The sequence below is a fragment of the Caloenas nicobarica genome, chromosome 2 (assembly GCF_036013445.1).
Source record: "Caloenas nicobarica isolate bCalNic1 chromosome 2, bCalNic1.hap1, whole genome shotgun sequence".
NCBI lineage: Eukaryota > Metazoa > Chordata > Aves > Columbiformes > Columbidae > Caloenas > Caloenas nicobarica.
The window spans coordinates 119405775-119527670 of record NC_088246.1 but is presented as its reverse complement, the minus strand read 5'-3'; the positions used below and the strand labels follow the sequence as shown (position 1 = coordinate 119527670).

General features: G+C 38.9%; 1 protein-coding gene across 4 annotated transcripts; it reads left to right on the top strand.

The window, feature by feature from the left end:
• Positions 1–24918: 24918 nt before the first annotated feature.
• Positions 24919–84603, top strand: TRAPPC8 (trafficking protein particle complex subunit 8). Of its 4 annotated transcripts, XM_065629489.1 has the most exons (31): positions 24919–25291; positions 32622–32816; positions 35491–35574; positions 38397–38486; positions 39791–39965; positions 40355–40508; positions 41557–41644; positions 43090–43337; positions 44892–45007; positions 46362–46512; positions 49115–49215; positions 50765–50870; positions 52062–52193; positions 54300–54524; positions 55621–55729; positions 56481–56675; positions 56849–56979; positions 58057–58131; positions 58831–58957; positions 60027–60184; positions 61008–61447; positions 64587–64734; positions 66042–66138; positions 68467–68535; positions 68649–68689; positions 70360–70545; positions 71126–71227; positions 78265–78312; positions 79770–79915; positions 81473–81562; positions 83615–84603. In XM_065629489.1, exons 1-31 carry the CDS (start codon positions 25135–25137, stop codon positions 83847–83849), a joined length of 4419 nt encoding a protein of 1472 aa, XP_065485561.1. In that variant the 5' UTR covers positions 24919–25134; the 3' UTR covers positions 83850–84603. The 4 variants fall into 4 exon arrangements, with proteins under 4 accessions (XP_065485561.1, XP_065485563.1, XP_065485562.1 ...); XM_065629491.1 differs by lacking the exon at positions 35491–35574; XM_065629490.1 differs by lacking the exon at positions 78265–78312.
• Positions 84604–121896: the final 37293 nt, after the last annotated feature.

Sequence of the window (121896 nt, the reverse complement as noted above, 5' to 3'; positions counted from 1 at the left end):
CTATTCTGCTCCCACCACATGAGATTCTGAACTCCACCATCTCATGGTCGCTGCAACCAAGGCAGCCCCCCACCTTTACTGCTTCAACCAGACCCTCCTTGTTAGCGAGGACGAGATCCAGCAGCGCACCTCTCCTAGTCGGCTCCTCCACCATTTGCATCAGAAAGTTATCGTCAATGCACTGGAGGAACCTCCTAGACTGAGGCTGGCTGGCTGAGTAGTCCTTCCAGCAAACATCAGGGTAGTTAAAATCCCCCATAACAACCAGAGCCTGTGACTGTGAGTCTACACCCTATGGACCTCATTCCCACCATCAAGGTTACAGTAAGACCTCAAAGCCTTGTAGACCTTCAAATTTAAGCTATTTATGTCAAGCTATCTTACCTTTAAAAAACTGTTTTAAAAGTCACTACAATGGACTCCTATATAAGGGCACATAAGCATTCTAACCCCAAAGCCCAGATGAGAATCCACAGCAAATGCTGCACAGGAATTTGAGTTAGGTCAGCAGAAATAGCACATATGGGATTTAAGAGCAGGGAAGTCATTGAACCTAATGATGCTCCTTGTCTTGGCTGTAAGCAACTGTGTGTTGTATCTGTTGTAAGACTTCCTACACCATTTTCAGTGCTCCTACCAGCGCTCACAATGATAGGAGTGTTTATATTTTAAATACTAGTGCATGCATGCTTGTCTGTGAGAGTTGGAGAGGGAATTAATATAGATATGTTTTTCCTCCACTGTCAAAACCAATTAAACAATGAGTATATTTTCTCTTTGTCTGGTGTCTCCTATAAGTAATGCTTGCTAGAATTAACCAGTTTAACATGTGAATTCAGTAAAATATATGCTTATGTACATTACCACTGCTCTCCTTTCTGATCTGTGGTGAGACAGTGGTCCATTAGCTCATCCTCATCAATTTCATGCTGGTGATAAGAACAGGAATATCTGGGATTAAGAGGTAGTATATTGTAAATGGCTGTAGATATAACAGATATATCTTTAGTACTATAAGCAATAAAAGCACTATTTAGATTTCTTTGGCCAGGTATCATTAGAAGCTTCTTTTGCCATAGCTAAAATGCAGCGGGGGTGTATGACGTATACCTGGGGTGTGATGTATGCTTTGCTGGCAAAAGCTCAGCCTTGCTAATGGATGCTGTGAGCATTGCACAGAACTGTGCCAGCACATCAGGATAATGATCCAGAAAAATCACTCTTAACACAGCCATGACCTTAGAGAAGAATGGATGAAAATACCGAACGCTACAACTACAGCCATTTGATAAAAGCATCATTTAATTGCTGTGATACACTTGGAGCATGTGTGACCAAACTGCCAGTTCTCAGGAGCCCTCAAGTATTGATACTTTCTCGCAGAGGATTTCTACTTAGTTCTCAGCACAGAGTATGGGCCTGTTGCATGGTGGAGACACTGTTTTCAGGTTAGTGCAGTTTGCAAATGTGTGTGGATAAATGTGCAAATTTTTCTGAGCAAACGAAGAACAGTAACTGAGGAGGAGATAGGTCTTTTTAGCAAACAACCTGAATAATGTGCCATTTAGGAATTCAAGTAGCAAAGAGTACAGGGACTTTAAATTGCATATATAAAAAAGCATTTTAATAATGATATCGAAATTGCTCCTAATCATTAATGGACAAAACTAAAGGCCATTGAACTTCAAGACCTCAGTCATTCTAGACTTGCTACACACCAAACTGATTGCTCTAACAGGTCCTGCCCCGAAAGAGAATGAAAGGGACAAAGAATTTGAACTTTCAACATATGACACACATATATCCTGTGGATTTATGTATTCTTTTCATATACTATAAGTATATAAATAAGAAAAGCTGACAGTCTTCTTAATTCAAAACTATTTCTGAAAAACAATTTATTAGAAATGAGCTGATTAAATTTAGATCATTATTAGTCTTATTTATTCTGGAAATAACCAACATTTTCAAGGAGTTTTATTTGAAAGTAAACATAATTATCCCCCAAGAAAAATAGCAAAACCTGCTGACTTGTCAAAATACTGTTGTTTCTACAAAACAGGTCACATGGGGCTAAATCCTACCAAAATCATACTAACTGCAAGTAAAATGTATTATTTTATAGTCATACACACACACAAAATAGTGTCCATTTCAAGTACTATTTGAGTATTATGATCTAAAAATATTAGTAAAGGATTCATATTCCTTTAACACAGAAACAAGTTGCAATTTTAAAAAAGAAATGAGACTTCTACCAGTTTAACTTTACTATGCTGGGTTAACAAACTCAGAAGTGCTTTTGCAATGTCATCATCTACTAAGGTCTACCTTGTTACAGCATCTCCAAGCTCCGGTAGAGGTCCATATTTTTCTATATATTTTTCACAAGTTCTCAAATGAGCTCTCATTTCACTCAGACACACCTAAGCAATGAAAAGAAGCAGCTTGTTATGTTTTGTACTACAACACATTCACACTGATACATCATTGAATATTTTCTAGGTCAAAGCCTTATTACAACATTGTGGCCGCACCTAGAGAAGAATATGCATCTCCTGCTGGCTCAGTTCCTCAAGCACTGTGTTACTGGTTCAGTATTGCTCCAACACATTTTATAATAATAACATTCAGCTTATGAGAGTAAAGTGAGTTAGAGTGAAATAATTGTTGGTTTGTGGTGGTTTTATTTGTTCCCTCCATTGGCCCTTAATATTTTGGCATTAAATTTGAGAGGCAATGGGGAAATACTTCTAGTTTAAGGAAAGGGACCTCCCATTTCACATCTTGCTCTGTTTTTAATGATGAAAATATCAATGCTGTTAAAATCAATAATTTTCCAACTTGAGGGCCTGGTTCTGACCCCAGTGAAGTCGTCAGCAAAACTTTTTATAGATTCATTAAGGATAGGAGTTGAGGTTTATGTTGCTGCTGCTACTGGGTGTCATTTCGTTTTTAAGTTAGAACCTCTATATAACAAAGCTGGTGAAGCACAACCATGGGGTATTTTCTGTGATGAGAAAGAATATGAAATGATATGAAGTAACCATGCTAAGATACTAAAATATTATTTCCACAGAAATGGTGCAGAGACATTAATATTACTCATGGGTTATTCAATATTTCTAACCTTTAAACATTGATGACCAATTCTGGTGAATCAAGGTGGAGAAATTTAATATAACCGTGTCCCAGATACCTGTGCCATGGCTCCATTACAAATTATCATCCTGACTGCAGATGCAACAGAATGAAAAGGCACAGGCTGCAGTCACTTAATTGCAATTTGCATTCCTTGAGTGGAAACTGCAAATGAAGTTAGGTTTATACTAACACAGCAATCCATGCATTGGTGTGACTGATACACCACAGGAGCACTTGCCAAGGGTAGGCTGCCAAATATCAGAAACAATATGCAAAGGTCTCTTGATGCTAGAATGCATTAAATGCACTCTCCTTTTCAACATGTCTTAGTGGCCTCACTGATGGCTTTGTGCAAGAAATACAACCAACACTTTCTGCAGCTGTAAGAAAGATTATAAACCCCTGCAGATAACCGTACTTAGGTCCCTTCTTGGGATCTGCTACTGGAGAACAAAAAGCAGTGCTCAGACTCTGCTAAGTACCAAAGCCTAGCTAAACCATACCTAGCTCAGCAGTTCTTAACATACCTGTTACATTTGGGTTCCTTCTGCAAAAAATAATTTTTAAAAATATTGAAATTATATTCAGTGTTTAGCTACTGTTAATATAAAGGTGTTGCAGTTCACACATTTCATTATTAGTTTTAACCAGATAGAAAACCCGTGACAAAAAGGTAAAGAACCAATAGTGTTAAAAACAAATAAACATTTTTGCTGCTTTCTTATGTTGTCTGTAATTCCCCACAACCCTGCAAATAGCAGTCTTTCAGAAGTTCACATATTTACTTGCTGGTTTATGTTTTATGATATTTTCACACTGCTGCTGGTAGACAAGGAAGATTTAAGGGCATTGTTTTGTAGTTAGCAAGACAGGGGAAATTATAAAAGCCAGATGTGAATCTGGTCAGAGAAAAAATAAGCAGGAGTCAGATCTGACCTATACAATTTCCTTCCACAAACCAACACAGGTATCAAGATATGAGGGGGGAACAGGACTGAAGAGTGTTCTTTATACAGAGAGAGGCACAGAAGTAAGTGTTCACAAGTGTGGGAGAAAATACTCGGGTTTACATAAATTTTCAAGAAAATGTATGAATTAAATCTTGGTTAACTTTTTCCTACTGATGTATGCTCTGTCCTCCACCCCAAAGTCCTGTTAACCTTTCGCTCTGCACCTTGTTTTGATGAAACATGATTAACATGTTCCAGTTCAAACAGTGTCATTTAAAACTTTATTTGCATGTAAGTGATGTTTCAAAGACTTTACTTAGATTTAAGGAAGAAGGCTCAGTTTAGGTAGCTTTACCAAAGAGGGGGCAGGGTGTTTAAAAAAGAAAAAAAATCACAACATTTTATATCTTCGTCCTTAACAGATGCAGTTGTGGCCAGGATTTTTATAATTAGGCAATCATAGTGCATATAAAAAAGTGATTTGTCCTTTTTCCAGCCAAAGAGAGCCAAAAAGATTCAGCTACCACAGATTTAGGCTTGAGCTTAATATTTGCAATGGCACTGGCAGCATGTTTTAGAGCTATTTTAGATATGGAACTTGATAAATCACAAAAATTTATTCTTCCATTATCATGCTAGTTGAGTTTCTCTGTTTAGACATGGTCTGAAAAAAGGGATCTTAATAGTGTTAGGTCATGTCCATGGATACATCTCTGGAATTATTTAGTAATTAGTGTTCAAGGTTGCAAACCTCTGTTTCGCATTCCGTGCAATTTCAGTATGTGCTCTCCATTTTCTTGGCAATATCAGTAGCTGGAATTCCTTCAGAAGGAAGATAAGCACGGCAGTAAGGGTGTGTCCACACGTTATTCTCTAAACTTGCAGAAATACAGGAATGACAGAATCTATACATAGAAAGAAAAAAATCAAAACATGCTTCAAATAAGGTAGGGTGTATAAAAAAAGAGTTAAAATTTTGCACAACATTAGATCCCCAGTGTAATGTTGCAGGATGTTTTTTCTTCTTAGATATATTGATAAGAATATTTTGGGTATTGTTCCTGCAGCTCTTCTTGCATTAAGGGAGCACTGAAAAAACGACAAACTGAGTCTCCTGGTAGCACTGAAATGTATGTGGCTGTGTGGACTCATTTCAGAGCAGAAGTGAGGGACTCGTCCCCTGTGACCAGGCAAAGCCTGCAGTCCATGATTTCAAAACTTGCCATCTCAGCAAAGTGGTTTTTTTCTTTTTTCTTTTTTCTTTTTTTTTTTTTTTTTTGTGGTGTTGCTGCTGGACAATGACACAAACATGCATACTAATAGCTTACTGTAAGTCTTTCTGAGCTCATGAACAGAAGAATACTCCATGTTGCTCCTATGTTGGGCAAGAATTCAGGTTAAGATGAAGGAATTTCTCTAATATGTGATGAAGTCAGGAGTTGGAGAATCAGGTTTTAGGCAGCAGTCGCAGGGGAAGTGCTAGGTGGTTGTGTGACAAGTGGGTTCCCTGTCCTAGTCACCTCAGGGTTTGGACTGGATAAAGGCATATCTACCTCTGGGAGTGTCCAAACTGCTTCACTTCTCTGGTTTTCTTAATAAAACCAGATTGGATTAGTGGTCACTGCAGCTGTTTTTGAAAGCTTTTTGTCAGTTATGGATATGACAGATAAGCTTTGGTGAATCTGCCTATACAGATTTAAGACATTACTGCTCTTCCCTGTCTGAGCACCATTGCAAAGCCCCAGTGCTAATGGGACAGGAGATGGCCTTTCTTTGCATTAGATTATGGCTCCACATCACTTCGAGATAGGGATCTGAAGGGTCTCAGATAGAGTGACAGCCTGGGGCTGCATGCAAGGACAAAAGAAAGGATGCACACTGACTGACTGACTGACAGCCCCTCTGGCTTTGGGAGGGGCTCTAAGGGGCTGTTGTGCCAGTCTGCAACCCGCAGTGTGCACAGACAGCAGACATGTAAGGGCAAGGAGGTGACAAAAGTTCTCGCTCCTCTAAGATAAATTTGCACTTGTGTCCCTCTGCTATGTCTATGAGACTGCAGGAGTGGCAGGAGCAAACTTGTGTCCCCAACCCCAGCCACATGAATGCAGAACTTCCTGAAATAAACTGCTGACTTTGCACTGAAACAGGCAAGGAGCAGCAACATCTTCTGTTTTGCCAGTTACATGCAGCAGCTTTCAGGAGAGAGGCACCTAAAACCATAAATCGCTGCAGTCGTGGCTGGTAGATCACTCAAACCAGCAAGTGCTCATGGTCATGCTGTGCCAGTTTAGGATGCTGCCATTCACACCCTCCTGTGCTGTTCCTCTCCTAAAGATCACCAACCTTTTCTTCTGCCTCCTCTCCCAACCCTCCAGCCCAAGAGAAGCTGTCACATGCTTGTCTCTGAGATACTACTGCATTTTAGTGCAAATCCATCTGCTTTCCCGGTTGCTGAAATGCGAACCTTTGCACCAGAGCTGCCAAGTCCCAATTCCACATTGCCCCCACCAGCTCTGCTGTGCAGATCACAACTCCAGCAGAGAAGCAGAATTGGAAGCTGAGGCCAAACCTTCCTAAGACACTGTAAAACAACTTGCCAGGCTTGCCAGTGCGTCCTGCAACAGCATTTCTAACATACTTAACAGCCTGTGATCGATCTATAGCGGGATTTCAGATGTAATCTCTTCTTTGGAAGACTTCTTCATATAGCTCCATGGAGCCATGTAAAATACAATCAAAGCCTAAGTCAGAAAAGGTGGTATTTTGCAGTCACTTCACAGAAGTATAAATGATTACATAAAGTGCAAAAAGAGTACAGCCAAGGCCCAGCACACTCCCAGTCCAAGGATAAACTCTGAATTGTTACACACGGTTTGCCCTGGGGCAGGTTTTAACTTAGATTATTCCTGTACTTTAGACAGGGTTGAAAAGGTTTCTTTGTTTCCCTGACAAACAGAAGAGTCTTCCATAAATAACCCTGTACAAGGTTCACACGTGCTGTCTGAGAGCTTTCCCCTTTTAATATCACAGAATATAAAGTCTGATTACCCTTTGCCAGTTTGTTCATCCTCCCCCTAAAACTGTCAGTAGCAGAGTTAAAAAAAAGAGAAAAAAGGAATATAAGAATATAAAGCATGCAAGAATTGGCAAGGAATGCTTACATCCATGCATTATTCACAAATAGTCATTTGTTGTTAGTCAGTGATTTGTTCTATTGACTATAAAAACAATTTAAAAGAATTTCAGGTTCGATAACAAAAATCCCTTCACCCTTAACCCCATTTATGACTCTGCTTTATTTGCTCAGTCTGTAACTAAACAGGTAAAACAAATAAACAAAAAAACCCCTTAAAACAGTGCAGGTAGATGAAATAAACCGAAAGTGTCTCAGGATATTGACACTGACCATTGCTAACGCTCTGCTTTTTCCCTCCTTCTGTCCACCCTCAAATTGCCTCAAGTCTCTAGTCAGAGGCTGTAGGACATATCCAACAAAAGCACATACATTAGTTCTGGAGGATGCTGTAAAACAGTTACATTTTTTGACATACATACATATGTATGTCTCAGCTCTGGAGCACAAAATTTTCCATGATCTGTGACCTGGAATAAAACATAAAAACAAGCCTTCCCAGGTGAACAACAGGAAAGGCGTAGCTGCTTCACTAGATATCTGCTGCGAAGGAACTCTGCAAAGTTGCCTACAGTTTCTGGGGCCAACCAGTGGTCCTGGAAACTAAAAAAGGGCTCAGAAACATGCCAGGAAGCCTTTTATAATTTTTCTTATTTATATTTTTTCCAAAATTATTCCTAAACACCAGCCTAAGACATACTTCTGGCTGCTGTTATCGCTAGAAAGATGCCTGTGTCAAGTGCCACGTTTGTAAAGGGAGTCAGTAGCAGATGGTTCACATTTGTTCTTGCATTTTACACCTGCAGACATTGCCCTGTGCTGATTCTAGATGCAATCTTTATGCTATGCTTGCATCTGGACAAGACTGAGATTAGGGGGTGATACTTCAATTATGGCTCACATAAAATTTGTGGTGAAGACAACCATTAGAAATACTCACTTGGAATTTGAACCAGAAGAACATATTCACTCTAGAATGGCTAGTATTACACATCGATTGTGTAAGTGGTCCAGAACAACTGGACTTATCCTAAAGCAGCTATCCCAAAACTGAGTTTCTGGCATATCCTAACCTTAAGCAGATTTGACTGGGATGAATTTATACGTATTTCTAGGTATTTAACAGGAGAAAGAAATGAGCACAGGTGTCACAACTTCTCTCTGCATTCAGCAGAGAAATGGGCATAAATTAGTAAATCAGTCTTAAACAGGCTGACTCCGGGGATGCTTTACCTGTGCCTACCGCCTATGGTAGACAGTGCTACACTGTGTTACTTACCTATATGTAAACTACTGATGAAACTCAGTTGCTCTATTTTCAGTCACTTCAAAGTGGACTTTCCTCTCTCCCTTCGCGTCTTCCCAGACGTCTCTCCAGCTGGGCAGACCCCGGGTGTCCGCACCCCGAAACCTCTCCCACCCCAAACCCCACAACCCGGCTCCCGCTGGCCTCCGTCCCAGCAGGAGACATCCCAGGACCGGGCAGCGGGAAACCCCTTCGCCCGAGCCGACAGCTGCCCCACCACCGTGGCCCCGGCACGACGCTCCGGCCCTGCGGCACCTCGGGTGGTGGCAAATCTCTCCCCATGCTGGGGAAGTGGTGGAGGGCACCTCCTTTTCTCAAGAGAAGTGTACATCCCTGGGTGCAGGGGTGCTGTGGATGGGGAGGGGACTGAGGTCTTGAAGTATCCACGGGGTAGTCGTGACCTCGAAATTTTTAAAGCCTAATAAGTGTCAAAATCAAATAAACACAGTGTATTTGTTGTGATTCCCTGTAATGTATACTTAGAAAATACTAAGATTTTTAAGAGGAGTTAGAACGCTGGCAGGGATGCTGTTTAGTTAAAACATTGTTTGAAATCTAAACATTGTTTAAAAAATTTAAAAATTGTTTAAAAACATTTAGTTAAAACATAGTTTAGTTAAAAACTCAACACCGATGCAACTGACGAGGCACTTACCTACTGCTGCCTACTGCTATTGTTACCTTGAGGCTGATAATTCAGTCAATGATTAGTTTTTAAAATGAATTTCCATTTAGCACTGGAGATCACACTCATGTGTAGACGGCAACGGCCCACATTCATTGTGCCAGTGCGATGGACTGTCAACTACCACTGTCAATGAAAAGGGGGAAAGAAGTGATGGCTACAAATTATAAACAACGACAACAGATATTTGGGAGAAATTTATTTCATTCTCTCTACTTGTAAGGACCTTGATTCTCTGTTTTACCTGTTTTCATCCTCTTCTTCACCCAGTACTCTCATAATAGCTGTGGTGGGGATGTCTGTGGCAAACAACGATACTTGGCAATGGAAGACATGAGGCATGTCCTTGTGTTGTCAATGGACACAAACGTAGGTTACTTTTAGTGGAAGTTAAGGTGTCAAGGGGCTACTGAGCAGTGGAAACTAAGCTGTGACATTCTCTGGCATGTTCTCTCACCTCATGCATCCCTGTGCATGGAGCTTGTCTGCCCACAGTGGAAACAAGAGCCGGAGGAACACGAAAAGTGCCAAGAGAGAATCCTGGAAGGAGTTGAACATGTGCAAACATTGCACAGTGTCCTTAATGCGGCTGGTAAAGCAACCTACCAAAGTAACTGTTGGTTTATTTTTGCCTGTGATGAATAAAAATAAAAGCAGATTTCTTCTAGGTGCCCCCAAACATGTGAACAGTTGAAGAACAAAAGTAGTATTCCCCCTTATTTCTACAGGTACTGAAAACTGCAATGCAATTAGTAATGCACATGAGTGAATTGGGATCTCTCTGTGTTTTTCTCACTTGGGTAAAAGTTGTCTGTCTCCTCTGTTAGGTATAGTTGGAATAAGTTTCAATATCTTTTGGGCTGTGTATTTTTTATTACAATTGATTCATTTTCTTTAATATTGTGGAATTTTGAATATAGAAGCAGAAAAACTAATATCTGTGCATGTCTCAATATACGTATATATTTTCCAGTATCCAATGTATTTTCCGTAGCTTAATATTTTTACAGAAGCAAATTCAAGTACCACCCACTTTTGAGTAGGAAATAAAAAGGGAAATGCAGTAGACTGGGCAACTCCAAGATGAGAGCATCAGCAAGTTCGATATCTTTCAGTTTGTATGTGGCCTACAGTAAAATTAGTAATCTCCAGTAAATGCAATTTTTTGTGGAAATTTCCATCACAGATTTGGGTTTAGAGGAAGATACCACCATTTTCTGGGCCCAAACTCTGCAGTGATGATTATCTCATATACATATAAACAGCTTTTACAGTCATGTTGTTAACTTGCCAAATCAAAGATGTATTGACAACAGAAGGATAGCAGTTCCTGTGCTTTCTATTTACTCATATGCTACTCCACTGATGAATAATAAAAGCAGATGTAAGAAGAATTACGCCTCATTTTAAATTAAAAAAAAAGTCAGCAATATGCATTGTTAGAGAAACTGCGACAAAATATGTTCCAGCATATGTGAAATCTTGTCAGTCAGAATGAAGTCAACAAATTTCCTCTGCCAGTTATTGATTTTCCTTAGTATCAAATAAATCATGAGGAAAATGGTAACATCATGCCACTGGCTGAACTCTAATTTTGTCTATTGCTGCATTACATTTGGTGTCACTTGGTTTAGATTTAGATCTCAGTTATACCCAAATTTGATTTCTTTGCATATCATTGCATTAATAATGTAATGTGATAAAATGTCATTAGCCACTGTAAGATAATTAAGTGCAAAGGTGATAAAAGAAAATCAATCAGGGACTAAAACTGCATTTTTTTCTGGTAAATCACACACTCATTTAAAACATGTCTTAATGTAAGTATGAATAATGTATGGAAAACATTAAATCATGAAGGATAAAAGTAAATGCTCTTTAAAAAAATATAAACTCCAAATAAGCCCTTAATGCCTGTCAATAATACGTGAAAATAAAAACACGTTGTCATCATTGACATATGGAGAATGGAAGACTCAAGAAGACAGCAGTAAAACTGCATCGAAGATTTTAGGAATTACTGATGGTAATTTTCCAGTCCTGAAGAGGTGACATACACAGACCTGACGGTGGTGGGAAGAGCTGGAATGATCACCATGCTGGAAGCTTGTGGTGGCGTCAAGGTCAGTGCTCACGACCAATTACATCAAATAAGGGCAGACAGAGTACAGGCTCAGCCAAGATCTGTTACATGTGCACATTTCTGGCCAAATAGGCATTTACAGATGTGTATTTATTTACTTAGATACCAGCATACAGATAAATTGTCTACATCTGCCTAATTAGTTTCGTAGAAAAAAATAAATATAAAGAAATAAGAAAATCTGAGAACGTATTCAGGAAGAAACTTAACAATATCAATGAAAATGAGGGTGTATATCAGAAGACTTTATTGGAGAGAAAGTGTTCCACAATATTTTAAATATTAAAATGAACAATTTTATTAAAATCCCTTTCTGGATTTGGAAGGAAAGACAATAGTTAGAAGTAGATAGCAATCAAAAATACGTCAATAAAAATTACCAAATGAAGCCAAAGAAAATTCAAGCCTAGTAAAACTAGGGGCAATAGAAGTAAAAACAAAAGAAGGTAAAACAGCAGCTAAGGCTCTGTACTAGACTGATAGGAGAGTGCTAATGGTGCAAAGAAGTGTTCAACTGTTAGCTACGGTATTTGGTAAAGGCAAAAGGTTCTATTTGTGTCTGATCAGGCTACTGGATAATTTGCCATCCCATAATGACAATGTAAGTATGAAACCACATTAATTAAGAATAAATATTCTGAAAGGAAGATAGAGAGAACTTTCACCCAATAATCCTTGAAGAGTTGGCTGAGGAGTTTTCTGTCTTGCTGTTAATTACCGTTAATAATTCTGAGCACGCAATGGAAGTCCTCCAATGCTGGACTCAGATGACATGGTTGACCTCATCAGTTATAAAACGTAAAAGATGAAGTTCAGTCAATAAAAATATATTGATGCTCACTAACATGGTTTTAGAAATAGGACTTAGCAGGTTGTTCTGTGATGAAGTTACAAATATATATTTTTTTTTTTAACTGTGCTGATGTAGTACACTCCTGTAGAATATTTAACCTAGCCTTTCATGTCCTGCAAACTAAAATAAATTAGCATCATATAATATGAATAAGGTACACAAGAAATAAGAAATGCTATACGACAGTTCTTACAAAGTAGCATCAAAACCACATACACCTGATCTAAGATAATATTCCTATGAATAATCTGGAAACAAATATAAACCCATCAAATAATTGTATTTGCAGATGTGAAAAGCACAGATGAAAGGATAAATCATTATGGCAATGGACATTGTGCAGTGTGATCTGGACTCCAGGATAAATTGGACCCATTCAAAGAAAGTGAATCCTAAAAAGTGCAAGCTCATATATCTAGGGGAAAAAAATTGTTCCATAGTTCTAGAAGAGTAACTGGTGGCTGAACACAACCAGGCAGTGGGGTGGAGAAGCAGCATGCACTTCCCTGGTAGCGCTGCTATCAATGAAGGCCACTGACTTCTGATGAGGATAATGACAGTAGAAGTTGAAAATGAGGTATTCATTGCATTATATTCAGGGCTCTAAGTGCAGAACAAGTAAAGGGACCTCTGTTTATTGCAACTCACCTACAAAATTTCACTTTTTTTTTTTTTAATCAAAAGATAGACTCAAACCCTTCAGCTTAGTTGTTTATCTGAGTGCTGTGCACTTTTTACACAAATTTGAAAGAAATAGCTCCAGTACACCACTGTTCAAGTAGGGCAGAGTTGAGTATTTATTGATTCATTTCAGAGAGGTTTTGCTACTCATACATACGTTTTCAGTATTCGTGAGTTCCTTATTTTCTATTTTTGAGGGCTTTGGGCACCATTAAGCTAAGCGTTCTGGAGAGTTACAAAGATTGACAGTGATGCTCAGTCATGAGTTTTCAGACTGATTCCCCAAAGAGGTGAAACAATACCCTCACCTTCTCTGTGTATGTGTAAATCTATCTGGCAGCACCTGACCTTGTGGAGCCTCCACCTGATGACAGAGCTGCTCTGTCGAGACTTGAGCCTTCTCCCGTACCTCACCCAGACACGGTGCCAGACCCATCTGTGAGCACTGCGGGGCTGCATCTGCTCCAAACGCCAGTGCAGAGCCAACCCCAGGGGGCTTGGGGACCAGACGCCCTCATCCAGTCCTCCCAGCACGGAGGGTGTGGGACAGGCCCATGGAAAGAGAGAGAAATATGGTATGAGAAGGCTCTAGCAGGCAATAGCTCAAGGAGGCTGACCTAGCGTTGCAAGCTGGTTTTATTAGCTCTGCTGACAAGAGCAACAGCTACTAAATCCATGGTATGTAGTGAACACAGTCTCTGTTGAAGGGATATGAGCATAACCTTGAGAGAGAAGAGCTGGGAACATCGTAACATGATAAAACATTAAATAGTTTTCCCACCTGGGCTCTTAATGTGGCTGCACTGTCCCTTCAAGCAAGGCATAGCATAACTCAAGATAACTTGTGCTCACAGATAATCTGCACAAAATTGTATTAAGGAAATGGGGATAACAGAAGGGGATGAGACACTGGGAGATGGTTCCTGAACAGAGGCTCTGGGATACATTTCCCCTGGTGTAACCTGAGCGTGCATAGAACGAACACTGCTACTGAACCCAGAGAGCATTTTCCCACCCACACGTAAGCCATGATTTTACGATTGAAAATACATGTTGAAGCACAACAGATGTTTGTTGACTGGCCTAAAAAGACCACACTAAGCTGCCTTTCCTCCTTGTTTCCTTGTCCTAATTAAAAATACTAAGATTGTAGAAGATTTCCTCTTACGAGTTTCCTGTCATTTATGCAAGTCAAAAAGAGACAAGTATTTCCCACTCCCCAAAGGGAGGCACTAGAGCATGCACGTATGTCAGGCAGCAGGGCTGTTGCCTTGAAATGTGAATTTTAACTTCAGTGAGCTTCCTTCCGTGATGACCCTTCATCTATTTACCTGATCTTAATGAAACTATTCTATGAGAAAGTAATCTCTAACAATTATATTATTCGGTATTGCTTCCTAAAACGTTAATGTCTTAACCTTTGTTAGACTGAGTTGTAAAATTAAGTAACTGGGTAACATCAATTGAAGTAGACGCATGCTGCCTGGTGACAGCATGTGTTGCTATAAAGCTGGTTTTATAAAATCATGGTGTAATCTATAGCTTGCACTTGTACCTTGAGAAACACAGCATTGTCCCAGGAGAAACCCTTGTGAATTTAGCCAAAAAGCTAAGCCATATAAGCACAGATATTTTTAATGGTTAGTGTTTTAAGAGAAGGATTAAAATATTTTTGTTAATTTATGAAATTACTTACCTTCCATGCTTCCTTCATGAGAAAGTGGCAATGAGAAAAACCAGTGCCTGAAAATTATTTTTTGTTATCAACATATAGGAAAATAATCTGCTTGAAGCCAAATAACTTTAAAAACTTTACTTGGTATTTTAGTTTCTCTCTTCCTGATACTTGCCTCCAGCTCCAGTCCTATCTGTAACTGTGGTTTCCACACAGGTTCATGGACCTTCCCACTGCAGCCACAAGGGCCTCCCATCGTGCCCATCCTTCATGTACCTTCAGACCATTGCTCTGACCTCTGAGCAAACTGAGATTTGGGTCCAATGATTTTTCCTTGCAGTACCGCCCTTCCAGGTCCAGCTTTGTACACTGCTGTGGTCATTTTTCTCTAGTGTTTCTTTGTAAACTAGTAATTCGTGTTCGCTACTTTAGCTTCCCATATTTTTGTTATGCTTTTTCATGTAGTATTGACTGACCAGTATCACTCACTGCTTTCTTGATCAATTTGAAGTAGATATTATTCATAACAAATGAATAGTTTTTCTTTTTTTTTTTTCCTGTGTGAGAATGCATGCTTGAGTGAACGTTCAGTTTTCTGTGTATTGACACAGCATTTTCCCCTGAAGAAACCTCCACCCAAGAACGGGACCAGCAAGCCTGACCCAGTGGCTGGCTGAGGGACGGCTCGCTCCAGCTGGCTGGGCTTTTGGAAAGTGAACTAGAGAGAAAAGAAGCCCCAGAGGCAGCATGAGCAGGAGGCAAATGGGAAGCGAGCTACTGCAAAGCCTTTATTTAAAAAGGGTGTAGCCACACGGACCACACTCAGATTAGAGGCACTACACCTCTTTGCTGTTGGGCTCTTTGATCACCTTGCACCTGCCCACTTATTAGAGGATCTGTAATGGCAAGAGGTGAGTTTGTGAGTCTCTCTGTTCCAGCAATGGAAAAAGTCTAGATTTTTCCTTTTCTAGAGGATGCCCCCTTTCAAAGGAAAGGGCAGTCTCAGCTCAGGAATATATGATGATTTTTGTGAAGTACAGTAAGTGCAGATCTAACAGGTAACTGGAATGTTGTTCCTCAAGAAATGACTTTATTAATTTTTTTTCACCTTATACTGAAACAGAAGTTGAAATTTTGAAGGTCAGCCAGGATGTTTAATTTTTAAAAAGCTTCTGTTTTTACTTGGTAATGTCATGCTTTTGATGTGTAATTTATGCTGTAATGTGAAATACCTTTTTGAATTAAATGGAATTGCTAAATGTAAAAATTTAAGCAGGCCATTTGGAAGTGGTTGGAAAGTTTGGACTTTATCTTGCCATGGCTGGTACCAGACATGAGACGTGGAAGAAAAAGAAATTATCCTATGGTCATGTTTTTCCAGTTTGGAAGCCAGCACTGACAGATGCAATCTAAGACACTCCTTTTCCTTCCTCCATTTCCCTTCTTTCCCAAACAGCAAAAAAAATAATTATCTATTTAATTCTAATTCCTAGCAGAGAGGATGGTTCTTACTTGTGTTGGCATTGTGCTGTCTGGAAGCTGCTGGAGTGAAGTGCTCTTACTCTACCCTTCGCCTTCCATCTCTTCCCAAGCTCAGGACTATATTCCTATAAGTACTAGAGGAAAGATCACATCTTGCACACTAAATTCTGTGACTCCTGGTATAATTCAGATCAGAACTTATTACTTTATGCTTCAGATTATAATGCAGCAATTGAGAAGCTGAATGGTGTTGCAGAATAAAAGTAGCATATCTTAGAGCAAGAAAACTTAGAGCAATATTGTACATCTCAATAAACAAAGTTCTGTGTTCTCTGTTTCCCTGTTGCCAGCCCATTTGCTCACTGTCACCGAGGAAGCAGCTCTGGTGCTTTCAGTGCAGACAGTAGCTGATGATTGAAGTTATCCCCAAAATGGAGCTGAAAGAAGACAAGGCACGGCTATGGCTTCATTAGCAAGTTGTGTGGCCTAAGAAGAGTGGATTATGTAGACTGGACCAGCTGACACTTTTTGGCTTGTGGAGTGGCCTCCCATCAGCAGTTTCAGTGCAGTAGCTGTGCCCATGGAAAGCATTTTCTAGTTCAGTTACATTTAAACCCATTTCATATGGACCCAAAGCGCAGTGAGCAAGCACACTTCTCATCCAAATGAAAACAGTGACCAAGTTATATCCTATTGCCTCTCCAGGTCCAGTTCATGCCATCTAAGGGCCATCTAGGAACATTTCATCACCTCCAGGGTGGTTTTGCAGATGGCTGAGGTCACTCGCAGCCCAGGGTTCCTTTGAAAGGGCTGGTCCCATTACCTGCTCAGAGCCACGGCCCCTTTCTCCTCTTTGTGCAGCTTTGGCCAAGTGGTAAAATGGACCACTTGTTAAAAATAGGGTTGATTTTCAGATGTGTTAGTTCATTGCTCCAGGTGATTTTGTGTCCACTTGAGAAAGACTTATGGAGGCACAAAGTGGTAGCACAAAGCGGAGAGCAATTAGGGAGGGTGGACCTGCTGGTTTTTTGTTTTTGTTTTAGGGGTTTTTTTGTCAGTAATTGAGGCTTAAGTTGGCTTCAATTACTTGTGAAACTCTGCCATAAGGAGATATCCACGTGATGGCTCCTAAGATAAATAGAAACGCCCAGTAGCTATTTTTAGTGCCGATTTTATTCAGCAAGCACTAACATTTAAAGGATTATTAAGCTGACTAAAACTCATAGATTTTACATGCTATTCAGATTGTTTCATCTTTCTCTCCAGACACACAGAATGGAAGGAACATGTAACTTGAAAAGAAAAAAACCTTTTCCAAGGGAATTTTTGATTATGCCATTGGTTAAAAAAAATAATCTCTTGAGTGCTATTTCTCTTTTTCTTTTTTCTTTTTTTTTTTTTTTTGCCAACCATGATAATTTACAGCCACAAAGAGTCTAAATAGGGTACTTTCTAGGAATACAGTAAATTCTGTTAATTAGAATCCAAATAACAAAATGTTGGTTTGGAAATATTACTTCTCACACCTTTTTGCATACACTAAACCCAGTTAAAAAAAATTCTTTCTATTCAATCAGCCTGTGGTGTGGTAGATGAATTGCATCTACTTGACTATTGTGACTTAAATTCTAGCAAGCTGAAGTTGGCCTCTCTAGTGCATCGAAATACTTTTTGCAGTGAAAATCGGCACTGTTTATTCAAAGACTGTATTTCTTTAAATGATGAGGAAAAGTTTATTTACTTGTTTTGCTCTGTTTGGTTTCTTAAATGTGGTAAAAGAAATCTGTTTGTGGACAGAGAGGTGATTCTAATAATATGAAAGACAGGAAATCTCAAATTGATTTTATCCCCCAGAGTAATATCTGGTGAACAATGGAAAACTCTGATGTTATCATCCCAAGGCATTTTATTGTATGACTACGTAGCACTTTATTTATGTAACTAAAAGCCTGGAAAAATACTCTTTGTGAGCCAGGAAAACATTGATTGCTAAGTGAGAATGTACTCCTTGGCTCATTTTCATCTTCTCCTGTCTCCAACTGTTCTTGTTGAAGAGCAGAAGAGAAGATCCAGTTGAATACAACAATAATGTGCTGTGAATGCCTTTTAAGAAAAAAGATGAGAAAAAATAATACTAAGATGTATTTGCAAGCTTCCTCTGCATTAAGCACGTTGCTGTTTGGCTAAAAATATTTAAATGTAACCAAATAGCAATGATTTGTAAAGTCTGTATCTCAGAACTTTTAACAACACAGCTTGCCCTGGTAATGTGAAAATTTGTAGCTTCTCCGTGGAGATGAGTAACCAATATCCATATGTTAGAAAAATTCCATCTGGTCTTAAACCACAATCTGACCCAACTACACTACAAGTAACTCGAGGACATGACAGCTTCTCCTTCCCTCCCTGCTGCTCTCTGTGCCAGTGGCCAAAGCAGCTTAGGGTATTGGTCTGGTGGGCGACATCGGTCTGGTGGGTAGCACCGTTCTGGTGGGCCACCACAGAAGTCACGGGCAAAAGGAACTTGCAAATCACCTTTCAATGACTTACAGGAAGCTCAGTTTTCATACATGGCATAGTACAGTCCAATTTACTGTAATTTTTTGGCAAACTGAACTAAAAAGGTAGCTTCAGGTCAGGATTTATTTACTATTTTGCTACATAGCATGGAATAAAAAAGAAAGCTTTATGTTAGAGAGAAAATACTGTTTATTTTCATGGCATAGGAAGGAAAAGGTTTTGTTTGTTTGTTTGTTTCTTTGTTTTCTTTAACTTAAAGGCTTTACATGTGAATTCACCTCAGGTGAGAAGATGTAATATGTTCATGATTACATCATGAAAAGTTCTGAAATCACAAATCCACCTGCATTTTCACATCCCCACATTTAAGTTCTCTAGTTCTTGCCCCAGTGATTTTTTTTTCCTTTTATATAGATGGCTTAAATTTAACATCACTCTGACAGCTAAGCTCAGTGAAATCAGAGTGGAAGCTAAGGAACTGATTTTAATTAACTGGTTTTAATTCATACCTTCAGTTACTCATCTACACTTCTGTATATGTATAGCATAACCAGAGCTTGCCCCTCATCCACATGGCATGTTGCTACTCACTTTTGACCACCTACAAGTCGCAGCTGCGTACTACCCATATTCTAAGCCATGTACTTCAGAATACACCTTGATATAGGACCACACTATATGTTGGGCTTCTGCATGTGACTAACACTGCAAAAATGAAAACAGTTCGGGGAAATTAGTTCAAATGACACCTACACATTAAGAATCAGTTTGTTAGTCAGTCCTTTGTTAATTTAGTGATTCAGTTTCATCAAGTAGGGGCAACATCCCCAGGAATTCCTCTGACAAAGGGCCCTCCAGAATCTGGAAGATTATCCAACTACAGTTTAAATAAATGTAGAGCAAGGATGACTGTTTTAAGGTAGAAGTCTCTGAGATCATTAGGAAAAGAGAAGGAAAGTGTGAGAGAGAGAGTGTGTGAGAGAGAGCGAGGGAGCAAGCTTCACTTTTTCTTATGAGATGAGTTATACCTGCCCTTAAATTTTGTAGTGAGTGGAGCCAAGGTCCTGGTGCTGAGCTAAGACTCACTTGCTTTCCTTCCTTGCTTTCCTTCCTTGCTTTCCTTCCTTTCTTCTTCTACTTCTCTCTTTCTTTTGTTACGCACAGGCTTCATACTTATATGAAAAACTTACCTTGATTCTTATGGACACTTTTTAGATTGACATCTGTTAATAAAAAGAGGTTCTTAGCTTAAAAGCTTGGGGCAATACCGGCAAAGAATAAAAGATTGCTGTTGATCCTGGGCTGAGTCAGGGGAGTGGTAGATGGCCGCTTCAATGGTGAACAAAAGAGAGGTTCTAAAGAACTGTTACCTTGGAATTCCCAGCTTGAGCAGGACCACCAAGAGCTACCAGCTCTTTCTAGCTCTGCCTAGGTATAGGGAGTTGTTCCCAGGAGGAACTGCCTGGAAGGAGAACTGTGTGAGCAGGTATTCCCATCTCATCCCCATCAAAGTGCATGAGAGTGTCCCATTGATTCAGAACAGCTGGAGATGGACCATCTGCTATCATCTACTCTTTATGACCCACCCTGAGGCAGGGCTGGGCAAACCTTATTGTTTAACCCTCCCAGCTTCAGATCTGACCTTCTGCTTCGGCCAGTATGTCTTCCTGCCACCATGGACTTGGTGCATACAGGCCTAGTACACACTCGAGGCCCCTAGCACAGTTCTTACTGCCTTGCTGTGCAAAATCTTCCTTCAGAATTGTTTTTTTCCTTGTCTCTTGGGAAAATGTGTGTTGATTCAGCCCAGGAGGAGTTTTCTTTCTTCTGTTTGTGTGTGTCGTTTTTTGCTCATCTTGCAAGCTGCAGAAGGGCATTTCAAGAGATTTTCCTAATCTACGGAAGGCAGTGGAACTCAGAGGGCCACTTGTGCATGGCAGACGTCAGGGACCACAGCCTCTCCTTGGCAGCAGTTCATCTTCCATTCCAGTGATGCTGGTGCAGAACAGCCAACACAGAGGATCACATTGGCCAGGATCACATTTGCTTATGGCTTGTGAAGGCCGTAAGCAAATCTGAAAGCTGAGAAATCAGGGTCCTGAATCAACCTTGAGGAGTTACCACATAACAGCTAACTGGCTGTAAATCTGCATTGATACCTAACTTGCAATGATTTGTTACTGTATCAGTGTGATTTATTAAAAAAACCTCAAACAACCAACTTCCCTTCCACCCCCTAATATGTAGCTTCTTGCATGATTTTAGCTAAATCTTCAAATCTCACCTCAAGTTATGCTGGAGTGAATTGCTGTGCAAAACATCACTTCCGTAATTCTGCAGAAGCTTGAACTGAGCAAAAACTCAAATGTACCCTTGAAGTTTGCAGGGAGCTGGGAGTCCCTGATGTAAACTTTCAGGGGTATAGTTTAACCTGTAACTAACCTACAGGTAAATGGACATGTTCCATATTCGAGTAACTGCAAATAAAAGCATTGGATTCAACCTCAGATTGCAGCATTTGCAATTCTTTATTCTTTTTCCTCTGTCTTAAACCTGCACAATAATACAAGTATGATTGTATTAACAGATGAAAAAAACCTTTCAAATAAACTTCCTCAGTAGCAGCTCACTGAAGCAGAAAGGTCCTGATCTCTGGCCAGGCGATCTGCACACAGGAACCACAGAACTTCTAAGTTCAGGAAGCTTCCAGCCCAAAGGGGTGAAAAAGCACTCCTGCCAGCAGCAAGGAAGCACCAGAGGGGTAGAGAACAGGTAGTTTCAAGTCCAAATTTTAGAGTCATGTTATGTTTTTTTACAATTGAAACAGTGCACATATTTTTTTGTCTCAGTGATGCTTTTGTTCTGGTCTATTCAAGACACTTTCTTACTATTTGTTCTCTTTTTCTGTTCCCTCTGACTAGGCCTCCCCCGTCCCACCCCATACTACACAATCTCACTTTTGTTCACCTGCATTTCCTTTGATCCATCTCTTTCTCTGTAAGAAACAGTATTTTTGGTTAAATAATTCAGATGGTTAAAGCATTGATTCATTATTTTGTATTATCCCTTTGCGCTTCTGTCCAATATCTGTCCCATCTATTTGTACAGTGTCAGAAAAAAATTTGTGAACATGTTGCCAGGCTTGGGAATTATAAAAGTAATTAGTGATGCTATGCTATATTCCTTCTAACGTGCCTTTTGCCCTGTAAATAAAGATAGTATTCTGTGAATCCTCTTTGACTACACCATTTTTTGCAACAGATCTGGGATACAACACCCTGAGCTACTGTGTTTGTTGAAGATGGGGTAGTTCATCCCTTCTCAGTAGGGCAGGCAAACCAGAGGCTGCATCAATAGTTTCTCCATCGTGGGAAAACACTACAGAGCCCATGAGATGGCAGAGACTATGAAACAGGCGTGACGGAACCAGTCCTTTGGACAGAGTCATACTGAGAGAAAACTATCAGGAGAGAAATGCTAAGGATCAAATTGCTAATGCTGGCTAAAAAGAAAATGTGTACAACATGTTTTCATACACAAAGAATAAATGTTGAGCACACAAATGTAGGTTTAGAATGCAGAGCTGCTCTAATTTAAAAAAAAAATAAAAGAAAAAAACCCAAACCAAAACAAACACAACACATTTACAAAGTTCACCTGTGTAAGCCACAAAAAAGAGTTTTCACTCTGTAGCAGCTACTGAAGACTGCTCACAGCCACACCCTGACTGGAGAGCAACAAATAAACAAAAATTGAATATCTGCCAGAAAGACATAATGATGGCCAGAATTTTAAAATAAACTTTAATGTAATGTGTGAGCAGGTTTGGGACTTTTTCAGATCCAGTTCAATCTGGCAGATTTGTGTATTGTTCTGAAGTAATGGTTAAGAGTGTGGGAGAGACACTGTTGTTCCAAAGCCTCCATGTGGAGGTCATACTTCAAAATATCTGTGAAAACATTATTTTGGAATAGCACTGGGGAATTTCCAAATGTGGATCCACCATAAATATTTGTAGAATGCTGGCCTTCAACTTGTTCTAAAAAATCTATCAAAGCCAAAATATTTTTTCTGCAATATTTAGTAGCTTTTGGATAGCATTCCCAGGACTCAGGCCTGAAAAAACAGCGAGTTGTATGGTCTATTAGCTTTTTTTCTTACTGCCTATATTAAATGAATAACTAATTTTTCATTCAAAGAAGTCAACCTAATTGATATAGATGAATGAGTGAACACTAATTTTCAAATTACTGAATTTGTTAGGGAAGACAATTATATATTATTTTTATGACTTTTACTTGGTTTTCAATTAGGATGTGTTAATTCTGTAATACTGACTGTAAAAATAACCTCATCTTCCTTTTGCCTTTTTTTCTTTTTAAGGATCTTATACATGATGACTTACCGTGGAAATTAGTTGCACGTAAAGAGTACTTCTGGCAGTGGGAGAAATGAGTTTTGGCTTCTTATGCCTTTGTAAATCATGCATCTGAAAAATAATGTGTGATCTCCCATTCAATGCAATTGATAACATCTCTGCCACTGACATTGGCATTTAGGAAGGAGTGATCTCATGTTTTAAGTCTTTCCTCAGAATAAGGTCTCTCCTGCACTTACCTGGCTCACCAGTAATTTGTAAAAATTTTCTGCTTCTGACAGGCCTGTCAAAACCTCAGAAATTTGGCTAATGATTTCTAGATCTTACTTTTGAAATCATGCTCCATCTCATAGTCAAGCCTTGATTTCCAAAGACATAAGGGCTTTTTTTTGTGATGTTTACAAGCCCTGTCTTAGGGACTGTCCCTGACAGCATGTTAAAACCCAGTCCTACTCCGATACTCCACATTTGTAAAAAACACGTTCAAAATTACTCATTCTTGTCACTTATCACAATTGTTGTCTGTCTTTCATCTCACTTCCTTACTCAGGTTACAAGTGTAAAAGCAGAATTCTGTATAACGATCATGCATTAATAGGTAAATCTCAAAAATGAAGTTATTTTGCATGATTTTTGTTTTATGCATACAATTGAACAGCAACAGGCCAGCCAAAGAAACCCCGAGCAGTTCTTCACTTTTTAACCATTCTGGCTATTTTTTTTTAATAACTCCAGAACTGTGTGCTTTTTAATTTTTTTTTTTTTTTAATTGTTGGGTTAATAGCTTTGCAAAACCCTGGCTGATTCAACTTCCCCCTGCCCCGCACCTGGTTTAACAGGCAGCGCCTCCGCCGGACAAAAAGCTGGCCCCGGCTGCCCAGCCACGGCCGGAGGGGCGGGGATGCGGGGTGAGGGGGGCGGCTTGCCCAGCGGCGCGGCTGGCACCCTGGGCAGGGGAAGTGCAGCGGTCGGAGCCGGGGGGCCAAACGCCAGCCCTCGGCCTGCCGCAAAGCAGCCTCCTGTTAGAGAGCGGTGCAGGGGAAAGGGACCTGGGGGTCCTGGTGGACAGCAGGATGACCATGAGCCAGCACTGTGCCCTTGTGGCCAGGACGGCCAATGGCATCCTGGGGTGTATTAGAAGGGGGGTGGTTAGTAGGTCCAGAGAGGTTCTCTTCCCCCTCTAATGTGCCCTGGTGAGACCGCATCTGGAATATTGTGTCCAGTTCTGGGCCCCTCAGTTCAAGAAGGACAGGGAACTGCTGGAGAGAGTCCAGCACAGGGCCACGAAGATGATGAAGGGAGTGGAGCATCTCCCTTATGAGGAAAGGCTGAGGGAGCTGGGGCTCTTTAGCTTGGAGGAGACTGAGGGGAGGCCCCATTAATGTTTATATATAAAGAGTGAGTGCCACGAGGATGGCGCCAGGCTCTTCTCGGTGACAACCAATGATATGACAAGTGGCAATGGGTACAAACTGGAACACGGGAAGTTCCAGTTAAATTTGAGAAGAAACTTCTTCTTCACAGTGTGGGTGCCAGAGCACTGGAACAGGCTGCCCAAGGAGGTTGTGGAGTCTCCTTCTCTGGAGACATTCAAACCCGCCTGGACGCCTTCCTGTGTAACCTCATCTGGGTGTTCCTGCTCCGGCGGGGGGATTGGACTAGATGAGCTTTCGAGATCCCTTCCAATCCCTGACATTCTGCGATTCCCGGCGCCCCCGGCCCGGGGACAGCCGCCTGCACGCTCAGCGAGGCGAAAACCGTTGCTGGCCGTTGGCAGCACCTCCCGGCGAACAGCCGCCTCGGAACGTACCAACAGCCGCGGCGGCGGGGGGTGGGAAACATATTATACCAACCCACCCCCGCCCGGCCACCGTCGCCTCCCCCTTTCGGCCGCTTCTGCTCGTGCGCTCCCGGCCCGGCCCCGCCCCCTTTCGGCCAATCACATGAGCGAACGCGGGGGCCGCCGGGAGTGGGCGCTACCTGAGGGGCTCGGCTGAGGCGCAATATGGCGGCGCTGGCCGGTTGCTGAGCGGTCGGTGGCCGCGGCGCCGAGGCAAGGCGGCCGGAGCGGGAGCCGCGGGGAAGTAGCAGCAGCGACGGACGGGCGGACGGGAAGCCGGCGGTCCCGGGCGGAGAAGAGCGGAGGAAGGTGGCGGGGGCGGCTCGGGCCCCCGGGCGGCGGCGATGGCCCAGTGCGTGCAGTCGGTGCAGGAGTTCATCCAGGACTCGTTCGTGCCCTTGGTGGCCGCGCTGTGCAGCGAGGAGGCGGAGAAGCTCACCCGCAAGAACAACCTGAGCTTCGCCGAGCTGGTGAAGCCCTTCTGCCGCCTCACCTCGGAAGGTCAGTGCCGGGAGCGGAGCCGGGGCGCGGGGTTTGTTTACACGGGGTGGGGGAGGCGGTGCCGCCGCTGCTTTCCGCCCGGCGGCCGCCCGGGGGGCGAGGGGCCCCGCCCGGCTGGCCGGAGCGGCTGTCACGGCGCCTCCTTTGCGCGGCGCGGCTGAGGCGAGACCCCTTCCCCCGGACCGCGGTGGTGTCCCCTCGGTCGGGTGTTACCTGGAGCGGTGACAGGCTTCGCGGGGTTGCACCAGGTGGCTGTCAAGTCTGTTTGATTTCTTTCTCGGTTTGTTTTTCTCTGTGGAGCCTTGGAAGTTAGGCTCGTCCTGGAGACATCACAGCACACGGCTGAGAAGAAGGGTGTCTGCAAATCTAGCTCTTCCCTATTTTTTTTTCCTTTAAAACGACTTCACTGTTATCTGGCTAATACTTGTACCTGCCTCTTGCTGTAGATTTTCTTGGATTTCACACCCGTGGAAAGGCTGTTAAAAAAGTATCCAGTTGTTGAAGGTATGACGTTAGTCATACCTTACATGCATTACATACCTTACATGCATTACAACATTAGTTGTAATTTCAGTTGTAAGTCGTTGCTTTCTCTCGCTTGTAGTTTTATGGTGTATACTTGTTTTGCTTGTTTCTGTGAGTAAGAGGTGTGCAAAGAGCAGGTGGGAACTGAGCTAGTTGTGTGGCACAGGTGAAGTGATAGTGTAAAGCAGCAGCAAAACTGGATATTGACCAGAGAAACTGACCAGTGGAAGGTGATACTCTGGGATTCTTTTACTGTAATGCTTCAACTTATCTGGATTTTTTTTTTTTTTTTAATGTAACTAAACTATGCTTTTCAAGCCACTGCTCATCAGAATAGTATGCAGGATAGCAATTGGAATAGAACTGCTTGTCAGAATAGCAATGCAGTGACATTTGTCAGATTTGGTTTCTGACAGCTCAGACTTCAGTCTCTTCATGTCCTGTGTTGAGGAAACAGTGCAGGAAAACAAAGCTTATATTTTCACTTGAGTTAGTTTTTTGCATTACTATTTAAAAAAAAAAGGCACCAACTTAAAAGTAGTATGCATTAAAATCTGCCTTAATTCTGTGACAAGTCTTAATAACTTAGTAGCCATAACTTCTTTATAAAGCCTTTTCCCTTTTTTAGCAACACTCATGAGCTCTGTGAGAATGCAGAGATAAAAATAATAAATTCAGCAGCTCACATCCTTGCTGTTCTGAAGTTACTTAAATATCTCTTTAGATTCTTTAGTGAAAGGCTTTCAAAATGCATCTAGCAAAAAAAATCAGGCAGACTATTCAAAATGAAGCATTCACTCTGAAGGATAATTAATTCTGTTGTTGCTTAGTAGTAAATATTTTTGTTCCGACTATTGCAACAGTTAAGGAACTTGCGAACCCGAACTAGTCTCTGTTTTCCCCCTGTAAATGCAGACCTCAGTAGTATGTCAGTACTTTATATAAACCAAACTAGTCTTTACTGTCTTTTAGTAAAGGAATTAATCATGGCTAAAGATTACACTTCCTCCCTTGATATAATGTAAGGCTTTGAGCTTATTACTTGAGATACCGATACTGACTCAATTTCTGCATTCTTCTAAAAACTTGTAAAGAAAAACTATACTGTTTGTTTTTCATAATTTTGTAGTACTTTTTGATGTTTCTGTAATTGGTCTTCTGCAAGCTCTGTCATGGAACAGTGTAAAGTAACACCTCCGTGAACTGCCTCTAAATCCCCATTAATTTCCTAATTTTGCAGCTATGGCTTTTGTTACATATCTTTGAGAAGGGGCATCCTTGCTGTTCTGCGTAGGCTGCATAACTTTGACAGTCTGAACCATCTTGTTCAAAACCTGACAGTCAAAGAACCAAGAAGCTGAAGCTTGGTACTGTGGGTTTTGTTGCTGCACTACTCTCTGTGTATTCTGATTCAATAGGCTGCAAGTGCCACTGCAGTTCTTCACTCCTAGCGTGACTTCCTATTCTAGCTTCATGGAGGAGGAAACATTACTGCGTGCTATATGTAACTTCTTGTGGTGAAAGCCAGTGTGTTGATGGTAAGGCAAGCAGTACCAAGCAGTATTTTCTTCAGGCAGAATAGTAGTTCAGTGTAATAAAGTTTCTCATGAGTTTGTATAGCAGTAAGCAATTCCTGTAGTTTGGACTTTGTGGAGTTCTAGGACAGGGAGACGTGCGTGTTGGAGTCACTATTCTTGTTGCATAGTGACGTTATTAACTGTATCCTGTGTACAAGATCTAGAAATGTTGGATAAGTTCTTAAATTGCTGTACCTTAGTAGGCTTGACCAAACTTAGCAGTAAAATTTTTACACAGTGCTTTTTGTAACCAATTAAGAGGAGGAGAGGCATGATTAATGATCTGATCCTCCACAACTGTGTGTTTCTCTGCTTGTGATTGTTTTGATGTTTTCACTTTTAAGCACAGTTTTTTCCAAGTGAGTATGAAATGCTGTGTGTTTGTGTTGTGGTTGTGTGGTGTGTGTGTTTTTTTTTTTTTAAATTAATACTCCTGTCTTAGTGGCTCTTTCATTGATTTTCTAATGTAAAATTTGGTTGATTAATATTTTATCTCTTTAGAAATAAGCTGTCCCTTCTACAAAACTTAAAATACATGCACTACTTCCTCTATAATTTGAAGTCGCTGGTTTCTTACTGCATTTTCAGAGTCCTGTTGCAATACAGATTTTTCTCTGAAGTTAAGGATTTACATAGCTTATGAGCCTGCTGAAGGCTGCACGTTCATCAGCGTTCTCGCTTAGAGTAGTAATGCAGTTATGAAATGAATCTTGTGGTTTATGTGCAAAACAGTTTTGATACACAGAAACTAAGCTGAGCTTTTTACTGTGCATATATTGTCCTTCACATGTTAACAGGGATGTGAAGGTCCAGACTGCTGCTTGATTCTTCAAGTAGTGTTAAACCACATGCTTCTTGCAGTTGCTCAGTCCAAGGAAGCCAGATTGTGTCTAATTTCAAGTAGAACTCCACAAACATACATAATGTAGATTTTAGGAGGGGGCCTGTGCACTGATCAGTATTAATCTACTCATCAACTTCTACTTATCGATGACTTACTAATGTTGTTGTAGCCAAAAACACTTCTGCAATATAGCAAATTGTGATGGTAGGAAATCCAGAGCACAGTGTTCAAAGTGCTCTTTACTTTTAGGTTCTTGACTTCCATAGGTAAGTCACTTTTTGTTATTGAAGGAGAAATTGTTAAAGTGAGAGAGAAACTTTACTGTCCTGGTGAGTCTTGACTTCAGAAGAAAACAAAACTAAACCCCTCCCCATGCTTCAGTTTTTCTTTGATAAAGGAAACCAAAAGCATATTGTGGATTTTATACCTTCACATTTATTCTCAAAGTGGCAGTCTGTCTTAGCTATTGCGTTTGTTAATAACAATTGATGCCTAATTTAACAAATGTATGTATTGTATAGATTTTTCTTTAAAATAGTATCTTGTTTTTAAGAATCCATAAAAATACTGTCTGAACTAATACTGTCTTGGTGGGAAGGACAATTACAGTGTACATGTCAACTAGCAAGTGTCACTTTAGGATAGCCTTTGTTACTCTTAAACCAAAGTGTTTTATCTTTTAATTTTAATTTATTATTTTATTTTTTAAAAGGGGGAGAGCTTCTGATAACTGTATCTGATTCTAAGCCTTAAATATGTGCTGAAAGTAAGGAGGTGTAATAAGAACACTGCATTTATCTGATGAGCTTAGATGTTAGGAATTCCTTGTTCATATGTGTTTTAGTCAACATATGAATATTTTCAGCTTCTGATGAGAAAGATCTTGTTCTTATGTATGTTACTACTCCCACTTTTGGCAAAATACTTTCTGAAATGATCTTATGAACACTTAAAGGAAATGTATAACACTAGAAATTTTTTATTAGGAATTAAGGCAAGAGCTTTTTGGAGATCCAAGAATGTCCTTTATGTCGGTCCTTAACGTTGCACATACGCCAGAAATGTCAGCTGCATCCTGTAGGGAAATGTGTTTGCTCTTCGTTATTATGTCTGTTGTAGTTTAGGAGAGACACCAAGGATGAGTTTTAGTGTTACAGCTGCACAGGTAAAGGTAGACTAGTTTCTTAGTTGTTTGTCCCTCCCACTTGCTTTACATTTGATCTTTTCAGTAGTCATGTGGCAGTAGGGTTGATAATTTATCTGTATGATAACATGGGAAGCAAAAAAATCCCCCCCCTTCAGCTTTCTGATAGAAAAGCTGAACTGGATGAATTAAGTTTAGCCAGTACAGTTGCCATCCTCTGTATTGATACAGCCTTATGATGAACAAGTTCAATCTGAAATTTATAGCTGAAAAAAAAACCCCACAGATTTTTCAGGTCGTTTTGGGAAGGGTCAGTTCTCTAAATTGCTTCAGTGTGTTTTCTCATGAGCTTCAGCGCTGGCTAAAAGCTGGGAGTGAATGTGTGACTGAGGAGGGTAGAACTATGTTGGTTCAGACTGTGATAGAAGTCTGTTTTAACAGCTAAGATGGACCGTAAACACATCTAGTGTGATCTGGCTTGGGCTGTGCAGTTGTTTTTTCTGGAAAGGCTTGTGGAAAAGGTGTGGAGTGCTCCTCTGGCTGGAGGGGACCGAAGCTTCAGTTTGAGACCTTCACAGTGTGAATTTTGTGGTTAGTTGCAAGATGAGGAGAAGAACAAGAATTTTCCTTTGTTCCGCTTTGTATGCGCTACACAGTGATTTGTGAAAACAAAATGCAAAGGAGTCGAGAGCTGTACTGTGGATATGTGGTAGCAGCAGGTGTCTTTGGTAACCGTATTCAATGCGTTCTGCCTGCACTTCCAGTCTGGCTTGCTTGGTGGTGCTTCTGGTTTGAAATAGGGAAAATGTCATGAAAATTCAGAGCAGACCCAGGATTGTAATTGTAATGTCTGTTGAAAATGTCATGAATACTTTTTTAAAGACAGATGGCTTGAGTGAGCAGGTTTCACAAAGATTCTACAAAGGGAGTTCTGCATTTATGAGTTATGTGAAACTCAAATTATTGCTTATGGTAACATGTAACTTTGTCTGTAAGATACAGAAGAGACTGCAGCCCAATAGAATTATAGTGAAAAGATCACAGAGCTAGACCTTAAGTAGAAAGGTAGGCCAGTATACATAAGTGTAAAAAAACCTTAGTTTTCTTGTGATCAGTCTTTTTTTCTTTTCAGGAAATTGAGACTCTTTTTTTTGAAAAATGATAAAACCACCAAAACAAAAGCAGGGCCTTAGAGAATAAAAAGCATCACATATCACTGAAGAAAAATAAGAATTTTGCCTGTGATATTTTTTTAAACATATAGAAAATAAAGGCACCCTATGTATAGCTGTCACAGTTATATGGACTTTTAACTTCGAGTTAAATACTGCCATTAATTGATTGTCTTGCTGGACTTTGCTGCTTCCTTGTCCTCTAGGATTGGTATTGACCCCTTTGCATGGGCCTGGGACTATTTTTTTTTTTTTTTTTTTCTGTCTGATGTCTTTCTTAGAGAAGTTGGTCTTAATGGGAGGAAAATATTTTTTGGATAAACAACACAAAGCCAAAACAGTGTAAGATACTGTGTGCTAATAATATAAGGCTGCTATCACCCTTTTTAAAAGCTAATTTTAATAATGAATCTGTTTATTTTTTAGTAGTACTTTTATTGGTAACAGTCTAATTCACTTTTTCTAAATATGCAATCTCTCCACACCAACATTTTGCATATTTCCTAGCTGTTTGTGGTTCTGTCATAAACACCAGGTCCATGGCACTTCACTGCATTGCATTTTTTGGAGGCTGCATGCTGTAGCTCACTGTTTGTCAGGCACAACTCTCATGCATAATTCTGAAATAAATATTTAATACTCACAAGACTTTTTGTTTTTTTTAAACAAGTATTTAAAAGTGAATCAGGCATGCTGGTTCTCATAGAATCATAGAATGGTTTGGGTTGGAAGGGACGTTCAGAAGTCATCTAGTCCAGCCCCCTGCAGTGAGCAGGGACATCTTCAACTAGATCAGGTTGCTCAGAACCTCGTCCAGCCTGGCCTGGAATGTCTTCAGGGATGGAGCATCTACCACCTCTCTGGGCAACCTGTGCCAGTGTTTCACCACCCTCATTGTAAAAAATTTCTTCCTTGTGTTTAGCCTGAATCTACTGTCTTTTAGTTGAAAAACATTACCCTTTGTCTTATTGCAACAGGCCATGTTAAAAAGTCTGTCCCCATCGTTTTTACAAGCCCCCTTGAAGTACTGGAAAGCAGCTATAAGGTCTCCTCAGAGCCTTCTCCAGGCTGAACAATCCTAGCTCTCAGCCTTTCTTCATAGAAGAGGTGTTCTGTCCCTCTGATCACCTTGGTGGCCTCCTTTCCAACAGGTGTTTCCTGTACTGAGGGCTCCACAGCTGGACGCAGAACTCCAGGTGGGGCCTCACCAGAGCAGAGGGGCAGAATCACCTCCTTCGACCTACTGGCCACGCTTCTTTTGCTACAGCCCAGGATACGGTTGGCCTTCTGGGCTGCAAGTGCACGTTGTCAGCTCATGTCCAGTTTTTCATCCTCAAGTCCTTCTCAGCAGTGCTGCTCTTCAACAGTGTGTTACTAACATGTGTACTAATGTTGATTAATTTTTACTAAAAGTTTGTCACTCCAGAAATGTAACTTCAGTAACATTCTTTTAAAATCAGTTGTGTGATGCCTTTTGCAGAACATGGAGTTCCAAAACCATTTCTTTAAAAAACAAAACAGCAAAACTAAGGTAATCGCACTGTAATATTAAAAATGAAAGGATATGTTCATTTTGGATGCACTAATACTATGCTGTCCCTGTCAAGTTTCTTGAATGCTGTTATTGTGTACTGTGGTTTTCTTGGAAACTGGGGATCCCTTGCAATATGAGATGTTATGTGACATCCATACATGGTTACTATAGGCTTTCTGTGCAACTTGAGTACATTCTACAAGGAAGGGGGTGCAGCAGTGCAGGGCGTGGGTTTGAGTACTTGTGTTACTCTGAGTGGATATTCTTATAAGCTAAGATCCTATGCTAGGTGTTCATAAGTCTGCCTAGATGAACCTAATGTTGAACATGAAGTAATTCCTCATTCTTCCCTTCCCCCCACTCCATTTTTGGTGCTCAAGTGTTATGGTCCGTGATCTGAAATTGATAACAGCGGTTTAGTCAAAAAGTAATCTTTAAAGAAAAAGAATAATCTGTTGGGAGAAATATACTATTTTATGGTAACTATTTTAACTGTTATACTCCTCAATAAAGCTTATTTCTTTTCTTTTTTAGTTCACATGAGAGATCCTAATAATCAGCTTCACATAATTAAAAATTTGAAGATTGCTGTCAACAACATTATTACTCACCCACCTCAGCCCGGTGCCATTCGAAAACTTTTGAATGATGTTGTGTCTGTCAGTCAGCCTGCTGAAGGACTAGTAGCTAATGTGATCACAGCTGGAGATTATGATCTCAACATTAGTGGTATGTAACGATATTGTATTTTTTGTAACTTAAACTGGAATTTACTGTAAGCTTGATTTCAGGTTTGTGGCCTATATTAAAGTTACTCTGAGAGTTGATAAGTTTTGAGTCATTGTTTTTACTGATTCAGATTTATCAAATAGTTTTGGTTTTATATAGTCCCAAAAGAGTGGCCGAACTTAATTAATAATTCTTAATATAATGTTTCCTAGCGTAGTAATTCTTATGAACTTGTGTTAAATCATCATACTATTTTAATGTAGAAAATACTCATGCTTTGGTTGTGTTAAGAGCTCATCAAATTAGAGGTTTTTCTTGTTACCAAACTGACACACTAATGTGTTGCACTTGGTTTAATAAATATCAGAATGTATTTACAGTGGTACTAACATACAGCTTCACATGGAAGTTAGTCCTCCTGCCTTCTTTTATTGGTCTTTTTACTTATTGCTTAATGCATAGAGTTCATAAAGTTGACATAAAAAGTTGTAGGATAAAACGTTTTTAAGGAAAAGTATGTAATTCCATGTCTTGCGTTTGTGTTTTTTTTTTACCATGAAACTCTGTGCTTCATATTTCACTGTCAAAACGGCTAGAATAGTCTAAAGATGTGTTATCAGATCCCCAAGGAATAAGGCATTGTGAATTATACTAAATGAGACCTGATCTTGAGAGCCGAGAAGATTAAACTCCTCCCAATTAAGATCCTAATCCATTAAAGCCTTTGAGTACATACTTAATTCAAAGCATGTATGCATTGCCCTATTTAAACGAGTAATTTATTGTACTTAAAGTTCAGCATGCGGTGAGGAATTTGCTTATGCTATAGCAAAAGACTGATGAAAATTCATGAGGATTAGTAAGTGATGTTGTCATAGTATGATTTTTTTAGTGTTGATGATGAAAAATTGCATAATTTTACATATTCGATACCTAATTTACAAGCCACATCCTCAACTTGATGTGAAGTATTGAGAGAAAAGGGAAAGACTTGAGCCTGGAGATTTTTGGGAGCTATTGGAAACTGCACACTTTCTCAGTTTCCATGGCCCGTTTATCTCTGAAATTGGTGAATTTCCATTTTTATGTGAAGTCTCTCTGGAGAGAAAGTCTGCTTGAATTTTACAGATTAGAAGACCCTAAGGAAGCAGAATGGTTTCAGTGAAGAGACGTTTCCATAATGTTTCTGCTGACCTCAGTTTAAAAGTGAAGTATTGAAAGAAGGGAAGAAGAATAGTGGCTACATCAAGCCATGCTTTCTAGTTGTAGAAGCAAATAATTCTCCTTTTGTTTTCCTTATTTGCTGCTGGAGTTATGCAAACTGCCGTACTTGACTACCTTCTGTCTCTCAGTGATTAGGTTCTTATTTCCATACTGACAGTATGCATATTTGACAGAAGAAGGAGAGATGTCTAATCTGATTAAGATCATACAGAAGGACAAAATCATGTAGGAACAAAAATCATATAAGAATGACAAAATCATGTAGTTTTGTGGTACCCCTTTTTAGGGCTTTAGCACAAAGCAATGGCACAGTGTTGTCATGTTGAAACTTAGATCGTACTGTAGGAGGATGTGAGGAAGTCCCTAGCTTGCCAGGTGAAGTTCCTTTTCTACTTAGAAAGCTATGAGTATTTACCAAGAAACTTTTTTTCTTTTTTCAACTTTGTTAGAGCATTTTATTGAAAACCCATGGAAGCATTCATTCCTGGCAACAAAACATAATCTTTTTGGCATGGAAATGTGAAATACTCTAATCTGTTATTTAATTTGCTCTTTTGGTGAATTAGTTTTCTGGATAGCAATATTAAAAAAATAATTCCTTAATCTTTAATGATGATTGAATGCAGTCTATTTTGAAGGAAGACACAAACATTTTTCAAGAGGCTCATGTATGGGTGTTTTCAGCACTGAGATCATCATACTGCTTTTTTTAAAATTTATTTTTGGAAAAGTTTTGGAACTGCTGTGGTGAATTGGTTTGTTTGTAATCTTTCTTTGTTACACTTGTTGTTTAATAGTCTCATAGTTCCATAATGCTCTTTTAGTGGGTGACCTAGCTGATTGCTGAACAGGTGCTTGTGTTCAGCCATGCCTGCTTCTCCCATGTACTGGTGCATGTGGAGAGTGAGGAAAAGTGATCCTACTAAAAACTTTTTTCTCCCAAATTTTCAACTGGATCACTTCCCTGGTTATGTTCGTTCAGGGCTGCATGATGCTAATGCTGGCCTGCAGCAATGCAGGAATATGAGGGAGATAAGGGAGACTGTTGGGATGACCACTTTCAGCAGCTACATCTTAAGTTACTTTAACTGTAGTGCTACAGCCTGAGAAATATCAGAACTTAATGTCTTCCATTTATAGTCTCTTCCAACTAGAAAAATAATATGTAACTGTAACTTAATTATTTTCTACATTATAGATTTCCTTTTTTTATTCAAGCCCAGAATTTGGGCTGAACCAGAAATTAATATTGAATTCTATTAAAATACACTGTCAACTGTTGACAAGCCTGAAATGTTCATGATTAAGGTTAGCTGGAATCAAATCTCTTCAGTCCCTGATGGGCCTGCATGGTATAGATTTTCTGCTTCATGCTACCAGAGCATAAAAGTCAGTAGTGTGTTTGCACCTGACCCTTTTTAGTATAATAATATCGTGTTTTTTCTATCAGATCGCTCAGTTAAAGCTAGTGTTCCTTGGTACAGTAATTGGAAAGAGACACTGATGGAACTGAACACATCCACGTTTTATTCAGGTATTTTTTTTGTGGTTGGTGCCAATTTGCCAAATTGCCCTTTATTCCTTTTCCATGTGCCCCATCCACCTTTCCTTACCATCTGCTACAACTGTTTAGCACTTTTCTTGGCGTAGATGTGTGTTCCTCCATTTTTTTCCCCCCAAATGAAAAATTGTTGGTGATGGTTGTTTAAATTTTCTTTTAGTCGCATTTCTATTCCTGTTAATCTGAATCATTTGGTCTTTCCACAGAATCAATAGGTGCAGCATGGTGGTGGGAAATGACCTGATGCTGGAAAAGCACTGTCTTGTTTGATCCTATGGGCCTATATACTGTCCCTGTTCTCTATTTCAAATGTAAATACTTTCTGCTTCTCTACAGAACTTGCTTCTCAGGGGATAGTGGTGTTTTTCAAATTGGAGCTAAAGTGCTGACCGTACTAGGAGCACATATGCCTCTGCTATATTGACATTTTCTGGAGTATCACACTTTTTTTTTTTAGAAGTGTTGTAATACATTTTCTCCTAGTTTGTAAGACTTATAGCTACTAAAAGACATTGTTTATTGACCTCTCAACTTACAGTGAAGGCCTGTGTTGTGCTCTATCAAAGCCACATTTTGATGTTTTTCAGTTTTAGATACTAACAAAGTTTATGCCTTTTGTTAGTAACAGATAACTTTTCAGTAGTGTCTGTTCAGATGCTGCTAAATGCCTTCCTTTTTGAGTGGTGCTAGAGTACCAGTATCTGTGAAATTCATCTTAGTCAGGTAGCTAAAAAGTACAAAACTTCATGAAGTAGACTTCTCATTCTTAAGCTGTTGTGTACAAATATTACTTACCAGAGTTTTTTTTTCTTTAACGATTTACAAAAACATTAACAAGTTTGCCTAAACTTCAGTTCTGCTTGTTTAATATACTGGAAACATATTACTAGAAAAATACAAAACATACACGTCTGTGTACGTAAATGACAGTGTTGCAATGCACTGCTATAGCATGTGTTATGAAATGTTACCTCTATGAAATTTTTTCAAATATTGTTTTTGTTTCAAATATGGTGCATGTTTATTGTTGTAAGTATCTACTATAAATGATTACAGCCCTGTAAATGTTCTTGAGTGAATACTGATGTATAATATGTTGTGGTTGTGTAGAGGGAATCCAGTTGCCTTTGTATCTACTTCAAAGTTTCTTAATAGTCTTAATGAGAAAGGGGAGGTGGGGGGAAAATAAAACCACCCCATGAAACAAAATAGTACTTTGCTGTTTGCAACTCTGTCAGATTAAAAAAAACCCTTTGTGATTCAACTGTAAAACAGAACCAGAGAACTGAAAACAGCTTGAAACTAAAATGCGGTTGAAATTTCTGCCTTAAGTAGTTTAGCATTGTTTGGTTTGAACCTGAGTTACTACAATGCTTTGTTATTCTTGTAAAAAAAAATATGCATGAGAGTTGCTTTCTCATGGTTTGTTTTTAATAACAAGCAGTGTTTTCCTTAATTTAAATAGTTGGCATATTTACATGTAGGACTTGGTAAAGCCAAGAGCTTTTCATGCACTAGACTCAGAGAGCAGTTGCTAGAAAGGCTGTAATAAAATACTAGAAGTTTGCCTTCTATTCGTATTTTGTTTATGGGAGATGTGCTGACTGCTGGACTGAGTTCAATTAAGTGTGACTGTATCTGACTTCCATGTGGATGAAGCTGATGTAAGATGGCTTGACAATGTAGGATTACACAAAATGCATTAACTTAATGCACAAGAAGATAATTCCAACACAAATGAAACTCAATTTCATAAAGCCATCGAAGTATGTGTTTCCTTGGGCCCATATAAAGAAAACAAATACCTTCAGGATTTCTTATTAATGCATTTTTTTTCTGTACTAGTTTGTTTTCTAGTTTGCAGATGAGTTTACATTGGGTTCCAGCTAGCTTCAGTGTGAAATCAGGTTACTGGAATTGGACTAATTTTGCTCTGGCATCTTTTTTTCCACTCAAGAGAAGGAACTGCAGAATTGAGATGGCATAAAACAGGCATGAAAGGAGAAATAATACTTCATTGCTCAACTGATAGTTGGCATGGAAAGAAACAGACAAGATTTTTGAGTTCACGTTTTCTTTGGATGTCCCAGACATACTTGTTTTCTCTTGATTCGTTACTCTTAGAAAAATGAAATCCCTATTGTAAAAGGGCATTTGAACATGACGGATTACTATTAAAAGGCATTTATGGCACAGCTTGGATCTGAGTTTCTAGCTTTTTGTATCTCTGCTTTGCAAGCTGACAGCTGAACTGTTTGTTTTAGCAGGGCAGAGGAAGAGGACTAATGTCAAGCCAAGTCACAACACTTGCAAAAAGCTTTAGACAAACTGGCAGGATAGGGTTTTGGTGATCTTTTAGTTCTTCTACATAGTCAGAAATTAATTTTGCTTCTCGATCAATTCTCGCATTTCTAGCCAAGGCAAATTCAATGCCTGTTAGAAGAATTTGTTTTTTCTTTCCCAAGTGTGTGCGTTTACATTTAAAGGAGTGGTAAGGAGTAGTTACTGTAACAAGGCCTGAATACATGTGAGCCTCCAATATTGAGGAAGTGGATGCTTACGATACTGTTCAGTTTCACAGGATTTGATTCAGAGTGTTACCGTTTCACCCACTTGTGTGTAGTTTAGATGCTTTATCCTTAGACTGTCCTCCCTTCTTCCCCCTGCTATGCAAACCTTGTCTGAGTTTGCAAGCTTCACTCTTAGGTGTAGTCTTTCATATTTCCTTTTCATAAATGAGTTAACAGAATTTTCGCCGAATATTCTAACTCATCTTATCTTATTGTGTATTCCAGCTACTACTCCTTGGTTTGAGTCTTACAGAGAGTGCTTTCTTCAGTCCATGCCTGCATCAGATCATGAATTCTTAAACCACTATGTTGCATGTATCCTTTGAGTGTTACAGACCCCTCTAGTGAAGGCTTAGAGCTGACTGCAGAAATGTAATGTAGGAGACTTTAAAATTTCGCAGTAACTCTTGTTTCCATTATGATTTGAAATATATATTTTTTTCAGTATGTCTAACTATAATATATACAGACTAATTTTGTAAGGGTATTAGGGTTTTCTTTGTGGTTAGTTGTTTTTTTAAACAACTTTTTTTTTATATGTCAAACTGAGCTCTGAGATAATACCTGTAAAATAAACTTCCTCATCCTAAAATGCTTTCTGCTGTAGTTCTTTAGGTATCTGTTGACTGTCCCTTATGTACAACAGAGGCTTTTGTCTTTAGGATGTACCTGCTGCTTTTTATAGCTTTTTCTAGCAGATGGAGGGGGGAGGTTGGGGAGGGTGTTTTGGAAAATTGGTGAACTTGGAGGTATTTTGGACAAAAAGAAGTCTGGAAAGATGCCTTAAATGCCTTTTTTTTTTAACCCAAAACTTAAGCAAATATGCTTGTCTACAAGGAAAATGAAAATATACACTTTTCATGATGTAGCTGGTGTTTAGCATTACAATAATTATAATGCTGCAGGTTTCATAGCACCTACTTTGTTCTTAATTGTGCTTCATCATTTCAGTGTGGTGGAACAATTATGTTAGTAGCCATTAGAGCGAACCATTTGTGCAGTATTAATGTGGCAAAATATTGATTCTGGCCTTTGACTTCTACATTTTGGTAACATTTAACGTACAGCTTGCTTTCTGATTTCTCTGAATTAATGTCTTTGAATAGATGTAGCAGAGCAGGATGTTCCTTATTAATGATCATGGAGTTGCATTAAGGTAAAAGTCTGGATGCTTCTGCTTTTTGCTCAAAAGATGTTGCTGTGTTTATGAATACTGGCTGTTGTTGCTCAGGTGATAACTTGAAGTCTCAACTCATGTTGGAAGCTGAAAACTAAAGTACACTAGGAGTGAATTTCAGGTATATATTTCATAAACAGTTGGTCTGTATCTAAAACCTTGAATGAACCGTTAGCTATTATGTATTGGCTTAAACTTGGATTCAATATTAGAATTGGCGCAAGCTCCTGTTTCATTTCATGTTACAGATGTTAGTTAACTGACTGTTTAAATGGTGTTTTTATCAAGACTAAGGCCAAATTCTAATTGTGCATACTTTTGTGGTAGTGTGTTTTATAGGCTTAAATATTGTACTCATCTGTTTTATGTTATACACTATTTTATTATATGATCAGTGGTTGTTTCAGGGTTCTTTCAGTAAATGTCCTTAACATGAGTTTAGGTATGCTTGTAGTTTCTTCTAGTGAGCCAGAGCCTATGGAGCAATTTCTGAAGCTGTCTCAAGAACAACATCGAATTCAGCATAGTAGTGAATACTTATATCCAAAGTGGTTTATACCAAACACGCTCAAATACTATGTGTTACTGCATGATGTAAGCGCAGGAGAAGAACAAAGGTGGGTTGTCTACTTTCAATGAACTTACAGATCAACTCTGACTGAAATGTTAACACTTATAAATTCAATTGAGATTAGGTGTGTAACAGGATCCGTTAGCTAGTCTGCTGACTATTATGCAGATTTCTTTTAGTATTTTTAGATCTACTTCTCGTGTGCGTATAAAAGGGAAAGAATCAGTCTTAGCTTCTTGAGGTAGATGCTTTCTTTGCTATCTTGTAAACTAATTCTCAAAGATTCTCAGTTTCACTTGCATAAAGGACTGATTGAAAACAGGGGAATTATCGTTTGAATCCCTATGGATAATAGTCTAAAATAGCTTGTTGCAGTGTATACTTAGAATAGAACTTGTTTGATATCAAGACAGGGTAAATGTTTTATTTTTCCAGAGCTGACTCCATTTATGAAGAGATGAAGCAGAGGTATGGAACTCAGGGTTGCTATTTGTTGAAAATAAATTCTCGGGTGTCTAACAGAGGAACAGATGAACAGATACCAGATCCTTGGAGCCAGTACCTTCAGAAAAACGCTATCCAGAACCAGGTATGACAGTATTTTTAAAACAATTTATGAAGTGTCGTGTTAACATAGCTATGACTTTTTGTGAGGGCATAAGATGAATCCTCTCTCAAGGAACTGTCCTCTATGCTATTTAAATTGACAGTATGGAGCACTGAAATACTAGACTGTCTGAAATAGGCTGACAGGAGCACTGAAATAATAGACTTTGACTTTATGCACTGACAAGAGCAAGTAATCTCAGAAGTGTCTTACTCATAGTAACTTTCTACATTCATTTTGATTAATTTTTGTCACTCTTGAAATTTGCCTTTTTTTTCCCCTTAGTTTCTCTGTACTTCACTAAACAGTGTGTGTTGGTTTGTGGGGGTATGTGTGTTTTTTCTGGTAACATCTTGCAGTCCAGCCTGGTCTGTCATCTGCTAAGATGGTAAATGACAGTGTGTATTAGGTCAGAGTCTTGAGTTCAATTTGCCGTAAATGTCTGTATTTTTGGCTTCAGGACTGAAAATGTTCCTTCTTGAGTTTGCTTTTGATTGACCTGCAGTTTTAACTGCATCCGATTAAAAGGTTTGTGGAATCATAGTTCTTTACCAAATGTAGCTGACACTGGAAAGTCAAAACATCTCATATTCAGTAAGCTAAGAGAACCAGTAAGCAATGTTCCACCATGAACTAAGTGGATTTTTTTTTTTCCTGTCATATGCCAACTACCCAACATAAATAATTTTTGGTTTTTTTATGATCTCGTTCACAAATTGCTTTTAGGGAGCATATTTTCACTGCTGTAGGCATTGCCATGTAAGAGTTGGAGTTGCATAACTTGACAGTGAAGCTGTTTGAGCAAGCTAGAAGATACTTGCTTCATTTATTGGTGAATAGGACTTTCATCTTTACAGTAGGACAAGTTCTTAAAACCTCGCAGACTACTTAAGAAATGAATATATACAAACATGCTTTCTTAATAATTCAATTAACTTATTAAAGTTAACAGCTACTGTTGACTGACCTTTGTGTGTGTGCTCTAGTATTCTTAAAATTCTGGCTTTTTTTTTTTTCTTTTTCCTGGCAGGATTGCTATGAAGATTGTCCTTACACTGTCATTTCAAATAAGAATACTGATCACTTGATATCAGATGGCTTAGACAGTGAAATTAAAGGTATTATTTTAACTTCTATCAAAACACTGATAGCATTTATACAGCTGTCTCATGTCTTGGACAGTAATCGCTTGAGTGTTTTGTTAGGGAATTTGAACTAATAATTTTCTAAATGCTCAAAGATAATCTACGAGGTGTACACAAAGAAAAATGCTGTGGTGCTGATCCAATGGATTGATGCTAATTGGTAGATGTGTCTTTAATGAGGTGGCTATTGATTGATTGGGCTCATCTTTTGTAAGACTAAGCATATTGTCTGTCAACAGACGATTAATAAAAGGTAACATAGCATTACATGGTTAATTTTCGTCATAATAAGTCAGTGTGCTCTGTATCTTGGAAGCTGAGGGGTTTTTTGTCCTTGTTTTTGGTTTTAAATCTGGAAATGACAGCATAGAGAGTTAGAAAGTAAGCTGACTGGAAGAGTTCGCCTCACAACTGAGCTTGTGGATGGCAGAGGACAGTAAATGAAATTGAGTGCAAATTAATGCATGGTGGTTTTATTTAAAAATTTTTTTTTCAAGGCAGCTGTCTAGGATTCAGATAAGAAACATCATCAAATAGGGAAGAAGTGGAGGTGCATGCTGTCTGGCCTGACTCAGCTCACATCCTTTAGACCTGACTTAAAAGGCACGGGGAGACCTGGTCTATGTAGGAGCGCCTGCAGTTGCCTGAAAAAGCAGCTTTTTAGGGCCTTACAGCCCAGGTGTTGTCTGCAAGCTGCTGTGCAAACTTTCCTTACCCAGCTTTACATTTTGTGAGTAAAATCCATTAAGGATTTGATTTCACAGCTCAGCTCTGAGTGCTAGCTATGGCCAGGTAAATAAAGGAAGCTGATTTTCTTATATAGAAAGGAAATAATAAATAACAGAACTATTTAAGCCTTAGAGCAAAATGATGTCTCGGTCTATTTTGGATAGCTGAGTGCAGTAGTGACCAGTACCCCTTCTTGTTGAACTGAGAGGACTTTGGAAGAAGTAGTTTTATATCATGGTTGCTCATAAAGGCATGGAAAATGAGGTGCGATATTTATTTATTTATAACCTTAAAGCATAAACAGAAAACAGTGAGTGGAGCCATTGTAGTAGTTGCTGAATTTCCAACTCTTCATGAATATTTTATTTTAAGGTTGATGCTAGTTAAGCTATTTTGAGATTTTTTGCACTGTAGTTGAGAACCAAAAAAGTACATATTTAGCCATGTTGTAGTTCCTGAGATTCCCTGAGCTTTCTGAAGAATTTCGGGAGTGATGTAGTACTGAGGTAGCGCTCTGCTGCTGTCTACTCAGCATTGATCTGTAGTGTGGAATAACTGGTGAGTAGCTTTGCTTAACAGAGTTCTGAGTAAGGAGAACTTTAAAGTAGGTTAATAAAAATGAAATTTAAAAACTAAAATGTTTAAGTAACTTTATACTTACTGAGGGTTTTATTTCAATCTTCCAATAGATGGCCTGTCAAATAACTTTAAGACTCACCCCCTTCAACTGGATCATCCCAGCGGCAGTTTGGACAGCACTGATTACGTGAAGGCTACTGCGTCATTGCAAGACTCCAAGAAATCGAATTCTGGAACGCCACATGGTGCTTGTTTAACACTCACAGATCACGATCGAATTAGACAGTTCATACAGGAATTCACATTTAGGGGACTTTTGCCACATATAGAGAAGACAATTCGGCAACTTAACGATCAGGTCAGTTTACTTTTAAAAACACTTTGTGCTGTAATAAAAAAAAAAAAACAGTTGGGATATAAATCCAGTTATCCAAAATATGTTTTGAAATGATTACTTCCTTCTGCAATGATTCAATGGTCTTGTTGAAAACTGTAAATAAATCTAAGAGAAATAACTGAAGTTATAATTTTTGCTCAATTTATCTTTTTAAAAAAGCAAAAAACCAATTTGTATCAACAGAGCTTCAGTGGAAGATGGCTTCTTGGTGAAAGCCTGTCTGAACTGTTACCAGGGATATCTGTCACTGCTCCTAAAATCTTAGTATTTTATGCTTCTGGACAATTCTGGCATGCGGGAACAAAATGTATTTTTTATGTTTCAATATTAGATTGCACAGCTGCAGTTCAGAAGTGTATTTTCATCAATAATTGTCTGCAAAAAAAAAAGCTGTGTACAATTGCTACTTTGCAGGAGGAAAAAATGCATGGCCACCCTAAATCATGCATTTATGTTTCAATCTTAGCAGTTTTTGCAACTGAATATTCTTTTCTCAAACTAGTATTTTTTTGTAAGTGTGATGGTTAATATTGTGCCCATGTGAAGTCGAGGATGTGCATTAAAGTAAATTCCTTCACAGTAAGGTCCTTTCTTTTATATGTGTTTCACTATTATATGGTCTTAAACAGATGATTTACATTAGTACAATCAAATTACTGTATTTAGCATTAGGCTTGGACCCAAATATCAATCTGTTTTCTGAAATCTATATTGTGATTTGAATTGTCCATTCAGGCTATAGTTTTAAGTCTGAGGGGTTTTGATACTAAGTATCATATGCTGTAAGGAACACTCTCTCCTGGAATTGACTTTTGGGAGTTTGTATATGCTGACAATGTTTACACTTGGAAAGATTTATGAAGAAACAAAAAAAAGAGTGCATACATAAAGTGTAGCAAGCAGCCTTACTATTAGGAATATAGCAATACATTCCTAGTCCTGGTAAGACTTTAAAGATAATTTAAAATATCATCTTTAAAAAGAGATGTAGTTTGGCTTAGATCTTAGGAACGGTAATTCCCTGTGGAAGTTTCCTCATTAGTGAAAATTATCTGAAAGAATAAGATTGTGTAACCCTCCTTGCAGGGAGCCTCCTGGCACTTGAAACTGATGTCAGCAATGTGGTAATGCTTTATGTGGATGGTGATGGGCAGAATGTTCTCTCTTGAAGTTACGTACTTAGTCTAGATTTTAGGTTGAACTGATACCAGAAACTGGATATTCTGTTAGATATCGAACAGATACATCAAATGTTTCGGTTCTTGTTCTTAGGATTGAAATACCTGCAATTTACAGCAACAACAGTGAACCTTGACTATCTGAAATAGAACAAGTATATAAATTGCAACTTCTATCTTGGTGTCAGTGATTCCTTCTAAAGGAGTGTTTTCTTGGTTATTTTATTGTTTTTATTTCTGTTTTATGGAAAAAGCAAAATTTGAGGTTTTATATTAGTTTAACTTATACTAGTATATCTCTTGCAATGTAGTGCTCTAATTTAGTGTCTTTTTGCAGTTAATATCCAGGAAAGGCTTGAGTCGATCACTGTTTTCCGCTACTAAAAAGTGGTTTAGTGGCAGCAAGGTTCCAGAGAAAAGTATAAATGAACTGAAGAATACTTCTGGTTTGTTGTAAGTAATTTCAGTCCTTACTTTTAGATCTAAACTGAAGATGTACCCTTTTTTTTTGGAGGGGGGTGGGGGAAGGAGAAGGGAAAGCCTGTATTTATTTGATAGTGTTCTGCAAAGTGAACTAAATCAGCAATATTGTAAAAGACTTTAATTAGAGAAATCATGAAAAGTACTGTGCCTAAATGTGTAAAATAAAGGAGTAGCAGAACTTAAAGACAAAGGAGATAAAAGAAGCTGTTTACAGAGCCATCCTCCTGCTGTACTTACAGTGAAGCTTTCAAAATTAAAAAGAACATACATTTTTAAGAGTAACAATAAAATGAAGCTATGGTCTGCTGTAAGGGATTTCTTAAAAAGTTAGTACAAGCTTTTTATTTTCTTAAGCCCAACCCCATGTGTAGGTGTTTTTGTTTATGTAACTGTAACTTACTGCAGTTGAATATTAAGTATACTGCCTTTGCAAGTGCATTTGAGAGCTAAATTAAGGGGATTTTCATACTTTTTGCACCTGCATTTTACACTAAAGCCAGGTTTTAAATTTTACCGGGGTATTTATTCTGTATGCTTGTGATTTCCTCCTATGGATGAGGATGTGTAATCACAAAAAGCACCCTCTTCAACTCTCTTAACTATAGAAGTCTAAATAGCTCTTGGACATTCCCTAGCCAAAGTTAATATCCCTGACACTTCCAGCTTTAAATTTGTATGTTGTATGTCTTTGCATTCATAATCAAAACGTTATTAATTTCAGCTTTCTCTGTTGAATGTTTAAGCATGGTTTGCTTCCTATAAAGTCTGACTAACAAGTGTTCGTGAGAATGTATTTGATTTTCAGTGAAGTGATTAATATATATTGGACTAACAGAAGGTTAAAATTATGCTTACAGAAGACAGGAACTTGCCCAGTGTTTAGGCATAAGGCACAGTTTTCCAGTGGATTTTTACTTTCAAGACAAATGGGGAGAAATAACAACTACAGCTAGGTGAACAGTCAAAGTCTTTTTTTTTCCTTCTCATACAGTTCTGTTTAGCTCTAATAGCTAATTCTACTGAGCAGTTTCAGTGGTGGCTGCATACTTTTTTACAGTATTTCTTGGCTAAGGGGACTGCTTGTTTTGAATGTAAGGGGAGCAGTGAATCTTGTCAGTTGGAAAGTAGGGTGTGAAACTGAGTTACATGTGGCAGAAAGGAAGCAGCTTCACTTTTCTTAACTTTTTTGGGTAAGGCTGAAGCAATGCGGTTTTTACTCTTACTTTGTGAATAGAAATTAAGAGGAGAGAGTAAGACTTTACAGAGCGTGTTTTGCTCTATTTATTAAAATTTTGACTTTGAATTTAAATATTTGTATTTATAGGTATCCACCAGAAGCACCAGAGCTTCAAATCCGGAAAATGGCAGACTTGTGCTTTTTGGTGCAACACTATGAACTTGCATATAGCTGTTACCATACAGCAAAGAAAGACTTCTTAAATGATCAGGCAATGCTTTATGCAGCTGGAGCACTGGTTGGTACTTCACATACATAAACATGCTGTGTACTTTTCCTAATAATCTCTAATATTGGTCTGAAGGTAACAAAATGCAATCTCTTCCCTCCACCTCCAAATTTATTAAGGGGTCTTGTCAAATTTGCTGCATATCTTTAGCAAATCCTAAAGTCTTTTCAAATCTATTTTCTTTATTCCCTATGAAGGGAATAAAGGTGTGAATAAAAATTGAAGAGTTAATTTTTAAAATGTGAAATATGGAAAGGCGAATGCCTAGAATGCAACCTCCAGCAAAATGGATCTTTAAACGTGTAGTCTGATAACTGAAAAATACTTGTGAAATCATTTAATGGTATCTCTTTTAGACTTTAGCAAAATATTACTTGCCAGGAAGTCAAGACTATGTCTCTATAAATATGGTATTGTACTTTTTTTTTTAAGACTCTTGAGGGATATATTTTGAATATGTCACTGCTGAACCTCATTGTAAACACATACTCATTCATTAACCTCTCTTGATACTGAAGGTATATGTGACTAAATTTTCAACAAGATAAATGAGAATGCTGGGGAAAAATAAGCTTGTTTTTAACAATTTTTTAGAAGCTATGTTTTGTAGACTTCAGTGTGGTTAACTTGATAAAATTTAAAACTTTACTTTGCAGAGCTATGGAAGCATTCTTGTACAGTGTCTCATCTTGATGTAAAACCTTTACATAAATGTGTATTTTTGCAGTACAGACAGTTGCTCTGCATTTGGTTAATCTGAAAAGTTATCTTAATTTCTTAATGAATGGTTTGCAGAGATCTTAATTATGAATTTTTGGCAACCTGCAAGTCTTAGTCATTATTTACTGCAGAAAAACTTTGCCCTATATCCACCTCATAAGGAAAGAAGTAAATTATCCAAGTGCATGTTTACTAGAGTTTCCTTGGAAGCTGACTATGTAGCTTCATTTAACTAAAACTCAGAAAAACAGTCCTTGTCTTAATGATGGTAATGCTACTTTAGCAGCAAGATTGCTCCTGCAGGAGCAAATTCTCTCTTGGACTTGTAAAGCAGTACTGAATCAATGCTTCTGCATAGTGTTGGGGGTACCATCAACTGAAAACACCTCTGTGCATATAACTCTCGCTGCTGTCTGGTTAATTACAAGCAGAGCCATAAATAGGTTATTCTGTTAAGCCTCTTATCAGTTACAGTGTGTTCGGTACACTTTTGTATGCCAGTAACTGATCAAATGAAGATCTTGAACTATTATGGTGGTGCAAAAGTAATTGTGGTTTTGCACCGTGAATTTTAAATCGTTATACCTAGGCTCAAACGCATCTTTATTAATCAAAATAGGAACCATTGCAATCAACAGTTTTGCTAATGAGAAATAAGTTTGTTTATTCTGTAGCATAAAAATCTGTGCTTTGGGATTCGATGAATTCTTGGAAAGCATTTTCTGCATTCTGCTGCTTGTGGTTGTCTTCCCTGCAAAAATTTGTCAATGCTTGAAGTGGTAGTCAGTTGGCGAGAAGTCAGGTGAATATGGTGGATGAGGCAAAACTTCGTAGCCCAATTCATTCAACTTTTGAAGCATTGGTTGCGTGACCTGCGGTCGTGCATTGTCATGGAGAAGAGTCGGGCCCTTTCTGTTGACCAATGCCGGCTGCAGGCGTTGCGGTTTTCAGTGCATCTCACCGATTTGCTGAGCAGACTTTTCGGATGGAATGGTTTCACTGGGATTGAGGAAGCTATAGTGGATCAGAGCGGTAGCAGACCACCAGACAGCGACTGTAACTTTTTTTGGTGCAAGTTTGGCTTTGACAAGTGCTTTGGAGGCTCTTCTCAGTCCCACTGCTGAGCTGGTCGTCGCCGGTTGTCGTATAAAATCCACTTTTCATTACACATTACAATCCAATCAAGAAATGGTTCGTTGTTCTTGTATGGAAGAAGAGGAAATGACACTTTAAATGATTTTTTTTTTTTTTAAATTTTATTTTTGGTCAGCTCATGGGGCACTTACTTACAGAACTTTTCCACCTTCCAATTTGCTTCAAGTGCTAGATGACTGCTAAATGGTTGACGTTGAGTTCTTTGGCAACTTCTCATGGAGTCGTAAGAGGATCAGCTTTGATTGCTCTCCATTGGTCGTTATAAACTTCTGATGGCCGGCCACTATGCTTCTCATCTTCAAGTCTCTTGTCTCCTTTGCAAAACTTCTTGAACCACCACTGACTATACCTTCGTTAGCAGTTCCTGGGCCAAATGCGTTGTCCTGAGTTGTCCTCTGCGTTACGACTCATTTTGAACTTCAATAAGAAAATCACTTGAATTTGCTTTTTGTCTAACATCATTTCCATAGTCTAAAATAAATGTAAAATAACCAGCAAGTAATAAGTCGGTGGCAAATAAAACAGAAAGTGAGAAAAGCACATGAAAATTATGTATAATATGACCACGTTTATTTAAGAATGTATTCCAATATCAAACGGCAAGTTTCAACCGTGCAAAAACCACAATTCATTTTGCACCAACCTAATAGTAGCTGCTGAAATGTTTTCCTCAGCATTTCGAGGTTTACAATTTGTTGAAAAAAGCTGCAGTGACCATACTGAATTTCTCTTGTAGGAAATGGCAGCAGTATCAGCTTTTCTTCAGCCTGGAGCTCCTAGACCGTATCCTGCTCACTATATGGAAACAGCGATTCAAACCTATCGAGATATCTGCAAGTATGTTTACTTTTTTGCTGATCCAATGCAAGTTGAAAGACCTGGTGGCTTAATTTTTCTTCCTCTGCACCGTAATAGTGCCAGATGACTAAAAGATCACAGGATGATGGTAGCTTTTTAAAGAGTAAGATATATATGTTATTTAGGATGACATGGAAGGGGATCTATGCTGTTCTTAACAGAATGCTTGTTAAATTTTTGTACTGGATTTACCTGGTAAGATTTTGGTAGTGGAGTAGCTACAGGAATGGCTTCTATGAGAAGACAAGCAGGACCTGCTCTTGTGTTAGACAGGGCCAGTTTTTACCCAACACCAAAATGGACCTGTTGCTGCCCAAAGCTGAGCCTGTTGGCAATGCTGGTGGCACCTCTGTGATAATGTACTTAAGAAAGGGTAAAAATTGCTCCACAGCACCTGCGAGGGAGGAGTGAGAAAAAGAGAGAAACAGCCCTGCAGACACTGAGGTCAGTGAGGAAGGAGAGGGACGAGATGCTTTGCTGCAGCCTGTGGAGAAGACTATGGCGAAGCAGGTTGTCACCTGCAGCCCGTGGAGGACCACAGAGGAGCAGGAATCCACCTTGCGGCCTGTGGAGGACCCTGTGCCAGAGCAGGTGGATGTACCCTAAAGGAAGCTGCAGCCCATGGAGAGCCTATGGCAGAGCAGATTCCTGGCAGGAGCTGTGATCTGTGGGGAGCCCACACTGGAACAGTCTGTTGGACTCTGATCTTAAAGGTCTTTTCCAACCAGAATGATTCTTTGAAGGACTGTACTCAGTGGAAGTGACCCATACTGGAGCAATTAATGAACTGTATCTGTGGGAGGGACTCCATGCCAGAGCAGGGGAGGAAGAGTGTGAGGAGGAAGCAGCAGCAGAAATGAAATGTTATTAACTGACCACAACTTCCCTACCCTCCTTGTGGAGGAGGAGGGCTAGAAGAGTTGGGAATGAAGTTGAGCCGGGGAAGAAGTCAGGGGAAGGTGTTTCAGTTTTGTTTTTATTTACCACTATCCTATTCTGTTATTAATTGGAAATAATTTGATCTTCCCCAAACCAAGTCTGTTTTGCCTGTGATTGTAATCAATGAGTGATTTCCTTGTCCTTGTCTCAGCACATGAGCTTTTTAATCTAATTTTTTCCCTGTGTCTTGCTGAGGAGGGCCTGTGATAGAGCAACTTTGTGGGCACCTGGTACCCACCAAAATCAACCTAGCACAACTTATTTCTGGCTGTTGGAGTTCTCATTTATTAGATCATTTAGTTGGTTGGATCATTTTAGTCGGTATTTGTATAAATACAATACTCTCCTCAAAAATACTCTCTAGCTTTGACTTTCAAAAAGCTTCTGTTATAGTAGGATAGGACACGTAATATGTCAATCTGTATATGATTGTTTTGCAGGGGGTGGACTTTCATATATTTTACTTTAAGGAGGATAAAAAACAGAACGTCAGCGTGATACAATATGGAGAAGAGTTGTCAGATCTGAGGTGAAAAGTTTTCCATGATTTATTTTGATAAATATTAATACATCTATGTTTTTGCCTTAGGAACATGATTCTGGCTGAACGCTGTGTGCTGCTTAGTGCTGAAATCTTAAAAAGTCAAAGCAAATATTCCGAGGCAGCTGCTCTTCTGATTCGTCTAACCAGTGAGGTAAAATACTCGGTAGCTTTTTCCACTCTTGCCTTCCCTATGTTTGTTTACTTACTGGAGCACTTCTAGGTTACTTCGAAGTCTTGTCCTATGATATTTTCTAGCCAAAGGTAGCAAATGAGCTGGTATGAAGCATGAAGTAAATAAAACTGTTTACACTGGAAGTGAAGAAGCTAGTGCTGTTATTCTTTTTCTAGTATAGCATCTTCTGTGTAGCTTGGAGGAAACTCCAGTGGGCAGTTAGTTCTGGCTTTGTGGCCAGCTGCACCAAATGTGATGCTTCTGAGACTTTTCTGGGGACAGATCAGGCATAGAATAAATCTGCTTAGTTCTGTAAGTTTCTCTCAAGTGTGTATGTGTGTTGGGGGGCGTGGTTTTTTTTTTTTTAAGCATCATTCTTGCCCCTCTGACTTAAGCTTGTTACCAAAATTTATGTGAGCAGTGTAAGTTATTTAAGCAAGGAATTTAAATACTGTTGGCTCTGCACAATCTTATTATGACTTAAAATTATATGTAGTATGCTTGTGTTGCCTTTTGGCACTTGCAAAGAAAATCTTCATAGGATATTATGTAGGTATCTCAGAGTATTTTTGTAGTCCAGACACATACTTTGACATCACTGATAGTATGGACTTCAAATGTGTTAAAATAAAGTAGGTTCTGTTCTGATATATAGCTGTGTCTTAGCATGAGAAGAGAAGAGGGTGATAATAAGAAATTATACATTATGAAGAAATTCACTCAGTTCCATTGTTCCCTCTATTTTTCTCTTCATCCTGTTAAAGCTTTTATTTTTTGTTTCTAGCTTTAATATCTGCAGGGGGGAGGGATGGGAAAAGGTAGCAGAGTGCTTCAGAGGTAATGGTGTGAGAAACCGTAGCCTGAGTAACTGAAAAAGCAGAAAATACTTATTTTGTCCCTCGTACTGAAACAGGTTGATATATAAATCTCTCCACTGGAAAAAAAAATAGCAATGTGTTTGGTATTGAACACTGTACATATAACAAAGTGAAAAATAAGTCTAGTCTTATTTTCTTTATAAGCATGCATATACATGTAATAGTTGTATGTGAAAGAATCTTCAACTTCACAGCACTGTTACAGCTTCGTGTCCCTGTTATCATTAAAAAAAGGCTACTGTTATCTTTGTATTCAACTTTGAGGCTAATCCTGCTTTTTACTTTTAAATAGGATTCAGATCTTCGCAGTGCACTTCTGTTGGAGCAGGCAGCCCATTGCTTTATAAACATGAAAAGTCCCATGGTTAGGAAGTTTGCATTTCATATGATATTGGCTGGCCATAGATTTAGCAAAGCAGGCCAGGTGAGTATTACATTTCTGTGTGGAAAATATGCCCAGTATTTGATACTTACTCTGAAAAACATGTTAAGTGTGTCACTAGTCTGGAGAAAGATGCTTGCCTTTTGACACTTTTGTGTTAGAAGTATTCAGCTCTGTGATCTTCCGAAAATGACTCCTACATTGATCAGCTTAATCTTTTACTTCTGTTTTTGAAGTGGGGCTGAAGGTCTCTGACTTGAAACTTAACTAATGTGTGCTTTCATTTCTGGGTCTCAGTTTTATACACAGTGAAAGATAAGGATTTTTATTTGGGTAAATGAGTGAGTTGCAGGAGTTAAGGATTTGTTAAGCTCTTAATTTATTAGAATAATAGCAAAATTTAGCTGTTTTTCCTGGTGCCTTAACCACAAGCTTTTTAGTGGAGGTGCAGGTGTGTGGACAGTTACTACAAGACAAACTAAAGCATCTCTTTATGGCTGCTTAGACTTAAGTAGCAATTAAACTAGTATGCATCAGATTGTTTTTACTTCTGTTCACATTCCTATGCAGACAGCTCTGTGGTGAATTGACTTAAAGATTATTGGACACAACTTGTGTGCTTTATGTCTGTCTCAGTTGTGGGATAGACTCTCTAAAGATAGCTCGTGCTGGATTCCTGCTGTGGTTAGCCACCGAAGTTCCTTTATGGGCCTGTCCTCAAATGCAGTCAATTTCAGTTTACTAACAAGCTGCAAGACTGTGACAGAAATAAATTTTGTATTGCAAGTCAATAATACAGGAGAACCCAGGCATAAGAATTCTGTTTGAAACAAAGCCCTGTGGACTTGGAAGGGTGTTCTCTTACCCCACCCAGTCTTGTTTTTATCATCCTGGCAAGGACCGAAGAAAATATGGTTTTATTCTGTATTTAAAGTCACAGATGTGAAGAATAGTAGGAGTATTCCCTCCACTCCTTGGTTTTCTTCATGCAGTAGTTTCTCTGTCTATTGTGATGACAATACAGTACTGACAGGAAGCTCTCGATCAGAGGGGTTTCTTTATTTATTATTTTATATCCTTTGCCTGGAAAAATGTATGCATTTTGTAAAGCTTTGACTTTGTCTTCATGTAACAGCTCTCTCATTGTTTGTGCCCAATTCTTTTAGGGATTCTGGTTTCCGAGGAATGCTTTTTCAGTGTTACAGTTTGTTTGTGTTTTTTTTTTTTTTTTTTTAAATCCTCAGAGGCACCAAAATATTAAATGCTACTGAAGAGAAGTCAGCCAGGCTGCTTAGCTGCATACTGTAATACCATATTTTAAAGTGTCAGAAATACTTGCTGATGCTAAGGATTTACTGCTTGTACTCTGCTGTCATCACCACACAAATTTCAACATCTCTTAGATTTTTTTTCCCACTGCTGCTGTAAATAAGGGAATGCAGTTCCCTTTTTTTTTTTTTAGAAGCTGAGACTTGCCTGTACAGTGAATGCCTGTGTAGATGTTCAATGCCTAGACCTAGGGTTGAATGCCCAGGTCCTGATGTATGCATAGGAAGGGAACTGTGGATCTGATTAGGAGCAGAGCATCAGTCTCCCAGTGGCTGATGCGATTGGTAATTTTGTATTGTGTGTACTGTAGGGCTGTGTTTTGGTGGTTTGCTTGGCATGGATTTTCGTCCCAAGTGAGTCTACTGAACAATGATTGATTGGAAGTGTCACACTGAAAGTTCAGTTACAGAAGTTAAATGTGTAAAGTCTAGCTTATGTTCTGAGGCTTGGCAGTAGAGCTTTGTAGACTTCAGTAGTCAGTCCTAAAGCAATGCAGAACACTCTTTTTAAAAATAGTATTCTCTTGTTATTTTCTTTTTTAACTTGGTGCCCGTTACACCAGTCTTTGAAAACATGACCTTAATCTGCAGGTTAGGCTCTGTACTGTAGGAACCAACACTTCTGCTGTGCTTAGATTACTGTTGACCAAATGTGATGAGGTGTAGTTCTGCAAACATTACACATAGCATGGTGGGGAGTGGTGGTAAAAATTTTAGCAACTTTTCTGAATTACTGTTCAATCTTCCTAATATTACAAAATAGAACGAGTGGTTAATGGGGTTATTTGAGAAATTAACTTACTTGTTTTTTTTCTTGCAGAAAAAACACGCCTTGCGTTGCTACTGTCAAGCTATGCAGGTTTACAAAGGGAAAGGCTGGTCTCTTGCAGAAGACCATATCAACTTCACTATTGGTCGCCAGTCCTTTACACTTCGGCAGCTTGACAATGCTGTGTCTGCCTTCAGGCATATTTTGATCAATGATAGTAAACAACCTCCAGCTCAGCAAGGAGCTTTTTTAAGAGAATATCTTTATGTTTATAAGGTAAATGACTTTTCATTGCCTTTATTCCTTGAGCAATCAGTAATTTTATTACTAGTAATTTTCTATTAAGTCATTTAATGATTTTTCTATCATACCTGCGTTGTTCCAGGGTTGAGGTTTTTTTAAACCTAGTTCATGTGTTCATTTTTTACTTTAGACTTCAATAAAACAAATATACTGCATCTCATATGTGTATTAAGTATATTTCCACTGATGGGTATTAGTGTGACTTTGTATGTGTTTTTATTACAGTAAAATGAACTCATCCTTTTGAGGGTCATGGCTGAATTGCAGCTTGTGATAGTTAAGTTTCTTTCAGAGGGAGTGGATCTGTTTTGTTTTGATCAATTTATAATGATTTTTGAGGCTTTTGATATTATAATAAATGATTAATAAAGACTAGGTAGCTCTGTCACCTTTTGTGGTACTATAAAGTACTCCTCATCCATGTTGTAGTGCATTATATTCTTTAATAAAGATTTTTATAGATCGAGTTACTAACTAGGTTGGCTGTAAGTTCATGAGTGATTCTGGATGGTAGTATGCCATGTACATTGTGGAGTGTTTAGTGCTGATATCACCACACAACTTGCAGCCATGTAGTTACTTACTGTTTTTTAAAGCTTGTAGAAAGGATTTCTGTGGTGTTTGCTGAGTTCTGGTAGACATTACTCAGCTGGTGTTTAAATCCACAGGTCAGCTGTGGTGAGAGTCTCATGTAATGGTGGTGTAGTGAAGGCAGTTTATCAAATTCTGAATTAGAGTCAAGCTTTGCATCAAATAAAACTGTGATGGCCATGCAGCCACAATAGTGATTAGAGTGCCAGATTATAGAAAAAAGAGAATAATTATCTGAAAGATTTCACAGACTTTAAAATGTTATTGAAGAAAAAAATATTACTTCAGACTGTCAAAGCAGAAGAAAGTATCAAAACAGTTGATTGAAATGAGTCATTCGATCTTAAAGATAACTACCTGTTCAAACATTGAGTGCTTATAGCTTATCTTCCTTATCAATCAATTATTGGTAATGTACAGTGTGGACATAATGTATTTGCATAATGCATGACACTCTATTTTCCTCCTTTTGCTCCAGAACGTAACCCAGCTGTCACCTGATGCTCCCTTGCCGCAGCTTCCTTTACCATATATTAACAGCTCAGCAACCCGTGTTTTCTTTGGGCATGATCGAAGACCAGCAGAAGGTTAGAAATTTTATGTAAACAGATTGAAGTCCCTTATTTATGGAACCAAAGTATATGCAAGAGTTGATGTCATTTAAAAAAAAAATAAATCCATCATTATGTAAAACTAATGTAACAAGGCAACTTCTTAAATAAGATTTCGAAAGAAAAGCTTAAGCTTAGTATTTACTTGCTAGATATTTTCATACTTCCTGTTTAAATATGAAATCCAACTATGTGAATGTGCTGACTTCCATTATTTTTCATAGCTGGAAAGCTTCAATGCAAGTCTGTAATGAACTTCATGAAAGGGATTATTAATGCTTTAGCAAATGCTAGGTGCTAGTGCCAATGCTAGAAATTAGCTTTACAGTTATCTTTCTCTTGGATGGAATGTTTGAAACACTGTGATTCCTGAATGTAAAGTAAGCTGAGCGGAAATTCTTACATAAACCAGGGCTGTACTGTGGGGATGTAGTCTGTCATAAAGTGAAAATAATCTGTAAGATGAGTATACCATGTAGCATGCTAATATCTGGGAATACCACAATTTGCAAATATAAGTATACTCAAATTATCCTCAATATTGTCTTCCGTGTGCATATTTCAAAATGTCTTGCAGTTCACTGACTTAAATCAATTGTAAAATAAAAATGACAGTGACTTAGAACTTAAAAATATTGTAAGAGTACTTGACAAATTGCCTGTGCAGCCCTCTGTTGCAACTGTTGCATGCCGCTATTCTCATCTAAGATTGCCTTACTCACACTAGGTGAAAAGCAGGCAGCTACACACGTCAGTCTGGATCAGGAGTATGACTCGGAATCATCGCAACAGTGGAAGGAACTTGAGGAGCAGGTTGTTTCTGTGATAAATAAAGGAATAATACCTTCAAACTTTCAACCGACACAGTTCTGTTTAAATCGCTACTCTGATAACTCCAGATTTCCACTTGCTGTGGTAGAAGGTAAAGTTAAGATTTATACACTTCAGAAATGGAGTTACAATATTCCATGTGTTATTGTAGATTTAAATCAATGTTCTTGTGCAAATTGTTTGCACAAAATGCTTTAAGTGAAGCTTCAGCTTGTTGTGCGGGTAGCCTGTTGTCATTATTTTCTTGCACATTTTTTAAAATAGAACCAATAACTGTAGAAGTGTCCTTCCGAAACCCTCTCAAAGTTCCACTTCTTTTGACTGACCTTTCATTGCTTTGGAAGTTTCAACCTAAAGACTTCAATGCAAAACGTGATGGAGAAATGAAAGAGCTGGTAAGGAAAGGTTCATTCTTTTTCAACCAAAAGCAAACAGCTATAGTTACAGAATATATCTTAACTGAAGTCTTCTAAATTCTGTAGTATGCAAACAACTGTTTTAAGTGTAAAATTAAAAAAAAAAAAGAGGGGAAGGCAAAAAAAGGTAGCTACTGAATTTCTTTATGCATTGTTTATATTTTCATAGATCCATAGGGCACAAAGCAGCCAAGTTAACAAACACACTGTAATGAGTATTGTAAAGCTTAATGCAAAGCAAAATACTTCCAACATCTCGTGTAGTACATCTATTTTGAGCCACACTAGCCCTGACCAGCAGAAATGACTTGTGATATCAGTAGGTATATTATCAAATATCTTTTTCTTGAGCTACTGTACATAGTGAAATGTATGTTCTGAAAAACTGTGCTGGAATGACGCAGGAAAATCTTGGTATCTCAAGTAGAAGAAAAATGAAAGTTTATTTTATTAAAAATTAATGTTTTGAATACTTTATATGAACTGCTTACTACTGTTTAATTTAACAGTTCAACTAATACTGCCAAAACTTCCCTCTGAAAGACTGTACTCACATTCATACTTTTAAAGTTTGAAAATGTTCTAATACTGAATATTACAGCAAATTCCTTAATAATTTGGTTTCCTGACCAGAAGCATTTGGAACATAAGTGATCTCTAAGGGTGCTGTGTGTGTCAGAGTTATAAACATGGTTTCCTATAAATAAACCTTAAGGACTACCGTACTCTTTCCCTTCTGTTTTGATCTGAACTGCTACTTCAATGATGTGATAAATACTTCTGTGAGTATCAGTGAAATTGATTCAGAATTCCAATTTATGGCAATGAATCTTAAATTTCTCTCAAGCACATGTTTACTGAGCTCTCTAACTGCTGCTTTAATTTAAAAGGCCTGAAAAACTGGACATACAGCACCTGCTGCTCTTAACTGTCTGCAGTCTGAAACTTGTATGCTTTTTTTCCTCGAGCATTTTAGGAAAGGTGTGGGAAGTAATATTTATGGTACTTTTTCTGCCTAGGAGTAGTAGTATCTGAAAAGCTGTTTCTTCTTTTCAGGGAACGTGTGAAGATGCTACGATAGGAACTGAAGCAATAGCAGAATTTTTAATTAATAGTGAGGAGACAAAAGTGGTAAGTACTGTACTTAGTTGTAAAAATAGTCTTTTCAGTGTTGAACTTTCAAGGGTGGAAGTCAGACTTGTTATGATCTGAACTTAATGCTAAACTTACAGAAGACATTACTGATATGTGAAGTACTGGAACTTCTGAATCTTTTCAAGTGTGTATAAATATCTGAAGGGACAATGTGATGGAACAAGACACAGTGCACACAAATTGAAACACAGGAGTCTCTGAACATCAGGAAACACTTTTTTTTTTTTTCTGGAATGGCGACTGAGCACTGGGCACAGACTGCCTGTAGAGATTGTGGAATCTCCATCATTGGAGATATAAAAGCCATTTATTTGGACACAGTCCTGGGCAGCTGGCTCTAGGAGGCTTGAGCAGGCGAGTTGGACAAGATGACCTCCAGAGGTTTTTTCCAACTTCAGCTATTCTGTGCTTCTGCCTCTGTTAAATTTCATTTTTGTTACAATTTAGGATTCTTTCCTAATGTAATGAGCACATCCCAGCTGTGGAGTGGTTTGATAAGTTCTGTATACAGGAAACTTTGAATTCAGTAAATGACCTGTAGTTATTGTATGCAGTTACATCTGACACAACTATAAAGTAAATGTAGCTGTGAGTGTCTTCAGCAATTGGCTATTTAAATGTAATAATACTTTTTTCTAGTAGCAACAACAACAAAAATTTAACATATCTCCACAGGCAAGACTAAAGCTCTTTCCCCATCAAACAGGGGAGCTACATATTCTGGGAGTCGTTTATAATCTTGACACTGTTCAGGGTGCTGTGACATTAGATGGGATAGATCCTTCTATTGGATTACAGACAGGTAAGTGTATTACTCCCTTAAGCTGGGTGTCTCTGGGAGGGGGAGGCATGGCTTCTGCAGGGTAGAACCAAATTCTGGTGTTTAATGTTTGACTACTATGATGCAAGGCCTTCTTTCAGATAAGGATGTAGAAAAAAAGAAAACAAACAGGAAAGGAATGAATTGGCACCTGCAGGAATCCCATGAGAAGGGAAGTAACCTCTGCCAAACCCATACATATTGTTCCTTTTAAATCTGTAGAAATTCAGAAGCCACTAAAAAAAAAACCCAAAACAACAACAACAACAAAATCCATCTATGCCATGTTGAATGTATAACAGCTTTCACTGACTGTTTTGCCATTCATTTTCTTCTGGGTATTTTTGCTTTGTTAGCTTCCAACTTTTGTCTAAATGTTACACTGAAGTTCTTTGCATAGATTCCCAAATTTAAATTTGGCTGACTTTTTTTTTAACCATATTGACTTAATTTTGTTTCTTTGACCTTTATATTAACATATAAATGGCTTATTAATTGCATGCTGCTTGATCTGTTTTGTTGAGTTATTCACCTCATGCACCTGAAACTGTCTCTCACAGGGAAAATTTAGTTGTTGGGGAAAATGGGGATTAAAGCACATACTTGAAAATGTCTAAAAGAAATAAAGAAACTTGTTTAGCTATCTATGAACTGGAAACCTTTGGAATACAAAAATCTTTGGAGAGTGGTGGCCAGTCTTTGAAGGAAATAAAAATGTTTTGGGAGACTTTTCCAGCTTGACAGAAATTAGGAAAGGAAAGAAATGTATCACCTCTCCAATTTATATGTCGTATTATTAAAGGGCGGAGAAAATCCATAATAGTGGGTAACTGGCTGTCTAACCTTGCAATAACTATGCATTTTGTGTGACAGTAAGCTTTGAATAGTTCTTTATCAGTGGTGCTGCTTAATCAATGAACACTGCATGTACCCAATAACAGAAAAATCAAAATGTTTTTTGAGATTGGGTAGGGAGCTTTGGATCACTTCTCAGGAAGAAAAGTTAATTACTTTGTTTAAAAAATATCAAACTTCTAAAAAATTGTTTCAGGAAAATTTGTCTCCAATGGATTATCTGTACGAGGACGACAAGATTTAGAAATCCAAGGGCCTCGACTTAATAACACAAAAGAAGAAAAAACATCTATTAAATATGGACCTGATCGACGTTTAGATCCCATTATTACAGAAGAAATGCCTTTGTTGGAGGTATGTAGCTACTTCTCTTTTGGCAGTTTTGAGGAAATAACTGAATCCAGAGCTTATAAATGTAATTCTAACAATGAAGTGTTAGACTTCGTTAATGCCAGATCTTTCCAGTTAACTTCTGATCTGTCAGTGCCAAACTTGGGTGGGATTTTTTTCTTCAAGTCAAACTTGAAGCCTCTGAATCACTACTGTTCTGAAAAATTATATTCCTTCTAGAATTTTAGTTGACAACAGCTTTTGTAGCCAGATTTCAAGGTGAGGGTGATCAAGCAAAGAAGCTTTTTCTATTTGCTTGCCATTCGTCTAAAATAGTTCAAGTTGCTTAATTAAAACACAGCGGTTTTCCTTCCTACTGTTGTTAAAGTGGTCTGACTAACTGATTAATGACAATGCTCTGTAGAACAGATTATTTCAGTGGGAGTGGATCTGCAACGATCATCCAGTCCAACTGCCCGACCGCTTCAGGGCTGACAGACTTCAAGTATGGTAGTAAGGGCGTTCTCCAAATGCCTCTTAAACACTGACAGCCTTGGGGCATCATCCGCCTCTCTAGGAAGCCTGTTCCAGTATTTGACCACCCTCTCAGTAAAGAAATGCTTCCTAATGTTTAATCTAAACCTCCCTTGGCACAGCTTTGAACCATTCCCTAGTGTCCTATCACTACGTACCAAGGAGAAGAGCTCAGCATCTCGCTCTCCACTTCTCCTCCTCAGGAAGCTGTAGAGAGCAATATAGTTTAAATATGTTGGTGGTGGTTTTCATGCGTGTTTGTAACTTGGCTCAGTGTTCAGGTTTTTCTTTTCTCCTGTTCTCTCCCATACAGGTGTTCTTCATAAATTTTCCTACAGGACTTCTCTGTGGAGAAATCAGAAAAGCGTATGTAGAATTTGTGAACGTAAGCAAGTGTCCTCTTACTGCACTGAAAGTTGTGTCGAAGCATCCAGAATTTTTTACTTTCGGTGGAAATACTGCTGTTCTAACACCACTAAGTCCTTCAGCTTCTGAAAACTGTAGTGCTTACAAGACCATTGTGACAGATCCTACCTCTGTGCGTACAGCACTGCTATCTTCAGCTTCTTCTGTAGACTTTGGGGTTGGCACAGGTCAACCTGAAGTAATAAATGTCCCACTTCCTGATGCTATTCTTCTTCCTGGGGCTTCAGTGCAGCTACCGATGTGGTTACGAGGACCAGATGAAGAAGGTGTTCATGAAATTAACTTTCTATTTTACTATGAAAGTATTAAGAGACACTCAAAAATGTGGTAAGCTCTTTATCTTTTTTTTCTGTTGTACTTATTAGACACACTGTAAACATTGTAAGCATAAATGTAAATCTTACTGAATTTCTTTCGATTGCTCTGATGTTGAAGTGACCTGTTATCTGCTATTGTAAGCAATGATATTTTTTCTGCTATATGATCTAATTTCGATATGAAATTATAATCTACAGTCCTTCCATCAAAGTGGCAATTATTAAAATAATTTAATAGAAGGACAGTTAATCAAATGCTGTTAATACAAACTCTGTTCATATTTACTTCCTCTGGAAGAACATCTTTTTGAGGCATAACGGGAAAAAAATCATGACTTAATTTGTTTGTGCATGTTATAAAGCAAAATCTTGACTACTTTAACAAAAGACTCTGTTCTTAGTTAAAATGTGGTTAGTACTTGTGAAATCAAACCTGATGGAAGTTATTATCTCTGGAGGGGTTAGATATCAAGTTGGTCTTGCATGCTGTTGTATAGTTCCTTTTTGGACCATCTCAAGACAATCAAGATTGACACCACAAGCTAACAGTGCTGTCTTTTGAACTTCACTTAAAAGGTAGCAAGTTGACTTTTTATGTCACTTATTCGCAAGTCCCACCTATGTCTGAGGTTAAGAAGGCTCAGGAGAACTTTTTTTTGAGAAACCTGTTCTGCAAAGATTCTAAGGCAAACAGGCCTTTTGTTCAGAAGGTGGAGAGTTCAGCCTTCAGGAAGCCCAAGTGTAGCAATCAAGCAAACAGACAAATTCAGAAATGAAGTGTTTATCTTTTTACCCTTCATTCAGTCCTCTGCAAGTACTGTTCTTATATTGCCACCTTATAGCTGTTAGAGCTCATAGCTAGAGCTGAGAAAAACTTGCAACAGGCTTTATCTAGATTTAGTTTCTAGCCTATTAAGAATACTGGCCACAGACTTAATAAATGTTACTATTTAATTTTCTGGGAGAAAAATTTATTATGGGGCTGTGTGTGCTGGATTTGTTTGTCTGGAGAATGTGTCTCTGCCCATCTTCGGAGGCAGTGCAGACTAGGAGGAGTGGATCTGTAATCAGGGCTGGGGGGGCTGGTGTTGTGGTTTAACCCCAGCCAGCAACTGGGCCCCACACAGCCACTCGTTCACTCCCCCTCATTGGTGGGATGGACCAGAGAATCAGAAGAGTAAAACTGAGAACACTTGTGGGTTGGGAAACAGCTTAATAATGAAAGCAAAAGCCGCACAAGCAAAGCGAAACAAAGGATTCGTTTACCACTTCCCATTGTCAGGCAGGTGTTCAGCCATCTCCAGGAAAGCCGGGCTCGATCATGCGTCGTGGCTACTTGGGAAGACAAATGCCATCTCTCTGAAGGTCTCCCCTTTTCCTCTTCCCCCTAGTTTTATTATGGAGCATGGCGTCGTATGGTATGGAATATCCCTTTGGTCAGTTGGGATCAGCTGTTCTGTCTGTGTCCCTGCACAGCTTCTTGTGCACCCCCGGCCTACTCCCTGATGGGGTGGTGTGAGAAGCAGAAGAAGCCTTGATTTGGTGTAAGCACTGCTCAGCAATAACAAAAACATCCCTGTGTTATCAACAACTATTCCCAGCTTAAATCCAAAACATAACCCTATAGGCTACTGTGAAGAAAACTCTTATCGCAGTCAAAACCAGCACCCCAGTCTCCGTGCTGTATGTATTCAAAATGATGGTGGGGAGCAGGGGGCTACTTCACATCAGCTCTAGGCACATGGACTGAATATTTGCTTGTGACTGGAGCTTGTTTTCCAGGCTAGTTCTGAGAAAGAAACCAAGTTCATGTGCTGTGAGTCTAATCCGTAATGTAAACGAAAGCAGAGTAAGCAGAAGGTGGTCAAGAGAATGGATCAGCAGTGTATTCCTGAAATCAGACTAAAAGTCATGCAAATATACCTTCTGTTTAGATTTTTCTGTAGCTTCTGAAATGCCTAAGTTAACTTTTCATTTGACTTAAAGCTAGTCTGTAGGAATAGGGAATTTGTCACCCTACAACATAGTTATTTTTCTTTTTTTTTTTTTTTTTTTCCTCTGGGTTAATAGTATTCAGAAAGTGAGGTGTTTCAGAGATGGAAGATGGTTGTTTGGGGAATACATTTGTTCCCTACAATATTGAAGTTTCCAGGGGAGGTTCAGTGATGTGATCTTGTTTAGTATAATAGTATTCTTTGTAGACTGAGCATAGCTTTTAAACTTTCAAAAAACTATAAGTTGTGCCACTTGAAGGCTATACAGACATCTGTATATCTTTCTGAAGATCAACTGCAAAACTGTTAAATTTATTCTGTAGAGTGTGACATTATGTGAAGTAGAGTTTAGGATACCACTGATTTCATCTCCCAAAACAAGTATTGCATGATGTTTCAGCATATTTAGTTGGTAATACATACAAAATTTTTACATGCCTCTAATGTTTCGAAGTGGAAGTTGGGGTAATACAGAGCTTCTCTGTGGGAAAAGCTTATGTGTTTTGATGGTGTCCAAGAATGGAAGTTTACTCATCTCTAGAAAAACAGAAGATGACTTTTACAAAGGGCTTGCTGGCCTGGAGATTGAGCATGTCTGGAAAAAGGCAGAGTAGTGATGGTTCTAGAAGTAAACTTTCAAGATTCTCAGTTCAGGGGAATTTGTTGAATGCAGTAGTATTCTGTCTGAATGTTCTTATCAAATGTTTATGAAGGACATGTGACTAAGTAGTGGGCCTCTTATGGTTTATTTACTCAAGAAGTCTGTTTTCCAAAGAGTATGGTGGCATTAAATAGATCCATGATATCCCTGTGCCACTACATGCCCGTTTTTCCCTGTGGCAGTTGTCTTACATCTGAAATATTTCTGATTTATTTCTTATCATGGTAACATACGAACCTATTTCTGCAGTATTCAAAACTGGCTAAGAGACTGCATGTTTGAACAGCACCTACCTGCAGCATGATTATTAAAAATAATATAGTTTTGATAGGAAGCTAAAAAGAAAAGTCTTTGGTTGAAAGGCATAAATAGTTTAATGGTCTTAACACTGATGACAAACATAAAAGCTAAACTTCTTGGTGACAGATTCTGGACAGCGGTTCTGGTTGTTCACAGTGTCTTTTTCTTCCTCCCCCTCACTTCCCCCTTTCTAGTCACAGAGTATTAAGGCACACTGCAGTTATTTGTACTAGCCGGTCTCTGCATATTCGAGCTACTGTCTGCAGAAGTAATGCACTTGAAGATGAAGAAGGCAGAGGAGACAATATGTTGGTGTTTGTGGATGTAGAAAATATCAATACTGTAAGTTCTTATTAAAAATAATAATGCTATTCTAAAGATAAGCAGATGTGTAAGCATCCCCAGTAGAACCAAGACTCAAGTAAAAGGGTTTTTTACAACTGTTATGCAAACACTAAGTAAACCTTGCATATTTATTTTTTCCAGTCACTGTTGGAGTACTAATATTAACTCGTATCTCAGCTCTCTGGAAGTCTGCTGTAGCTGTCTGTCCTAAGTGAATCCCAGTACTGTAGTTCAGAGTCCCTTTTTCTTCTAGGAAGATTATTCCAAATTCATTAACATTTTTGATCACAGCTTTCAAGATTGTTCTGAAAGAGACAACCTGTGCCCGCTGCAAACTTTCAGTGAAAACACTGGTAGAATTAGTGGTAATATGGAGTAAAAATTTAAGCTTCAACTTGAAGGAAACTTCTCTGTTTACATTTATTACCAAATTCTAAAAGACTTTTTTTCAAATATGATCCAAAGACAGATGTCTATTGTGATCTGTTGACTTAGCAAAGCAGATGAAAACATTTCAGTTTTTCATACCACAATAATTTAAATTTCTTATTTTTTTGCTAAAACTGCTCCCATTTTTTCAAAAACAAAGTAAGGTGGTTGAATCCTCTGTTTTGTAGAATTCCTGGACACTTAGCTGGTACTGGAATCACTGAACTGATCTGTCATTTTGTTTTAAAAGTGTGTGATATTATTTTTCTTCAGCTGCTAAAGTGAATATTGTCGACTCCTTCTTTGAGAAGGAAGGAATGTTTCACAAAGTACTCATGAAGTTAACAGATAACACTTTGAGACTTAATTTTCCACTTCCAACTCTTTCCAAGAAAGGAAACCAAGCCCAAAAGCTACTTTTCGTTGTGTAAAAATTAAATGTAAAAAAATTTTTTAAAAGAAAAGTATTTTTTGGATTTGTGACCTAGCAATATCCCTAAAGTAATCTTGGAAACTAAGTGTCCTTGTGGGCAGCGTTCTGCATTGGAGCTAAAAGCCTAGGTTTTATTATAGTTGTCTTAATCTGAAACGCTAGCTTGTGGGTGTTTTTTCTGGAGAATCTTTTTTTTTTTTCCTTTTCGTTTGGCTTTGTTTACTGGAATTGGAAGTTGCTGTGAACTGGGACTGTTGTTTTACGTTACAGTGGATCTTAAATCTCTTCTTGTTTCTCCTTAGTACTGTGTTATGGATGGTGTGCCTAATGAGTTAAATTAAGATTCTAACAGTGCCACCTTGCAGTGAACACTTATTAGGCACTGTAGAACATTACAATTGTCATTGGTCTTATTTGACATAATCTTTGTTTTTTTCCTTAGAGTGAGACTGGCGTTAAAGAATTTCATGTAGTACAAGTTTCAAGTAATAGCAAGCACTGGAAGCTTCAAAAATCTGTTAACATGACCGAAGACAAAGGTGTGTATTTTTATCACCAAAAGGATGGCAAGTCAGGCTTCTGCCTGACAACAACAGTTAAAAAATCCTGCAAGGAGTTTAACTTGGTTTTCAGAATAATTGATTTCTAAAAACTTTTTCAGACATACTACAGCCCTTCTTTTGTTAGTGTTTCAAGAAAAGTATATTGACACATAGCTTTCAAACTTCATAAATTTTAAAAGTGGACTTAACTTACACATTAAATTATTTCTGTGTTGTAGAGAAATCTGTGTTTGGGCTCGCTGATAACTTGCCTCGCAAGAAATGTTTCAGTGTCCCTTTACTTTTAGGTATTCATATCAGTGTTAAACTTAACCAATCAGAGTATTTGACAAGTGCTCTATTCAGTTATTAGAAATATACCAGAATTACTAATACTGTATCCTGCAATAGCTAGTAAAAGCTGCTAATTTTCGAAAATACTAACTATCCCAGGAAAAAAAGTGCTGTCGTTTTATATAATGAATGTTATAGAATCATAGAATCATTTAGGTTGGAAAAGACCTTTAAGATCACAGAGTCAAACTGTTAACCAACACTGCCAGGTCCAACACTAGACCATGTCCCTGAGCACCACATCTACAATTTGAGTTATTACGTTGGTGCAATAGTAATTGCAGTTTTGGACTGTGGATTTTAAATCATTATACCTAGGTTCAAACACATCTTTATTGATCAAAATAGGAACCACTACAATCAACACAGTTTTGCCAATGAGAAATAAGTTTTATTCCTGTAGTGTAAAAATCTGTGCTTAGGAATTTGACAAACTCTTGGAAAGCATTTTCTGCATCCTGCTGCTTGTGGAAGCGTTTTCCCTGCAAAAAGTTGTTGAGATGCTTGAATAAGTAGTAGTTGGTTGACGAGAGGTCAGATAAATATGGCGGATGAGGCAAAACTTTGTAGCCCAATTCATTCAACTTTTGAAGTATTGGTTGTGCGATGTGCAGTCGGGTGTTGTTGCAGAGAAGAATCGGGCCCTTTCTGTTGACCGATGCTGGCTGCAGGTGTTGCAGTTTTTGGTGTATCTAATTGATTTGCTGAGCAGACTTCTCAGATGGAATGGTTTCACTGGGATTGAAGAAGCTGTAGTGGATCAGAGCAGCAGCAGACCACCAAACAGTGACTGTGACTACTTTTGGTGCTAGTTTGGGTTTGGGAAGTGCTTTGGAGGTTCTTCTCAGTCCAGCCACTGGGGTGGTCATTGGTTGTTGTATAAAATGCACTTTTGACACTTCAAAAAAAAAAAAATCATAGTTTTGATTTTTTCGGTCAGCTCATGAGGCACCCACTTATTGAGCTTTTTCACCTTTCCCATTTACTTCAAATGGTGAATGACCATAGAATGGTCAATGTTGAGTTCTTCAGCAACTTCTTGTGTAGTTGTAAGAGGATCAGCTTCGATGCTTGCTCTCAATTGGTCATTGTCATCTTCCAATGGCCGGCCACTACGCTTCTCATCTTCAAGGCTCTCATCTCCTTTGCGAAACTTCTTGAACCACCACTGATTGTACATTCATCAGCAGTTCATGGGCCAAAAGATTTGATGTTGCGAGTTGTCTCTGCTGCATTATGACTCATTTTTGAACTCAAATAAGAAAATTGCTCGAATTTGCTTTTTGTCTAACATAATTTCCATAGTCTAAAATAAACGTAAAATAACCAGTATGTAGTAAGTCAGTGGCAAAAAAGTGAGAAAAGTGCATGAAAATGATGTATAACATGACCACATTTATTTAAGAATGTATTCCAATATCAAATGGTAAATTTCAACAATGCGAAAAAAGCAGTTCCTTTTGTACCAGCCTAATACCTCCAGGGATGGTGACTCCACCACTTCTCTGGGAAGCCTGTTCCAATGCCTGACAACCCTTTCCATGAAGAATTTTTTCCTAATGTCCAATCTAAACCTCCTCTCATGCAACTTGAGGCTATTTCCTCTTATCTTTACTTGTATGCTGACATTTTATGTACTTAAATATCTTTCTAGAGCTGTATTCCTCTCTTATTAATATTGAGGTTGAACCAGTCAGATAAACTGAATATTTTGCCTTCTGTTCCTTCCTTCTTTCTTTTTATCTCCTTTATGTACTATGGCTCACTTCCTGCTCTAGAAGTACATGGAAGGGGTCAGCAGAAGATGCATCTTCATTACTACAATGTAGTTGCTGTGCTTGATTAGTTAGGCTTTGAATATCGTCAGTGTGTTTCTTACTTGTGAAGTTTAAAGGCTGACTTTTGGCTAATGAGGAGGGACTTTGCAAGATTTTTTTTTCTCCCTCAGCATAACCAAACTTTTTCTTTCAGATACTAAACTTGCTAGCAGAGAGAGAGCGAAGTTATGCTTTAAAGCAGTAAGATGCAAAAACTCTGAAGGTAGGTTCTGCTGAATGTGGTAACTTTTTGAAGAAAATACTATTTGGATGCTGTATGCTAAAGCTGTGGCTTCCCATGATGCTGAAACAATGCCTTCTCTTTTTATCCTTTAGAAAATTACACATTTGCAGACATTGTCTTTGGAAATGAACAGGTGAGTGAACTGGTACAACTGCATATTTTGTCTTACACATGGTATCCTTGTCATGTGCAAGTATTCCAGTGAAGGCCTTTTAAAAATTTTTAAAATGGGAACAGTGTTTTCACAGTGAAGAAGTTGAGTTTTGCCCATCAAAAACTATCGGTCTTCCAGATCAGCGCTCTTTTTTGCAAAGAGAAAGTAAGGTAGTATAGGCTAGTGGGTAAAGAGTTTTAAGTTCCCAGCTCCACAGCTGAACTACTGTAGGAGCACATTGTAATGCTAACTTTTCTGCTAACATTTTTCCTTCCTTTCCACCTTTTCAGAGCAGTTCTTCTGAATATTTTCCAGCCCTCTAGTCTTCTAGTAGAGATCTGCGTATGTCAGATTCTTGTTCTATTTGGTTTTTTTCTTAATTTTATTTTTACTAAGATAAGTTAAAAATTCTAATTGCAGCATATTCTAAAAATAATCAGGAAAACTCTGGATTTGGGTACCAGAATTTCAAACCCATTAATGTAGATTGCAGTCGGTTCAAGGAGTCTTTCTCTGATTTTTCTTAAAGTTCAAGATTCTAGACTACCACACTCTTTTAGCCTTTTTAAGCATATAGGTATCATCTAAAGAAAAATCCTTTTAGCAAATGATCTTGGTACAGTGAATGCTTTTTCAAGTTCTGAGAAAAGTAGGCCACTTGAATCAGATAAGAAACGCACATTAGCATAGTGGATTTAGTTAGTTGGATGTCAGATTGCTTATTTTATGCTGAGTGTACATTTTCTGTATACGTATCCAGCTTTTAAAAGAAAGCCTACTCACTGCCATTTCATTTTATAGGCATATAAATTGAAGTTAGGACTAAAAATCTGAGGCAGATGATCCCTCTTTGCATTTTTAAATTTGGTGAGCTGCATGAACTTCAGCTTTCTTATAAAAAAAAGTTCTGTAAGTGGAGGATGGGGAGGGAGAGTGCCCTGCCTTCCAGACAGTTACTCCAAAAGCAGAATGTATAAGTATTCTGCTAATGCAACAACTAGCAGCTCTGCAACAGCATAATCTGGAAAGGCTAATGTTTTTGAAAGGGAGGCGTTAGGAAGCTGAAGTTTCTTACTTATCCTGCTGTCTGCAAGTATTGTTGCTGTAAGTCTTAAAACCGCTGCTTCCTTATTAAGCTTTTGATGTTGGAAAAGCTCAGCACAAATGATGACAAACTTGACAAACAGCACAGTACTTACACATGGAGAATATGCTGTGCCATCTATTATCTTTTGCTAGCAAAATGTATATTCCTAACTTTGCGAAATAATTCTAGCCAACCTGAGGAAAATATTAATAAGCAATAATGACTTACATGTGAGTTTGAGTTCGTTTGACACTTCAACTCTCTTCTGTGCTTGGTGTATCACAGTAGGCTGCCTGGTGGTAGTAATCAAAAGCCTTATTTCCAAGTTGGTATTTGTAGTTTTAGGCCGATAATCTATAGTGCTGATTCCCTTTGTTACCTTAGACAGCTCATTAGGTAGGGCTGATCTCCAGCAGGGCAAGATGTATAGCATCATGTAGGTTTGCAAAGGGAAGAAGCAAAGCAGGATAATGGAACTGAAATACTACAATGATGAGCTCTGTTAGAGTTGTCAGCTTGTATCCTGTTCTGAGAGCACTCTTTCTTTTTTTTTTTCTTGCAGATAATAAGTTCAGCCAGTCCTTGTGCAGACTTTTTTTTTCAAAGCTTATCCTCTGAATTTAAAAGAACGCATGTGCAATCTCATACTCATGCATCACAAAGGGCTGCAAAACAATCATTTGATGAGACAGTCAGATTGATACAAAGATGCAGTGAAGTCGATTTGAATATTGTTGTATTGTGGAAGGTATGTATGGTTGTGACCTTTGTAATTTGGCTATGAAACATGACTTAGAAAATAATTTAATGTGACTTCCTGAACTTTCAAGCGTTCTCATACAAAATTCATGGATGACTTTTTTTTTTTTTTTTTTGGAAACAGGCAAATGAAGTGATGTCAAGAAGCAAAGACAGTCTTAATAGCTGTTACTGTAATAAGTGTGCTTAATTGGTTTTACATTCCTCTGGGTGCACCCAGTTCTTACAAGTTCACTTTTTAAAAGAAAAAAACTGAGATCTTAAGCCAAGATATTTGTTAATGCTTGCTTTTATGATTGAATTGTAAGAGTGACCCAGTCTGCTTTGAAGAAGATGATCTCATTTACCAGAATGCAAATATTAAGTAGTAGAAATTGGCAGACTGAATTTCAGCAGTTTTCTATACTTGCAAAATTAAAGGCATAGACATAAAATAAATATGTCATGCTAGCCTTTAGGTTTTGAACAGTACAACATCTTCCACTCAGGTTGGGGAAAATCACTAATTCTGTATCATGAAGCTTATGATAATTTCTGGTCTGCTAATGTCTTCATATTATATTCTGTAGGCATATGTTGTGGAAGACAACAAGCAACTTATTTTGGAGGGCCAGCATCATGTTGCCCTTAACACAGTTGGGAAGGAGGCTTTTTCATTTCCTCAGAAGCAGGTAATCTTGTGTGACGTTTTCCTTTACAATTGCTTCTTTCCTGAAACAGACTTGATGTGTTTTCTTGTGAATAAGTAGAATCACTTTGGGTGCATTTGTAGAATCTTAACATCACATATGTGTTGTTACTAAATAATTTAGACTGACTGACTTCAACATTGGTTAGTCAGCTATATCGAAATAGCTAGGCTCAGTTTAAAGATGAGGAAAGCAATATACAAGTAAGTATAATGCTATGCAGTTGTTGGAGTAAACTGTTCTGTGGTATTGCAGGGTAGAACTAGGAGCTTATTAATGGTATTAAGTCGAAGTTAACAGTTATTTCATAACAAAGTTAATAGTAAAATGGTGGAATTATTTTCAAGTGTTACAAAATCAATTTTATAAATTCTACTATTATGCATAACTTAAGTGAAGACCTTTAGTGTAAAATGTTAGAACTGTAGAAGCACTGGAGCAGATAAAAAGACATTGAAAGCTCCATTGGAAGTGATCTATTAATAGCATATTATTTCACTTAAAAGCTTTATAGCCTGTTTGATTGTTTAAAGAAAATAGTATCTGTAAGAAACTGGTGGATGTCTCCTGGTATGAATCAGTAACAACTATGGAAGGCAGGTTTCTGTAAAAACTTCTACACTAGTTTTTGAAGAAGACTAATGTGCAAAATGACAAAAGAAATCACAAGTCTTGTACTGTAGTCTTCTGCTGAGCATTACATTGCTGTTCCTTCTTGTTTTGGTGCCATTCTCCTTATGTTTTTACTGATGTTGCGAACATAATTTATAGCTTTTTGTGATCTCTTACTCAAAGTTGCAGCAAATAGCACTATACATTAATTTTGTCAAGAAAACAATATAGGACAAATGTGTCTATCAATATAATACTATAATGTAAGTAGTGAGTTGTTCTGAAGCCGTACATCTAGCTTTGGTTCATAAGCTTTGAAGTATTTTTACATCATTGATGCTTTTTCCATTTAGTTCTTTGTACTGTGAAACGGATGGGAATAGCTTGAAAGGGGAATGTAATTTGAGCCTAGCTGGCTGGTGTTCATTGGTACTGAAGAATAGGAAAATTTAAGTTCTAATGTTTGAAGACTATTTTTTTCACTTATACATCCCCCCCCCCAAAAAAAAAAAAGCCTTTGCACATGTGGGTTTAAACTGTGCTGAGCAATACTAGGGCTGTATTAGTGTAATGACAACTGTCCACTCTTGTCTTGCCTGTTGTGAGGAGTGTGTAGAACAGTAGATCACACTGTAGACACCTAAAGGTAGGAGGGGAAACACTGTGGACTTCTGTTATCATTGAGGTCTGGTTCTAGCAAATGAGTGGGAAGAGAAGAAGTAGGAATGAATCACATCTGCATCTTAAAATAAATGACTGAACATGCTAGAGGTAGAAACTTACATTTCTTGTTGACTGTACTAGAACTCCAGTTGTCTGCATCAAATTCCATTTCAAACTAAAGGAAATGAATCCTGCCACCAGCAATAATGAGTATCCAGATGTACTCTCTTCTATTTATTTTGATGAATGCATGCTACTATATCAGTATTCTGTCTAAAATGTGTTTCTTATCAATTGATGGTACATTGATTATTGTATTCACTTCCTTCAGCATAAAGAATGTACTTCCTTTGAAGCATTCTGTACTGTGACTGGAATAAAAAAAATGCATCTGTATTGTGATGCACTTGAGTAATGGTGGTTAATAAATATATAAATTATATGTCCTCATGGTGATCAAAACCCAGATTTAACTTGGATTTTAAGAGCCTGTAGTCTCAGGACTGATAAGGACTGAGAAATTTCATATGTTCATTTACTACTTTTTTAAATTTAATTGGCACTTTATACTCTGAGGTGAGTAGATAAACCCCTCTGTGATGGAAGGTGAGATATAACAGATTAAGTGATTTGAGACATTGCAGCAGTTTACTTCGTTCACTCCACATTTAAGAATTAAAAGAATCCCCAAAATAGGATTAAATGAGGCTAAGTAAAGAAAATATTGTACTTAATCTATTAACGATTGCATATCGTCTTTATTTTGCTCTTGCATTAAAGTTACACAAGTAGTGAAAAGCTGGGAGGAGTGGTGGTGGGTGGAGAAAATCCCAAACCCAAACATTACTTCTAACTTAACGTTTTCAGTATATAGTTTTGAGGCTTACAATGTAATATTCAAACAGTTTGTCATGTAAATCTGTATTTATTCTCTAAGTCATAAAGGGGGTTGGAAACTCTAGACTGTTCTTCAATGCCTTGAGCTGACAATATGGAAGTTAGTTGTGTTCTGTGGTCTAGACAGCAGAGGGAGATGGAGATGCGTGCTTTTTACGGATGCATGCTGGTTACCAGTACTTAAATGACGAAGGGCTGCTCAGATCTGAAAAAAATTTATTTGCAGATTCTGAGCAGGGTGTCACATAGGATGCAGGAGTCCAGTCTCTGCATTTCTTGCTGTGTTCTATTTGTTGCTGCTCTTTAGCGACTTTCTTCTTGACTCGAACTGCTTTTGTTTTGTGCTGTTTCAGCCAGCAAAGGAATTTTCGTCTATCTGGCAATACAGCCATCCCCAACAAAGAACAGCCTCACAATAGACATGGAGAAAACACAAACATGATTTCTCTCCGCACCCCCCTCTCGTGGTTTTTATTTATTTCTTTTTTTTTAGCCGTTCGAGAAATGACTCAAATCTTAGCCGAATTCATCACATAACTACGTTGAACAAATCAGGATAGCTTGCTTTATATTTTGGTTAAATTAGACATGCTGGTTGGCTTCTGCTGCTTTGTCAGTTATGGTTTATCTCAGACTAGTTCTTTGCCAGCTTTTAAGGAATTAATTTGGATGTATAGAAGCTTCTAGAACTGTTCAGGGAAGCAAATCTGCAGTAAAGCAGGAGTTGCGTGCGCTGATATAGTCGTCTTTATCTTGTGTCTAAGTGAAGATGTTAAGACTGCTCACTGGGATGCAAGGACAGATGGTTACTTCTACTTGGTTTATTGTGGAATGTGTAATGCATGGAGCAGGATGTGGAACAGACAGCAGGATGCGATTATTCCTGTATTGCAGTAGTGTAAGTTGACATAGCATTTGATAAAATCAAGATAAAACGTCTGGTTTCTATAAAATGCAAGATGGTGGGGCTTGGAGGAGGCTTAAAATCTTTTTCTAAGTAAAATTTCTTTATATACCTGCATAAAAAGAAAGAAAATAACAGTAAAATTCTGTACAAATTTTAATTAGATGCTCAAATGCATGTGTTTCCTTTTGTTTCCTTTTCTTCCCATGTCTATTCAAAATAGAATTTGAAACTTGTTTTCATTCTAACCAAGGTGATGATAACTATGACTTTGAAGCTTACTTGTTTCCTGTCACTGAATACAGATTTTTGTTGTTTACACTACAGGGGTTTTTTTTATTTGTTAAAATAGCACTGCTTTTGAGCATAGGTTACTGGACACAGACTTATCAGGTGATGTGATGAATTACTTACATCTTTATGTTCTGGAAGTTTGGAATCATACAACGTAGTGTGCTGAAGGAAAACTTAGAGAATATTGACTCTAAAGCATTTTTTTAATTTAGAAAGCTCTCTGAATAATATGGAAAACGTTTATCTTCCTATCCTTTGTTTCACTTGTCTTTTTGAAAAAATGGCCTTTTGCTAAAGGTAGGGAAAAATAGGGTTTATTCTTGAATTGGAAATACAATAGGTGCCATGAAGTGATACGTGAGTGACTAGCAACATTATGTTAAGAATAAATCACAAAAGGTGTTAGTAAAGGGAATAGGTCTGAACAGATGTGGTAGCAGTAGCTGTTTGAGCTGAAGTAGTAAAAGCCCCACTAATAAAAATTAGCTGGGTGTTTGTAACTAATGGCCCGGGTTTTTTTACAAAGATACTGCTATGATTTGTTTCTCTTCTGAAACTTGCTTTCAGGAACCAGGCTGAATGGAAGGTAGATATATGATTGCATCTGAAATACAGCTATGCTGACTCTTGTTCTTGACCTCTCCACATTAACTTAATAAAAGGACAAACTTTAAAGACTTTAAACATCCATTTGCAGTCAGGACTGTTGATCAATATTATTCTTATTGCTGTCTCTCGTATTTTTCTAATTGGGTGAATTCAATCCAAAAGATTCTAAAGGAAAAGTACAGGTAATACGGTGGGATGGAAATGGTAGCGTGGGGCTGGGGCATTTGCCAGACTTCTGATTGGCGAAGACTTCATGCTGCCGCAGGGTGAGAAGGAGTCTAGGAGAGGCTGGTCACTTGGCATGGTGGGAATAGCACATCCGTCCTTCTGAAACACATCAGCATGTGAGTGTAAGCTTAGTTTTGATTGAAGTGTAGATGAGATAAAGTATCTGTGACTGTGTTTTAGATCAGGTGTACTTTAAGTGACTGTCCCCATTTACAGCCCTCTGTTTTCATAATGTGCTTCTGGGCTGCTCCTTCAGTCCTGTGGATTAGACCAGTGCTAGCCCAAGGTAAAATCCATAAAATGCATACAGCATGGATGTGGGCTGCTTGGCCGTGTTTCACTTTAGAGGTGATAGTTTTTGGTAATACTGCTTCTTAATATATATTCAACTTAGTGAGCCAGAAACGGTTGGGTTGGAAGTAGGAATTTTTGAAAGGCAGGAGAGAGTAGGGTTTAAATAACTTTGTTTTTCCCAACAGCGAATTACCGGAAGTGCTAGTTCAGATTTTTTTTTGGCAGAATACATAGGAAAGGATACTTGAATCAAACATAGACTGTTGGAATGGATCTAAGACTTTCTTTAAACCAGATTGGTGGAGGGAAAGCAAAATTCTTAAAATCAAACATCAAGAGCTGAAGTGTACATTTCTCACTCAGTTGCATCAATTAATGTGCCAGTTACTGTACCAATGTGGGAGGACTGGCTTATGTGATTGTCATGAATGAAATATTCCAAATGGCTGGAAGATTTTATCTGCTGCTTTACACATTGATGGACTGTAGACTTGATGATAATATTTGTTTTCAAATGCATTATTACTGGTGTCTTAGTAAAGTACTGTTCATGGAGTCATCATTTCTGTTGTTAAGAGCTAGACTGAATATAGATGTCACCTGGTAAAGGAAACCAGCTTAAAACCGATGCTTTAAAATAGTTCTGTGAGCTAAAATGGGGAAATGGAGGAAGACACATCACTTGGGATGTTGCTGTATCTCACTCTTACGCTGTTGCTTTCATATATTCTGCTTTTAAGTATGGTTAGTGTTGTTCAAGAGTTTCCTTTTTAGCTTTTCTTCTGTGCTGTGCACAGTGGTCCCTCATACTTGACTGAGCATGTTAATAACCCTTCTGGCTATGTGTAACTTGTGATTTTTATGGGGCAAGTCTGCTGAATTTCTATACAACTTGGAAAACAAAATTGATGTTTAACTTTTTCTGGTGTGTTTAAGAGCACGTTGACCCAGTAATTGAGAAGACTTGTTTTCAAAATTGCAAACTTTTAATATTAAAGTAGAAATATCCTTTAATATGACTGCATATGAAGATACCACGTCCATCCATCAAATGTAAAGGAAGAACTTCTCGATTTGAAAGTATATTCTAAGAGATTATGGAATGTATAATGAGTAGACCTGTCTGTTACATCTATGAGATAATGCAGAAGATGATTTGAATGGTGTAAATTTTGATTTTTTTCCAACTTTTGGATTAGTAGAGTTGCAGGAGATATCTAAAACCAGTGCGAATGACTAATACACAATTTCAGAAGTTTAAGTAGGAATAATATATTTTTCTCAAATTAGCAAAACATCAGACTCTAAAGGTCCTGGCTTTTTTGTAACTACTAAATAAGTGAAGATGTTGAGATGTTCCACTTGGAACAGCAAGCTTGTGTCTAGTTTTAAGCATATGTATGTGAAGCTGGCCTTCGTAGATGGCTTTGGGCAGCAAAAAGCTGTCTGAAAGTAAAAACAACTTCCCTAGCACCAATTACACAGTTTGTAGCTCTTGGAGGGTAACTGGGAACAGTGTGGTTCTGGTGTTTACTGCCTGTTGCATGTTTTTAGTCAAAAACCAAAAAGCTTAAAAATGTAACTATAACATTTAAAACAGTAACAAAAGCCACCACTCCCTTGTCCAGTTCTTCCAAACTCTTCTTATGATGAAGTCTCTTCCAATCGATTTCATCTGTAGCTCTACCAACATGTGTGGATGAGGCCTTTGAGCTACACCTTAACCATTGTTGTGGCCACCTTGTATGCAATAAATGGTACTTACCATCTCTGGAACCCATGGCACTTCTGGAGGCTTTCCAAGGAACCATGATGGATCAACAAGGAGACTTCAGGACTTTTGGTTTTGCGTTTAAAAAGGCAATACTCCATTTGGGCTGGTATTCTAGGAGTTCAGAAACAAAATACCACCTGTTTAATTCTTCAATTAGCTTTACTTTGTTTCTAAGTATAAAGAGTCAAAAGTTTTGAGACTCCTCTGCTTGGTGCATGTTCTTGAAGGGAGGATGCAGGCGCCCAAGTAGGTATGGGCTTTTCTTTTTTTTATAGCCTTGATCCAATTTTCCAAGCTTAAGAGTAAGGCAGGAGTTTAATGCATCCTTGAACTTAGCATTTCTTATTAACTGTCTCTTAGGTAGCTCCCTGATTTGTATGTACATCTTGGTTACCATTTGGAAGTGCTTGATTCTCTCCTGAAGCATGTACTAAATGTCATGTCTCAGCCTTTATTCTAGGTACACAATTACAAAAACTCCTAGACTTTGAGCAGCTGAACTTGGAAGCACAGATTTCTTTTTTTTGAATCTGACACCTGGAGTCTGTCTGGAATTAATGTTTAGCTCTGTGATGGTAAATGGTTAATCTTACTGTCTTCAGTCCTTCAAGAGAGGTGTAATATGGGAACTAAAGGTTTGATATACTAATGGCACTCTGCACTTGAACCAGTAAATGTTCCTGCTGCATTTCGTGATGTTCTTGTCTGTTTGTAGAGATAAACCTTCGTATTTGTCTTTTGTAGGGTTTAAAAAAAATACTCGGGATTTCTGATTGGGAGGACTTGGAACAGGTAATTGACTCTAGGGCAAACTACAGTGTGTAGGATATTGATATGTGGTTGAAGAGGGCATTGAATAACTGGTTGGACTGTAATTTCAAGGGAAAAAGATCAATTTGAATGAAAACTGATAAATTCATCTCTGGAGGCCAGTGTGTTTCATGCTGTCAATTTTCATCAAGTTAAATACCCATGGAAATACCAAATTAATTCATAATTTAAAACGTTTTTCATTGTTACTGTTAATTTTTTTTTCTTAAATTACATTAAAAAACCCCTTACTTCTCCTTTCAAGAGGAAAGAATTACAAGCTTGATAAAACATTTGATGTCTTCCCAGTATTACTAGCACAGGCAACCAGTGACTGAGGTGTTCATACATACTGCAGAATTCCTAGCGTATCTGTTATTTTGAGTCAGGTTTTGTTGCCAATAGTATTTCTTCTCAACTTAAAGATAAGGTCCCTCACCCTTAAACAAAAAGTATTCCTTTGTTACACTGTATTGACTTATTGGTGGCTTTTAAAAAGTCTTCTTTCACTTGCTTTTAGTAGTTACATTTATTGCTGCAAATTAGTTTTGGTTGTTGGTGGTTTTGTGTGTGGCTTTTTTTCCTTTTTTTTTTTCCCCCTTCCTTCTAAAGGTGGACTTTTTGCAGAATAGATTTGTAGGTGAATGTCAGATTCCTCCCAAATAAATCTTCTTTGCAAAACAGTTTAGATGATTTTGGACAGAGTTACAGTAGTGCTGTAACGCTGGACCAAAAGCAGCCTGATGACCTCATTTGGTGTTGTATCTCTCTGTATTATCTGCCTTATTCTGATTCAGAGACTGATTCTACCCACGGGGTTAGGATGAATCCCAAGTAGTGTCAGTGCTTGGCTTGGGCTTTCAGCTGGGGAAAAGGTATCTTCCATATCTGCAAGAGCTTGCTATGTGATATTAAGATACTCTGTATTATTAAATCCTTCAGTTGTTGTTAGCATGTCCCTATAAATTTCTGCTTGCTTTACTTCGGATCTGTTTTGTGAAACTTGGCTTTCCTGTTGTGAACTTCCCAGGGCAGGTGATGGCGCTTTTTTTTTTTTTTTGTTTAAGGTACAGATGCTGAATAGGGAACTATGTAGATGCTGTCCTTTTTCTTATGAACAAACCAAAACCAAACACTAGCAAACCACTGCAACAACAGCATGCTTTTGTGAAACTCGCACAGATAAAGTTTTCACAAGCAGCTGTGAAATCTGTCTCAAAAGATACTAACAGATCAATCATATCATCAGTTCTTCCTCCAGCACACTTACATACAAAACACATTGGAAAAAAACTGTAAGCTTCATGATGCTGTAGACTTAGTTCCCTGGAGTTGTAGTTAATAAAGGAAAATTGTAGCTTCTGTGACTGGATTTCTTGTGTTTGCATTTGCACGGTACCTTATGTCAATATTTTAAATGTCATCTGAATTTGTTTCAGGAATTACCAGAAACGGTTCTCTTAAAGTTTTTTCGACAAGAAAACACACCAGTACCTGCAAGACCAACACCAGAGCAGCTTTCTAATCTTATCAAGACAAGTCTTCATTATCCAGAGTCTTTCAATCATTCTTTTCATCAAAAAAGGTTTGTGTAATGTTTTTGTTCAAAACTTTTGAAATATTGTTAATTTGACATACCTTGTTGAGAGATACTATGTCAGTTATGTTAAAAGATAAAGTCTGGTATGCAAAGGTGAAGTCTTGCTCAATTCTTAAAACTCACTGCTTCGAAATTGTATAGGTAAAATGAAAGTTTCATGTAGAGAAACCGATTAAGACCACAGATCACAGTTTTAATGTTAAGTAGTAATGTTATCAAACATGCTGAAAGAAAAATACTCTGCTGTCTTTGTGTTTATTTTTGGTGTTAAACAGTTAAACAGACTACTTTGAGGACCTAGACAGAAAGTGGTACTTTTAAAGTCAAAAACTGCTATGTCTACAGCATCTGACTTGCCAAGATTGGCTGCACGTAATTCTGATTTATGTTGGAAGGAAAGGTGGTAACAGTTTAGATTGCTGGGGCTTGTCTCCTGGAAGAATATCAGAATTAACCTCTGTCAAAAACCAGAATGCTACAGTGAATTAGCTGGAGCCTGTAAAATCCCTGAGTCTTTCAAAATTGATCTGAACACAGCTCTCTGGATTCATTTCCAGATATGAAATTAACTGTACTTGAAACATAAAGATACATGTTTAGGTTTGAGTTGTTTTATCTGAGAACTCTATGTTATACTTTTTTCTAAAATTTCAGTTAATACAAGTAATTTGCCCAAAGAGAGATTCCTTTCAGTATAAAATCTAACATTTAAACATTTTATAAGGTGGCATATTTTGGTGACAGTTAGAAAGCATGCATTATTCCAGTGACAAGTTCATATTTTATTCATTATAGTTGCTAATTTGTTCTTTTCTTAGTGGTCAGGTTTAGGATATTTAAACTATTAAGCAATGGCAAGGAATTCCAGTGACATAAATCACTTGTTGCGTACATAGAGCTGTTTCAGCTGCAGTAGTTTGTGCATCTGCCTGTGACTATCTTGGGGTCTTTCTTGCTGCAGCATTATTTATAAAAAGAATCATGTTAATTGTGAGCAAGCAGAATATCAACTTGTATTAGTTTTATTCAGGGTAAAGGCTTAAATTAACACCAAATGTGTATGTGCTGTCCTGTTTGGGCACTGTTCTGGCTAAAACTTTAGGTCAAATGCCAGCAATTCCTCTATGGGAGACGGTGCAGGAAAAAAGTATCAAGACAAAATGTGCTAAGCAGTGGTTCAGAGAGTAGCGCAGTGGACCGTGTTATCCAATTCTGAAATGTCTCTTGTCATAACAGTAGATTTCCTGTAAACGAAGGTATTATTTATGCATTTGGTTGACTTTCTCAGCTGGATGAAGGAGGGTGGTAATTTTGTTTGGCTCGATTCAGCCAATGCTGTTTGCCTCAATTAATAGCGTTTATGATAGGAAACTCTAATCAATCCAAGTTATTCTATTGCTATGTACACTGGCTGTTCCATAATAGGCAACTGCATGTTAATTTTATATTACTTGAAATTTATTTTAACTATTAAAGAGTATAATTAAGCCTATCCAGAGTAAGACTTCTTTTCCTTTACAATGGAACTGTTTCTCTTTGCAGCCTCTGTCTGGTACCTGTCACTCTCCTACTTTCCAATTGTTCCCAGGCTGTTGTAGATGTAATGATTGATTTGCGGCATAAAACAACAAGGTAATGTTAATAAAACAATATTTTCTGAGAATGCTTCCTAGTTTTGGGGAGTCTTGTAATGTTTTAACTGTATTGAATATCTAGAATAGGATTTTTTTTCAAGAGTGGTTTCTTTGAAAGAATGGAAGGTGATAAAGGCTTTGGACAGTCAAATGGGAGTCTTCAGTCAGTGCTCAGTTTAACTTTGCTTCTGACTGTTGCTGAGACAGAACCTTGAGTTGTGTCTCCGGTTAAACTCTGCAGATCTTTTCTAGGAAAGTGGAAATGCTTTTTGAACTAGTGAAATATAAGCTTCAGCAACCTTACTTTATTAACCATACATAGTTGTGTTTTCATTTTTAAAACAACAAGTAATTTGTAGAAAACAATTTTGAAGCTTAAACAAGTACTTCCTCTTGCAATTTGGCTTATCATAACCTTAAATATTTTTAAGACTTCCCCTGGGTTTATCAGCTGATTCCTGTGACTGGCTTTTTGCTTAGAACTGTAGTATTATGTGTGAAAATATTAACACTGAGGAAACATTTTGTGAACTGTTTCTAAAAGTTTTACTAAGGATTCTGTGGGGGGGAGAGAATGTGGTACCATGATGTACCGTTGTTAATTCTTCCACTTCTGTTAAAACAAGGCAATTTAACTCATTTATGGTTTGAGTGATGCCAGCTCTCCTGTCCCCCCCAGTAGACATAATGCTACTTGGTCTGCTTACCACAAAATAGACCTTGTGGGATCCCCTGACTGAATATTCTTGGTGGGAGGGAAGGCAGATTGTAAAGACATTGAGATAGGCTTAGCCATGGTGAGAATTTGCTCCTTGACAACAGTCTGTCCAGGCAAGTAAGAAATTAGAAGCCCAGGGCCTAATGTAGAGGTTCAGAAATAGAGGACAGGAGACTTGGGTCTGTTTTATTTATCAGTTCAGGCTAGGAAGCTATTCACTGATCTGACTGTTTTCACAAGATCATGTTTTGTTAAGTGTTGTGAGGTGTCTTTGAAAGGGTTCTGTAGTCATGTGCCTTGAAACTTCCTAAACACAAACAAAAAACCGAACACACCTCCCACCCCCAAACCAATATATTAGTACAATGTCTATAAAGCAGTGTGTATCCATGTTGGCTATTTCTGTGTGACATGCACTCCAATTAACTCTAGTTCGTGGGATGCACTCAAGACTACTTTATGTAGGGATTAAAAAACTCTGACGATTTGGATCTTGCTACTGTGTCTCTTCTTAGTGTTACTTGTCAGCTATATAAAAACTGGCAATACACTGGAATTCATCATTATATGTGTGTGGAGAATTAATGTTCTGTATATAGTGTACAGTATATTGGGAACCACAGAAATGTTTTAAAGTTTTGTACTAATTAATCTGAGCCGAGGGGGAGAGATGCTGTAAGGAGTGTGTTAAGTGTGAGTCAAAGAATGCTAAAAAGTGTTTGTTAAGAAGTAAGGACCCAGAGTGGAATTGAGCTGATGGGTAGACATAGGGATCCATAAAGATACCCAAGGACACGTTAGGTACTCTGTCTCAGTTGTGAGTTTGTGGATGTAGATATAGTAGGAAAGAGAGCATATAGACTTCTTTTTTTGAAGCTGTATTTAGCATCTTGAAAAAATGTTTAAGCACAGTTCTATCTATACCTACGATAGCAACTGTTATCCTTTCAAAGTCTAGCTTTGTCTTTCTAGAAGAACGTTAATCTCTTAAAGATAAGGGGGCTGGTGGTGGTGTGGGAAACAAAGCAAGCATGATGCATTTGTGGAAGGCAGTGACTTAAAGTAAATTATTGCAGACAGTAAAAAAGACTTAGCAGCTTCCAAGTCCTCAAAGATGACTGATGGTGGGCACTATCACATCCAAAGACTGCCACAATAGTAACTTAGGTTTCCTGGCTTTCAAAAAGCATAAACAAGCATCTCTGTAAGGGGCCAGTGGTGGGGACACAGTCCATTCTGAAATCTTTGGAGAACTTGAGGTAGAGGGAATAATGTAAAGTGGTAATATATGCTTCAAATACAGGGAAATAACTTTGTTACCTTCTTTTCCAGCCCAGAAGCACTAGAAATCCACGGATCTTTTACATGGCTTGGGCAAACACAGTACAAGCTTCAACTTAAAAGCCAGGAGGTCTGTAGCTTGCAGCTGAAAGCTTGCTTTGTTCGCACAGGTGTCTATAATCTTGGAACCCCAAGAGTATTTGCCAAGCTAGTGGACCAAGTCACTTTGTTTGAAACGAGTCAGCAGAACTCCATGCCTGCACTGATTATTATCAATAATATCTGACCACTTCCTGGAAAAACAAAACAAAAAACAACCACCCACACTAAAAGACAAAATAAATGGGATTCTTTTCTTATTGCTGGTTGACATTTTGCTGCAGTTTTTGGAAATAGCACCTCAGACATCTAACTCGTTACTAAAGATCGTGTAGGAAAGAAAATAGCAAAATATTCAGACTACTTGTCAATTTGTTTCTCAATGCAACGCACGTTGGACTGAAAATACGTTTATCCTTTTATAATGTACTTCTCCTCTGGTAATTAAGATATTCATAACATGAAATACTCTTTAACTCCAAATCTGAACATATTGATATGTCCTATGCTCTGTCAAAAATGCAGCTTGACAGCTGTTACAACTTCCAGCATGGTGTGTTAATATTTGTGGCTGTATTAGGATATGGTTCAGGAAGAAACCTTCATTGGCTCTTTCCTGTCTGAAGCCATTAGTCATGAGAAATCCCAACCTTACTGTGGAGTTCAATAAGGTGTCTCAAATCCATTTCTGTTTCTCAGTTCTTTAGTTGAAGATTTTGTTTTGAGTTTTCATGTTTATGGAAACTGGCGACCTTTCAAGTTTTACATACAAGTCTCACCTAAGGTGTTTCAAAACTAATTTCTTCAACTAGTTTGAGTATTTTCTCATTCATCTCAACACAGAGCGTAACCATGAAATTGTCATTGAAATTGTCACTTGCTTTATTATGTAACTATAACAATTGATCTGTTTAAAAAAAAAAGTCTACTCCAGATTTTCAAGAAATGTATTATATTTATAACAAATGTACTGTAAATAGAATAAAACATACATCGTATTCACTGTATGGACTTGTGGCCTTTTTTTCCCTTTTTATATACAGCTGTAGCGATCTATAGGTGCTGATACTGTATATATATACTGTACTGTCTTCATCCTGACCGTCTTTGCTCAGGTGAAGTTCCCATCCTGTTGCCCTGTGTGGTGTTGAAACTTGTAGTGGCTGCTGCGTTTGCCTTTTGAGTTTTTATCCACTGTTCCCAGGTACAACCCCAGAATGCAGCTGTGTGGGAAGTCTCAATTACTTGCTACCTGCTGAGCATTTTTAGTATGAGTAATAGCTGTTGAACATACGGAAGGCTGTGTGAAGCAAAGAAGTGCAGCAAAACCAGCATAGAGTTACGAGTTACTGTTTATGGTGGATTAGCCAAGTACAAAGGAAACTCAGTACCTGAAGAAATCTGAGACTTCTGATGATCTGGTGTATCTTGTGGCTGAAGGTAATTCCTTCCTAGGACAACATGGAATTAGGAAACAGTACCTTTGCCTTCAGATGTATGTTTTTATTTTTGGATAAGGTTTCCGATTTTATTTGTATGTAATACACTTTCTGACTGTCTCCAAGTCCTAAAACTTCCTGAAAAGTCTTAGAATGCAGTCATGGCACATGACCTTTTGTAGTTATACTTAATATGACTGTGGATCATGTTAATTTATCAACAGAATACTTGAGTGTTATCCAACAATACATATATTGCTTCTGCGGATGAGTTTGGGTTGTGTGTTGTGTGTGGTTTTGTGGTTTGGGGGTGTGTGTGGTGGTGGTGGTGGTTTTTGTTTTGTGGGGTTTTGTTTGTGTGTGTGTGTTTTGTTTTGTTTTTGTTTTTTTACTGCTGTTGGGCAAGTTGGAAGACTACTTTTTCTAAGTGATTCTTGGCATTGTAGCCTTGTGCTGTGTCATTGGTACTCTGTCTTGGCACTCTTTTAGGAAAAGTCATTATTGATACCATTCAGCTATCCAGCTGTAGACCACAATGTTCTAAGTCACGGTTGGTGTATTTTTAAGACTACTTCAATTACTCAAGTGACCCAAGTCACATCATTCTGATAGATGATGTTTCCACAAGAGGTTTGTGAGATTGGGCTCAGAAGTATAGCTGCTTTTTTTTGATCTGTTGGAAGAAACTGGTAAGAAGTGGTATCTCCTGTGATTTGGAAGTTGCACTCCTGTAAAGAACAGGCTTGACTAACATTACAAAACTGCCAGGCTGTTCTATCCTCTCAACTGGTGTGTTGCTTGTCAGTGATCCTAACTTTCAGATGAAGTAAACCAACACTCACCACTTCCCTTAGTGCTAATCTAAGAAAAAAAAAAACCAAACCTGTGGTAAAACACACTATGTAGCTTGGCTTGATGGAAATACTGTGTCAAGACTGACCCTTCTTCAGGTTTGAGAATGTTTAGGGGGTTATGGTGAGCTAATGGTGTGGAAAGAAGCTAAAAGAGCTGGAGTAGTGTTTTCAGCTCAGGTAAAACTAGCAGCCTCTTACATATGCAGTTTTAAGGTGCTTTCTATGTTTGTGTATCTAAACATGAGGGGTTTTTTAAATGTATAACAAGTATTTGCAAAGAGTTCTTGACAATGCAAAGCTCAGCAGGATAGGCTGTCAACCATATAAATAAGCCAGACTGATTTTGCTGTAGACACGATATCATGTAGCTAAAGACAATCTACCTCAAGGAAACCAACCTTCTGCTTTCTCTTCACGCTTAAGTGAAATCTCCCCTATATTCTCCTTCCTTCTGTGGTGATTGCAAGAACACTGAAGTTTTTAACTTATTGCATTCTGAGACAATTTACTGAAAAGCAGTATCTGTGATTCTAACTTCTAAAGTGTGGCATACTGTTACAGAAGACAGCTGTCATGCTGTGTCCAAGGAATGACTCTATTTTGTAACCATTAAGATGCTTTATTTCCAAATTGACACTGGTTACCTCATGGCGTATTGCTGATGATGCACGTTATGCCATGTGAAAAGCATGGAGCTGTTCAAAATAGGGTTCGAAATGTAGTCACTGGTGTGTCGGAACAGAAGTTTACTATGTGATTGCTTAGGTGATGAGCTGGTGTGGAGACAGAGCTAAACCTGGCTCCTTAATGGATTATCACGAGAACTATGTGTGCCCATGTGTGGATCCATAGAGATGACTGAAAACAGTTGTATTGAAATGGATATTATCTAATCTTGCTATTGAGCAAATAAGTATCTGCAAAGGCTGACACTCTGCTACTTGCAGAACAATACTCCTTCAGAAGAATCCCATGGACCTGCCATAAGGTGCAAGAACATCCTAATGCATCTGTCATAGCAAGGTTACAGCTTGGAGTAGATCAAAATATCACATCTTACTTTGAGGTAGCTAGAAAAAGTCCTCAAAAATTAGTAGATCTAGGACATCTTTGTTTTTAGGAATCTAATGATTTTTTTAAACTACTTCTGCCATATAAAACCATGAAACTTTCCAAACTGGAGATTTTGGAGAAAAGTCGAATGTCCAGTTTCATTCTTGGTATGGTGGGGAATTTGGGAGTAATTTAGTCTTGTATTAAATAGAACACAGAAATAATTACATACACTAATAAACTTCAAAAAATGAGGCTTTTTATTTGAGCTGTGTCACCAACGAACTTGCTCCTGAAATGTGAATTTTACTGTCTCTTTCATACTTGAGGGCATGTGCTGCTCCACCCTGTGCTGTGGAAATTCAGGTGGTTCTAGGCAGATTTGTCAAAACTTGGTGAAATGCTGCGTTGGCAGATTACTGTTTTGTACAATGCAAATCTGGAGTAATAAGGTTTTATGTTGTCAGTAGGCTGTGATCGTGATACAGAAAGCAGGCAACATTTATGAAGGCATATTTTGAGAATGGAGAGAACACCAATCAAGGCAGCTGATGACGTTTACATTTTACATTGCTTCCTTAAGTTTGAGAGTGAATTCTAATATTTTCATCAGTTGTGTGTATAAATAAATGACATTCATAATATGGCAGCTAAATCATTTATTTACATGCTATTCTTTTCCTTTCTGTAGTAATTCAGCCAGCCTATTCTGTCTCTCCTGTAAAGCAGCAGAAATAATCTTCCTTGGTTAGTTTTCATGTGCAAATTGAAATTGTGATTGTTAATTGAAACTGTGATGATTAATACTCCATATATTTGTAGTTTGCTTACAGAACTTGTATACATTCATGAGGAGCAGTATCTAGTGGTGGTCTGCTTGTGTGAACTGTCACATCTCTGAAGTGCTTATAATAAAAGCTAACTAAGAATACTAGAGAAGAATGCCACCTGGAGCTAATAGAAGTGAATAGGTGCCTGAATGCTTCAAAAATTCAGCTGAAGTTGCTTTCGGAGTTCTGCACGACGCTATCTGATGGGTGCTGAGGAAGCTGCACGGCGTGAGGAGTTAAAGAGAGATGGAGGATGTGCACAGAGGGACCAGGCTGCAGGAGGTCCTGTGAAAAAGCGATAGGGAACTTGGCCACTGGGAGGAGGAGAAGGAAGAGCAGAGTTGGACAGAGCTTTCCGAGTGAAACCTGAGGCCTTCACTGTAATGAAAAATAAGGATGATGTCCAGATGGTGCCCGTAGGCAGACTGATTACCAAGGGAATGAACTCGACTGCCAATTTATTTTATTTCTTTTTAACCAATAGGACAAAAATTTGGCTTTTAAAAAGGTAATTGCTGTCATTCGGGCAATCCTAGTGAAGGCATACAAGCTTGGCAGAAGGTAGGAAAATAAGGGGCAAGTTTAAAGGCACTGTGGGAAGGAGAAGGATGGCATCTCGCAGTTTGAAACCAGACAAGAAAGAAGAAACAGCAGAGCAAGGGCAGGCCCTGGGAGACAACAGTCAATACTCATTCACAACGAATGTTTAAAAGTCTGCATTGCATCTTCAGGGCCCATTTAATTTGTTGCTCAAGGTGTCAGTCGCAAGTTCTGGAGTAATTATAGTTGCTGGTTACTGAAAGAGAAGAAAACCTAATTATTTTGTGGACAAAGTTTGCTTTTAGTGACTTGTATACAGTTAAGACTGGCTGCCGGTATGGTGGAAGGAATGCCCAGAATCTCATTTGTAACCTTCCCAGAGAGGCTCCATTCTGTGCTTCTTTTATAGTAGTTACCTGAAGGGAGATTTCTTTGATCCTTAATAGGAGATGACTATGATGTTATAGCAAGATCTTGTACCTTTTTCTAGTATCAAGCATTAGTTCTCATCTACCTTCTAAAAAAAATGGTGGAAATAATAAATACTAAATGCAGTATTCCCCTTGAATTGTGTACTTTATTTAAAAAAAAATTAGGACTAGTTATGCTGATCAGAACTTGTTGCCTCATCTCTTAAACTAAAATCTTCTATGTGTTAAAATAGGAAATGTTATCTTAGCTTTAATTTGAAGTTTAAATTTTGATGGAAGCTCATCTTTGTATCTTAAACTACATGATTTAAATATTTAGACATTCTGTGTAGTGGAATAAGGACTTTATTAGCAATAAATACATAAAGGTCATATATATTGCAAATTCATAGGATTCTGGAATAGATTATAGCAAAAGCTGTATTAATAGTTGTCTAACTTGTAGACATTCTAATTGACTATTACTATCATATTAGAAAATGAAGTTTCATTCTAATTGACTATTGCTATCGTATTAGAAAAATGTGTACCAAATTACTCCCAGGTCCTTCTCCAGGTGCTTGGCTGCCTCCGGCTCCCCCCTGCTGGGCCCGTGCCCCTCAGGGGGCTGCTGCAGGACCAGGGGGCTGCCGCCACAGCTCACATGGGTGCCTCTTGCTGCCTTTGTGTCACGGCCACAATGCACTGAGTGTGCCCGCCGAGCATGTCTTCAGCCCGATCCACCCTTGTGGCCCCACAAGCAGAGCCACAGACACAGCTCGGCCACCAGTGCCGAGGTGCCACGTCCTTGTCGGCTGAGAGTCATCATTTGGCAGCTACGGTGGGGCTGGGGCTTCCCCGCATCCGAGGGGCTCTTCTGCTAAGGGTCGTGTGGGGCAAAGGCGGAGGATGCGATGGTGACTACCTGGGTGCTGCTGAGGGGCAGCTGCAGCACCTCCCTGGCCTGGGGTGGGGATGTGCTGAGGCGAGGAATTTTAAAACAAGGAGGTGCTGCCTTCAAAGGGGTTGTCTTCAGCCGGTGAGCTTCCTCCCTGCCCTTCTCTGCCATCACCCGAGCACAGGGAAGGTATTTTTGTTAAGCAGCTGCACAAAACTGCTTCATTTCTGGGTGGTGGTTGGCAGGGCTTTTTGATGTGAGATTAAATCCGCATAAATATGCGATCCAGACCTAGGCTTGGGCGCAGGCTTCGCCATGCCCGTGCAGGGTGGCCGCTAACTGCAGGTGCTTGGGGCCTGTGTCCTGTGTCTCACGGGGTGACCCAGGGTGCCTCCCTCATGTTTGCTGATGTCGCCAGGCTGCTTCTTTGGGTCTCATCTGGTGTTGGGGTAGCGCAAGGGAACTGATGCCGTTTAGAGACCAAGGTAGTGATTTTATATTATTGAGGGGGGAGGGGAACACCCCGCAACCGCACTTTTTTACTGAGACTTGCAAAGTTAACAGCTCTCCTTCAAGGCTTAAGGCTTGTCCAAATTAACCGCTGGCTATCACCGTTAATTGCACAGAAGCTAATGGCAGTCCTTGGCAGGGCAGGGTGTTTCTCCCTCCAGCAGCACCAGAGCAGTGCTGGGGCAGGCGGAGGGGAGAGGGGTGGCATTGCCTGGCCCTGTGGAAGTGGGTTGTACACCTCTCTAGTTTTGCAATAGTTTTCTCTCCGACACTGAGAAACACAGTTAGTGATTCTGTCACGTTACTACTCTTTTCTTATGGTAGTGGGAAGTTGGAAGATTGCTTGATTCTGCTATTGCCTACTGTATTCACTGAGTATTTTATCAACAACCTTGTGAGATTTATCTATGTTGTCTTTAGTATTGAATTCTTGTCTCGGGTGCCATGGGAAATAATAGAAACAGCATTGCTGAATATAGGTGACAGCGCTACTTCTGTATCCAAATTAAACGAGTTGAGCACTGCTGCCATCTAGTGCTTTCTGCTTCTAAATGTCCTGTCTCGTCAGTAGGCGGACATCACTTTTTTTTCTTCAGACCTGGATACTGGAGGTGCCAGAAGGTCCAAACTGGCTACAGGAGAGACTCTGGGTTCTAGGAGTGTCTCAGTCAGCCTCTCTGTGTCAGATAACTGGAGGAGTTGGCTACTGGAGGGACCAGGTGGTCCAGATCTGCTGCTGTGGAAGCTGTGGGGTCTGGAGGTTGACCAAGAGACACATCTGTCTCAATACACAAAGCAACTGGAGATGAGAAGATCTGAGGGTCAGCTGCTGGGTAGACTGAGTGTCTAGGCCAATTACTGGAGGGATCCACAGGGTGTGTGTAAGTCTGTATGTGTGTTGGTGTGAGCGAGAGGGCTTCTATATACCAGCAACTGGAGTAGGGCTGTGGGACTGGGATGCTCACCTGCCTAGGTGCCTGCAGCTGAGGGAGACCAAGGGTCCAAGGACTAGCTACTGGGTAAACCAAGTGTCTAAAGACACTTGCCGTGGTGTCATTCTGGGGCGTGTGCGTAGCTGGAGGTGAGGGGGTCTGCATCAGCAAATGTAGTGGGGCGGTGGCCCTTGGGGCTTGTACTTGTTCATGTGTCAGCAACTGGGGAGACCTGGGGTCCAGGGGCCAGCTGCTGGGCAACCTGAGTGTGCAAGGCCAGCTGCTGGAGGGATCCACGCTGTGTGTATTTCCAACTAGCAGTCCTTCATCTTGATCAGCCGTTTGTGTGATTGCTATGTTTTCTTTCTGGTTTGATCTGTGGAGCTGGCCATGTGTAATGTGTTACATGCACGTGTCCGTGTGTGTGCCTATTGGGGAAAATGTGCCCAAGCTCACTGCTGGCTGAAGCCAAGAACATGGAGCTGCAGCAGCTTTGCCTCTGCCGGCACGGATTCAGCAACTCCTAACAGCATTTCAGTGTCACTCAAAACTTAAGGTAAAGGAAAGGAGTGGGGGGTGTGTGTGTGTGAAAATGTAGGGAGAGCTCAGCTCTATGATTAGAAATTTATCAGCAGAAGTGTTGAAGATCTGTTTCTCTTCCACTGAGTCCTTACATAGTAAGCCAAACAGTAGTATTATCTTTCATGCCGCAGGTCATAGATAAATATGAATGACTCTTCAGAATTCACGACTTGAAGCTAAAGAAGGAAATGAGCACTGATTCACTTTCAGTTTTGACTATGACTAGGTTTTGCTCAGATACGAATTATCTAGTGACCTGTGTCTCGAAATATGGGTTTCTCCATAATGAGGATTGTGTGTTCTTTGGTTAATGTGCTTTTAAAAACATTAGTCTTAGCTTTGTTTACTAAATAGCCTGGGAATCCTCCTGGAATTATTTGTCTTCCCTCAGGATAAAATAAATCAGGTGGTTCCCTAAACTATGTCCATAAGTACAATTTCTTGTCGAGAAAAGTTCTTAGTGTTAGGAAGTGACACTGTTTCTTGGAACATGCATTCAACTTCATTTTCACTTTACTTTTGAAGCAGGGTTTTGTGAAGTTCAGCAGCAGAATACAGAGGTTCAAAACAACTGTTCTTCTGGCAGGTACGTACATTGTGTGTTACTCCGGAAGAAGCACAAAAGGTCCCAATATAACAATAGAAGAATTTTTACTTTTAGTGTTTGGATTTGTTGACAGAGTTCCAGTTCAGTAGAAATGATGTTCAATACCTGTGGCCTGTGTGGGTCCCACTGCACAGGTTCTGAGCTGTTATGTGAAACACAGAGCCCCTTACAAATAGCATATTCATTAAGATAAAAAGATAAGTAAAATCTATTGGTTTAGGTTGTGAGAAAACACTCCGTCAAAGTCCAAGTATAAGTGGAAAATACCTATGCCTTGGGGAGGAGGATAGTATATAAACAGTATGATGAAATTTAAAAAAAACACAACTTTTTGATGGCTTTCGTTGCTTAAACCTGTGGTCACAATAGCTGCATAATGTGAGGAAGCTTTCTTGCTGATCAAAAGCAAACTTTCCCTCCTCTGACTCAACCACAAAAATAAATGTTTCTATTAATCTTCAGTTGTAAAATGCAAGTATGGCTGCCTTACAGAAAGCAGTCACTCGGCCAGGGAGTCTGCTTGGAAGAGAATGGAATCTCATGTGGTAAATCATGGCCATGCTCAGCTAAATGTGGACAGATTTTTATCTTCAACTTTGATCCCAAAGATAGTCATGAAGTACAAAGCCAGGCTTTCACCTTTACTCAAAAGATATAATTTTAAAGCTTATCTTCTAATTCAGTATTTTCTGTGATATACAGCTGTCTACACTGAAGTATCATCTATCCCAGGTATCAAAAGTCAGGTCTCTGGATTGCAATGGGTACAGCAGCGACTCCTGGCTGTTTTTCACTTATTCTGCTCTTATTCCAGTGAGATAAGATATCATTTCTGAGTATATTAAAATATAAAGATGTTTGCAGTAATGGAAATCCACTGAGGGAAATTCAGCCTTTCTTCATATGCACATTGCCATTATTTTAGTCACTTGAAATCTTAATGTTTGCTGTCTCTTCAAAATTACCCTTGAATAATTTAATGGACAAAATTACTTATATAGAGTAAAAACTAGACAGGAGCAGAAGATAATTTTCTGAACCCTTCTATTTTTAAAACCATGAATGCTGATTAAACATATTCCAGGACTGAGTGATTTCCTGATCCCATTCAAATCAAGATTTATTTACTATGCATTTCTATCAGTTTACAGGAGTAAATCATTAATTTGTAAAATGTCATTCGGCTAATGAGTTCTGCTAATTGCTTCAGTGGTAGCTGAAAAAGTGAAATATTAATATGGTTTAAAAAATGTTGCTTATAGCTTATGGCCATGTATAAATCAATTCAGCTGATGCTTGCAAATGTTATTCCTTTGGGTTTTCTTCTTTTTAAGTTAGAATAGATGTGATGTTCTCCTCCTGATAATTGTGGAATAGTTGCTTACCCTGTTTCCTCCAGGACGATGAAAATTCTGCCAAAAAAAAGAAGAGGAAAAAAAAAAAGACTAACTGTGGGTTTTTACTTACTGAAGGAAATAACTCGGTGATCATCTTTAAACAAGTGCCTCACAGTCCCTAGTTATTTTGAAGCCCTAGGGTGAAGGAGATATTTCTGTATGTTGGGGAGGTTTCAGAGAACTTAACAGCCCCTTCTGAACAAGAAAATAAATACTACTTGAAATTTACTGCCAAAACATTTCTTTCTTCCCATCCTTGTGAAGAAACCATCAGGGGATGTGCCCAGATTCCCCCCCTCTCCCTGCAGATACTATTGTCAGGGACACACCAGCGGGAGAGACAAGAATGTGCTTGGGACATGGGCTCCACTTCTTGTTGTTGCCGATGCCCAGGGTGATATTAATGACCTTTGCTGTTGCGGCTAAAGCGTGAGCCTTTGGACCAAGATGATGCTTTGAGACTCTCAGCTTTTTGTAATACGTGCTGCTAGCTCTCACAGCACCAGGGAAACACTTGAAAATGGGATCCGAGCGTATCAAAAGCCATAAGATGACGTGGGTTTTGTTTGTTTGTTTTGGTGGTGATTTTTTTTCTTTTTTAAATTAAATAATCCCTCCTTACTGCAATGCCTTGGGCAACTGAAGGGAGCTGCTGGAGAAAGCAAAGGGCAGTGGCAGCTCAGAGCACTTCTGGCTTTGCTTGGGAGGAGCAGAGAGAGCCTGGTGAGAGAGAACCACCCTGGAAAGTTGTGCTCTGACAGAACCGACTGAATGCATCCGTCAAGTTAAGGGGACAAGGCTCAGGAATTGCAGCTAACACAATTTTTCATCTTAACATCTGTCCTTAAGGATCACAGTTTTTATTCTGCAGGCCACAGAGGGGAGTTGTCACTGCCTTAGAGGTTCGTTTTCTCTTTCTGCCTGCTTTTCAAATCCACTCTCTTCATCTGTAGGTCACATGAGCCCTAAGCATTCTGCATGAATTGTATCCTCAGCTACACTAAAAACACTATTAGTTGTAATTATTCTTTTATAGATGCAAACTGGAGCAGAATGTTTCTTTAACTTATTGGAATGCCGTTCAGAAATAGATGTATTTTCAGAGTAATATGTAGAACTTTTCAATAATAGAGCTGTAAAAGATTACAAGGAGATAAAGTATATTTTATTGTTGCTTGTCACCACATTTTTTCCTACCAGGTAAGAATTTTTTTCTCTGCAAGTCAAAGTTCAGAGAACATGAGTGGGTGCTGAACATACTCCTCAGAAAAGTTTTCTTTTGTCCAAGGCATTACTATATTATGAAGCTGGCTATTGGCTATAATTTTTTTGAAGAGTTTGTAGGTATTTTTAGCATTTTACAATATACTTTCTATTGTTAAATTAAATTGTAATTTTCATACCTAATTGCCTTTTTCCGTTTTTAGAACAAAACACACATTTTTACATTTTATCGTATTTGTTAAATGTTATACTGCTAAGAACACACAAATGTACAACTAACAGTATATGATTCCTGAAACAGAACTTGCTTTTGTCAATTCTTATTTGATATTTGATGACAGATGTTTATACTTGGTGTTAATTTTTGCAAAGACACAGTGCTGTGATATGTTTTAGATAAGACACAGTGTATTTTTAATTCAGAGTAATTTTCCTTTGTTTCTTGTATGACATACATAGCTTAGTGATTATAACCCTCTTCAAACTGGTCCTGAAATTCTTATTTTAGTGTGTTTGTTCTTGAGATAAGACAAACTGTCACTAGGCAACTAACCAGGGTCTGGGAAGGGAAACAAATACATACTTAATCCCAAGTAAATTTATTCTGCATTTTTTTGAAACATTGCTGTCCTGATACTGGGTCTAAGAGGAAGCAATAAATGAGAACTCTGAGCTGTGGTCGCACCTGGGGTCTTAGGAAGATAAAAGGGTGGAAAATGTTATCTCAAAAGTACTATAGATTTTTTATTTGAATTCACCTATTCCCACTTTGGGAAGAAACAAAGATATTACCGTCATTCCTCAACTTGGATGGGAAATGGAGGTGATCATAAAAGCCTTGGGCTCCCTCTCCCTCAGATTTCTGTAGAAATATTGGGAAAGAGCAGTGGTGGCTGATGAGCAAAATCCAAGGGAAATGCTGATGGAGCTTTTCAGAAGCTAATTCACTTGCATACATTTGACTTGTGTCCCATTATAGAGAGCCTTAGGATTTTAGTTGTTTTGGAGACTAAATCTGTATTATCCTTTATGCTGCTTTAGAGAATACTAGGCTGGAGGTTAGAAGGTTTCCAGCACTGGTTGACGGATAATCATAGAACTCTTTGAAATTACTGCTCATGATGAATGTGTTCTATAAAAGCAAAATGAAGCTGACAAAACAAACCTAAAAATTACCGAAGGAAAAGTATTGTGGCCAGGACAGAAATCTGAGGCAGGCAGGTTTTGGGCAGAACTTCAAAAGGTGAAGAGACAGATTGAGAACGAGGGAAAGGAGTGACCTTCTGGGTTCCTGGTGTCCCTCTTTACTACATGCAGAAGGGAATGAAAGGTGTCCCTGATATTTTTTTTTTTCCTTTCTCCTCCTGGTAAACCACTAGCATTCCATCAAACTATTACTTCACTTTAATCATCAGTGTGAATTAATCCAAATTCCCTGAATACTAATTGTTCAGGTCAAAAGTGACAACAAGGTTATATAGTTTCCTAGGAATCCCAGTTTTCTTTGAAGATGCTGTTTTTAGGAGGGAAGGGGATGTTTCAGGTACATACTATTACTTTTCCAGGAATTGTTATTTTGTTGAATCATTCAGCGGAGATTCCAGCCAGTTTCCAAGGTCCTGGAAGGACATAGAAAGAGAAGATACTGTATACTAACTGATATCAGAAGCAGATGAAAACAAATTATTCTTTTGATAATAAGCTGATGTTTTACAGTATCCTTTCACTTAGTATCCAGAATATGTGGTAAATGAAACACAATGCAGCACTTGTACTGATGGGATTCCTACCTAGAAGGATAGCTATGATAATCAGCAAAGGTGTACATATGAAGAACTGGCATATATGAAGAATGCATCCTGAATCTCTAGGAAATTGCATAAGGATGCAAGAAAAAACTAGTTTGGTGTGAACAGAGTTGTCCATGAGATAAAAAGGTAAGAAAAGTCAAGGTTTATTAGAAGAGAGAAATTGAGAATGGACATTAATTCCAGCAATAATATTTCCTAAATCTTAGTGTAAGAGCCAAATGCTTGGCTTTGATTTCTACCATGGTTGTAAAATGAGACTGGAATGACAAAAAAAACCCCACAAAAGAAACAAACAGTTAAGCTGAGATCTGATAACCCTGTGCAAATATGGGCATGACATTCTCCAATACAGTATTTCTTGTGGGACTTAGGATCCTAGATAACACACTGCTAACAGCAGCATATCCGACATTGGAGAAGGAATTCCAAATGCAGGGCTGCTGATATTCGGGTACTGCCTCAAAGTAATAACATTTACTAATACAGGACAGGTATGTGAATTCAAGCTGGAGCAACCCAAAAAGTCATAGCACAGCCAGTATGATCAAGAAGTCATTACAGAGTGGCATGTATGTATATGTATACACACACATTTGGAAGTAATATGAAAGCTGGAAGCAAAAATATCCAAGCCACAAGCAGCAATGTAAAAGATATGCGAAGCAGACAATTTGTGTTCCAGTACTACAGCTACCTCAAGAAGAAAAAAAGCTACCCCATATTGAGTGGGGATGTTAGAAGTCGCAGTTAGGATGAATGATGTGAGTGGCTTAGCCAAGAGATGCATGCTGCAGGTGGCAGCTCTCAACCATTCAAATGATATTTTTTCAATTAATGCTTTTAGAAGACTGACCAATTCATTTTGACCCAAATTGTTGAGCCATTTGCAGGGCAATCCCCACAGTCGTGATAAACAACCATATTTGACTGGAAATCCCAGCTATGTACACAGAGAAATTTCCAAGACCAGGAGCAAACCTGGGATATTCACTATATGTCTTTAAAGAAAGAAGAATTGTTGTTAGGAGCAGAAAAGGGGTATCACCTGCTTGTTCAGGAGTAAGGCTGAGCACAAATAATCACAGGATAACCGTGTTTGGTGTTTTCATTTGTTTTGCTTGGGTTTTTGTTTTGCTTGGGGTTTTTTTTTTGTTTTTTTTTTTTTTAAGAAGAAATAGTAATTTGATCTGTACTGTAAACTTAAAGGTCTTACTGAGAAGAGCGGTCAGGAATAGGAAAATGGAAAAAAAGTTAACTGTATTGCGCTGTACCATACGGTTTGGCACTTCAGAGGAAGCTGTGCGTTGGTATTTTCTCCTGAGATAAAAAAACAAACAAACAAAACGAACAACCAAACAGTGAGAAGAGAGTCAGCAATAAACGCAGCCAGAAAACTGATGTCAAAGGCAGCAGACAGACCCAGTTTGCATTGGCAGTATTCTACCATTCCTGTAAAACCATTCAAGCCGTGTCTAAGGCTCTGCTTCCTCTCTATTAGACCCCCACAGCCTAATGGGGGAACAGGGTAAGACCTGTTGGAGGAACACCCCTCTAAAATTACAACTGCGTTGCAAGAAAAGAACCTTGGATCAGAGGCCACAAGCCCTGGGTGAGCAAGTCAAAAATCTCACTGCCATTAGCTACACCAAAACTTCTCAAATCCAACAGTGTGAGCAGCAGTGGAGCCAAAATTCATGATGAAGAAGGACTGTGATGTTACTTCATGGTAAATGATTTTCCTAATAAAGAATAAATTTAGGTTTATGAACATGGAGTCCTTTCATCTTCTTATCTAACACCCTTTGCATGAAAAAATTCATTATTGGTCTCTTATTTCTTGTATTTTACTATAACAAAACTGGTGACTTTTGTGATACTAGTGATACCTTGCACAAATATTTCACTTCTAAGTGGCAGATTTTCAGAAGTATCCTCAGCAACAGAACAGGGTAACTTTCAACAAAATGCCCAATGAAATTTTATTGCAGTATTTTATGTCAACAAAATATTTGCCCTTATGAACCACTGCAGAAAATACTTTTAAGCTCATAGCCCATTTTCTCACTAATGCCCTTCTAGATTATGCTGTTTTAAAGTTATTGCTGAGTGTGGTCATCTTTCCAAACTATGTTACTACATACTGATAAAGAAGAACAGTTTTTAAAAATACCTTTTGTAGGCACACATATTCCATCTCTTCCAATGCATATCTGCTTTATCTTTTCAGTTGTGTGTATGCTTTTTTTTTAAAAAAAAAAAAAAAAAAAAAATCTATGGAGCCACTCTCTCGATCTGTAGATGTCTAAAGAGTGCTTTGAAAATCTACCTTTCTAAATTTATTTGTAGTACCCCAAAATCTTCAGTTTATCAACTGCATGTTTCAGCAGCTGCTCAAATTATTCCAATCAATAAAAAAATTGATGAGCACTGTTGAAAGATCCATGCCAAATGATCCACTGCAGAGTTTGTTGTAATGCACAACCTTCTTCTGAGGTAAAGGCATTTTGTTCCACTGAGAAGGGTATTTAGTACTCAGTGGATGAGCAGGTATCTATAGGTCCTTTCATTCCACTTTGAACAATGTTATACTTCAGTCTTTAAACAACAACTTCTCTATACAGGAATAAATATTGAGCTTAGAATGAATGCATTTTGAATGACTGCCTGGGATGATGACACCAACATTCTTTCTGGGTTCCTCTGGAGAACATATATAAACATATGGATGTATGTAACCCTTGGTGTCCAAGGAACAAATCGGTCTCATTTCACATTGTGATCATATGTGCAAGTCCAATAAAATCTTTAGTTGAAGTTTGACATGAAAAGCCTGACAAATAAAGAGCACTGAATATTTAAATACTCAATATGTGCCCTTGCTGGTGTTACCATTGAATCATACGTACTTCTGTAACCTCAGAAGTGTATTGCGAGAGGTGGTGGCACCTCAAGTTTGATGGCATAGAGCTTTCAAATCCAATAGGTTTATAAGAGAAAACTGATTCTTAGGCCTGGGAAATGTGTATATTCAGGCTTCTATTTGCACCTCTTGAGTTTGCTAAAGAAGGAGATAGCCATGGAATCTAATGTTTGGGATCAAGAGAACGCTTTAATTTTATCCACACAATAAAGCAAAAAAAACCCCCGAACACCACAGAATTACTTATATTTACTCACAGAGTAGTCCAGCAACTATTTTTTTTTTTTATCCCAGAAGTTTACTGATAGAGTTTGGCAGTTAATCTGGAAAAGTGATTTTCCTGTACTCATTCTGCACAAGGAGCACATATTCCTCCACAATGAAGCAGGATTTTCTTTTCTTGCATCTCATCTACCTTTAATTGGCCACCTAAATAATCCAAAATATTTACCCAAGCAGTCGCTAAAATATTTAGCGATATATTTAGCATATATTCCCCACAGAAATGTGCCAATCCTTGCCTGATGTTGTTATCATGTCTAGACATGATAATTCAGATCCCTGACTTTAGGATCAGTGGGATGCCTCAAAGGGAACAGTATATAGTATTATTTTTGCTTCGTCTTGAGTCATGGATTGTCATTTGTTATAGCCCACTTAGTTCGCATCCAGAAATCATCGCTTCAGATGCCAGATGTCTCCTCATTTGCTGTATTCAGCAGAGACAGATCCTCAGCTGGTGAAAACTATGGTAAAATCATTCAGGTACATGACTGTCCCAGTGGTGGATTGTCATGCAACAGAGATGGATGATGAAAATAAAATGATGGTTACATCAATATATTTTAACAGTAGAAACAATGTGGGTACATTCCATTCTTTTGTCTTCTGTCTTCCCTGACATTATTCCATTTTATTATTGAATACTGCAGAACATGTGGGTAGGAGACTTTAATCCTATTTGATCCTACTGCATGAGCCAAGTGGAGGTCTACAAGAAAATAGAACCTTCAGTTTTGCCAGTGGGAAAGTCAGTTACATAAGTAATTATCTACAAACACAGGAAAAAAAACCCATTTATTTTACAAGGAGCTAAGGTAATCTATGGTTAACTGGAAAACAGGGTTATTCCTTTGCATCAACTCCCACCAGATCTGCCTACAGTATTTTTGGTCCCACATTACCTAAGGATCAGTAACAAATATAACCTTGTTCTTCCAGCCAGCAAATATACCCAGCTCCTGTCTATCAGGATATGATGTAGTTGTCCTGTGACACAGGCTACTCTGAGGGATCTAGTGTGGGTTCATGGCCTGATTCTTTGGGACACACCACAATTTTTTTCTGTTTTCTCTTATGCCGAATATAGCCCTCCAGTTGTACACATTTTCCTAGAATGTGGATACATAACTTCCAACTAAGTATTTCTGAAATTATTTAAGTCCATAGGAGATTTAATGTGAGGATCTGAATATTGTACAGCAGCCAACACTGCCTAGTACTGATTACTGTCCAGTGAACATCAGATTGCTTCACAGATCATATGAAGACTCTAGACAAGTTGTTCCAGGCACTACAGATACTTACCCCAAATGGAAAACGTAAGAGAAACACAACTGCCTGATGACTCTGAGGACTTGCAGGCCACCGGTAAGCTGGCTATCCGACTGATGAGTGGCTGAGTCATGATGTGCATCCTACTGAAATTTTTAACACATTATGTGTGCTGGTGCCCCTATATTACAGATGCAGAAAAGGAGGCAGCAAATTAAATAAATCAACAGCCATAGAAAGAACTGTTCTACAAGCCAGAGCTGCAGTGCAGAAGGCTTATTTCTCAGCTGACTGAAGCTCATAGTAACTTCTTCAGTATCTCCTGTCCCGGCTGTGCGTGGGCACAGGGGGGCTTGCTCAGAACTTCAGACACCATCCACTCGTCACCAGGGTGGAGTGGCCTCTGTACCACCTGCTGTACATGGACCACAGTTACAGAGCTGCAGGTTAGGGATGGGTTTGGTTCCTCAGATGAGGAACTAGAGCTGGTGAAAGCAGCTGCCTTGGAGAAAATGGGAGAGTGCATGGATAAAATGCTAGAATGGGATCTGAATTTAATTCCTGTTTTACCAGAGGCATCATTTGGGCACCTAGAAATTAATGATTTAAACATCTTGAGGCTATAGAACCTCTCACTTCCCACATTTTAAAAATAGCAGAGCACATTCCTATTTTATAAATGGAAATAGACTAAAAATTAATCGGATTTGACTGTGAAATATCTTGAATAGTTTGTGTTGGCTTACTTGATCTAGAATGGAGTCTATAACACCAGTAAATAAAAGGATATTCACTCTCATGGATTTTAAAGGCCAAAAGTGAAGCACCTATGAGACATAAACAATGGTTTTGTGTGTGGATATCCTCCCACAGAAAGAGCTAACAAATCTTAATTAAAAAAGGGAAAGACAAGTTGAGAAATATACCTGGACTGATAAATATTTTATGATAAACATTTAATTTAAAGAAACTGCCAGACCTGCAACTCCTGAGTAGTTAAACAATGCTGGGTCTGTGAGAAATTAATGGTCTGCGAAGTAGAAATAAGACGATAATTCTATTACAAAGTCTGTAAATAGTAGTTTTTGAAGGGAACAAGTGTGAACTCTAAAGAAAATAGTCGCATTTGCTGTACAAAAATCTGCATAAGAATGGGTTTAGGTAGAGGGTTTTGGTTTTTAACTGGATTTTAAAAAATGTCTTGGAACTATATGACTAATTAGGAGCAAGAATTTCAGCTCAGTGTCTGTGAATTGCTGCTTAGAGGACAATCAGAAATGATGCTGTGGAGCAGGTGGCATTGCTGATATGCCACTCTCCACCACCCTCTTCCTCAGCACCACACATTGCCATTTTGGGGGTGGTTTCTGTTTGCAGAAATGTTTTTGGTCCAGCTCGTGCAGAAAGTGTGACAAATCCAGCCCTGCTTGGTGCCAGATGTGGACGTGTGTGCACTACTTTTATAGCTTTGTTGTATTTGACCTGGTGGCCTCCTGTGGAGCCTGGGAAGGCTGGAAGAATTTGGGTCCAGCAGACCTCGAGGTAATTCTGCTCAGGTGCTTGTGGAGACCTGCGTCCCTGCAGAGGCTGTAGAGCAGCCCTGGTTCTGCTGCGATGGGCTTGAGGTGTGTGAAGTCCCAGAGCTCTGTGTGGCAGCAAAGAGCATCGAAGTCTGAATCAAGTGTGCTTTAGATCTGCCTTGGTTGTTAAATGAACTGGCGGTCACAAGGGGAAAATTAGAATGAAGATGCAGAGTCTCTAGAGCTGAGCATGGTCTCGGATCTTTAACCTGGGCCTATGATTTAAGTTCATCAACTGTAGTTCTGGACTAATTTACAGATTTTGATTTCTAATTACTTGACATAGTTTGTTAATAAGAAAAAGAAATGTACACTGCATGAACCTTCCCATTGTTGTATGCAGAAGAAGATTCATACCAGTTTTATGGTGATAATAAAGGGCTTTTTTTTTTTTTGTTAAACCTCGGTGCTGTGAAGTCTAGAGTCTAGATTTTTTTTTTTCCTAGTGAGACACAAAGAGCTATAGCTCTACGTTGCGTGTGTCACATCATGTGGATGCAGGGGCAAAACAGCCTGTCGGTTTGGGATAAGCTGGCCCCTCGAGCGGCTGCAACCGGCCCGCTCTTGCTGGGACTGCTGCCGCCGGACGCTGTTTGCCCCCCTCCCGCGGCAATTCCGAGGACTTGCCGTGCCGCCTGGCCTGGGGGCAGCGCTGCGGCCGGGCTCAGCCTTCCTGAGGTCGGAGGACGCGCTGCGGGCGAAGAGGGGGCGCGGGGGCGGCCGCGGGGCGGGGGGCGCGGGGAGCCGCTCGACGGGACGCGGGGCGCGGCGGGCACGGGCGGAGCGGGGCCGGCTCCCCGGAGGGTGCCTTGGTGGGGGCTGCCCGCCCGCCCAGCCCGGAAAGCGGGGAACGGGAGGGAAACTCCGGTTAGGTTCAGGTGCGTGCGAGGGGCTCTGCGGCGCGGGGACCATCGCTCCGTGAGTACCTCCCTCTTCCTCCTCCACATCCTTCTCCTCCTCTCCTCTCCTCTCCCTCTCCTCTCCCTCTCCTCTCCCTCTCCTCTCCCTCTCCTCTCCTCTCCTCTCCTCTCCTCTCCCTCTCCTCTCCTCTCCTCCCCCCGACTCACAAACCTGCGGATAAGCCAGTTACTCAGCTCAAGCAGCGAATCCGCTAATTGGCTTTTTTTTGGAGGGATGGGATGTTCGAAAGCTAAATGCTTCAGGACGGGGCTCTCTGCCTGTCAGAGCGCTTAGCAAGTGCCGTGAGTGGAGGAGAGGAGCTCTGAGCTGCGGGGTGTCCCTGGCCTGGGATGCCATTGCTCACCACACTGGCAATACGGGCACTGGCACCTGCCCGGCTGCAGCTCTACAGGTGCTCCTGCTGTAGAGGTACCAGGGGACATTGATCGCTGCTTCGTCAGATGTATTGTATCTGTGACGTAGATATGGAAGCTGTAGAGCTTTTGAACGGATACTCACGTTACGTATCTTGTTCCTTCCTGAATTGTTTGCTCTGTTTTGCCGCATTGCCGTGATCAGAATGTCAGTTCTGGGATTCAGGGATTGACAGAGAAAACGTAGATTGAATTTAAGTAGGCTACTATCCATTGAGCTAACACCAAAAGCTTGAATGCATTATTTCTCAGACTCTCAAAACATTAGGCGAAGAATGAAAACATGGATTTACTCTCTTAAAATCCCATAATCTGTAAAAAATTAAATGATTCCTTGGGGCTGAACTGCATGATTTTAGTGTTCCTGAGATTGGTAAACCAGCTAATTTAGTTTATTCTTCCTGCAGTGGCTTTCATTATATATATATTTTTAATGTGTGGCTGCTTGTGACATCTTAGAAAATAGTTTCTTTGTGTCTTTGAATATTTGTCAGCAAAGCCAAGATTTGATTAGTGAAGGTACAGAAGATAATTTGCTCCTCATTTCTTCAGCACCTCATAAACTGGTTATATGTTTTGACCTGAAATGGAAAGATATTTCTTAGCTATGAAACACATCTCAGCTGTGTGTTTCCAGCTTGCTTTTTGTGAAATCTAAATTCAGTTCAGATAAGTTCTGATGAAAAGTTAAACACCAGAAAGCGTGGTTTTATTCTCATATAGTAATAGATAACTGGCTTTGATATTTGTCTGCAGTCCATCTTCAGTTTTTCACTGGTAGTCAGGAAATACATAATATTCTGAATACAGACACTGTGTAGCACTGTGAGATAAAGCCTTTGTTAAGTGGAGGTATGTCTGTTATCTTTGCTTTGGAACAAGTGGTTGCTGCCCTGTAAACAACCATAAGGATTTGGACGTGCACCAAGACAGTTTAACAGTGATATTGCTGAGTGATTCCGAGCTAGTTTGATTCCCATACTTTCCACAAGTTATGAGATGCTGGGGGAATATGTCAAATCCAACCATTTTTAGTTGACTAAGGCTGGTGTCATCAACAGTGTTTCCATCCTTGGAACAAGGCAAGATCTGCAGGGGCCAGTAACGCATATATTTTTAAACTATCTGATAAAGACAAAGACCAGCAAAGTGTGAGTGCTGGCAACTGTGCATACCTCGGCTTTTGCTTCAACTTGTCACATGGTAAAGGAATAATGTCACTCTTTAGACCAATATGTACTAACCTTTTTCAACACAGAAAAGCAACATCTGTTGGGTGAGAGTGAGAAATGTGGCAGTTGTGCCCAACTACTTGCACGTTTGGGCAGACTTTTTCAGAGCACTAAAAAGGTTTGTAGACAGGCAGTCATTTCAAAGTGTGTACCTACCAGCTGGTGGGATGCAAAGCCTTTGTCTGCTGCATGTAGGGTGTGCATGGCCTCAGCCATGTTCAGGATGCAACAAGGGTGTTCTGTGGGTGTATTTTTCTTTTATGTTGGGGAATTGCTGATGATTCACTCTGGCAGAGGAACAGCTTGTTAGAGTATGGAAGGGATCCACCCTGTAAAAGAGAATTAGCTGAGGTGGCTAAGGAGGTCTGTTAAGGAAACAAAACCCAATGTTAAGGTGTTCTCTCCTTTGTCTCACCATCCTCCTCTTCCCTCAAAACTGAGTACTTCTTCAACAATAGATATGGAAGTACCTGGCAGGATATATAATCCAGATGGGATTAGTTTGAAAATGTATTACCTGATTTAAGGTAGATCTGTGGCAGGTTCCCTCTAGCACCCTATAGTGTTTCCCTATGGCACTGTGCCTGCAATCACTGGAGTCTCAAGAACTTCTTAGAGCTCCAGAAACTGCCACTTATGAGAAAAACCTTGAAGCAGCTTTCCAAGCATCCTGCAAGGCCTCGGGGCTAACAGAAATATCATATGAGACATAAGAAATGCTCCTGTAAGTCACAGAGAATTAGACTCCACATAGTAAGGAGTCTTTAGGCAGCAAATGCCTCTAAGCCTGATCCATGAAGAAGATCTGGGAGCTCTGTCAGAGCTGCCCTGGAGGAAGGTCATGGAAGGAGAGTTCTTCATAGTTTTCTCCTGTGACTTGATGCAAGTCCTGCAATGTCAAGATACTACAGCCAATAAAAAGTTTTAACAAAGGAATATGAGGGAGAAGGCTGAAGGTATGTGTGAACTTCATACCTGACATTAAAGCACAAAAAGGTGCCAAGTGGGAAAAAAACTGCAAAATTATGTCATGTGGGCAAGAATGCGGAATAAGGAACAGTGAAGAGAAACAGTCGAGAACAATGACAGACACAGAAATGATGCAGTTAGACGAAAGGATTCTATCTGTCCTTTTAAGAAGCTGGGCAAGGTAAATGAGATGACAGAAATCCTTGATTATTTAAGTAAAGAGCTTGAGGGAGCAAACTGAATTCTTATGTCTTAGTGTACAGCAAAGTCTTTTGAAGGGCTGATGGACTCATGATGTGAGGACAGTTGTGACTCAACTATGGATGGGGAAGCTCAGCAAAGACAGATGTGAAACCATGCGTGAAGAACACCTTTTCTAAGAAAACAGCTATAGGCGCCAAAGCAATGAGGAAAAATCACAAGCATAAAACAGATGTTCTCTGCTGAAAAATTACTTTGCAGGACAGGAAAGGATGGTTTTAAAAGAGAGACATTTCTGGGGTGTTTGTTGGGTGTTTGTTGTAAATTTTCAAGTTTGATTTAGAGAGACGTGTCATTATGTACAGTGGCCTTAATAAATTTTAACTGTTTAAAATGAAACTGCAGTTTAATGTTGAGAAAGAAAAAAAGCAACATCACATGTTGCTACCAGCCTGGTGATGGCAGTGGATGGGGGAAAGTTGTAACCTCACTTCATCGGAATAAATTCATAACTTTCCCTCTATGGAAGAGGATGGATTAAGTGTTTCTGGTGCTGACACAAAGGAGGTAGATGCAGCCCTAGATTGTGACAGACATTTCTGATAAAATACTGGTACCGAGCTAACCAGTGAAGTACAAGATGGTATCATGGAGGTGGAAGTTTGACTGGTTAGGGAGAAGGACAGGATATTTCCATGCACTTCATAAATAGGTCAGTCCTGTGAGAGGACTGGCAGAGAAGAGACAGACAAAATAAACCTTTTGTAATTTAATTTGGAAGTGGTAAATGGTGAAAATAAAACTGGTTGTCAAGAGGTATGGATAGGTATCATGGTACTGAGGGACTTGGTGGTAGACTAGAAGACAAATTTAACTTTGAGTGTGGAGTAAGGAATAAGTAGTTATACGAGCACATTGAAGACCCCTAGCTAGCTATCACAGCTCAAGAAAGAAGTTTGGTAGTCTTAATTGTCAGTTTTCTTTAACATCTGTTCAGTATTTAGCAGCAATGAAAAAGAAAAAAAAAAGAATTTAAGGAATTACAAGATAAAGACCAGAAAATGAAATGGAGAACTTGGCTATTTCACTGTGCAACGCCATAATGTGTTGGTACCATTTGTAGTTCTGGTGTCCACATCTCCCAAACTACATAGCAGAAAAGGTACAGTAAAGATCAAAGGTATACAAAAATTTTCTACAAGAAGGAGGAACTTGCTTGTAACTCCACTCCTAACCTCTTCCCCATTTCTCAGTACTTTGTATCTATCATTACTTTCTGTGGGTAAAATGCCAGAACAATGAGGCTTCTAGAGAGAAATGTCATTTATAAACTGATTTACTGGTTTGAGGTTGTAGACCACTGAGCTAGGCCTGCTTCATAATTAATTTGTGCTTTCTACAAGTGTCTTCAAATGATGCCTTTTGTGATTGTGCAGAGACTGTACCAGCTCCCTGGTGAGAATGGTCAGGGTTTCTTGTGGTGCTTCCCACCTCCCACACTTCAGCAGCTTCTCCAGCCCTGGCAGAACAGCGGTTTGCCGAGGCAGCGGGGTTGTGGTGTGTGCGTGGTTAGTAAATGGGGGGATTTGGATGTTGGCATGCCCTTTATATTCCATTTGGGTAAAGAACAGAAGACGCTGCGGACTACAGAGTTGAGTTTTGTCTTACCGGTATGATTGGCACAGAGTAACTCTTGAGACATGATGGATGTAGAAGGAAACAAAACCCGACAGGGCCTGTGAGTTAGCTGCTTGTTTAGACAGGAATTTAAATAAAAAAAGTTTTAAAATACCTTGCTGTTCAGAGAAAATGGGCTGTTTTGGTGGGGGTGTAGGCGTCTGTTCTGCCTGTTCTCTGAGCACTGCACAATGTTTATCTGTCAGCAGTGCAACTACTGGAAGGAATGGCAATTTGATCAGTGCATGAGGAACTAACATTTATAACCCACTGTGTCTTTTAATGATGTCTGTTGAACATAGGGGAAAAAAAATTGATGAAAGAATGGAAAATCTATAAAATTACCCATTTCCAAAGCCATCAGTGACTGCAAAGAGATTCCAGTTTTTATAAACAGAATAAAAAAGGAAGCAGAACTTTTTCCGAGTTTGTGCCCAGTTAAGGAACAGTGCCGTTCTAACAAGGATTTTATAGTGCGTAAAGAGACTGAATGGATATAGTGTGAAAACTGTAAAATGAAAAGAGCAATTGACTGAAGGTGACTAACTCTGAAAATAAAATTTTGCATCTGTAGAGATGGTGCATGGGTTTTAGTTCAGTATATGGGAAAGAACTTAGCTGGCTGGGCAAAAGTTGGTCTCAAATCATACTTTTCTAATAATCTCTTTTCTTTCATGTGAAAGCTCCTTATCTTTGTTTCTGATCAGTCGCAATGCTTCAAGGAGTAGCCTTAAAGTATGTGATCAGAGTCCCTCTGGTTCTTTTGAAAGACCTCCTTATGCAGGAGTGTGGGAAGAGCAAAATGGGTGCTGAAAAATGTCTATCAGGTAGAGACACCCTGAATGGGATATATATATATGTATTTATATATATGGGATATTTATAGATGTGTATACGTATATAAAACCACATGATAAGGCTGTATTCTTTCTTGTGAAATAATAGATTTATTTTAGATTTATTTTAGAACACTTCAAAAAGAAATGAGGAAAAGAAGTGGAAAAGCAGTTTGAGTTTCCTGGTTCTATGCTGGGAATGTTGACTCTGAAAATGGACCTGGACTTCATGGCAAGAGCTTCACATGAAATCATACTTTGTGCTAGGGATACCTTTTGCAGTTAGTTTTATCTTCCTCCTTCCTAGTAATACATAAGAAGTATAATAGGATAAGTCCAAATGCATAGGGGAGACCCCAATCTTTGCTTTAAGGACGTGGAAAAGCACAGTTTCAAAAACTCAAAAGAATGACACAGGTTGAATCTATTACAGTGTTCTGTCATCTCTTCCTATTACATTCCTTGCTTTACAAACGATCTGATAAAGCTGCTCATGCTACGTGAAGCATCGTCATTTTAGCCATGAAAACTGGATTTGCTTTAAAATAAAAAAACCACTTCTACTTGTATGTTAGTTTTAACTAACATTCAGCTGGTAGTAAAAGTAATAAAGATTTATTTCCAATCTACCCGTTTTTCGCTGGAATGTAGTGCAGTCTTCCTCTGCTCTGTTTGGAAGTATTAGACAACAGACACGAGGGCTTGCAGGGAAGACACCCGATGAAGCAAAGACAATGAACATGAACATGGAAGTGGCTTACAGTGTTTGCTCAGAAACATTAAATGAGAAGAAAAGCCTGAAGTCTGAGGAAACACTCTGGAAAGGATCATAACAGCCTTAACAGGTTTTAAAACCCTTAAAAAGTCATTTGAAAGAGTCCCTAGTCATTGGCAAAATGGCACTGTGGTCTGCTGCTTGGTTTGGATGTGGCAAGGTGAGCTCAGATGTGCTACCAGCCAGGCTGTTGGTTCTTCTGGAACCAACAAGTCCTTCCTTCACTCTGACCAAAATTTGCCACCTAAAGCAGAGCTACTTTTCCCATTGAAGCTGCTACCAACTTCCAGTGGCTCAATTTAGTCAAGCTGGCACTTTCTGATGGGAAGAAAATACAAAAATGTCTACCTTTTCCCTGAAACCAATGCATTCCCAGCCAGCCTTGCTGATAGATACTTTGGGTATGCAAATGTCTGATCACTCCATTTGGCCACTCCAGTGGAAAGGGATAGTCCTGTTTATTTTAACAGGAGTTCGAAGTTCTGTGGTAGCAGCCTACTTCAGAGGAGCTAACCAGGTCTCCCAAGTCCCTTTTTATAGTGACAGTGTGCCACAGCACAAAAACAGTGCTGTGAAGCAGCAGCAGCTTTTTTAAAGGGTATGCATGCTGGAACATACCTTTCCCTGTGCTTCAAATGAAAGAACTAAACAACTCCCTTCTTTTCCTCTGTTTCAAATGATTCCTTTTTTTGCAAAGACATTGGTGGGAAATAAATTACTTTCTCATACTCATGCTAAGTATGATCCAGTTAACAATAGGACTTTTTCCCACAAAAAGTTTTTCAAGTATGTCCTTTTAATCCTTTTGGAAAAAGGAATTAAAGAAAAAGAATTGATTGAAAACAGTTCTGGTGGTGTGGGTTTTTTTGCTGTTGCTTGTTTGTTTGTTTGTTGTTGCGTTGTTGTGTTTTTTTTTTTTTAAGATCTTGATTTTTGTCTAATGATCATTCTTCTTATATAAAAAATTTCCAACTATATCTAATCCTTTCTGAGTTTGTTAGTCAAGTCTAGCCAGAGCCTGCTAAGTAGTTGGAATTTTCTTAATTTGTGAAAAAAATGTTTAGAAACATTTCTGGAAGAAATTTTTTCTCATTCTTATTCCTGATGACTTTGTAAGATTTACCTAGGTAGTGGTCTTATGTTGTTGCAATTACAAAGGAATATACTTACTGAAAGACAATGCTACCCAGCTTAGTGCAGGCACTCTCATAGGTAGAAGGGGTGCAGTATGTTTTGAGGTACAACCATAAGATCACACGAAAGCAGAAACACTCTTTGCTGCCTAAGATTCATATTAAATATTTTCATAAGACTATATAAATACCAAAAGCAAAATTTGGAAGACTTGGTATATTAGCTCTGATGATTCTGGAAGGCAATTTTTTACCATCCAATTTTAATGAGACTTTTGTCCAAGTATAGGCATTCTGATTCTTGTTCCCACAAGAGAGTGACTAATGCTTATCTGCGACTAATGAGCTTTAATCATTTTTATGGGCCTAATTTTATAGGTGGTAGATATCCCCAAACAAAACAAATCTGAACTAAACATTCTGCTTAGTGAGGCAGATGTACCAAAGAAGCAGAGGAAAAACATGGGGCCAGCTGCAGCACAGCACTGGAGCACATCTTCCCCTCCAGAGAAGCCAAGGTGCTGTGAAGGTGTCAGATCCTAAAAAGGGGTGTAAGAGACTAGGGAAGTGGATTCCACGCTGAGAGCTGTTGTCTTTTTGCTTGGGATACTTCTCTGGCTGAGAGGTACTTCTGCCTTGCATAAGGATTGCTGTCAGAGTGGACCAAAGAGATAGGTCCTTTTTAATTAAACAAGAAACACTTTTTTTTTTTGATAGGAAAAGAAATATTTTCAGTAAAAAGAGGATGTTCTGAAAAGCTATTATGCAAACAGTCATACTGAATATGATGGGTCCGAGGTTTTCTGTGTTAGAATAAATTGAAGCTTACGTGACTGGACTTGTAACTCTTCTGGGTTACATGCAGGGGCAGCTATGATGTTAGGAAGTGTTTGGCCAGTCTTTGATACATACCTTACCCAACTGAAAGTTTTGCTGTTTGCAGAGGAATGTTGGAATGAACGTGGGGATCATCAATACATGTTGTGCTGTGTTGATATTGTATATGTGGTATCTCTTGGCAATGAATAAGAACAAAAACAAGTCTGGCAGTATTTCTGTTTCCTATTGCTCATAGCTGAATGATGCTGGCAATTTTTATGTTATCTAAAGCTGAGGAGTCAGCATTTGCCTTTTGCCTATCAGATTTGAATACATGAATTCAATAAATAAGTATTAGGGCTATCAGCAGGAGTTTTTGTCGGTAGTGATCAGGATTCATGCATGGCATATATGCTTTTTGGCATCCACCAAGCCCCAATAGCAAATTCTTGCTGATAACCAAGACTTTTCATGTCTAAAATATGCTATTTTTCTTTAAAAATCCAGCCTTCTGTCAGACATATAACCTTTAGATAATTATTTGAGATTTGCCAAGCAGCTACATATTGTGATTCCAACTGTCATAGGCAGAAAAATCATTTTGTGCAGTTTTCCATCAGCTAAATGGGAGGTGGAGATTCTGGACTTGGGCATTGTCGGTGTAATTGTTACTGCAGTAGGACCGAGAGTTTTCCTCTACATCTCTGGACTGGAAAGGTTGATTCTGAGCAAGGGGATTCTCTGCTAAATAGAGGCAGTGTAGGGGTTCCCCTATTTACCCTAACATTATCTGCTTTAAGCTTTGAATCTGAACCTGCTTGAAGATCTCAGAATATTTAAACTTAGCAATAGTATTTCTCCCCTAATAATTTGAGAAATTGATAGTGTGGAAAAGCTAAGAGAGCTCTTGATTCTTTCCAGTGTCTTCTAAAGAGTTATTCAAATAAACTATTACTGCCTACTGGCACAGTTTGTATGAGCCCTATTCAGGTCTTCTGATTAAACAGTGATTGAAATACTCAACTTCCTTTGCAAGAACTTGCGAAGCTGTGGGCTTGTGGACTCCTCCAGCTTGTTGCCCATGAAACTTGGTTATTGACCTGTGTGAAGGAAGAGGCAATTCCCGCTGTTGCTCCTGATGGGATTTAGTAATCTGCTATAGGATTTGCCTCAAGAACTGAAATTGTGGTAGGATTCAGCTGCAAATGAAAGCAGATCCTGTCTGCTGATTCTGAGCATTAAATCTTCTCCAGGTCTACCAGACGATGAGGGCTCGTGCTCAAAGGTGAGATGCAGCTCCAAATGAAAACACCTAAATACAGCAGTTTCTCTTTGTGCACTGAAGTAATAACCCTTCCAAAAGTATTTTTGCTGATTCATATTCCCAGGGAAGCTTCTCCCTTTCTTTCATGGTTGACCAGTAGGTTAGTTGGGTACAATAATGTTTCTTGAAGGCTGCACATAAAAGATGACTTTAAATTCTTTCTTTGACTCAAACTTAGGGTCCTAATCTGAGAAACAAGCAGCTTTTCCTAGCTTCTAGAAAAATTCTGTCATAATTTTTAATGCAAAATACTTTAAAAATGGCAGTATTTATAGATACGTAAATCTTACTCCTGCCAACTTAGAAAAATGACAGCTACAAGGCTGCCCCGGTTCACTTTCATTTTTCAGGGAAGAGATTGAAATGATAGCAAGGAGGTATTTCCCATTCATCTTCCATTGTCTGTTTATCGCTGGCAACTGGGATCATTAGGAGGGTGAATAGCACTTCTGAAGAAATACTTGGGATCCATTCTCAGCTAATTCTAATTGTAAAGTACTAAAATCTTTCCATATGCCTGTCTAAAGTTCATCTGTCAAAGGCGTGGATTGTGTAAAGAGAATATCTTGAAGCCCTTTCAGGGCATGTGAATGTGTTTGAATAGGTCCTGTTTCTACTTCAAAGTTCTTAGTTTCTGTAGAAATCTGGCTTGTCTGGGATTTATCAAATTTATCAGTTCTTCTCTCTGTCCCTGGAGACCTGAGGGTGCCTTGGCTGTGGTTTCGCATTTGAAATTCTATACAGGCAGTTTTACAGCTATTCAACACTGGAGAACACTGGCCATGAAAGTTGTGTGGCTTAGCACATTTTCTAGTCCATTTTCACGAGGCTGTGGTCTATAGCTTGAGTTGCCACGGTGCTAACTCCAGACATCAGTCAACCTTTGGATCAAAACCAGAGCCTTTGCTAGCAGATTCTTGTAATGGAGCTAATATTGCATCACAGTGATGAAGAAGGGTTGTTCAGTAACAGAGAACTTGCCCAGTGGCCCTTTTTCGCAAGATCAAGGTTTACAAAGAGACAAGCACCTGTCTGCCACAAGCCCTTTCTCAGTTTTCCTCCTCTGTGGTATCTCAGGATCCTTTACAACTTGGTCTCAGTACGTGGAACACAGGTGGATTTTTAGAAGCAAAGATAGCTCTTTCTCGTGTCATTACTGGCAATAATAATGCTGGGTTTCTAGTGATACCCTTCTGCATATGGGAGCCATACAGTGTTTGCTATATCTATTCTGCTCATTGTGTTTGTTTAGATTTTCTCAGGATCAGGGCTATGTGATCCAATATCTCTCAGCTATACTGACTCCAGAGAGGTGTTGGATTTAATCAGAAATATATAAACTACGCAGAAAAAAAACATAAAGAAGGTAGCATGGATATCAGGGTAAGGGAAGAAGAATTAGGTGGGAAAAAGTCTCAACTTGCATCCTCAGCTCTTTCAGGCAAATGCCTCAGCCACTGAGCTACAGAGCCAAGCTCCTTGCAGCTCCACGGGTCATGGCTTCTCCTTTCCCGCTTGTGGTTCAACTTTAGCAGACTACCCCTTCTTCCGCCTTACTGTAACCTGGTGGTTTTGGTGCACTCCTCAGAAATGGGAAATGCTGACCTGTTAAGACAAGAAGTCCCCAGGTCTTAAGCCGCGCAGCACAGCGTGGCCATGCCTGTAACTGTGTGGCAGGGGTGCAGAAGGCTTGTTCAGTACCCTCACCATTTTCTCATGGAGTCTTAAATCTGGAGTCCGTTCAGCTGCAGTGCCTACCCAGGAGAGGCATGTGGGCTCTGAGCTCCACGTAGGCAGAGCACAGCCTTGAGACAGTCACCTAAGCCTGGAGGGAAGGTAAAATTCACAACCAGGCCTGTGGTCTCTGGCCTCTCAGCCTGCTTAGCCTCTTCAAGGATCACTCTCCCGCACTTCAGATTCTAGCTATGGCTCCTTGCATTGCTGTTCTGGAAGGGCCAGATTAGCAGCAGCTGCAGGGTTTATGTTGGAGACACTTAAGAGAGTATCTTTCGATTTCTTGCTATGTTTGCATAATGGTTTTCTTCTTGGAGTTTTGATGTTGCTGTTCTTGTTGCATTAAAGAACAATCTGATAAGGAAGGACTCTTGTGACATTAAGAAATTTAGACATTCTGGTACCAGAGTGAAGTCTCTCTATGGATGATTTTACTGACACAAGTAAGCAATGTGTGTTCTCTGGGAATAATTCCCAGACTTCTCCCCCATTGCTCCTCTTTTAAAGGATCCTCTTCTTTTAAGCCAGTGGCACTTCATGCAACCTCTTTCTCTCTTAATGTTTAGAGAAAAAGATACTTGCATGTACTTCTGACTTTGACTCCTACTATAAAAATGTTTTAGCATAGTGGATTACCTTCTCTTGTCTTGAGTAGAAATACTGCTGACTAATATGCATGGTCTTCATGGTGTAATAATCTGGTTGATTGCTTTCCTAGCTCTATCTTTTTTTACAAGTTAATTTTCCACGGCAGGTTTTCAGTCTGAGAAAAAGCATGTCGTAACTGGACACAGTGGTAGAGAATGTATATATCCTGCAGCAGAATATTGTAGAAGAACTGCTAGGGAACTGTGGTTTATAAACATGGCACAGTTGGTAAGCTCATAAACCAGAAAAGTCATGGGGATAGGTTTGGGTGATACTGTTTTAGCAGTAGACTGTGTGGTTAGGAGTTAATTCGTATTACTTTGGTTTAGCTAACTAACACTTCGGCATCTAGTCTGAAGTAGTTACCTAGATACCCTCAGTAGCACAGAGGGTGAGTACCTTAATCAGGGTAATCAATACCTTAATCAGGTTTTTCACCACTGCCTTGGACAAAACATCCTGTAGCATTGGTCTGCAAAGAAGCGGCTAACACATGAGGTGGTGGTCTTTGTGGTGGCAGTGTCGGAGCAGATGCTCACACTGCAGCGTAACAGAAAGGGGCTTTTCATCTCAGAGCTGGCAAGTATGGCCCGTTCTGGAGCCTGTCGTTCCACTATCACGTTTGCTGTTTGCCAATGTGTTTTTTCCCGTCAGCCATCAGCCCCTCCTCTGGATCATTAGCTAGCTGATCTGGTGGACTCAACCTCCTGTCTTGCTTTGGCAGCCCAGGACATAGGTTTGAAGTGGTACAACTTTCTTCTCTTTAGAAAGGGACTGGCAGTATGAAGTCAGAGAAGATATTTCCTCATATGTTTAAGGTCTTAATTTCTAAGAAATGGTTTGTCACATTCTGTGAGGATGTAGGTGGTCATGTGCATATTGGAGTGAGGTGTTACTGGGTATCGTAAGATGTGAAGCACAAGAGATGTAACATTTTAATGAAGAAAGCAGCACTTGCATTATTAGCTGGATGCTTGTAGGACATTTTCAGACTAGGTATCTTTTATTTGTTTGGCAATTAACATCCCATACCAGTTGTATATCTGTACAAATCTTAGTTGAAGGTGTTCCATTAGTAATAGATTGACAGGTCTCTTGGACTGTTGTTTGTGTTTCTCAGATGATGCTGTGAGAGTACCGGCATAACTTCAGAAGAGCCTGCAGCACAGGGGGAGAATGAGAAATTTCTGTTGTATTTATCCTACCTACAATGAGAAGGGAAATCAAAGCAGTAAGTTCTGACAGGGTAACAAGGCACCTTATTTTTAACGATTTCTTATTTCTACCTCTGGCATTTAGTCCTTTTTTCAGAACTAAGTTCCTCTCCCTGAACTTCGTGGCTTCAAGGAGGTTCCTATGGCAGCACCTGAGCCTGAAACCAGAATTTATTACTAAATTCTCACTGAAGGGGAAAACTATCTTCTCTCAGCTTCTCCTATAGGACACAAACCCTATTATTACTTCGATGTAGGGCTCCACTGAGTTTACATTGTGGAAGTAAATTGTATTTCGAGTCAGCCACTATTGGGTTTTATAATATTCTGGCGAGGATTCTCAAAACCAAATAAGGGCTCAGGCAGTTATAACTGGGTTTTGTTTTGGCAAAGATTCTCTAAACCAAGTAAGGGCTCCTAAATAGGGCTCTTATTTAAACCAAAATGAGGAAAATAGCTACTTCCCAAAGGCATTGTAGCAAATAACTAAATGGAAAATAGAAAATCCATCTGTCCTTTTCCACCTCACAAGTGAGATGGGAAATGGGGTACTTGAGTGCATTTGGAGATTTATATAAAAGAAAGAGTCTTATTACTGTTTTAGTTATTGAAACAAGTAGAGCAAAAGCACAGCTGCTCCAGCAATTACAATGGATGAATTGGAAGCCATGGCAAGAATAGTCAGTTAACTAATGAAACCAGAACCGTGTGATGAAGATGCTCTCTCATTTGCTGGGGGCCTCCTTTCCCCGCTCCTCTTGGGCAAATCTGCAGTATGAAGCCAACGAATAAGACCAGCAATTAGAACCAGCCAAAATGGAAGAATTTCGGCTGTTCTGAGAGCTGTGTGTCATGTTAACTTGCCATGCTCTGCTCTACCTTTGTCACCCACCTTCTTCAATGCCTTGATCATCTCAACTCTAATCATTTAGCTACTGTCCTTCCCCTTACTTCATTTTGATTTGAGCTCTCCTGGAGGAACAGTGCTTGCAGAATAAAATTTCTGCAGCAGTTCACAGTATTTGGCGGTGATATGTTATCCCGAGTTTTTTTACATTCAGCTTACTTTGCTGGTGGCTTGCAAATGATAAAGTTACAATCCCAGCTGGTTATTTGCTTCATTTATTCAACAATATAGTAATATGGTTCTTTATAGTGTACCTAGATTATCTGAATCCATAGGTCTAGTTTTTCTTTGGTTATTTTGGCAGGGAAAATTATGCGATCACTTTATAACATCTTCCTTGTTCCAAGGGCACCTATTATTAGCAAGTAATGCAGCTCCCAGTAGCTATGCCGTTGGACCGTGGTATGTTTTACTGTGTCTGAAGTGAACCATGCGTGATCTGTGCTCAGCACAAGGCTGAGTTAATTCTTGCTAGGGCTTTTCAAGATCAGCAGTGGATTTATCTCCCAAGCATAAATAATTTTGTCTTGTTCTAGCTATGCAAAATAATTATAGGACTTCCTAATAAGCACATTTTCTTTCTTTATTATTTAGTCACATATATTAAATGCTTTTCAAAGAATTCTCAAGTCTTATTTTAGTGATTGCAATAAGCTTGTCATAATGTGCTTTTTGGTTTTGTTTTTCTTTTTCTCCATAATCTGTAAATGCTTTAGGTGATGTCACCGTTCCACTGTACAACCTACTGTAAATTCTATGGGGTTGGAACTCTTTTTATTATGTTTTGTTTGTTATACTGCAATGTTATATCATGAAACAGGCAAAACAAAGTAGAGCAGACAAAACGAAGGTGAAGAATGCCTTTTTAAGGCAATATTAGAGATTATGGACGGAGCAATGATGAGTTGTTCTCAGGGTACATGAGTCCCTTTCCACCAGCATCTTTTGCATCTTGCTTGCTGCCAGCACTGTCAGAATGAGCATGGCACCCTTCTTGTAACATTTAAAAGTGCCACTTTGAAATTTGATTTGCACATTTTATGAAGATTTTCAGCCTTTTAAACCTTTTTAAAAGCAAATATAAGATTCTAGCGTGATGACAGTTTTTACATTAACTTTTCTTTGTTTTTGCAGAGATATAAATAGCATTCCAGGATGTCGCTTATCTCTTGACCTCTAAGTGTGGGCCCACAGAACAACAATTTTAGAGCCTCTTTCACATAGTAGCAACAATTTGGATATGAGAGACCTAATTCAGTTAGTATCTATAAATTGAGTGAGGCAATACTTTCTCTTCTAAAAGCTGGCCTAATACTGTTCAGTTGATGCCTGGCAGCAAATTCCTGCAAAGCATTCCCTTGCCAACCCTCTAAATCTGTTTAGGGTCTGGGGACTCTGAAGAGGACCAGCATATTTAGTAGCAGCTAACACTATCTTGTGGATGATGAAATTACTGACTTCCTCACTGAGAGACAGGCTTTCAGTCCAGAGAGTCTTTAACAGGCAGAAAAAATAATATCTCCATTTAATTCAAGGGATAAATGAAGTAAACTTTTTTCTGGTTCACATGAAGCAACACTGCATGTTGTCTTCTATGAAGTACTATTTCTTTGCTCAAGGCATCTTTTTTTTCTTCTCTTTTTTCTTCATTTTGAAGTTGATCCCAACCTCTAAATAAATCAAATTTCCTTTTTAGATATTTAATATTACAATATAATATATTCTAATGAGCTCACAGCTATGGACTGCTGGCTGTACCATGGACCCTTCCACCTATTTTAAGTATTTTACATCTTTCTTTGATGCAAGATGTCTGCCATTTGGTGATTTAGGGTTGAATGACACTTTTGTTGCCTGAGTTTTCTTCAGAAAGGTCAGTGCCTTAACCACTTTTGAAATGAAAATATTAATCTTTGTTTGTATTTTCAAATATTGAGCATATTATGCAGCCTTGCTGCTTATATGCACAAACCGTAAATGGTTTCTGCTTAATTTCCTAATGTCTGTGTGTGTCTGTGGAGACACATGATGCACTCTTTATGCTGACAATAACTGGAAAGTCTGATTATGAGATCAATCAATTCACAAAATAAATTATAGAAACTATAGAACAGAACTTGGTTGAGACCAAATTACAGATTCTCTGTCTTAAAGCATATAAAGACTTTTTGCAGGTTTCTCACAGGGCTGGATGCTCTCACAGGACTCAAGTGGTCCACCACAGAAAGTGCAGTCAGCTCTCAAAAGGTGTCTTGGAGCTCAACAGAGATGACCAAGGTCACCTCACCAGGATTTTCACTCAAATCAGACATCCACAAGGTAGGATTGCATTCCCTTTCCTTCCAGATTAGTTGAAACCTCTTGCCTAGTTTTATTATTCAGCAGAGATTCTTCATGAATTATTTCCATTCTACGATTACTAGTATAGGAACCTCTGTTCATTGAGAAATCGACTTTTAAGGCCTAAGCTACTTCATTTTGAAAAATCCATAAGCAAGCTAAAAAGCAGAGAATGATGTGCAAGCATCCCATTAGGTTAAAGTTGGTTATTCTGCAATAATATTGTTCAGGGCAGGTTTAAATATGTTATTCTGAAGTGTGCTTATTAAGAGGGTTTACTTAGTCTGCTGACTGCTGTATAATCACATCAGTATTTTTTAGTTCTGGAATAAGCATTTAAGTATCAAGGGCTTGTACTGTAAACCTTATCTTCTTGGTTTTGTTCTCCTGGCTCATACCTCGTGGAGCACAGGAACAGGTTGTTATTTGTTCTGGTTCTTTTCTTTGCTGCAACATAAACCAGGATTCTAATTCCAAACTGAAACATAGCAACAGTTGTAGGAGCATGTCCTCTGTGTATATTGAAGGCATGGATGGATGGTTACAAGAAAATATAGTCAGAGCTGGACACCTCACTGATAGGTGTGCAGACCCCTACTGAGAGGAAAAAAGATTATTTTCATCCTTCAGAGGAGCAAAAGTGGATTGTTTTGCTCCTCATAAAATCTCTGCCTGCCTGCCCTGTGAGAAAAGGTAGGGGCAAGATTCAATGTTTTTCCTATTAATGAGTTCAGTATTAATGAATGAATGAAGTTAGTAGGTCTGTATGTATGGTGAAATTGGTGCTCAGAGCGGTAGAGATTAGAGAGGCATTTTATTTAGTAAGGTAAATTAGTGTGTTTTTACCTTTGAAAATAGATATATCTGCATATAGATATGTCTGCATCCTTTGTAGTGCATCTGAGATGTTTCTATGTGTTCAGCTCCCTGTGTTTGTAACCATGTGTTTGAGACTGTTCAGTCTGTTTATTTCATGTGACAATAAATAAAACTTTGAAAAAATAGAGCTGATTGGAAATTTTATATGGAACTGGAAAATGTATTTTTGCAAGAAATCTTTAATTTTAATAACAATGAAGTCTAAGTATTTGGAAACTTTAAATGAAGTTTCAAAGCCTGTTTAGGATTGGGTCAACTCAAATGGAAACCTATTTTGAAATTTGTTCAGGTTTCATCACAAAATGAAGTTCCTTTTTTGAGCACCTGGTGATATCCAGGTGCTTCACTCTCCCCTACCCATTGGGATTTGGTCATCAGATGACTGTCCTGTTGAGTTACGGGAACCATGTGATGGCATGTCATGATCGTTAAAGTCAGCTGTCGGATGAGAAGTGGGACTATTTACTACTGTAAGGAAAAGCAGGTTAAGAAAGGTGGAATTATGGCTTAACAGTGAGCTGAGAAGAACAAGTTGTTCTTTTGATAATCTTTTTCTGATGTTTTCTGAAATATTTTTCTGATTTTCTGAAATTTTCTGAATAAAATTTGCTCTCACAATGTGGATAACAGGAAGTGCAGGACTGCAAAATTTACAAAGTGTTAAAAGGAAAACAAGAAGGTGTTGTGGTACCTAAGTCACTGTTACACGGAGCCTTTCTTGTTGTAGTTTGAGTTTCCCTCAATCAGCTGAAATGAGGGCCAGTGTCAGCTCTCCTAGTGCTCTCTGTCAGGGGGATCCCCTGGAAGTCTATCAACTCGATTCTGTGTGAAGTATGAATGTAAGCACAATTTACCAAAGTGTCTTCCTCAGACAGACATCCTTCAGCGATCGTGTCTATATATCTTTCTAAGAGTTGATGATCTCATGTAAATGTTACTAAAATATCCAGCCATTAATGGGCTACCCCTTGCTGATTAGAACAGAAAGTGTTTTTAAGAATTAATGTGCTCAGTGGATAATATTTAGCATTATTTATTTCACAATTTAACTTTAATTCCTCTTTTTCCTGA

Bases quoted from the DNA above. Each gene is read 5' to 3' on its own strand.
- TRAPPC8 (XM_065629489.1), top strand. From the start codon at position 25,135: ATGGCCCAGTGCGTGCAGTCGGTGCAGGAGTTCATCCAGGACTCGTTC. The intron at 52,194-54,299 runs GTGAGTATTACA...TTTTTCTTGCAG, and splicing joins GATTTAGCAAAGCAGGCCAG to AAAAAACACGCCTTGCGTTG. The intron at 55,730-56,480 runs GTTAGAAATTTT...TACTCACACTAG, and splicing joins TGATCGAAGACCAGCAGAAG to GTGAAAAGCAGGCAGCTACA.